This window comes from Neophocaena asiaeorientalis, unplaced genomic scaffold (assembly GCF_003031525.2).
Source record: "Neophocaena asiaeorientalis asiaeorientalis breed wild unplaced genomic scaffold, Neophocaena_asiaeorientalis_V1.1 scaffold149, whole genome shotgun sequence".
In the NCBI taxonomy this organism is placed as follows: domain Eukaryota; kingdom Metazoa; phylum Chordata; class Mammalia; order Artiodactyla; family Phocoenidae; genus Neophocaena; species Neophocaena asiaeorientalis.
The window spans coordinates 2238660-2382838 of NW_020174442.1; the positions used below are offsets into that span (position 1 = coordinate 2238660).

At 41.4% G+C, this 144179-nt stretch overlaps 2 protein-coding genes and 2 pseudogenes across 2 annotated transcripts; 1 reads left to right on the forward strand and 3 right to left on the reverse strand.

Annotated features, from left to right (window-relative positions):
• Positions 1 to 6494: 6494 nt before the first annotated feature.
• On the reverse strand, positions 6495 to 70987 carry LMNB1 (lamin B1). Its single transcript, XM_024757162.1, has 12 exons — positions 70832 to 70987; positions 70226 to 70728; positions 38926 to 39082; positions 38163 to 38288; positions 35004 to 35174; positions 33458 to 33583; positions 23003 to 23223; positions 21713 to 21938; positions 19765 to 19869; positions 16061 to 16180; positions 10721 to 10828; positions 6495 to 7130 (listed from the first exon to the last, which is right to left on the reverse strand). The coding sequence occupies exons 2-12, from the start codon at positions 70582 to 70584 to the stop codon at positions 7089 to 7091; spliced, it is 1761 nt and encodes a 586-aa protein (XP_024612930.1). The 5' UTR covers positions 70585 to 70728; positions 70832 to 70987; the 3' UTR covers positions 6495 to 7088.
• Positions 53857 to 54150, forward strand: LOC112407759 (protein S100-A2 pseudogene; annotated as a pseudogene).
• A 62506-nt stretch (positions 70988 to 133493) lies between the features above and the next one.
• Positions 133494 to 133932, reverse strand: LOC112407757 (60S ribosomal protein L26 pseudogene; annotated as a pseudogene).
• A 5315-nt stretch (positions 133933 to 139247) lies between these two features.
• On the reverse strand, positions 139248 to 143063 carry SPMIP10 (sperm microtubule inner protein 10). Its single transcript, XM_024757143.1, has 3 exons — positions 142978 to 143063; positions 142289 to 142397; positions 139248 to 139457 (listed from the first exon to the last, which is right to left on the reverse strand). Exons 1-3 carry the CDS (start codon positions 143061 to 143063, stop codon positions 139248 to 139250), a joined length of 405 nt encoding a protein of 134 aa, XP_024612911.1.
• Positions 143064 to 144179: the final 1116 nt, after the last annotated feature.

Sequence of the window (144179 nt, forward strand, 5' to 3'; positions counted from 1 at the left end):
CACATCTTAAAACGTAGCCAGTTCAGGAAAGGGCAGTCCACCCAGGCTGTAACCTGCCGTTTCATCGGACAGGGTAAATGCAGTGCAGAGTAAGGAAGACAGAATGAGCACAAGCTTGAGCTCTGGAAAAAAAGCAGAATGCCCCGCCCACTCCTGACTAAGGCACATCAGCTAACCTACATGAAAGCATTTTTTAAACAGCAGCATGCAAGTAATATTTATTTACCTTGACATTCATTTGAAGAACATCAGAGACAACAGAGGTTTAAAATGGGGACTTGGGGGGCTTCCCTGGTGGCGCAGTGGTTGAGAGTCCGCCTGCCGATGCAGGGGACATGGGTTCGTGCCCTGGTCCAGGAAGATCCCACATGCCACGGAGCGGCTGGGCCCGTGAGCCATGGCCGCTGAGCCTGCGCGTCCGGAGCCTGTGCTCCGCAACAGGAGAGGCCACAACAGTGAGAGGCCCGCGAACCGAAAGAAAAAAAAAAAAAAAAAAAAATGGGGGTTTGGGAGTCACCTGACAGTTGGAATTGTTCCCATTCATTGTTGACAATGAGTAGTACCACTGTCAATGGTATACTAGCTATGTACATTATTTCCTAACAGCTGCCTGGGACAGTAGAATAGGCAGAGCTGTTGAAGTTGGTAGCCTGGGGAATCCCCTGGCGGTCCAGTGGTTAAGACTCAGCGCTTCCACTGCAGGGGGCTCGGGTTCGATCCCTAATGGGGGAACTAGGATCCCACAAGCCGAGCAGACAAAAAAAAAAAAAAGATGGTGGTGGCCTGGGCAATCAGACTGAGTTCCCAAGAAAACCACAGGATCTCTCATCTTGGTATTCCGGGTGCTGGCAAGGCAATGCCTGGCAAAACTAAATCCCCCAGTGAACGGTCATTGAAGGAATGAATGAATGAATGACTTAGCCTCTGGGCAAGTTGACCCATCCGCAAAACAAGGATAACACTACTTGCCCAGTGTGGTACTACGAGCTTCAAGTGAGTTAATGTTTGGGGGACAACCCTGAGCAGAGTGCCTGGCTGTGTGAACATTCAACAAACGTCTAATCCTTTCACTTTCTCCCTCTTTCCTCTTTATGGGTCTTTCCTCCTCCCGTATGAGATTGAAACTATTCCATGTGTAAGCAAGAGACCAACATGTGATATTCTGTGCCCCCCACACAGTGCGAGAGCAGCATTGCACATCCAGGACCCTGCCCCTGCCCATTCCTCTTGGTTGGATTCCCAAAGTTCCCCAGGTGCCCGACACAACTAAAGGCCCTGCTGCAGGTTCCTACAGGAGTTTCTGGTATGAGGCACCCTGAGTCATCCCCCCTCTAATGCCCAAACCCTTCCTTCTCCACAAAAGGATCCCACCCAGATTTGTAAACATAAGCACTGAGTCCTGGTGACCCCATGGCCACACCTCTCAGAGTTCAGTCCAGGCTATTTCTTTCATGACGTAGAATAATGAAAACTAGGCAACAGGCGCTCAGTGAATGTTTTCAGCTCGTTTTTCCGAAGTTCAAACTTCCTAACAATTTTTCTCTTAGCAGGACAAAAACTTAAGAGAAATGGGCACCTGGGAAAATGGTTCAGAGGAAAATTCTGGCCCTAGAAAGAGCTTGGGTTCAGCCCTCTTGACACGGCTTGGAAGGCAGCATAACAAAGGAGTGGGGAGCTGGCAGCGAAGAGCGAGGCTGGGTCACGATCCCAGGCTTCAGAAGAGAATGGACCAGTTGCCAGGGCCTAAGTCAAAAAGCAGTGCTTGTTAAAGGCGGGGGTGGGCTGGGAGGCTCCCTGGCTCACAAATAGAGAATGGAGAGAGAACGAGAAAGATGAGGGGAACAAGTGACCTGGGACTCAGAGTTTGGAAACCACAACAATGATCTAAGATCATTGTCTCTAAGACCGCTCTTGGCCACTAAGCTAGAAAGCCAGTTTCTGCCAGAGTGAGACCTGCTATCTGGAGACATGTCCCTCTGGTGTGGTCACACAATGGACACTTAGCTAACACTCGCGGCTAATTTACATCATAGGACACAGGATTATATGGAGGGGGTTGTGGAAATACCCAAGCGTATTTAACAGGCCAAACCAGACAGTCTGAAAATAATTATCCACATTGAGTCACAAAGCGCTGAAGAAAAACAAAGACTAGGGAAGGTACGCGCCCCCAACTATTACAGCTGTATGGGGAGGTCTGCCGTAAGTCAGATGCATGAAGAAAGTCAGAAGGCTGGCAGACCAGACACTAGTGGCAAAGGGCATTAGGGCACACAAGCTGCGGGAAAGAAGGCTTAAAAGGCAGGTGAGGATGATGTTTTAAACCACAGAAATAAACACCAATATCAAGAAAAAGGTATACAAAATGCAGAGAAATCATTAAGGTACACAGACTGGGGCACTCACATAATAAATCTGCATGAATATGTGTTTTATTGTTATAAGTAATCAAACTACTGAACAAGCTGTCTCCTTAAACTGAGAGGTGCATTTTGTCTCTTGAGAAACATCAGCAGAAGACAGGATTTACTGTGCTGTTAAAGTAAAGGAAAACTACGTATCATGAAAGCGAGGATAGGAGGTAGGGAGTGAGGTGATTCCCCCGCTGTCGGGTGCATGTCTCCAGGGCAAACTGGCTCCCAGGGGACTTCTGTGATTGTCCTCGGCCCGCACTCTAACCTTCCAAAACAGCAAAGCCGCATCCACTCCCAGTCCTGTCTGCATTAATTCACTGTTCTTCCCATTCAACATGTTAATGTGAAGCTCCCTCTCCAACTTGAACTGTGACCTCTGTGAGCTTTACATGTATTTTGCCTAAATATTTTCCTCATTCCCATCAACTTTGTTCTGAATGTTCCTTTAGTAAGGTAGACAAATGGCAGAAAAACCGAATCCTAAATACCACCTCTTTCAGTGCCTGTTTTTGGTAAGAAGGGAAGGAGTCAGTCCCAATTTCAGAATTCTGGGTTTTGCCCGGTAAATATCATGGAAATTCCAGAACCTTGCTTCAGGGGCTCAGAAGTTTGAACCCTAAGACTCATTCTCCTCTGGTGGTACCTCCTAAAATTCACACCCATGCCGCTACTTCATGCAGTGGAACTAGAAAGACCTGCATTTTGTTCAGAAGCCAATGATCAAGAAGCGTGGATCAAAGCGTCTCTTCAATTTCTCACTTTGTGTTAAACATGTGATTTGGCCAGGAAAAGAAGGGGCATTCAAATAAATTTCTTTGTAATTTAAGATTTGGGGGCTTCCCTGGTGGCACAGTGGTTGAGAGTCCGCCTGCCGATGCAGGGCTGTTCACAGGTTCGTGCCCCGGTCCGGGAAGAACCCACATGCTGCGGAGCGGCTGGGCCCATGAGCCATGGCCACTGAGCCTGCGCGTCTGGAGCCTGTGCTCCACAACGGGAGAGGCCACGGCAGTGAGAGGCCCACGCACCACAAAAAAAAAAAAAAAAAAAAGGGATGATGATGGGTAAGAAACTGAAACCCAAAGGAACATGATTTAGCATATCTGTATCTCTTAAAACTACACACATATGAAAATAAATGTGCATTTATTTGTATGTGTGTGTGATGGTGGAGGGAACTGGCCAAGATGACCCCTTCCTTCCACTATAAAACTGATAAACTAGAACTTATTTTTGTTTTAATCTAGGACTAAGCCTAAAAAAACAAGAAATGCCCGGGTGCCATAAGGAACAAAGAACTCAAAGTCTTAAGGAGAAGCCTCGGGGGCTGGAGATGGGGACAGGAAACATGGCTTTAAGTCCATGCAAGGAAGAGGGCCCGGTGCACAAGGCACAGGACCATGCCGTGCAGCCCACAGCCCAGGCAAGCAGAACACGGACCGCCTGCTGGCCCAGAGCAAAACCCAGCTCCTGCTGGGGCCGGGGGACTGCATGTGAAAGTCACCTGCAAGAACCAGCAAACACTCCGCACAACTGTCGTAGTGGACCTTCACCACCGCAAGGTGAGAAAACAGCAACAGAGGTCCAGACCACTATACCACCTCATCACTGGGGAGACAACACAGGAAACCTCCAAGTTACTCTACAGCAAAACCCTGGGACAGGGACAACTCACAAAATAAACAGCCCTTACTGAAGATAAGTTCACAATCCTAAAAACCCCACGAGGAAGCAAACCACCAATAATTTTTCTGCAGCTGAGAGAAAAAAAATGGGCATACTCAAGAACACAGACTAGAGACTACAAAATAAATACGATGAAAATGACCTTTTTAAAAGATGACAACTATAGTTAAGAAAAAAATAGTTGAAAAGAGGACAGGCAAATTTTGAAAAAGAATCAAGCACAATTTCAGAAATGAAAAGTACAGTTAACGAAACTAGAAACTACAACAAATGGGATAAACAGATTAGACAGGGCTGAGAACATAATTAGTGAGATAAATACTAAGTTACCGAGAATACAGCACAAAGAAACCTAAAACATATGAAAGAGGATAGTTTCAATGTAAGGCTAAAAGAAATCCCAGAAGAGAAGAACAGCGAACAGGGATGAGCTGATATTCAACAAAATACGAACATCCAGAATTCTCTTAGTCAAAAACCCTGAGGTGAGAGCTGAGCAAGAGGAAAATAAATCTGTATCTAAACATAGTGGTGAAACTAGACCACTGCAGATGAAATAAGGGAGGAAAATCTCACGCTTGTTATGAAACAGTTCAATAATGCAGATATGCAGCCGTAGCCTCCACTGATGGGGAGAAGCACTTACTACAGAGAGGCAGCCGTTGAGCCTCTGCCTCCCAGATGCTCTGTGGGAACAGGTATAGGTGCAGCTCACTTTCAGAAAATTTCTATTTAGTGTAAAGTCTGTCAGCTTAAATCGACTCAACAATCTCCTGCCACATATTCAGAGGCACCCAGCTATGTATTAACTGAGTCCTGGGTTCTTACTCTAAATTTCACTAGAGTATATAATATTCCTCTGTATTAAAACTGCCTGGGCTTCCCTGGTGGCACAGTGGTTAAGAGTCTGCCTGCCGATGCAGGAGACACAGGTTCGTGCCCCGGTCCGGGAAGATCCCACATGCCGCGGAGCGGCTGGGCCCGTGAGCCATGGCTGCTGAGCCTACACGTCCGGAGTCTGTGCTACGCACGGGAGAGGCCACAACAGTGAGAGAGGCCCACGTACCGCAAAAAAAAAAAAAAAAGAAAAAGAAAATCTGCCAAATTTTCTTAATGCTTAACTAATTAAAGTGATTCCTATAACCCAATTTATCTGGCAATAAAGTACCCAGAATGAATTTTGATGGCAAGAATCCTAACTTGTGGCAACACTTTTCACAAGCAAGTTGGGCCATACCCTGCACTGCCATTCTCATTCTGAAGATAAATCTGTGTGGAGAAGTTATCATTTTATCTGCTTCACCAGACAGAATTTCTAACCCAGCATTTATCTTGTGTCTCCGACAGCACCAGCGAATGCAGTAAATCTGCAAAGCACAGTAATTCTGGGACTTTGTGAGTTATTTTCAAGTGTAAGTTGCTAGTCTGTGCAGCTTACTGCAGGAATATTTTAAGAGAAAAGCAAACACTGACTCTGGATTAGCTTCTGAATTGTTATCAACAGTTCATTCTAGGGATGGTTTGGATATTCTACTTTCTACAAGATGAACTAACTCACTTAGCTAAAGCAATCACAAGATAAACTCTCCAAATGCGTAAAAAATGACACTCTAGTTACCACCATACGTAACTACCCCACACAGCACACACATATTTTCTATCATTCATACTGTACTCCTTGTAATTAGTGTCTCTTCTGTGTTTCGAAAGACAGTAAAACTTGGGCTTCCCTGGTGGCGCAGTGGTTGAGAGTCTGCCTGCCGATGCAGGGGACACGGGTTCGTGACCCAGTCCGGGAAGATCCCATGTACCGCGGAGTGGCTGGGCCCGTAAGCCACGGCTCCTGAGCCTGCGTGTCCAGAGCCTGTGCTCCGCAACGGGAGAAGACAGTAAAACTAGATTCCAGAAATATTATCTCCATTTTTTTCCTTTAAAAGGAGTGTCTTCCCCAATTTCTCCTACTGTCCCTAATGTTCCTAAATGGCTTTCTTAAAGAGATTTTCAAAGGTCTTATTGTTAATAAGCTAAAAAATATAAAGCACTGAGCATGGTGTCTGGCTCCAAAAAATTAGCTATTATTATGGCTTTTATTAGTGCTATCATTAATGACAACAGAGTACTGAAAACAGGGGAGACCCCAAAACAGTTTGTGTGTTTATATTCCCCATTGTCAGAGTCTTAAAGAAAAATCTAGTTCAAACAAAAAGCCAAATTATTTTTATCAAAAGTAAAACTGAAACAACGCTTGTCTCCCCCAAAACAGTTCTAAAGTTAAAAGACAGCAGATTAATATTAAAAACAGCTTTTTATTTGTTAATGTCACATAAGAAATTTAAGCAAGTTACACTATCTTAAAAAACACAACTAATGCGTTTTAGGAGAAACCCTTCATAAGAGAAGAAGTAACCATAAAACAAAGTTTTGTGGAATCCTTCATCCAGAGTGCTTACATGATGATTAGGTTAATATTGCCTTCTTACAAAATTTCTCTTTTCTATTTAAAAAAAATTTTTGTAGCCTTGATTGTTTATTACAAAAAAATTCAGTATAAAAGTTCAATATATTGAAAAATGCTTTTCCCCTCCCTCACAGCACCGTTATATATAGCAGAGAATAATCAAGAGCAGATTGCTAATCTAGATGGAGCAATCTTCAAATTAAACCCGGACACACAGTGGTTTATTTACCCTTCCCTCCTCATAAAAAAAAAAACCACACATACAAAAAAAATGTCAAAAAATTTGAGGGACCCTTTTCAAACAGTACACAGTTCAGTGTCAATTCACATCTTGCAACAAAGTGTATGGATATGATTTCTTTTACAAAACGTTCAGTGTCAAAAAAGGAAATTAAGGCCATCAGATTCGCAGCTTAAAAATTCACATAAAGGAAATATAAAAATATTCTGTGCTTCTGAGAAGGCTCTGCACTGCATGTAGGTAAGGATTACCATACTTCTTTATTTTGAGGAAGACAGTTGATGTGAGAAGTTTACATAATTGCACAGCTTCTATTGGAACCTCTTGGGGCTCCCTGATGAGGAAAACAGAAAAAAAAATTAGTGCTAAGAAAATGGATCACGGTATTTTAAAATAAGGCAGAGATACTACAAATTCATTATTACCTAACTTCAAATGAACGTTTATTACTTCTCACTTATCCTTTTTAACCTCCTCTTATAGACTTCTCCCCTAGAATACTCCAACAAATTCCAGAACAGTGATTCTCAACTCTAGCTGCACATTGAGATCCTGAGGAGTTCTTAAAACAAAATTCTGATCTAGGTCCCTAGATCAATTAAATGAGAATTTCTCATTTCGGACTTCCCTTGTGCCACAGTGGTGAAAAATCTGCCTGCCAATGCAGGGGACACAGGTTCAAGCCTTGGTCCGGGAAGATCCCACAGGCCACGGAGCAGCTAAGCCCGTGCGCCACAACTATTGAACCTGAGCTCTAAAGCCCACAAGCCACAACTGCTGAGCCCGCATGACACAACTACTGAAGTCCTCGCACCTAGAGCCCATGCTCCACAACAAGAGAAGCCACTGCAATGAGAGGCCCGCACACCACAACAAAGAGCAGCCCCCACTCGCTTTAACTAGAGAAAGCCCGCACGCAGCAACAAAGACCCAATGCAGCCAAAAATAAATAAATAAACAAATTTTTTTTTAAATAAATGAGAATTTCTCATTTAACTGGGGAACAGTATCTATTTATATGTAATTTTAAAGCTCCCTAAGAAATTCTAATAAGCAGCTGAAGTTGAAAATTCCTATTCAATAACATCCTTTGGTAACTTAGGAAACAGGAGCTCAGTGGACGGCATTCTGAACAACCACATCAGGAAATATGGCTTGCTGGATCCTCAGCTTTCATATCCTGAAGCATGTGCATTGGGTTCGTCTTCAAATGTGAAGCCAAAACGGCTCCCTCTATCCATTTCTTTATCCCTCACTAATTCCTTAAAATCTCACAACATGACTGTGAAACACCACTTGACTACTGAAATTGGTTTCTTGAAGGTCAACCAGAAAAACTTCTAATCAACTCGAAAGGCCACTGGATTCATTCTCTAATATGAAGTCAAAATAGTTGATCTGTCCTTCCATCTTTCCTCTTTTGAACTTCTTTTTTTTTTTTTTTTTTTTTTTTTTTTTTTATTTTTTTTTTTTTTGGCGGTACGCGGGCCTCTCACTGTTGTGGCCTCTCCCGTTGCAGAGCACAGGCTCCGGACGCACAGGCTCAGCAGCCATGGCTCACAGGCCTAGCCACTCCGCGGCATGTGGGATCTTCCCAGACCGGGTCACGAACCCATGTCCCCTGCGTCGGCAGGTGGACTCTCAACCACTGCGCCAACAGGGAAGTCCCCTCTTTTGAACTTTTATATCATTATTTCTTCTGATCACAAAAGCTAAAAACCTCGCACATCTTTGATTTTTTTTCTTCTCCCCCTCAAGTTCGGTCACTATGCCTTAATTAATGAATCTCCATTTGCATAGTCTCTCAGGGTGTCTGCAATCTCCCTTCTACAGTCATCCCTCTGATATTGTCTCAACTTCTCCTTGCTCCAAAGTGTGCAGAAGCTCCTTCCCTAGGCATTCCAGAGTATGCTGATTTAACACCAACCTCCCCACTTCACTTATCTCTCACTCACACCCTACAAACACAACTGGATGGACAGATATACTTGGTGCTCAGGTCTTGACATATACCCTGTGATGAATTAAAGATCATGATAAATTCTTTGCCACTCCTCCCATTATGAGGTGGAGACTATTTACCCTCCCCTGGAATTGAAGCTGGCCTATGACTTACTTTGACTAAGAGAATATGGGCTAAGAAATCTAATGCTTTCCGTATTCACTCTCTTGGAAGCCAGCTGCCATGCTGTAAAGAAGGTTGGGCTAAACAACCAAATGATAAGAAACCACATGGAAACAGACATGGAGAACATTCGAGCCCTAGCCAAGCTTCCAGCTGAATGCAGCTGCATGACTGACTTCACTCTCCATCGGGTAGGAACAAATGAATTGCCCAGTGGAGCCCAGTCAGACCACAGAGTCATAGGAATTAAGAAATCAGTTTTAAGTCACTGAGTTTTAATTTAAGGTGGTCTCCTAATGTAGCAACAGATAATTCAAACAACCACAGAACACTACCATCTGCCTTCTAATACTCAAATAATTGCTCATCCTTCAAAATACTGGATAAGCCTATTTTCCAGAGATCTTCTCAACTGTTCTGGTGGCCTAAACAGCCTTCTCCAGCATCTGACCTGCTACAACTCATGCTCTGAACCACTAGCCTGGCACCCTGAGATATCTCTTATATTGTTATTTTACTTCCAGTCATTATAATGTTTCAAATAAGGGCAGAAAATGGATCTTGTACCTGTTTCTTGTTAAAACCAAGTATAAAACACCTGTTCTTAAATATTCCTCCAAAATGTATGAGGAAGTATCCATGCCAAAAATTCATTCTACTATAACCTACCTCAAGTGGTTCTCAACTCTGGAGGCTGAACACATAAGAGAATGTTTATTTGGAGCAGGACTGGGGCTAATTAAGCAAAACAAACAGATTTATAAATCTGGAGACATGGTGACGACATCTTATAAGGATAAGGGTAGGAATTTTGATTAATGGTAGACATGAACAGCTTGAGAATATAAACTGAAGGCTCATTACTTATTAATAATTCCAATTTAATTAATTAAAATCAAATTTGGAGTTTATTTCAAGGACTCTCAAAAGTCCAAGCATCAGCTAAAATCTATCTTGCAATTAAATGATTAAAAACTTAAGACAGCAAGAATTTTGCTTCACACTGAAGCTGAACATTACTCTTTTTTTTAATCAGGTAATGATTTTTTTTTATTTAATTTATGTATTTTTTGGCTGTGTTGGGTCTTTCTTGCTGCACATGGGCTTTCTCTAGTTGCAGCGAGCAGGGGCTACTCTTGGTTGCGGTGCACAGGCTCCTTATTGCGGTGGCTTCTCTTGTTGCACAGCACAGGCTCTAGGCACGTGGCCTTCAGTAGTTGCAGCGCGCGGGCTCAGTAGTTGTGGCTGGCGGGCTCTAGAGCACAGGCTCAGTAGTTGTGGCTCACAGGCTTAGTTGCTCTGCAGCATGTGGGATCTTCCCCAACCAGGGCTCGAACCCGTGTCCCCGGCATTGGCAGGTGGATTCTTAACCACTGCGCCACCAGGGAAGTCCCTACTCTTTGTTTCTTTTGAGTTTATATGCAGATACCTGCTCCAATTTAGTCATCTAAACTCAATCAAAGAACCCTTCAATAAATAATTTTTAGCATGCATTCCAATCCATATATACTTATTTATGTGGCATACATGCCCTACCATAACATATTACATACATTATAAAACAAAAGACAAAACTGAAATTTGATATGAGAAATAATTTTTAAAAAAGAAGTGCAAACATTTTCTTCCAGTATCCAAATGTACTGTATCTTGAAGATCCCCTCAGGAAAAACAAACCCCACTTGGTAGATCACTGACTTAGTTCATCAAGTAATAGGGAAAAAACAAGCTCCACTACTGGTTTTGGTTTTCATGTAATTCTGTTAATAAAATTTAAAAGACATATATTAAAGTAATACCTGCTGGTGGAAAAGTTCTTCCTCGACAGCCACTTCAGCTGTTTCTTCCTCCTCCTCCTCCTCTTCAGGTATGGTTGTTTTGAAGACTGTACTTCTTTGAGCAACCTCCTAAACACAAGAGTTTGATTTAAGTTAAAACACTGTACTTTGGGACTTCCCTGGTGGTGCAGTAGTTAAGAATCCGCCTGCCAATGCGGGGGACACGGGATCGATCCTTGTCCCAGAAGATCCCACATGCCGTGGAGCAACTAAGCCTGTGCGCCACAACAAGGGAAGCCACCACAATGAGAAGCCCGCGCACTGCAACGAAGAGTAGCCCCCGCTCACCATAACTCGAGGAAGCCGGTGTGCAGCAACAAAGACCAACGCAGCCAAAAATAAAAAATTAATTAATTAAAAAAAAAAACCCACTATACTTAAAAATCACAAAGACTGTGGGAGGACGACATCTTTTCGTTGCGTAAATTTAAGAAACAGCGTTCCTACGTCAGGGACTTTTTTTTTTTTTTTTAAGTGGCTCATCAATAGCTTCAGCTACTGAACAGAAATTTTTGCATAATTAGTAGCAGTTCTTAGATTTTCAATATTCCCTGCAGGGGAGCTACTGGTATCCAATTTGAAATACCTGCCGAGAAGTTTCCACTGCTTTTTATCCCATTCTGTTACTAAGAATTCTGTAAATGATTTGGCACACTAAATTCTTTATAACACTCAACATGAATTCAGCTTAAAGATCTTGGCTCCTAGCAAAGAGAAGGTGCTAAATAAATGCTGAATAAAATGAAGTCAGAGTCTAACTGCTGTGCTCTCAGGGACCTTGGTGGCAAGAGGACCACCTGATGAGTGAGATGAAAAGGACAAACTTTCATTCCTTCAGCAGCTAGTTCCTCTTGAATGAAACAGAATCAAGACACAGGAACACTATTTACTAATAACATACCAGTGAAGTTCCAATGTACTCTGTACAAAAAAACAGATCTCCTATTATTCACTGGAGGCATAACAGAAAGTAACCATTTCCATTTTCTACTGAAAGGCGCAAATACAAATGACTGTCCTGTAGAGAATGCTGACTTGCACAAATGCAGCAGTGTTTCTGTTTAAGCACAAGGCTAACCTGATGATCTAGCAGCAAGTAAATGAGTGTGTCCTAGGGTACTGCAGAATGTCTAATTTTACTCTGTATCATGCATGTCCTAAGGTTACTCAAGAAAGATAACTCCAGATGAAGACACTAAAATCACGTCAGTAAAAGCTTACCTGAAATTTAACACAGACCAGCTAGTTTAAAATGGCAGAGGAAGAAAACCAGAGAACAGTGACAGAGAAATGAGAGTTCTATTTACAACATATATATTTTATAAATGAAGTAAGGTAGTACAGTAGTATTTTGCAGGGAATTTTGATTATTGTTGCACGGCCGAGGAAGATAGACCATTTTGAGTCTGAATTAGCCAGAAACTTCAATTCTGTGAGATCAGTCCATGTTTATACACACAAATAGTCTTTTCACAAATAACACTTGCTTTAACCAAATTAGTACTAATAAAAAAGCATGTGAATCCTTAGATCAATTACAACTCTTTGAACTAAGATATCCACTGGGGGATGATGGCATACAAAACAGAAAAAAGATTCCCAAAAAGTTTTCAGAGTACCTAGCTTCCCTCAACTCATCTTAAAATGAGGAAAGAAAAGTCAAATAAAATCTGTTATAGAATTCTCACATTTCAGCTGCTAGCAACTCATGACAGTGTATACATCCCATATGGAAACACCAGCTCTTAAAGCTTGTGATGAAACACCAGACTATGAGCCTCAAATGAGAAGCTTAGAAAAGAGCAACTTGCCCAACTTCATTAATTATGAATTACTTCAGCATAACTGCCTTTAATGTAAGCCTGCTGTTAAGCACTTTTCATTTGACAACATTTAAAAATCAGTTAATTTAATGCAGAAAGCCTGTATGGAATATAAGTGAGCTAAATAAATGTTGACAAAATTAAATAGAAAAATAATAAAACAAATTTAGAACCAAAAGTTGCTGGAAGGTTTAGGCCCAGGAAATTATTAGTCAAGGTGCTAAAAGACAAATGTCTTTACCAAAAACATTCCTCTCAGCAAGACACCCAACCCTATCAAGTGCCCTGAAAGGCACACAAAAATGGTCTCTATCAACATGCCATGAGTCTGCCTGGGTAAAGCCCTGGGCACATAAAGGTACACCCATCTCCCCAGCAGTGCTGCAGGGCCAGCTAGCGCCTGCTCACGTGCTGCCTCTTCAACTCCGTGCTCAGTCACAGCGTGTGGGTATCCTGAAATCACCACAGTTCAGCAAATACTAAAAATCAAGGCAGTTTTTGTTGATGAAGGAGCTGACTGTTAAACTAGAGTATCTCTGTATACATAAGTAATCATCTGCATATACAAAAATTTCAGTGATGCCTATATTCTAGAAGGTACAGAGAGACTGCTTTATTTTTTATTTCCCTCATTAAAAAAACATTTTATTTCTCTTTGGTGACATTTGCTGTTTTTCATCCCTAGGACCACCCCTCCCCGGCCATTTCTCAGTAAGAGCCCCTACTTTTACCTGGGTACCCTCTCTCCCATGGAGATGTGACATGTGTATCACAAGCTGAATGTGATCTAGCCATGGAGAAGGCTCAAGTTCTAACTCTGTTCTCTTGACTCCAGGAACTGGCTCAGAGGTGGGCACATGACCCAGGCTGGTACTACGAGAGCAAAGCCCAGACGAGGACCTGACTAGGCACAATGCTCTTGCCCACGAGAAGTAAACCTAGAATGATGCACCTGAGGAAGACACTCAGGAAACAGACAACAGAAAGATCCTTGGGGACACTGGGGGAGCCAATGGATCAAGTCCACTATCTCTGGATGGTTGGTTTTGTGAACTCATATATTCCCATTATTTTAAAGCCAGTTTAATTGGGTTTCCTGATATCTCCAATGTCTCAGCAAGAAAATATACGTAAAAAAATTACACTGACTTAAGCCAATTACCTACAATCTTACAGAAAAGTGGTCCTTAGGATGGTAATTATGAATTATTGTAAATATGGTCCGGGATCTATTAATAAACATGGTCTCACAAAATTAAATGAATAAGTGCCAAAAGCACTTGCCTGACCATCACAGAAATGAGAACTGTGTTCATAATACTTTCCTCATTCCTGACAGAGGTCACTTCATGGAGCCTAACAAGCAGAATGCAGAAGTTTATTAAAAGAACAGGAAAACAAGCCAACCAAATAATCCATTACAGAGTTCAGTGGTTTGAATTATGAAGGGAAACCTGAGCTTCATTCAGCTTAATTGAAACATCACTGGTAATACTACCTCCAGACATATCCCATGTCATGGCATCTACTTTTTCACCTGTCGTATCTGTTTTGTGCGCTTTTAAACCCGCTGCACTCCAAATATCCTCCTATAAGATCGTTTCTAACTTGGAACACATTTTCACACAGAAAAAGGTGGTGACTCGATTCCATGGTTCATGAAAACCTATTTCATCTACCACAGCCCCTTAAAACCGTGCTTTTCAATCTGGGCAAATCGGCACTCGTAACACTGTTTTGAAAGAGACATGTATTCTGCCAATTTTAGATGTCGAAGGAACTACCAGCATAGGAGCTGCAGTAATTTCAGCACTTGGGCAGCAGCACCAGTGACGACCGGGAAGAATTCCAAAGTGCCGAAGGCAAAAAGCGAGCAGGGCTCCACAGAGAGAACAGGAGGAGATCCAGCTCCTCGAAGTTTGTGAATTCCGGAAGGCATCTGTAAACGCCCACAGCCTGAGAACCAGCAAGTATTTGGAGGTGAACTGTACTGAAGTCTGCAGTGGAAAACATCAGATGCCCTTTCATCTTCAGCCTCAGTCTGAGATAAAGGGCATCCTTCATTCAGCAGACAGTGAATTCCTTACTAAGAGCAGTCTAAACACCAGCAGATGTTTACAGTGAGGGATGGCTGGAAAGATGGCTGGGCAGAGGACTTCTCGTATGCAAACACCTCAGACCCCCAGAATGAATGTTATTAATTACACTTTATTTCTCTGAACTTAAGTAAAGGTCCATGTTTGATTTTCCTAAAATTGTATCCACTAATTTCTCACTAAGTGCCTATTATGTGCCAGGAAAAATCAGAACAGGTCCTTGCCCTTGACATGCTTATTACTCTAGTGAGAGAGGACAACGTGACAAGCTAGACAAAGTCTGTGCCTGGGCACTATGGGAGCAGAGAAGAAACCCCTAAGGGGATACTGTACTTTGACCTGAAACCACGCCATCCTTGAAGACACTTTCATCTCTTGGTATGTGTGCGTGGCTGGGGGAATTTGGGAGTGTCTTTATGTGCCAGTGGGGGTAGGTAAGGTTCTTTGACAAGAGTTCTAGGACTGACGTGTTGAAAACATACACATCAAGCAAATGTACACTCCACAATCCTTAAACTCAGTTTCACGAGCATGTTGAAAGTCAGTAACAAGGTTAATAACCTAAGCATTTACCAGTGGCCAGAAACTATTCTGACCATTTCCCAAGGATTGTCTCATTTATATTATTCTCATTATATTATCTTATTTATATTAGTTATCTTATTATTATCTCCATTTTAAAATGATAAAACTAAGAGAGGTGAAGGAACTTACCCAAAGTCACTGGGCAGTGAAGACAGAAACTGGACACAGACTGACTCTGGAACCTGTACTAACAATCATATTTCATTCCTAAAACCTGGAGTTAGCATCTCTTTCATTGACTCAGCAGCCTTGGTCTGATTTAAGCAATCAGTTACTTCACATTTAAATTTGATTTTTGAAAAGAAATCACACTTGCATGATGAACTCTCAGGTGAAACTGACACTGTGGTACGAACATAGAGAAGAGTCTGGTGGTTGCCAAGGGGGCAGGGGTTGGGGCAGGGATGGGAGTGGGAGGTTGGGATGAGCAGATGCGAACTATTATATATAAAACGGACAAACAACAAGGTCCTATTGCATAGCACAGGGAACTATATTCAATATCCTATGATAAACCATAATGGAAAAGTATTTTAAAAAAAGAATGTACACAGGAATTCCCTGGCAGGCCAGTGGTTAGGACTCCACATTCTCACTGCCAGTGGCCGGGTTCAATCCCTGGTTAGGGAACTAAGATCCCACAGGCTGCGTGATGTGGCCAAAAAAAAAAATGTACATATATGTATAACTGAATCACTCTGCCGTACAGCAGTAATTAACACAACATTGTAAGTCAACTATACTTCAATGAAGAAAAAAAAATTGACACTGTGGTGGTACCGATAAAATGACCATACCTCTCCCTGAGAATTTTTCAATATAACCTTCACATCTTCGCCAGTGCCCCAAGAGTTCTGGTTCTTCCAGATGAGGTCGGTGGGAGGACTGGCTGTGACACCGGCATTTGCAGCCCAGATCTAGAAAGAAAAAAGGAAATCATTCTACACAGAGCCCAGCTTTCCCACGTGCCAATAACAACATAATGATGAGACTTTAACACCTTGTAAGAGGACTGATTCTAAAAGTTCCAGAACTATGGCCTAGCTTTAGACTTGCTATATTAACTAGCTGTACATCCCATAGAGCTTAGCTAGGCCTCAGCTTCCCAGTCTGATAAATAAAAATGTTGACACACGAGACTCTGAAGTGAAGTTGCCTAGATTCACATCCTAGCTCGCCTACATGCCAGCTCACCTTGAGCAAGCTACCTTACTTACCCTCCAATGGTACAGAAATGGTACTGATAATACACGGGACTGTTGTGAAGAAAAATGATTACCCACATGGAGGAGATGGCTGACTCAATGAATATAAGCTCTCACTGTTAGCATTCTGTTATTCTACGGGTTTCATGAGCCATCCCTTCCGTGTTAGAGCCTTCTACCCCTTCCAATGGTATCCTCCAGCTGCCTATAGCAGGAATTGAGGAGATGACCAACTTCTCTCAAAAGCTCTGCAGCAGACAGCCTATCTAGAATATTCTAATGGAAGGTGGTATATATCCAACCAGAGACAGTGTCATAATACCCAGTGTCTGAGTCTGAATTCCAAAAAGAATTCAGGAAACAACCCATTATTCAATGGAAAATATGACTGCTACAGAAATAAGCAAAAGAAACAGATTTCCCTTTTCATAAGCAGGGAAATTCTGCAACATTTTTTATGTATTTACTGGCAGAAGAGCATTGGTAGAATAGAGAACACTTGAGAGTTAGAAAACCTGGTTTTGTATCATGGACATAACACTACACCTCTACAAACCTCTATGTCCTCACTTGTAGGGACACTACTACCAGTCCTGATCTTTCTAAAAGACCATATGAAAAGAGACAGGAAAGTTTTGTACTCCATAAATTGTCTTGCAATATAAAGGGCCATACGACAGCAGAATGAAGACTGGAGATAGTATAAGCAGGTATTCTTTTAAATGGAGAGAAAACCTTATCAATTACTAATTAGGAGAGACCCCTTCCTCTTCAAGTGCTCACTTGAAGCTTCCAGATCTTCCATCACCATTATAAATGGAAAGGGGCAAGGAGCATTACTAGGATAAAACTGAAAAGAGAACTGGATCTGGGCTGACTTTCAAGTTATGTGGAATGTTAATCTAACCTCAAGCTATACTTTTCACTAGTCCATATGGAATCATACAGTTGGTTTAGTGTTTAATAATAATCGTAACACGTCAGTAACCTTACTGGGTAAGTTAACCTAAAACTAATATGTCCTAGAGCTGTGTCGTTCAATATGGTAGCCATATGTGGCTTGTGAGCACTTGAAACATGGCTAGTCCCAACTGAGGTGTGCTGTAAGGGTATCTCGAAGTGTCAAGATTTAGGTTTTTTTTTTTTTTTTTAAAAAAAGGGACTTCCCTGGTTGTCCAGTGGTTTAGACTCCACACTCCCAAAACAGGGGGCCCGGGTTCGATCCCTGGTCAGGAAACTAGATCCCACATGCCGCAACTAAGATCCTCCATGTCACAACTAAAGATCCCACATGCTGCAACAAAGATCCTGTGGGCCACAACTAAGACATTTAAATGGGGAGAAAACCTTATCAATTACTAATTAGGAGAGACCCCTTCCTCTTCAAGTGCTCACTTGAAGCTTCCAGATCTTCCATCACCATTATAAATGGAAAGGGGCAAGGAGCATTACTAGGATAAAACTGAAAAGAGAACTGGATCTGGGCTGACTTTCAAGTTATGTGGAATGTTAATCTAACCTCAAGCTATACTTTTCACTAGTCCATATGGAATCATACAGTTGGTTTAGTGTTTAATAATAATCGTAACACGTCAGTAACCTTACTGGGTAAGTTAACCTAAAACTAATATGTCCTAGAGCTGTGTCGTTCAATATGGTAGCCATATGTGGCTTGTGAGCACTTGAAACATGGCTAGTCCCAACTGAGGTGTGCTGTAAGGGTATCTCGAAGTGTCAAGATTTAGGTTTTTTTTTTTTTTAAAAAAAAAGGGACTTCCCTGGTTGTCCAGTGGTTTAGACTCCACACTCCCAAAACAGGGGGCCCGGGTTCGATCCCTGGTCAGGAAACTAGATCCCACATGCCGCAACTAAGATCCTCCATGTCACAACTAAAGATCCCACATGCTGCAACAAAGATCCTGTGGGCCACAACTAAGACCCAGTGCAGCAAAATAAATAAATAAATAGATATTTTTTAAAGTGATCTAATAACTTTTATATTCATCAGATGTTGAAATGATAATATTTTAGATATATTGGGTTAAATTTAAAACATAGTTCTAAAGTTAATTTCACATCTTTCTTTTTCACTTGTTTTTAATGCGGCTACAAGAAAATTTAAAATTACATAGTAGTTCCCTTACTTCTGTTCTGGAGGGGGTTTTCTGCTTTTTTTGTTTTTTTTTTTTTTGCAGTACACGGGCCTCTCACTGTTGTGGCCTCTCCCGTTGCGGAGCACAGGCTCCGGATGCGCAGGCTCAGCAGCCATGGCTCACGGGCCCAGCCACTCTGCGGCATGTGGGATCCTCCCAGACCGAGGCACGAACCCGTGTCCCCTGCATTGGCAGGTGGACTCTCAACCACTGAGCCACCAGGGAAGCCCCTGTTCTGGAGTTTTAAACTGATCTTTGCTATTGCCCTGCCTTGTACAATTTTATAGAAATATCACTTATGATTACCACATTCCAAAGAGCTTCTTAACACATTTATGCCAGCTACCAAAGGAAAAAAAAATGCCTTACATTTTTTTATGTGAAAATTGAGTTCTCCACTAGACCTATAGAATATATATATTTAGTCACTGAGGAACTGTATCCAGTGGAAAAAGCAGATGATTGGCAGAGTGGTTTTATACTTTTAAAGAAATAAAGGGCACACTCAAATCTGAATCTTCTGAATTAAAAATGTCAGATTCTTTCCATCACATTATGCAGCTTCCGTAAGACACATAATAGGGCTGAGAAATTTGCTCTCATTACAATAATTACTAAAGAAAAGAAAAGATAGCTGATTAGGATATCTTTTCCAATTTTTACCCATTATTACAAAATTAGCATCTGATATTTTCACAATGTGGTGGCAAGTTCTATGAATACACTTTTTAAAAGAGAAGTTCTAACCTGTTTGAGCCTTTGATCTTAAACACTCAGTAAGGTGTGTATCAATCATAAAATCTTAAACATGTATTTAATATTTTTACAAAGGAATTGATAAAAGGAGACAGTCACCTCAACTTCTTTAGGGGTGAAGGGGGGATGTCAGCTGCTAATTTCTACTGGAGTAGAGAAAATAAAAATAATTCAAAGGTCAATTCTTTCACTTTTAATAGTCACTTACCACTCTCAATAACAAAGAATTTTAAAAATCTTTAATAGCACTTGTAATTCCCTAATAATGTCAAAAACATTTTAATGCCCATTTCTAAAATGCTTCTCTTTAAGCCAAAATGGTTTTAATTACTTTAACTATTGGTTAAGACAATGAAGTTAAATTAAATGATGACTAAATTAACTTACTGTAACAGTCTGGCCTGCCTTAAGCACATATCTTGAGGTATATTTGTAACTGACTGATGTGTCTCCAATTTTTCTGATCATCTCCCAGCCTCCCATTGGTTGATCCTATTGAAAGAACAAAATAAAACAAGGTCACTTCAAATATACAGAAAGTTATGGAATAATCAAATAAATCAATCCATAGGCAGTTAAACTAAGACAACTTTATGACTGTCTTCCCATAGTTCATATTTTCCTACTATGAAAAGAAAACATGGTTTTGTCATTCAGAAAAACAGAAACTTTGACAATGCTGCAGTTTTAATTATTAAAGTGTTTAATTTTAAAGAGGACAAAACTGCAAGAAAAGGGATGCGAACCAAATTAAATGGTGATATTCAATGTTAGAACAGGTATATAATTTAAATTTACAACACAATCTAGCTTCATAACCACCATTATAAACATCTAATTTTTGATTGCTTTAAGCTTTTAAAATATACACACATAAAGCCTGGAAAGAGAAGGAAGAAAATATGTCCTTTTTCTTCATCTGTACCACTTCTGCCCATATTTAACTCTTACCTTAAAGCATAAGGGGCTCAAAAATGGGTCAATGACATAATGAGCCAGTCCCAAGCACCGGCTATCAACGCTAGCCCGTAGGCTGCCCAGAGCTGCCTGACTCTCCTGAGGAACGGTGCAGGGTATTAAAGCAATTAGCTGAATTAATTTATTTATATCCATCTCTAACTCAAAGACAGGAGTAAACAAGGCTGAGAGCCAGCTCCAGAATAGCTCCACAAAGCACAGCAATGCCTTTTGAAAAACAGCCAAACTACTACAATGGAGTAGCAGAGGCGACTCTGTTCTTTAGTTTCTGAAGTCGTGACTAAGAGGGCTTAGAACCTATGCTCTTCCATATCAGGACTGCTAAAGCTCCTTTGCCCATCCAAAGTATTTATTCATCCACATGCAAGATAGTTTCAATAGCTTTGGTGAGAAAAGGAGTGATTTTACAAACATTTTACAAATCCTGAACATGCTTCTGGAAGTGACATCCATCCCACTGCATCCTCAATACACCCCAGACCTGCCTTCCTCTGGCATCACCTGATACCCCTTCACGACCCCAGCTCAATGATGCCTAGCCAGGGTATTCCCAAGACCTCCACTACTGAGCTCTCAAAAGCCCCAGCGCAAAAGTTCAGAATTCCCTGCTATGAATTTTTTTTTTTTTGCAGTACGCGGGTCTCTCACTGTTGTGGCCCCTCCCGTTGCGGAGCACAGGCTCCAGACGCGCAGGCTCAGTGGCCACAGCTCACGGGCCCAGCCGCTACGCGGCATGTGGGATCTTCCCGGACCGGGGCACGAACCTGCGTCCCCTGCATCGGCAGGCGGACTCTCAACCACTGCGCCAGAAGAGAAGCCCCTTGCTATGAATATTTTATGTTTACTTTTAAACAAATAATTTCAAGATAGGGCTTCATACTAGTCTTGATATAAATTAAATCAGTACTATTCATTCATTTATTTAGAGAGAAAAACACTCCCTACACGTGTCCGAGTCTGGGCTTGTATTTCCTTCCTTCCATAAAATTAACAGCTGGGAAAGAATATCTACCATCTATATCCATAATCTAACTTCTTCACAAATCTGGCTAGGTAGGACAGGGAATATTAATAATTCATCCTTAGGAAGGCCACAGTGACAAAATGACCAGATGTGAAAAAGAGCCCTGGCTCTCTGAAGAAGAGCTAAAGAATAAAATCTTTAAACTACTAAGCGCACCATCCCTCTTGCTCCTCCTATTTAAATTTATACTACATTTCATGAATTTAGGTTAAAAAGGAGAAGGAAACTCTTATTCCACAAAGACTGAATCCAAATAAAGGCTGAGAAGTTATTACAATTGCAAGACACCAATCAGCAAAGCCACGCTGGACAAAAAGGGGCCTGTGTTTCCACCTGTTCGGAAGTGTTCTTCAAGCGGATAAATTTCCCATCAACATCTATCTCTTCAATGCAGACATTCCCAGTGGCTGAGGCAGAGTGAGAGATGCTGACACTACTGCTGGCCTCGGATTCTTCCACATCCACTCTCTTCCGCTTCCCTCTGGTTGTACGCACACTGCGACTCGAGGATGCGCGTGATACTGTCACACGGGAAGAAGGGCTCGGAGAGAGCTTCAATCTACATGGAGGAATAAAACATTCCAATTATGAAACACATATGCCCTTCCTTACCTTAAAAAAAAGGATATTAATATCCTGCACATGCATTACTAAAGCAAAACATTAATGACAATCTGTTAGACAAAGCCAACATACATTTTTTTTTTTTTTTTTTTTGCAGTACGCAGGCCTCTCACTGTTGTGGCCTCTCCCGTTGCGGAGCACAGGCTCCAGATGCGCAGGCTCAGCGGCCATGGCTCACGGGCCCAGCCACTCCGCGGCATGTGGGATCTTCCCGGACCAGGGCACGAACCCATGTCCCCTGCATCGGCAGGCGGACTGTCAACCACTGCACCACCAGGGAAGCCCCACATACATCTTAACGAAGAGAAACTTATTTGTGCTACAATGCCCACTGTCATACTTTTTTTTCTTTTTAAAAAAGTATTATTTGAATGTTTTAGGTAGGAATAGACTATAACCATAACGTAGGAAGTTTGGAAAACCCGGGGGTGGGGAGATGAGGGGAGGACATTGGGGTGAACATGTCATCTACCACCACCCTACCACAACCCCTGTTACACTTAGTATACTTTCCTTAAGTTTTTCATACCTGCCTTTTCTTTTTACAAAATTACAGTCACAATGTATACAATACTGAAATTAAATGGCTTTTATTCTAAATCAGACACTTTCCCTTTGGAACTTTTTTCTCAGAAAAGGTATAAAAGGATTAATACACTAACCAGATTTGAAAAATAAGTATAAAGTCTCTTTCAAAAAATCTGATATTTTGCAATATATTAAATTATCAAAACATTTTAAATTTCAAAGGAAAGACTCTATCCTGACAGAGTTCAGCATTTAAAATAATAAGACTGCTTGAACATCTTCTATTGTTGAGGTAAAAGTATGATCTATTACTACCTATCTCTACAGCTAGGTATTAAAAGAAACAAGAAAATATTTAAAGTTGCCTTAATTGTTAAAAAAAAAAACCAAAAACCTATTTACTTTTCTTTAAATAGAAAGGGTGGGGGCAAAAAGCAGACTATGAGGTAGGGTAACAACTAAGTTACTCACCTCTCTTCTTCGCCTTCTAAGAGCTTCCTGTACGCACTGATTTCCATGTCCAGGGCTAACTTTACATCAAGAAGTTGTTCGTAATCGTTCAGCTGTTGCTGCATCTGATCCCATATTTCCGCCATCTCTCTCTCTTTGTCAGACAGCAGGCGGCGAGAGTTGTCTCTTTCTTTAGCAAGCAAGTCCTCCAACTCTTGAATCCTCTCCAAACATGCTCTAGACTTAAGATTCAAGGGAACACATTTACTTTCTAGGAACATTCCAACAGTAGCACAAGGCAGCTATTCTAAACTATTTCCTGGACTGGAACAAATCCAATCTCTGACACCAGAATCCAAGAAAATTTTTATTTTAAGAAATTAAAAACCAAAAATTTCTCCAATACAAAATATAGCCCTCAGGAAAGTTTTATCTTATAAAAAGGCTAGAAAAAGATATATTCCTCAAATGTGTCATAAATGTACATATAATTTTTCTTTACTTGACCAAATAAAGCAAAATTGTAAGCTGTGGTTTTAGTAAAAGTCAAGTCTGGCTACCCTACAAACCACTGAGCTCAAAAGAATAAAGTAACAAAAGTAAAGAATTAAAAGATAGAAAACTCATTGACAAAAGAAACCTAGTATCTTTTGGAGAAATGCTGGAACTGTTGAGAAACTGAAGAAAAGCGATTCCAGTTACCACTTTAGAACTGTTGTTCTTTCCCACGCTCAATCAGCATGCAAAGACTATATGATATATGGTAGTCTGGAAATATTATTGTAAACATAGAAACTTCATATTTGGTATTAAAAAAATGAAAAATCACACATCCTATACCAGAAGGTTCATCTTAGAAACCCTGTGGTTCACTAGGTAATTATTCATCTGTGTTTCTCCAAGACAGAATTCATCTCCATAACCTCAGAAAATAACAAAGGTAATCAACTCAGAAAGACTGATGTATAGCTTAGGCCCTTAAAACACAAGTACCTGCGCATCAAAGCAGGAGAGAAAGGGCACATACTGTGCAAAAGTTAAATCTAGAAGGCTAAAGATAAAAAGGAGCTCTATGTTATGCAGAAACACTACACTCCAGGTTAGTGAACTTATTTCTCACAGGGGTACAGGTTAAAAAATCTGAAATTATTTTGCATGTATACTGGGGCTGGATAAATAAGTAAATGGGATGGCAGAAACCAGGTTTCTTACTCTCAGAGAGCAGTTACAGGTAAGCAAGGAAGGAAGCCTAAAGTGAACCCAGTGGTACAGGGTTAAAGTCAGAGACATATGTATAAACTCTTGGTTACCTTAATATAAACACAAGTGGACAGAGATACAATTACAGATAAATGTGTAAACATGGGTTAGCATATACACATTTATTACCTAGCTCTGCCCACAAGCAGGCCTAGAAGCAATGACACCCCAATACCAATGAGCATACTCAGTGCCCAGAGCTTAATTCTAGATGCCACTCTCCAATAAAAAGAACCAGGGCTATTTGCAGAAATAGCTGATTCTAGTGCTGGGGCAGGGAAAATACAAGATGGGCCTAGAGCATCTTATAGAACCAGAAAGTAAAGAAGTGCTCAAAAAAAGGGGGAACATGGTAGCCAATCGGACAGAACTCCTTACAGCCAAAGCTAGAACAATCTGAGCCAGTAAAACAATGTAGTATTCGATATTATACTAAAAAACATTTTATAAAAGCATTTCCATGAGTCCATACTGATATAAACTAATGAATAAATAAATATACAAATAGGGGGGAAAAAAGATGAATCTTTACGAAAGAATTCCATTTAATAAAGGTAAATACTTTCTTCAGGATGTGGAGCTAAATTCCTGCCCTTTACCCTTGAGAGTGGGATGGACTTAGTGACTTGCTTCCCAAGAACAGAGTATGGAAAGGCGAAAATAGTAACTTAACAGTGGAGAAACCTGGTAAACACTGTCTTAATCAATGATAAGGGTTAACATCACCAGTGACGTTGTGTGTATGTCACGTAATCCCTGATATGATGTAACAAGAAGGGCACTTAAAATCCATAACCCCAGGCTGATCATGAGAAAAGCACCAGACAAACTTAGATTGGGGGACAGTCTACAGGACACCTGGCCAGTTCTTCTCAAGACTTTCAAGGTCATGAAAAACAAAGAAAGCCTAAGAAACTGTCACAGACCAGAGGAGACTTACAGAGACCTGTGGTATCCTAAAAAACACAAAAACTACAGTACAGCCTAGAGTATAGTTGATAGTAATGTACCAATGTCAGTGTCTTAGTTTTGACAAATGAACCACAGTCACCTAAGATGCTAACAATGGGGGAAAAACGCAGGGAGGGAGATAAGGGAACTGTCTGTACCAGCTTTCTAACTTTTCTGTAAATCTACAATTATGCCAAAATAAAAAGGTTATTTAAAAAATAATCAACCAGGGACTTCCCTGGTGGCGCAGTGGTAAAAAATCCACCTGCCAACACAGGGGACTTCGATCCCTGGTCGGGGAATATCCCACATGCCACGGAGCAACTAAGCCCGTGCACCACAACTACTGAGCCTGTGCTCTAGAGCCCATGCACTACAACTACTGAAGCTGGTGCACCCTAGAACCCACGCGCCGCAACTACTGAGCCCATGCGCCGCAACTACTGAGCCCACGTGCTGCAACTACTGAAGACAGCACGCTCTAGGGTCCTCATGCTGCAACTACTGAAGCCCACGTGCCTAGAAACCATGCTCGGCAACAAGAGAAGCCACCACGTTGGGAAGCCTGCACACTGCAACGAAGAGTAGCCACTGCTCACTGCAACTAGAGAAAGCCCATGCACAGCAATGAAGACCCAACACAGCCAAAAATTTTTTAATTAAAAAAAAATCAACTAATCAATTTATTAAAATCCAGACATTCTATATCAGAAGCAGGCATTCATCTCAAGAGTGATACTAAACAAAATCCTGCCTCAGAGAATTTGCATTTAACTGCATTTGCAAAAAACCAGGCTATAAACTGAGAAATCCATTTTTTCTCCCTCTCAGGCTTATGATCTTTTTTGGAGGAAGAAAATATAAGAAGTGTAAAATGTGTCCTCTTTGGGAACTCCCTGGCGGTCCAGTGGTTAGGATTCCTCACTTCCACTGCAGGGGGTACGGGTTCAACCCCTGGTCGGGGAACTAACATCCTGCAGGCCACGGGGTGTGGCCAAAAAAAATAAATAAAACGTCTCCTCTTCAATCAATCTCTTCACTTTTATCTCCCATGTGGGAGAAACAGATGAGCAACAACGTGGAATCTAAAGGGACATAAATCACCCAAGATTCAGACTTAACTTCTGAGCCTCAATTTGTAAACACCAAAATGTCTCTATTTGTCCGCCTTTGATGTTATAGAGTTTTTTAAGAGGGAAAAATCACAATCTAGGTATAAATAAGCTTTAAAGTTACTCTGAGTCATTTTGTATTTTAAATAGAAATAGTTAAATGTAGTTTAAATAGCTGCTCTACACCTGCTTTGTAGTGAAATACAAAGAACACAACATGAGAGATAGACCTAGACTCTTCTTCCTGATTCTGCCATTAACTGTAACATACCTCACTAAACTGGTATCCACATTAGGAAAATGAAGAGGTCTAACTAAACTATCCGTTAAGATTCTGCCTGTAGAGTTAATATTTTACTAACTGGTTTCTAATGGTCTTGGGTTTTCTTTGTTTTAAAGTATGTAACATAATTGTACCAGTTTATTATGATCTAGCTGCAACAGAAGTTTCCAGAGTTCGGGTGTTAGAAAAACAAAAAGTAGAGGTAATCTCAAAGTGCCACTGGAGACTCTTTTGCCACTCAAACAGTCTCTGACCAATCAATTAATTTGGCCAAAGTCAAACATCTAGATAGAAATGAAAGAAATGCTATAAGCAATGTATGAAACTCCTAATTCCAAAACATAACACTATCATATATATATATATATCTTAAAAAATATTTTCTATTGTGGCCTCTCCCGTTGCGGAGCACAGGCCCCGGACGCGCAGTCTCAGCAGCCATGGCCCACGGGCCCAGCCGCTCCATGGCATGTGGGATCTTCCCGGACCGGGGCACGAACCCGTGTCCCCTGCATCGGCAGGCGGACTCTCAACCACTGTGCCACCAGGGAAGCCCCTCTAAGTCAGCATTTTAAAGGCTATGTCAGGAAGATCTTCAAGATGGCAGAGGAGTAAGACATGGAGATCACCTTCCTCCCCACAAATACATCAGAAATACATCTACATGTGGAACAACTCCTACAGAACACCTACTGAAAACTGGCAGAAGACCTCAGACTTCCCAAAAGACAAGAAACTCCCCACATACCTGGGTAGGGCAAAAGAAAACAGAAAAAACAGAGACAAAAGAATAGGGACGGGACCTGCACCTCTGGGAGGGAGCCGTGAAGGAGGAAAAGTTTCCACACACTAGGAAGCCCCTTCACTGGGGGAGTCGGGGGGGTGGGTCAGGGGGGAAGCTTTGGAGCCACGGAGGAGAGCTCAGCAACAGTGGTGCAGAGGGCAAAGTGGAGAGATTCCCACACAGAGGATCAGTGCCGACCAGCACTCACCAACCTGAGAGGCTTGTCTGCTCACCCGCCGGGGTAGGCGGGGTCTGGGAGCTGAGGCTAGGGCTTCGGAGGTCAGATCCCAGGGAGAGGACTGAGGTTGGCTGCATGAACACAGCCTGAAGGGGGCTAGTGCACCACAGCTAGCCAGGAGGGAGTCCGGGGAAAAGGCTGGACCTGCCTAAGGGGCAAGGGACCATTGTTTCCGGATGCATGAGGAGAGGGAATTCAGGGCACCACCTAAATGAGCTCCAGAGATGGGCGCAAGCCACGGCTATCAGCGTGGACACCACAGATGGGCATGTAATGCTAAGGCTGCTGTGGTAGCCACCAAGAAGCCTGTGTGCAAGCGCAGCTCACTATCCACACCTCCCCTCCCGAGAGCCTGTGCAGCCCGCCACTGCCAGGGTCCCGAGATTCAGGGACAGCTTCCCCGGGAGAACACATGGCACGCCTCACAAAATTTCCCCCAGAAGCGTCATGAGCAGTGGATAAAACCTCCACAATCAACTTGTTGTACCCTGCAACTTGGAATACCTGAAGAGACAACGAATCATCCAAAATTGAGGCGGTGGACATCAGGAGCAACTGTAGACTTCGGGTTTGCTTTCTGCATCTAATTTTTTTTCTGGTTTTACGTTTATCTTAGTTTACTATTTAGACCTTATTATCATTGGTAGATTTGTTTATTGATTTGGCTGCTCTCTTCCTTTTTTTATATATATATAGATATATACAATTATTACCTTCTTCTCTTTTTCTGACTGTGTATGTTTCTTTGTGAGATTTTGTACAGCTTTGCTTTTACGATTTGTCCTAGGGTTCTGTCTGTTTTTTCTGTTTTTTGTTTTTTTATTAGTATAGTTTTTAATGCTTGTTATTATTAGTGGATTTGTTTTTTGGTTTGGTTGCTCTCTTCTTTCTATTTTTTTATTACTTTTAAATTTTATTTTATTTTTAATAAATTTTTTATTTTAATAACTTTATTTTATTTTTTCTTTCTTTTTTTGAATTTTATTTTATTTTATTTTTATACAGCAGGTTCTTCTTAGTTATCCATTTTATACATATTAGTGTATATATGTCAATCCCAATCTCCCAGTTCATCATACCACCACCACCACCCCCTGCCACTTTCTCTTTCTTTCCTTTTTTCTCCCTTTCCCTCTGAGCCATGTGGCTGACAGGGTCTTGGTGCTCCAGCCAGGTGTCAGGCCTTTGCCTCTAAGGTGGGAGAGCCAAGTTCAGGACATTGGTCCACCAAAGACCTCCTGCCTCCACATAATATCAAACAGTAAAAGCTCTCCCAGAGATCACCATCTCAACGCTAACACCCAGCTCCACTCAACGACCAGCAAGCTCCAGTGATGGACACCTTAAGCCAAACAACTAGCAAGATAGGAACACAACCCCACCCATTAGCAGAGAGGCTACCTAAAATCAGAAGTTCACAGACACCCCAAAACACACCACTGGATATGGTCCTGCCCACCAGAAAGACAAAATCCAGCAGCATCATCCACCAGAATACAGGCACTAATCCCCTTCACCAGGAAACCTACACAACCCACTGAACCAACTTTAGCCACTGGGAGCAGACACCAAAAACAACGGGAACTATGAGCCTGCAGCCTGCAAAAAGGAGACCCCAAACACAGTGAGTTAAGCAAAATGAGAAGACAAAAATACATAGCAGATGAAGGAGCAGGGTGAAAACCCACCAGACCAAACAAATGAATTGGAAATAGGCAGTCTACCTGAAAAAGAATTCAGACGAATGATAGTAAAGATGATCCAAAATCTTAGAAATAAAATGGAGAAAACACAAAAAATGTTTAACAAAGACCTAGAAAAACTAAAGAGCAAAACAAACAATGATGAACAACACAATAAATGAAATTAAAAATTCTCTAGAAGGAATCAATAGCAGAATAACTGATGCAGAAGAACGGATAAGGGACCTGGAAGACAAAATAGTGGAAATAACTACCGCAGAGCAGAATAAAGAAAAAAGAATGAAAAGAATTGAAGACGGTCTTAGAGACCTCTGGGACAACATTAAACGCACCAACATTCGAATTACAGGGGTCCCAGTAAGAAGAGAAAAAGAAAGGGACTGAGAAAATATTTGAAGAGATTATAGTTGAAAACTTCCCTAACATGGGAAAGGAAATAGTGAAGCAAGTCCAGGAAGTGCAGAGAGTCCCATACAGGATAAATCCAAGGAGAAACACACCAAGACACATATTAATCAAATTATCAAATATTAAATACCAAGAAAACACATTAAAAGCAGCAAGGGGAAAGCAACAAATAACATACAAGGGAATCCCCATAAGGTTAACAGCTGGTCTTTCAGCAGAAACTCTGCAAGCCAGAAGGGAGTAGGAGGACATATTTAAAGAGATGAAAGGGAAAAACCTACAAACAAGATTACTCTACCCAGGAAGGATCTCATTCAGATTCGACAGAGAAATTAAAATCTTTACAGACAAGCAAAAGCTAAGAGAATTCAGCACCACCAAACCAGCTTTACAGCAAATGCTAAAGGAACTACTCTAGGCAGGAAATACAAGAGAAGGAAAAGACCTACAATAACAAACCCAAAACAATTAAGAAAATGGTAATAGGAACATACATATCAATAATTACCTTAAATGTAAATAGATTAAATGCTCCAACCAGGGCTTCCCCGGTGGCGCAGTGGTTGAGAGTCCGCCTGCCCATGCAGGGGACACGGGTTCATGCCCCGGTCCGGGAATATCCCACATGCCACGGAGCGGCTAGGCCCGTGAGCCATGGCCGCTGAGCCTGCACGTCCGGAGCCTGTGCTCCAAAATGGGAAAGGCCACAACAGTGAGAGGCCTGTATACCACAAAAAAACAAACAAACAACAACAAAAAAAAGTGCCAACCAAAAGACATAGACTAGCTGAATGGATACAAAAACAAGACCTGTATATACGCTGTCTACAAGAGACCCACTTCAGACCTAGTGACACATGCAGACTGAAAGTGAGGGGATGGAAAAAGATATTCCATGCAAATGGAAATCAAAAGAAAGCTGGAGTAGCAATTCCAATATCAGACAAATTAGACTTTAAAAAGAGACAAAGAAGGATACTACATAATGATCAAGGGATCGATCCAAGAAGAAGATATAACAATTGTAAATATTTATGCACCCAACATAGGAGCACCTCAGTACATAAGGCAAATGCTAACAGTCATAAAAGGGGAAATCGACAATAACACCATCATAGTAGGGGACTTCAACACCCCACTTTCACCAATGGACAGATCATCCAAAATGAATATAAAGAAAGAAAAGCTTTAAATGACACATTAAACAAGAATATATGTATAGCTTATTCACTTTGTTATAAAGCAGAAAGTAACACACCATTGTAAAGCAATTATACTCCAATAAAGATGTTAAAAATTTTTTTTAAATAAAAAATAAAGGCTATGTCAATTTTAAGTAAAACTAAAGAAGTACTTCACGGGGCTTCCCTGGTGGCGCAGTGGTTGAGAGTCCGCCTGCCGATGCAGGGGACACGGGTTCGTGCCCCGGTCTGGGAGGATCCCACATGCTGCAGAGTGGCTGGGCCTGTGAGCCATGGTCGCTGAGCCTGCGCGTCTGGAGCCTGTGCTCCGCAATGGGAGAGGCCCGCGTACCGCAAAAAAAAAAAAAAAAAAAAAAAAAAGTACTTCACTAACATGAGTCACTTAACCAAAAAGGAAGTTCTATGGCCTAACGTGCAGCATGACGAAACTAAGACTCCACAACAAATACAATTAAGATATACAGTATGAAAAATATATGGCTTTTTTCTTTTTGGTGATCTTTTTAAGGTTAAAATTTATCAACCAAAGAAGATATCCCTTAAGATATATTATTTATCATAAAATCTGATACCAGTAATGAATAGATGAAAGGATCATTCCCCATCCCCCTGAAATTTAGAGAGAAATTTTAAACTATTCTGGCTGAAGGAGGTGTTTCTCTCCTATTTCCTAAAGAGTGAGCTCCTCAAAACCCCCAGGGCCCTGCCTGACATTTTTAAAAACCACTAACATGAAGTTAACCAAAAAACTTGCAAAGATGCGAACATAACTACCAGGCAAACAGGGAAACAGCCCTGGACCTGAGTCAGAAGACGTAGCTACCAAATTTCAGAGCCTACCACTATTTAACCACAGGCAAGTCTTAGTCTTTTCATCTGTAAAACATCCATACCTAGCATAATCAAGTGGATTAAGCACCAGCCACATCCCCACACCCCCCAAAAGACAGGGAATTGTAAAATTGAGGAAGAGGGGATAATTAGAATACGATTTATTAGATGGAAAAGAGTAGTAAATGTCAAGTCGGAGTAAAAACAGCCAGGACTATTTTTGGAAAGGTACCTATTAAATGGTTCAATGGAAAAGAGATTGTTAAATTCTTTTTTTTTTTTTCTAGAATGCACTTACTCTCACAGGCATTCTCTGAAAGGCCAAATTCTTTTTTTTTTTTAATCTTTATTGGAGTATAATTGCTTTACAATGGTGTGTTAGTTTCTGCTTTATAACAAAGTGAATCAGCTATACATATACATATATCCCCACATCTCCTCCCTCTTGCGTCTCCCTCCCACCCTCCCTATCCCACCCCTCTAGGTGGTGAGATTGTTAAACTCTTAAAAGAAAATCTTTGAAGAGAGTGAGGTGTAAAGGGAAAAACTGGGAACTATGAAAGAAACCCATTTATCAGCCTACATTCTCTGGACCGGTCATTAAACTCACCCAGGTCTGTGGTCAGACTGAATGAACTCAAAGGTCCTTGTCCCTCCGGCTCTACTGTTACACGAAAACTTCAAAATACTATCAGGACAAAATAGGTCCAAAATAATTTTTAAATTTATGTTGTGAGTAATAAAGTAAGTACACATGATAAGCATTGTAAAAACTTCTGTTTTTTAATTAACTTTTTTTACATCACCCTGTTTTACATAACTCATTGCTTTCTAAATTCCTACAATAAATGTCTTCAGTTTTACAATCAAAAAAGGATATTACTAAAAACAAAAGAAAAAGAAAGCTTAATCAAGAATAAAAAAGTTTATTCATGTGGAAAATTTAAAACAACAAAATTTCCTCCCTTAAGGAAAACAGAAGCTGAAGTTACTTCCCAAGTAATTACGGTGAGTAAATTATCAAAACATTCTGCATACTTATATGGTTGTATATGTACTTTGTGTGCACATCGACATCACCCTTAGACTAAAAACCAGATTTCAGGCAGTGTCCACACCTGCTTACGCTGCACTCAGAGTGCACCATCACATACTGACAGGCACCCATCAACACAACCAGTAACAGTCATGCGACAGTTAGGCGTGCCAATGAATCAATGAGTCACTAAATTCTTAACTAAGACGCAAATTGATGCTACTTCCCAAGATACTAACTATTGGGTATTCTAAGCACGGAAAGAATTTGTCTAGAAACACAAAGCATTTACCACCCACACAGAATTTCTGCAGGTTTTTCTTCATTATGGTTTCTAAATGTGATGAAAAAGAGTACGTTGGAAAGAGCACTATGTGGAGATCAGGCTGCTGGATGGGTCAGAAAACCTGGGCCCTGGGGTAAACCCAAGGAATAAGCCAGCAGGTTGCACCCTCAAGGGCAGCTCTGAGTAATCTATTAGGTCAGGAACAACAGTCTCTGCTCAGAGGATGCTTATGAAATGACAAATAGAAAAATATCTGGACAGCACTGTGAAACCAGAATTCAGGAAAATACTATCCTCTCTGAAAAGTGATTTCAGGCAGAGCTGAGCAGGTAGACTACCATGGTGGAGGTGGCCTTCAAGTACAACTCCCATGCTTACTTACCTCTTTTTGTAGATTAGAAAGCTGAGATGAGAGACTCTCAATTCTCACACGACTTTCCATCAGTTCTTCCCTGGCACTATTGACAGTAGATGTATTCATCTCTGACGACAGTCTGGCATTCTCAAGCTAAATAAAGAAGCAGACCATAGTCAGTTTTATCTAGTGAATTAGAACAAACAAATGAGGAACCATGATTCATCTCAAGGCATCTCATTTCAAACCTAAACCCTGCCAGTAACTAGTTGATGAAACAGGAAAAGCATCATGAAGTTTGCTGATGTGCTATGAATTACCTTAAAAGTCTTTCTGCCTTTTCGGCTCAATTCCCAATATAGGAGCTTAACAATGCTGATATACCTGGGTCTTTACCCAAAATTTAGTGCTTCAATATTTCATCCATTATATCTCTAATGTCTCAGATAACACTGCTAATAAGGAGACTGGACAGGAGCAATTTAACTGTGGTGGCATTTGTAGGAAAACAAGCATCATATACCCCTAACCCACCAAATCTGATACAGAATATAAAGCAATAAGCAGAAAGTACTAATTTAGAGATTATTTCAAACCAAACAGACACACTTCTTTTCAGAAGCAAAAAACAGCTCCTCTGGTAGAAACAATATCCCGCTCCTCCAAATGCCCACAGCATTCTGTTCTGCATGTGTCTCAGGCACGTTTTTTATGTATGTCTCCTCCCTGGCTCCCTTTGAGGCCAGAGTCTCTTTGACTGACTAATCCTTACTTTAGCTCTGTCACTGCCCAGCACAATGCCAGCACTGAGTAAGTGCGGAACAACTAAATGTAGGGATTAAAAGATCTCTCCCTCTCACCAGGCAATTACTACTTCATGACGTGGATTAAAAGCAACATGAACAATTTGAGGCCATGCAATGGAAATTATTTTCAACACCTCTATGACCCTAATTTTCTAAGTCTTCCACTAATAACTCTTTTTAATCAAATCATGTAACATTTAACACATTGGGGTAAAATTATTTACTATGAAAGCCCGTACTCAGGGAGTTAATAAATTTTTGCATGGTCTCCTAATACAAGAGAGAAGTTTCTATAGTCTTTTTTTAATGAATAATTAGTGGCAGAGGAAACTGCAGACACTGTCCATTTGGCCTTTGTTCAAAAAAGCCCAAAGTGTGGTGGTCACAACCTATGTACAATGATGACATGGAAGTCAGAACTAGATGCAGTCCAACAAGATTAGTACTTGTTACTGAAGGAAAAGCTATTTTCAGATGTCTGGAGTTTAACTAATATGACTTGACATGAATGATCAGTTGGACAAAGAGAAAAACCTTACCTTTGATAAAAGTGGAATAACCCTACTTTCTTTGAATAATCTCTAATAACATTTACTTTATTAAAAACTGCTTTCTTTAAAAAAAAAATCCATTTTTTAATATCCATGGAGACTACGGGAATTCATTTAAGAAAACTAGAACAAACCAAACATCAAGTCATGTTCTCAGGGAGACTATGAAACAAAGGCTTCAAGTGTGTAAAGCCATCCCCGGAAGAGTCTGCTCACTTTGGCGTGGTAAGTCTGCTCCATCTCTTCCTTGTACAGCTTGACTTGGGCATCGTGTTGCTCTCTCATCTCATGAAGGGCTTGAGCCAGCTTGTACTCATACTCAATCTGACGCCCAGAATCCACCTCTACCAAGCGAGTTTCATGCTTCCTTCTGGTCTCATTAATCTCCTGCGGGGGGGGATGACATAAAACCAAGTTACTTACCATAGCTGCACTGGTACAAGTCTGAGTGACATCAAGGCCATCTGAGGTATTACACACCAAGCTCCTCATGTTTTGTCCTAGGGCAAGTATGTGAATAGATACTTTTTTGCCTTCATTTTCAAGTAAGAAGATTTTTGAGCTGAAACTAATGACAGAAATGGTAGCATCTCAAGCCCTAGGAATTTTATGTTTCTTTTCAGTGGCATACCTATTTATTTCTCTAAAGGCAAGGAATGGCTGGAAGACTTACTAAAGTACCAGGCAATCGTGGAGAACTAGGTACGCTGAATAGCACGTAGTTATTTTTCTAAATTGTACTGATGATACTAAGGACAACTCTGAAAAAAATCTACAAGGTAAGTTAGACACTTATCAGCAAAACTTCAACTAGAAGACTTATACATAATAAAACTTTTCTTAGGCATACTAAGATGCGATAGACAGAGCAAGCTAATTTACATGACTTATCCTAACAGCTGGTAGTGTGCTAAGGTATCAACATCAATTGATACAGAATCTTACTGACAATATTACGTTGCTATCTCAAGTACATATGACAATTCACTATTAAAGAATAGAAATAATAGGCATAATCCTTCACATTATGTTTTAAGGAACTATCCAAACTTGAATGGCTAGGAACACAAGTCCAAGAATAAAATTTTCATTCTAGCTTCTAGCTCTGAAAATACAACGGATCTGTCTTTAATGACAATAATTAAAGAGGCCACAAGAGGGGGATATAAGAAGAACATGTTTCTGTATCATCTTACAGCATGCAGTTTTTCTTTGCATTTCCTCATTTTTCTCTTAACCAGAGGAAGATGCACTCGATAGAATCAGAAACCCAGGGTTCAAATTCCAGTTCTGCCATTAATCTCCCAAGGCTCACATCTATATGATGACGCGAATGATACTTAAATCATAAAAATATGCAAATGAAAGGTTTAGTTCAACAAATATTGAGTACCTACTAATCATTTTGCACTTTGTCTGCCGCCTTTCCTCTTCTTCCTGTTTTTCTCCTTCCTCTTTCTTACCCCTAAACTGTTCATAATAAGGAATTTACGTATATTTATTGCAGAGAATTTTATTCTCCATGTTAAAAAAAAGAAATGAGGAATATTTTAAATTCATTCTCAAAAAGGCAAAACCCCAAAATTCAAAGTTGCTACCCAAACATTCTAAAAATACTAAATTACTTTTTACTGATGCCGTTTTTCACTTAACATTTTATGTAGAATCAGTGACTTACAAAGAAAAAAATACTCAATTCCTGGTTTAAAGATGCGGGAGTACACACAGCGTCAAAAGTAAGAAATAATAAATCACGGACAATTTTAACAAAACAAAACAAAAATGTAGGTCAACTTAATATAAAGATACTTCAATTTATAAGCAGAACTGTAGTTAATAATTATATGACAGGGACTTCCCTGGTGGTGCTGTGGTTAAGAATCCACCTGTCAATGCAGGGGGACACGGGTTCAAGCCCTGGTCCAGGAAGATCCCACATGCCGCGGAGCAACTAAGCCCAAGTGCCTAGAGCCCGTGCTTGGCAACAAGAGAAGCCACTACAATGAGAAACCCGTGCACCACAACAAAGAGTAGCCCCCACTCGCCGCAACTAGAGAAAGCCCGCATGCGGCAACGAAGACCCAATGCAGCCAAAAATAAATAATAAATAGATTTACTGAAAATAATAATAATGATAATAATTATTATTATTATATGACAGCATTCACTGTAGTTTACAAGAAGCTATCACACACAATATTCCACTTTGATCCTCACCACACCTTGAAGAAAAAATAGCAGGTACTGATATTTCATTTTTAAATAGGAAACTGACTCAAGAACTGTCCAAAGTCTGGCTGCTCATCCAGTGAGTGCACTTTGCCCCCACAATACCTAGTTTAATACTATATTGTCATAAAAATGGTCAGATTTTTATTATATTATTTTTTCTCCAAATAAAAAAAATTATTTAACTTCTACAATAAATTTCTATTTTAAAAGCATTGTTAGTCACCGTTTTCAAAATTACATTACTTTTAAAAACATTATGTATTTAACTGCATGTTCTCTAACCTGGGTGAACTCCAACCCTCTTCAATTTTGAGAAAATATATATTCCCCTTTCTTCAACTGTATTACAGTATACTTCTTTTTTGGCAAATGTTGCTACCTTCACCCTCAAGGCTTAACCAGAAGTTACGGCTTATAAATGATACTGTTAGATATACATATATAACTATAAGCTCTGGGTAACCAGCCCCCAGTGGTTGCTGCCTCCCGGTATTCACCCGCTGTGTGATCCCCATTCCATAGTGCATCTTGGTTGGTCTGTGTGATGGGGAGTGAGGGTATATCACTTTGGGATTAGTTAATAGAAGTTAATGTGGCTTGTCTTGCTCTCTCTCTCTCATCACTCCGCTCGAAGAGTGCTATCATGAGCAGCCCTATAGAGAAGCCCATGCTGAACTGATACCTCTGGCCAAAAACCTACGAATGAACTCCAAACCGGTTCCTGCAGCCCAGGCTGAAAGCCTGACTACAACCTCATGAGAGACCCTGAAACAACCATCCAGTTAAGCAGCTCTCAGATCCCTGATCTTCAGAAACTGTGAGATAATAAAAGTCTGTGGTTTAAGTTACTAAGTTTTTGAAGTAATTTGTTAATTTGAAGTAATTTGTTAGGCAAAACATATAACTAATACAAATGCAGAGGTTGATAGTAATTAACAGCTGTAGCCAAGCCTTTTTAAGTTAGATGGAAGTAAAAGCTTTTAAGTTTACCATAGCACCCTGAGTTCTTCCTCGCAGTCCTTTAGCATCAGTGCCTTAAATAATTTGCCTACAAAATTCTTCCCATTTTTCATACGTATAGCTTATAACAAAGCCTTTTGGGATCTCTCCATGCCTTAAAAAAATAAAATTATATATAATTACCTCCTCATACATGTTTTTACGAAACTCCAAGTCCTCAGTAAGGCTCTGACAGCGATTCTCCAAATCCACTTTAAGTAAAGTTTCATCTGCTAACTGTTTTTTCGCAGCAGCTAAAGAGGCTTCCAACTAATATAAGGAAAAAGAATTAATGAAAATTATACAGCAACCATTTAGCAATGAATTTAATAGATACCTACGGATTGAATCAAATCAAGTATTACAATTTCTATCTATTTGTTAATGTATGAGAGTCCCTCATGATAACATTTATCACAGAACTGTGGGTTCAACTGCTGGTCCCACCCACAGAGTGTCACATCAAAACACCTCTCAAATTTGGGAAACAGCAACAGGGAATGAACAGAAACCTATGACTTACATTTCAAAACTCAAACTAACGATTTTAGCTACCACTTTCATTTTTTCCTGTGTGCAGAGCACCATTATGACACCTTCTCTCTTCTTACCTCACATTTTGGTACAATAATGAAATAGGCTGTGAGAGCAAGAAACAGAATGAGCATAAGCACAACAGAGAGGACGGAGAGCAGCAACAAGATCTGCATAATCCAGACACAAGGACTGAGAGGTGAGCGTGCTTTACATGTTAGTTCAAGGCTATCCTTGCAGGTTAACCACCCACCAAAATAACTTAATAAATTTTTAAAAGTAAAAAGCATAAAATAAATTTTACAATCAATCAATCAAGACAAATAGGGCAATTAACCTGCCAAATACAGCTCAAGAGCAGAGTTTACCTTACCTGGGCAATCTGATCCTTCAGATCCTCCAAATCACTCTCTAAACTTTTTTTATCACCAAGTGCAGTAGCCAGAGCTGCATCTTTTGAATTCAGCGCTGCTTCGTATTCTCGAAGCTTGATCTGGGCTCCATTAAGATCAGATTCTTTCTTAGCATAACTGCAAGACATTTGAAAAAGTGCAAGAAATCAAATTATACCTCTGACTTGAAGCCTTCTCCCTCCCTGCTTAAGGGGGAAATAAAAGAAGAGGCAATTTAAATAAAGGCTGCCATACCTAGTAAAATTACAGGAGCAATTCAGGAACACTATATCTAGAGTTTTTGGTGAATAATAACTTTCTCTTTCAATGATTTCCCTTCCCTGATTAGGAATGACTCTAGGTCTAAAATGTCCATAGGCCCAACGTACCAGAATCCTGGTTGTCTCTGAGGGAGAACACAAGTCCTCCTTTTTCTATAAAGAGGCATCTATATGCTTCACTAAAACATTTTTGAAGAAATGGAAATTTGCTATTTTTAAATACAATGAATATTATAAAACAAGATGTACAGGAGACATAAATCAAGATAAACGATGAGATTAAGTAAGTGAAAATGAAATGTTACTTTGAAAAATAATTTTATGACTTGATGATATATAGAAACTCCTTTGACATTACCTAAGAATTAACTGACCCCCCTTTGACATTACCTAAGAATTAACTGACCCTAAGCTTGCAAGTAGTTTCCATTTCTTACATAAGAGGTGATTTTAAAATTTCCTTAACTACAAATAAGGGGCTTCCTAGTATTTTGAAGAAAAGTTAATTTTTCCTGTTTATACTATTAACTACCCAAGAATGAAACTCAAATTAAGGTTTCTTTTACTTCTAAATATCACTTTTTATTCAATGGAATTCTACATTATAAAATTAAGGTTCCTTAGGATATATTTTGTCAAATAATTATATTTTAAAGATCAGTATTTTTTAATCCAAATAAGTCCATTATCATTAATTAGTCATATGGGCAAAGCCTTAATAACATAAAAATTTTTGATAGCTGTTCTTAATTAAAACTGATATTACAGACAAGTATTTCTACTACTGATGTGTGAGAGTGGGTTTAACAGAGGAATCTTTAGTTAATAGAACTTTTTTAAAATATTGTAATATTATAATAAAATGAAGAAAACAGCTATCCAAAGGATAAGCAAAGGTAGTTTGAAGAGAAGATTTAATAGTACTCATTTCTTACTCATCTTGGTATTATACAACAACTACGTACACACATAAAATCTCAGCAGTCATATCACAATAATTTTTTTCTTAAATCCTGTATTTTTAAAAACCACAAGATGGCAGCCTTTCCCTGAAGACTTTGTTTAGGAAGGTGGTGGTGGGGGATGGACTGTTGGAGGGAAAAAAATTCCATACAGTCACTACTTTGTAACAAAAATGCCTAGTTCATACAAGTGCTGGGTCTGAAAGCTAGGAACACCATAGAAAAGAATCAGTGCTTGTGGAGGAGCTATTACTTTACCTCACTATATAAATGACCAGAGCTGACAGGGGAAAATACCATAATAGAGAATTGCACAATATTTACAAAAGCTACTTACTCAAAATTACTTAACAGTTACAAAAATTCTACTGCACCACTGTCCAATATTTAAGTCTCAGATCATAATGTGGTGCTTCTGAACATGGTGCCTCAAGGCAGGAGAGTGAACCTGTGCTTCCCAGAAACCAAAATGGCATACCAAGAAGGATACTGAATTAAAAAAAAAAAAAAAATTCACACCAATTTTACTGGCTACTGCATGTTCTGTCTGTTTGATTTCATTGGCTTAATAGATAATAATACATGTCATGATTCCAAATTCAGAATGTTGTAGCACAAGTGAAATTACTGCGCAATGGTCTTGTGGAGTGTAGGAAATTCGAGAAGCCAAAACTTACGACAGTACACCTAAATGGCTAGAATATGGTGATTTCTTCAACAAAAATCAAGACCAGATAAGACAAGGAGTGGTGGACTAAGGGGATGAGTAGGATATGCTATTATCTTATTGTGATAGGTACCCTCTAGCCCTGCAATGGTACCAGCTGAAATCTGATGTCAAGTTCTTAGTCACTTATACCACCGTTACTCTGTAAAAATATAAATTGTTCCATTATAAATTCTTTCTTAAAGTTGTAACTTTTACATTACTGAACAAATTAAGCAGATATACATCAGAAGTTGGAAATGTGCTTAAAATTACAAATAAAAGCTAACCCCATATACGCCCTGGCTTGAGGGAAGAGAGTCGAAAACTGCTTCTGCACGTGGCACATACTTATATTACACTTACCATACTGACCCTATTTGTGGATATACTTATCTACCCTGAGAGACAGAACTCTTTGAGGGCAAAGGCCATGACTTATTATTCTTTTATCTTCTGTATAGACAACCTGTAGACAATGAGTGTTTTGGTAATTGTTAAACGAAAATCCCCCATACACTCCCCCCAAAAACTCACTCTGCTTTTTTTATGCGATGTAAAATATCACGTCCTTTCCTACAAGAAAAAATAACTGTGACACTTCTGTAATCTCTAAAATTCACATTCCTAGATGTCCTCCCTATTACCTTGCCAATTTCCAAGGCTAGATGGGTCATGAAAGAAATTTTTGCTTACACTCGTCTCCATCTGCTAAGAAGCCACAAATCAGTAAGTTTTATATGCCATACAAGCACAACAAGGACAAACGTGGGCCAAGCAGCAAGTTAACATCTTGAACATAACTGATGTCATAGTTTTCTAGTTGTATTATTTTTCATTCATTAAAAATGATGCAGGTAGATTGGTTCAAAATGGTGGAGTAGAAGGACGTGCTCCCACTACCTCTTGCAAGAGCACCAGAATCACAACTAACTGCTGAAAAATCATCGACAGGAAGACACTGGAACTCACAAAAAATGATACCCCACAGCCAAAAACAAAGGAGAAGCCACAATGAGACAGTAGGAGGGGTGCAAGCACAATAAAATCAAATCCCGTAACAGCTCGGTTGGTGACTCACAGACTGGAGAACACTTATACCACAGAAGTCCACCCACTGCAGTGAAGGTTCTGAGCCCCATGTCAGGCTTCCCAACCTGGGGGTCCGGCAACAGGAGGAGGAATTCCTAGAGAATCAGACTTTGAAGGCTAGTGGGATTTGATTGCAGGACTTCGACAGGACTCAGGGAAACAGAGACTCCACTCTTGGAGGGCACACACACAGTAGTGTGCCCATCGGGACCCAGGGGAAGGAGCAGTGACCCCCACAGGAGACTGAACCAGACCTACCTGCTAGTGTTGGAGGGTCTCCTGCAGAGGCGGGGGTTGGCTGTGTCTCACCATGAGGACAAGGACACTGGCAGTAGAAGTTCTGGGAAGTACTCCTTGGCGTGAGCCCTCCCAGAGTCTGCCACTAGCCCCACCAAAGAGCCCGAGGAGGCTCCAGTGTTGGGTCATCACAGGCCAAACAACCAACAGGGAGGGAACCCAGCCCCACCAATCAGCAGACAAGCAGATTAAAGTTTTACTGAGCTCCGCCCACCAGAGCAAGAGCCAGCTCTACCCACCACCAGTCCCTCCCATCAGGAAACTTCCACAAGCCTCTCAGATAGCCTCATCCACCAGAGGGCAGACAGCAGAAGCAAGGAGAACTACAATCCTGCAGCCTGTGGAACAAAAACCATATTCACAAAAAGACAGACAAGGTGAAAAGGCAGAGGGCTATGTACCAGATGAAGGAACAAGATAAAACCCCAGAAAAACAACTAAATGAAGTGGAGATAGGCAACATTCCAGAAAATGAATTCAGAATAATGATAGTGAAGATGATCCAGGACCTTGGAAAAAGAATGGAGGCAAAGATCGAGAAGATGCAAGAAATGTTTAACAAAGACCTAGAAGAATTAAAGAACAAACAAACAGAGATGAACAATACAATAACTGAAATGAAAACTACACTAGAAGGAATCAATATCAGAATAACCGAGGCAGAAGAACGGATAAGTGACCTGGAAGACAGAATGGTGGAATTCACTGCTGCAGAACTGAATGAAGAAAACAGAATGAAAAGAAATGAAGTCAGCCTAAGAGACCTCTGGGACATTAAACACAACAACATTTGCATTATGGGGTCCCAGAAGGAGAAGAGAAAGAGAAAGGACCCAAGAAAATATTTGGAGATTATAGTTGAAAACTTCCCTAACCTGGGAAAGGAAATAGCCACCCAAGTCCAGGAGGCACAGAGCGTCCCATACAGGATAAATCCAAGGAGAAACACGCAGAGACACATAGTAATCAAGCTGGCAAAAATTAAAGACAAAGAAAAATTACTGAAAGCAGCAAGGGAAAAACGACAAATAACATACAAGGGAACTCCCATAAGGTTAACAGCTGATTTCTCAGCAGAAACTCTACAAGCCAGAAAGGAGTGGCATTACATATTTAAAGTGAGGCAAGGGAAGAACCTACAACCAAGTTTACTCTATTCAGCAAGGATCTCATTCAGATTCAATGGAGAAATCAAAAGCTTTACAGACAAGCAAAAGCTAATAGAACTCAGCACCACCAAACAAGCTCTACAACATATGCTAAAGGAACGTCTCTAAGTGGGAAACACAAGAGAAGAAAAGGACCTACAAAAACAAACCCAAAACAATTAAGAAAATAATAGGAACATACATATCAATAATTACCTTAAACATGAATGGATTAAATGCTCCAACCAAAAGACACAGGCTTGCTGAATGGATACAAAAACAAGACCCATATATATGCTATCCATAAGAGACCCACTTCAGACCTAGGGACACACACAGACTGAAAGTGAGGGAATGGAAAAAGATATTCCATGCAAATGGAAATCAAAAGAAAGCTGGAGTAGCAATACTCGTATCAGATAAAATAGACTTTAAAATAAAGAATGTTACAAAGGACACTATATAATGATCAAGGGATCAATCCAAGAAGATATAACAATTATAAATATATATGCACCCAACGTAGGAGCACCTCAATACATAAGGCAACTGCTAACAACTATAAAAGAAGAAATCGACAGTAACACAATTAATAGTGGGGGACTTTAACACCTCACTTACACCAATGGACAGATCATCCAAACAGAAAATTAATAAGGAAACACAAGCTTTAAATGACACAATAAACCAGATAGATTTAATTGAGATTAATAGCACATTCCATCCAAAAACAAAAGATTACACTTTCTTCTCAAGTGTGCATGGAACATTCTCCAGGATAAATCACATCTTGGGTCACAAATCAAGCCTCAGTAAATTTAAGAAAATTGAAATCTTATCAAGCATCTTTTCTGACCACAATGCTATGACATTAGAAAACAATTACAGGGAAAAAAAACATAAAAAACACAAACACATGGAGGCTAAACAATACGCTACTAAATAACCAAGAGATCACTGAAGAAATCAAAGAGGAAACCAAAAACTACCTAGAGACAAATAACAATGAAAATACGATGATCCAAAACCTATGGGATGCAGCAAAAGCAGTTCTAAGAAGGAAGTTTATAGCAATACAATCCTACCTCAGGAAACAACAAACATCTCAAATAAACAACCTAACCTTACACCTAAAGGAGCTAGAGAAAGAAGAACAAACAAAACCCCAAAGTTAGCAGAAGGAAAGAAATCATAAAGATCAGAGCAGAAATAAATGAAATAGAAACAAAGAAAATAATAGCAAAGATCAATAAAACTAAAAGCTGGTTCCTTGAGAAGATAAAAAAATTGATAAGCCATTATTAGCCAGACTCATCAAGAAAAAGAGGGAGAGGACTCAAATCAATAAAATTAGAAATGAAAAAGGAAAAGTTACAACAGACACTGCAGAAATACAAAGCATCCTAAGAGACTATTACAGCAACTCTATGCCAATAAAATGGACAACCTGGAAGAAATGGACAAATTCTTAGAAAGGTATAACCTTCCAAGACTGAACCAGGAAGAAATAGAAAATATGAACAGACCAATCACAAGTAATGAAATTGAAACAGTAATTAAAAATCTTCCAACAAACAAAAGTCCAGGACCAGATGGCTTCACAGGTGAATTCTACCAAACACTTAGAGAAAAGCTAACACCCATCCCTCTCAAACTCTTCCAAAAAATTACAGAGGAAGAAACACTCCCAAACTCATTCTATAAGGCCACCACCACCCTGATACAAAACCAGACAAAGATACTACAAATAAAGAAAACTACAGACCAATGTCACTGATGAACATACATGCAAAAATCCTCAACAAATTACTAGCAAATAGAATCCAGCAGCACATTAAAAGGATCATACAGCATGACCAAGTGGGATTTATCACAGTGATGCAAGGATCCTTCAACATATGCAAATTGATCAACGTGATACACCATATTAACAAATTGAAGAATAAAAACCATATGATCATTTCAATAGATGCAGAAAAAGCTTTAGACAAAATTCAACACCCATTTATGATAAAAACTCTCCAGAAAGTGGGCATAGGGGGAACCTACCTCAACCTAATAAAGGCCATATACGACAAACCCACAGCAAACATCATTCTCAATGGTGAAAAACTGAAACCATTTCCTCTAAGATCAGGAACAAGACAAGGATGTCCACTCTCACCACTATTATTCAACATAGTTCTGGAAGTCCTAGCCACAGCAATCAGAGAAGAAAAAGAAATAAAAGGAATACAAATTGGAAAAGAAGAAGTAAAGCTCACTGTTTGCAGATGACATGATACTACACATAGACAATCCTGAAGATGTCACCAGAAAACTACTAGAGCTAATCAATGAATTTGGTAAAGTTGCAGGATACAAACTTAATGCACAGAAATCTCTTGCATTCCTATTCACTAATGATGAAAAATCTGAAAGAGAAATTAAGGAAAAGCTCCCATTTACCATTGCAACATAAAGAATAAAATACCTAGGAAAAAACCTACCTAGGGAGACAAAAGACCTGTATGCAGAAAACTATAAGACACTGATGAAAGAAATTATAGATGATACAAACAGATGGCAAGATATATCATGTTCTTGGATTGGAAGAATCAATATTGTCAAAATGACTATACTACCCAAAGCAATCTACAGATTCAATGCAATCCCTATCAAATTACCAATGGCAGTTTTCACAGAACTAGAACAAAAAATCGTAAAATTTGTTTGGAGACACCCAAGACCCCGAAGAGCCAAAGCAGTCTTGAGGGGAAAAAATGGAGCTGGAAGAATCAGGCTCCCTGACTTCAGACTATACTACAAAGCTACAGTAATCAAGACAATGTGGTACTGGAACAAAAACAGTAATATAGATCAATTAAACAGGATAGAAAGCCCAGAGATCAACCCATGCACCTATGGTCAACTAATCTATGACAAAGGAAGCAAGGATATACAATGGAGGAAAGAGTCTCTTCAATAAGTGGTGCTGGGAAAACTGGACAGCTACATGTAAAAGAATGAAATTAGAACACTCCCTAACACCATACACAAAAATAAACTCAAACTGGATTAGAGACCTAAATGTAAGACCGGACACTATAAAACTCTTAGAGAAAAACATAGGAAGAACCCTCTTTGATATAAATCACAATAAGATCTTTTTTGATCCATCTCCTAGAGTAATGGAAATAAAAACAAAGATAAACAAATGGGACTTAATGAAACTTTAAAGCTTTTGCACAGCAAAGGAAACTACGATGAAAAGACAGTCCTCAGAATGGGAGAAAATATTTGCAAACTAATCAACGGACAAACGATTCATCTCCAAAATAAATAAACAGCTCATGGAGCTCAATATTAAAAAAACAAACAACCCAATCCAAAAATGGGCAGAAGACCTAAATAGACATTTCTCCAAAGAAGACATACAGATGGCCAAGAAGCACATGAAAAGCTGCTCAACATCACTAATTATTAGAGAAATGCAAATCAAAACTACAATGAGGCATCACCTCGCACCAGTTAGAATGGGCATCATCAGAAAATCTACAAACAACAAATGCTGGAGAGGGTGTGGAGAAAAGGGAACACTCTTGCACTGTTCGTGGGAATGTAAATTGATACAGCCACTATGGAGAACAGTATGGAGGTTCCTTAAAAAACTAAAAATAGAATTACCATATGACCCAGCAATCCCACTACTGGGCATATACCCAGAGAAAACCATAATTCAAAAAGACACATGCACCCCAATGTTCACTGCAGCACTATTTACAATAGCCAGGACACAGAAGCAACCTAAATGCCCACTGACAGACAAATGAATAAAGAAGATGTGGTACACGTATACAACGGAATATTACTCAGCCATAAAAAGGAACGAAATTGGGTCATTTGTAGAGACGTGGATGGAGCAAGAGACTGTCATACAGAGTAAAGTAAGTCAGAAAGAGAAAAACAACTATCATATATTAACGCATATATGTGGAACCTAGAAAAATGGTATAGGTGAACTGGTTTGCAGGGCAGAAATTAAGACACAGATGTAGAGAACAAAAGTTTCCCATCTTTCTTTCCCTCTGTCTCAATGACAGGAAATGTTCCCAGGAAAGGCTACTCCATCAGCTTGGCTTCAGTATGGAGATATGGAACGGAGTGGCAGCTGAGCCTTTATAGGACATAGGAGTGAGAAATAAACCCTTATTATCATTAAAAAAAAAAAAAAGATGCAGGAGGGCTTCACTGGTGGTGTAGTGGTTAAGAATCCGCCTGCCAATGCACGGGACACGGGTTCCAGCCCTGGTCCGAGAAGATTCCACATGCCGCGGAACAACTAAGCCCATGCGCCACAACTACTGAGGCTGCGCTCTAGAGCCCACGAGCCACAACTACTGAGCCCTCATGCCACAACTACTGAAGCCCACGCGCCTAGAGCCCATGCTCCACAAGAAGAGAAGCCACGGCAATGAGAAGCCCACACACTGCAATGAAGAGTAGCCCCCGCTCGCCGCAACTAGAGAAAGCCCACACAGAGCAACGAAGTCCCAATGTAGTCAAAAATAAATGAATAAAATAAATTTGTTTTTAAAAAAATGATGCAGGACGTCTTGAGCTAATTACCAGCACATGGTCAAAGTGCAGAAACCTGCAAAACTGACATCATAAAACATTCGCACATGAATAGAAAAATACACATTACCTAAGCACAGAGTAACATCTGACAATGCTCCGGAACAAAGAGTAATTTAGACAGGAATCCAAAGTTATCAGAAAGTATCACTGAAGAGGTTGGCATTTTTCTTTGAGTATATTTCCTAACTGGATTTGTTCACTTACTGACCTGCCTATTCCTACCTCCAGATAAGGAGACATTCTCAAGTATGCACACTGTTGAGTTTAAGTCAGAAAACATGCCGATTTACTGTAAATGTTCACGTGAGAACCTAAACTTTAATTGCAGCTAAGAAAAAAGTTTTATAAAGGGCTTCCCTGGTGGCGCAGTGGTTGAGAGTCCACCTGCCGATCCAGGGGACACGGGTTCGTGCCCCGGGCCAGGAAGATCCCACGTGCCACGGAGCAGCTGGGCCCGTGAGCCATGGCCGCTGAGCCTGCGCGTCTGGAGCCTGTACTCCACAACAGGAGAGGCCACAGTAGTGAGAGGTCCGCGTACCGCAAAAAAAAAGTTTTATAAAATGTAATTAACAATCTATTCTAATTAAGAATTTCCTTCCTTAAAAAAAAAAATTAAAACAAAAAAGAATTTCCTTCCTTAATAAACAAAATTAGGGCTTCCCTGATGGTGCAGTGGTTAAGAATCTGCCTGTCAATGCAGGGGACACGGGTTCAAGCCCCGGTCTGGGAAGATCCCACATGCCACGGAGCAATTAAGCCCGTGTGCCACAACTACTGAGCCTGCACTCTAGAATCCGCGAGCCACAACTACTGAAGACCACGTGCCTAGCGCCCATACTCCGCAATAAGAGAAGCCACTGCAATGAGAAGCCCGCACACCCCAGAGAAGAGTAGCCCCCGCTCGCCACAAATAGAGAAAGCCCGCGTGCAGCAATGAAGACCTAACGCTGCCAAAAATAAATGATAATAAAATAAATATTTTATAACTCTTATCTATAAATAAAAATAAATAAAATTAGCTTTCATTTCAAGTAAGCTTGACTGTCAGTCATAGCAAGCAACCAGGTCTAATCGAATATCTGACCATTAAAAAAAATAATCAACTGGAAAGGATACATTTACATTCCTGTTAACATTCTATAGCAGTGAGTCAAGAGTTAAGACATAGCCTCAGTGATGTACTTCTCCAACAGAACCTGGTTCTAATTAACAATCTGAGACCTGTCCTTATAATCTCCTGAGACCTGTAGGACTAACCTAAATGCAACTCGTTACTTGCTACTTTCTGAATTACTCCTGACCACCTCTGACTACCAGCAATACCACTGTACTTCACTGCTTTAATCATCTTGGCTTTTCAACTTACCAACTCTTTGAACTTGACTTGTTTTCGGATCAGCATTTCAACCCTGGCTTCCGCACTGAATGAACTACCTGGCTCTGGAACTCAGTGTCTGCTCGCTTAGGACTCTGTACTACCCTTTCTGTTTGGATGACTCAAGTATCCCACTCCCTCAGGGGTATCCTTTATTTGTCTAAGGGTACCCCATTCCACACTACTCCCACCAATAAGGAAGTGGAGATTAGAAAATGCAACCGGGACTTCCCTGGCGGTCCAGTGGGTAGGACTTCGCACTCCCAATGCAGGGGGCCCAGGTTCAATCCCTGGTTGGGGAACTAGATCCCACATGCATGCCATAACTAAGAAGCCTGCATGCTGCAACTAAGAAGTCCACGTGCCGTGACTAAAGATCCTGCATGCCGGAATGAAGATCCCATGTGACGCAACTAAGACCCAGCACAGCCAAAATAGATAAATATTTAAAAAAAAGAAAGAAAGAAAGAAAATGCAACCAATTACAGAATTGCTGGAAAATGAATGAGGGTAAATGCATCATTGCTAGGTAGTAATTGTAGAGCATTTAAATAAAGTCATATCACATATATATGACACAGAAAATAACTTAAGACCTAGTAAGATATAATAACTACTTGAATCATATTATAATTTTAACACTTGAAAAATTAGACTGACCACTTAAACAGGGAACAAAGAATTAGTGTGAAACAAAAACTAAGAAGCAGAACTGGAGGGACAAACACATACTTAGGACATAATCTGAAACTCATTACAGAACAGTTTTTAAATTAAAAAACTGTTAATTAAAAATTACAGTTTTAATTAATCAAGCATTGGCAAATTATTGCCTTTCTGTTAACATTTCACTGGTCAGTTTATACCATACAAGTCAGTATATATCACAGACGCTCAGCTGAATGAATTTTCTAGTTTGACTAGTAACACAGCCACAAAAGTCCCTGAATTCTGCTTTTCTAAATCATCTATTATGTACCCGTGAACAAAGAATCCATGTTCATTTTCAGTATGGGATCCATACACATGCTTGGGTTTGGATTCCTTCTTTTACAAGCGCCATTAATTTTCACTTTTTTTGCAAGTACTTTTGCCCTTGTTCATTGATTCTCATATACAGAAATATAAGAACAAAGTGTTACATAAAGCAATTGAAAATGAGACCTAAATTATTAGATGGTCTCTTAGAGATAGAATAATTACATATCTAGAAAAAGGTATACAAAATTAGTTTTTGGATATTAAATGGCATTTCCATGAAACCCACCAAAGATTATTACACTGCATATATACAAGAATAGATAAGGGCAAGAATTTGTGCTCACCAAATGCTTGCTAAATGCATAAAATCTGTTGGAGATGTGTATTCTTATGGAAAAATTCACCCAAAGTATAATATTGATAGACTTAAGAATACAGACTTTTAAAAGCTACACATCTGAAAAAAACAGACAAGAAACATTCATGTTTCTAAAGATAAAAAACAGAAATTCAAACATCTGGATTTTTTAAATGACTGCCTTCACATATCAGATAAAACAACAGCTTACGGAAACCAAAACTAACTCTGAGGTCAGTTTTAAGTCCCATTCATAATATTCTTTAGCAAAATACTAGGCAACTCTCTGGTTGCTTAGATCACTTCTTAGCAATTTTGAGAAGCTATTATAGATTGTCAGGTTCACCTTATATAAGAGTAGCTGGGCTTCCCTGGTGGCGCAGTGGTTGAGAGTCCACCTGCCGATGCAGGGGACACAGGTTTGTGACCCTATACTGGGGAGAAGCAAACAATAAACAAATACCTATACAGTCGGGGTAATCAGTATTTTGAAGAAAAATAAATCAGAATAAAGAGTTAGAGAGGGACTTCCCTGGTGGTGCAGCGGTTAAGAATCCACCTGCCAATGCAGGAGACACGGGTTCAACCCCTGGTCCATGGAGATCCCACAGGCTGTGGAGCAACTAAGCCCATGCGCCACAACTATCGAGCCTGCACTCTAGAGCCCGCAAGCTACAACTACTGAGCCCGTGTGCTACAACTACTGAAGCCCACACACCTAGAGCCCATGCTCTGCAACAGGAGAAGCCCGCACACTGCAACGAAGAGTAGCCCCACTTGCCGCCACTAGAGAAAGCCCACGCACAGCAACGAAGACCTAACACCGCCAAAAATAAATAAATAAATAAATTTTATTTTTAAAAAAGAGAGAGAGGGGCTTCCCTGGTGGCGCAGTGGTTGGGAGTCCGCCTGCTGATGCAGGGGACGTGGGTTCGTGCCCTGGTCCGGGAAGATCCCGCGTGCCGCGGAGCAGGGTGATCATTTTATATAGTGTGGTCAGAAAGAGACTGATTTTATGCCAATAGCCATTTTTCACATCAGAAAATCACTTTTCAAACCCAGATTTTATCCAACAATACAGTTACTAGTATCATTAGTTATTTCACTGCTCCTCTATGGGTTATATGCAACCCAATCTTATAGGAAAATAGTCTCCTAAAAAAATGGTTATTACTAAGTCAAGAATTATTTGGGGGGAGCCTAGAGAGTGCTAGGAAACATGCTGATACAAGAAGCAAAATCAGACACTAGCCCTGTCCACAGAGAGATTCCACTCTAATAAGGGAATCAATCAATCACACAAAATTGTCTTAACAAATCAAACTTGTCAGCAACTTTCTTGTCTAAGACAAAAAAGTACACAGTGCTGCAAGAACACCTGATGTAACTTCTGGGTAAAAATGGCACATTAGACATTACTCCACTATTACCCCTTCCAGAAACACAACTAAACAACTGAGGAACAAATTCACAATGAAAACAACTGACAAGGAAAGAACAAAATTTTAGAAGCTGAAATTAGATGAGTGAAAACGAGCTTAGTCCACCCAAGAGTGCTGAATCCCAAAGTCAGACACAGGGCTATGTGAGAAGTAACCTAATTTATACTGCAGATACTGCTGATAGCAAGAGATACCCTGGTACTCTGAAGTAGGACTAGATGAAAATCTATCTAGGAAGCAAAGCAGATCGCACTCCATGCTCCTGGGCCAATGGCCCTTCATTCACAGGATAAAAGAGGAAAGGTTTACTCTCTAAGGAATAAAACAGAATCTCAGACCTGGTGTCACCTGGTACAGCCAAAGGCAGCACTACCATACTGAAAAGGCAGGAGAATTCCAGTGGACTTTTACAGATGCTGATGTTGCCTCTCAATCTCCCTCAGCTTAAAGTACGCTGTGCAGCCAAAGCCCAAGAGAGAAGACCTGAAGACACTGATACTGGGTGTTCCCAGTGAAATGATTCCACTGTTACACAATGAAGCTTAGTCAAGAAGCCCCACTCATGTGTAGAGCTTCCCATCAGATTTTTAGAGCCCTACTTCTGAATACAGAGGACATACAATAGTCATCAGACCTCAGAGAAAAACTCTGTGAATTGACTCACCCAATGGCCATACCACCCTCCCAGTTGTACTTTCTTAAACTAGAAAACTAAAAACTACATTTGCCAGAATCTCTTGCAGCTAGGCTTCTGGATGAAAATTAGGTACTCTAATACATCCATAAGCAATGAAAGAAGGAAGTATCATGGGGCCACCGTCCTGGTCTTTGTGGCAATTTTGCTGCTGACAAGCAGGGTCATTAAAACCTGAAATTCTGGGCTTCCCTGGTGGCGCAGTGGTTGACAGTCCGCCTGCCGACGCAGGGGACACAGGTTCGTGCCCCGGTCCGGGAGGATCCCACATGCCGCGGAGCGGCTGCTGGGCTCGTGGGCCATGGCCGCTGAGCCTGCGCTTCCGGAGCCTGCGCGTCCGGAGCCTCTGCTCCGCAACGGGAGAGGCCACAACAGTGAGAGGCCCGTGTACCGCAAAGGGGAAAAAAAAAAAAAAAAAAACCTGAAATTCTTTTGTCCTATATTAATACCACACACATTACTGTAGTAAACTTTGAAACCAAGAACTGACTCCTCCAATTTTTGAGATTGTTTTGGCTATTCTGGATACCATGCATTTCCATTTACGTTTTAGGCTCAGCTTCTCAATTTACAAATGAGGCAGCTGTGATTCTGATAGAAACTGCACTGAATCTGTGGGTCAATTTGGGGAGAATTGCCATCTTAACAATATTAAGGTGTCTAGACACGGCTGTGGGCTCAGGAAGTTTTAGGGCAGCCTGTCTGCTGATGGGTGGGGCTGTGTTCCCACCTGGTTGGCGGCTTGGCCTGAGGCGTCCCAGCACTGGAGCCTACAGACTGTTGGGTGGAGCCAGGTCTCAGTTTGGTTACCTGGGCAAGATGTCCACCTCGAGGAGAGTTCATGCAGATGGATACTCCCCAAAATGTCTGCCACCAGCTTTCATGGTCCCAGAAGAACCACAGCCAACCCCCACCTCCCCAGGAGACCCTCCAAGACCAGCAGCCCCAGATCCAAGATGTCCAGTACCCTGAAGCAGGTTCTGGCTGTGATGGTCACCACCTTCCACAAGTACTCCAACCAAGAGGGCAACAAGTTCAAGCTGACTAAGGGGGAGATGAAGGAATTCTGCACAGGGAGCTGCCCAACTTTGTGGCGGAGAAGGTGGATGAGGAGGGCCTGAAGAAGCTGATGGGTGATCTGGACCAAGGACAGCAACCAGTAGGTGTACTTCCAGGAGTACACTGTTTTTCTACCCCTCATCACTACCATGTGCAATGACTTCTTCCAGGGCTCCCCAGAGCAGCGCTGATGCAGAACTCTTGGCTTCCTGCCATGGGTCTCTTGGGCCCAGGAGGACTCTGTCTTTTTTAGTTTTATATTCAGTAGATGTTTTTGCTTCTTGACACCACCCCCGCCAAAAATACATATATATATGCCAATATTAAGTCTTATAATCCATCAATACAGGATGTCCTTCCACTTATTTAGGTCTTTAATTTCTTTCAACAATGTTTTGTGATTCTCAGTATACAAGTCTTATACTTCTTCTGTTCAATTTATTCCTAAGTACTTCATCTCTTTGATGCTATGGAAAATGAAGTTTTCTTAATTTCATTTTTGAAAGTGTTCACTGCTAGTTTACAGAAATACAGCTGAGTTTTGTACATTGCTTTCATACCCTGAAATCTTGCTGAGCTTGTTTATTAGCTTTCAAGAGCTTTTAGTTTTTGTTTTTTACAGATTCCTTAGGATTTTCTTAGAATCATTTCATCTGCAAATAGAGACACCGGTGACCCTTGAACATCAAAGGTTTTAACTACAAGGGTCCACTTATGTGAAGATTTTTTTCAATACTAAAAACTATAGTACTACATGATCTGCAGTTGTTTGGCTACAGAGGGTTGACTATAAGTTATACATGGATTTTTGCCTTGCAAAAGTCGGCCCCCCCCAACCCCCATGCTGTTCAAGCGTCAACTGTGTAGTTGTTTTACTACTTCTTTTCCGATCTGAATGCCTGATTTCTTTTTCTTCCTTAACTGCCCTGGCTAGAACCTCCAATACAATGTTGTATATAAGTGGTAAGAGTGGGCAACCCTGTCTTATTCCTGACCTTAGGGAGAAAGCAGTCAGTCCTTACCATTAAATATGATGTTAGCTACAGGTTTTTCACAGATACCTTTTACCAAGTTAAGAAGTTCCCTTTTATCCCTCATTTGAATATTTTTATCATGAAAGACTGGTACATTTTGTCAAATGCTTTTTCTTCCTCTATTGGGATGATCATATGGTTTTGGTCCTTCATTCTATTAATAACAGTATATTACACTGTTTCCTTTCACAGACTGAACCAACCTTGCATTCCCAGGATAAATCCCACTTGGTGATGGTGTATAATCCTTTTACATGTTGGTGGGTTTGGTTTGCCAGTATTTTTGCACCTATATTCATAAGGGATATTGGTCTGTAAAGTTTTTCTGAAATAATGTCCATTCTAAGTCCATTCTCCAGCTTGCTTGGTGTCATGAGGCAGTTGTTCTTACAGCAACAGCAGTGACAGCTTCCTGGTCCTGAAGTATAGCTATACACTGTTTTTTCAATTCAGTGGTTTCAGTGGTGACCTCAGACATAAATAAAAGCTCCCAAAGAAGATCAGTTCTACAGTGTTTGAGGTATTGTTACTGCTTCTCTGACCCTTCTAATAATTTTTTATAAGCATCTACTTTCCATATTGTTTTCCTTTCTGATTAAGATATCTATTGGTTTCCTGAAAGATACAAAGACCTAAACAATTAGAAAAAGAAATTAACTTGGAACAATCGGAACTATGAAGGAAAACGGAGACTTCTGAAAAGAGAAACCATTGCATCCATGAAACTGAAATGAGATCAGTATGCTATAAAGAACCATTAAGAATAAAAAGAAGCTATTGGAAATTTCGAATATGACAGCAAAAATTGGAAGATAAAATTGAGAACATCTAGCAGAGAAAAAGAGATTTTTTAAGATAAGAAAACTAAAGGATCAATTTAAGAGATCCAACATTTGAAAAACAGGAGTCTCCAAAAGTAATAAGAGGAAGAAATCATCAATAAAATAATTTAAGAATGTTTCCAAGAACTGAAGACATGAATTTCCAGACTGAAGAATTCTCACCAAATGACCAGCACAGTGGATGAAAAAAGATCCACACCAAGGAACATCCTTGTGAAATTTAAGAACTAGACCACAAAGATGATACAAGCTTTTTAACTTTTCACTCATTAGTACTTCTTAGCAACAACAGAAGCTAGAAAACTGTAGAGCATGCCTTCAAAATCCTGAGGAAATATTCTTTACAACTTAGAATTCTATACCAAAACTATCAATGCTTATGATATGCAACTAGACTAGAAAACAGCACAGACTCCAAATGATACTTCTTTAATAAGATAAAACTGGGACTTCCCTCGTGGTTAAGAATCCACCTTCCAAAGCAGGGGACGCAGGTTTGATTCCTGGTCGGGGAGCTAAGATCCCACATGCCGCAGGGCACCTAAGCCCACACTCCACAACTACTAAGCCCGTGTGCTCTGGAGCCTGCGCGCCACAACTAGAAAGCCCACGTGCTACAACTAGAGAGCCCGCGTGCTGCAACTACTGAGCTCACGTGCCACAGCTAGAGAGAAGCCCGCGTACCACAATGAAAAACCCCACATGCCACAATGAAGATCCCGTGTGCCACAACTAAGACCCAACGCAGCCCAATAAATAAATAAATATTTTCTTTTAAATAAGATAAAACTAATAGAAAGCCTCCTGATTCTGAATGACTTGGTGTTTTAACAACTGGTATCATCTTTCTTTATAGTTAGACAAAACTAAGTAAGTAGGAAAAAATCCTATTTTCACAAGCAATCAAAAGGTGGTATAGGGAAGGGAAACTAAGTATAGTACACTGTTGAATTCTGCTGGGGGTTATGTTCATAGAGTATAGGTATTTTTGCTATAACACAATATATGTGTTCCTGAAAACGCTTACATTCTGCACATATTAAAATTAACAAAGAATGGGAAAAATAAGGTTGGAACAAACCACTAAAAACCTATGCAACCTTGTAACCAGAGCACTAGCAGTAACATAATTAGTACCCCAGGGACTTCCCTGGTGGTTCAGTGATTAGGAATCCACCTGCCAGTGCAAGGGACACATGTTTGAGCCCTGGTCCAGGAAGATCCCACATGCCGTGGAACAACTGAGCCCGTGTGCCACACTATTGAGCCTACGCTCTAGAGCTCACAAGCCAGAACTACTGAGGCTGTATGCCACAACTACTGAAGCCCGAGCGCCTAGAGCCCATGCTCCGCAACAAGAGAAGCCACCAGTGAGAAGCCCATGCACCACAACGAAGAGTAGCCCCCACTCACCGTAACTAGAGAAAGCCCACGTGCAGCAACAAAGACCCAATGCAGCCAAAAACAAATTAAAAAAATAATAATAAATTTTTAAAAATAATAATGATGATAATTAGTACTCCAGGAGATGACTTGGACAATGCAAGCAGTCAGTTTAGTGTGTCTAGAGCTGCCTCAAGAGATGCTCAGAGATGCACAACAACATCAGAGTGGCCATGCTGGCTTGCAGGAACTGAGACATTAGAGATAGAAATAGACTCTGAACACAACCCCGGCTACAAGAACAAAGGTGGTGCACACCTCTCTGGGGGAGGGAATCCTGGGTGCAGGCACTCCTTTAACTTTCTTAAAATAGAGTTGAAATCAGAGCTTTCTTTCCCTCTGAACTCTACTCTTGATATTCTGACTCTCCTTTACTAGGAAAAGTCATATATAAGTCAATACAACCTCTAATTACAATATCATTTCTCTATTTACCAGTCACATATGAGTGAATTGGTGCTACAGACACATTTGCAGCAGAACACAGTGAAATAATACTTTATATACCAAAACTGATCTAAACTAATCTCAACTAAAATGTAATGTATGACTATTGGGAGGATAAGAGGAAGAAAAATTTGTTATGAAGAACAAAATGAAAAAGTCAATTCCTCATCTTCCATGGCACAAAGTCAATAATGCCATTTAGATATCAAGATAAATATCAAACGAGCAGTTAAAATAGCTGAAGGTAATTTTTTCATAAGAAGTCTTGGAGATCTCTGAATCCTTAAATTATGTTCACACATACACATTTGTTGGATAGTCACAGGTTTTGGGGTTTTTTTGGTAAAAGCTCACATTTACAAAACCAGATAGGGAAGACTTCCTTAAGTAATGAATTAGAGATCTGATGTTTAAGGAGGAGTTAACCCAATGATGACAGAAGTCCAGACAAAGGAAACTGCATATGCAAAGGCCCTATTAAGAGACAGCATGGTAAACAGGACTGAATAAAAAATTTCATGGTTGGGGAGGAGAGAGCAAGACCAAGTATGGTGTGAGTTGAACCCACAGTCATTCAGGAGCCAGCTCATAAAGAGAAGAACTTTTAGGTATGTCCAAGTTTGTCTAGGGTAATTTCCATTGATGCCAGTGTCCCAGCATAATTATCAATAGCTCCCTCTTTCACACCAAGAAGGAAGTAACCCTGTTTGAATGCTAAATTGTACGGTCACCCTAGTATTAGGTAATACTGAGGATTTTACTCTTCATCCTAGAAGCTACTATCCTGGAAACCACTTAAAGTGTTTTAAGCAAAGGCGGTGAAGCAATCATTTTTTTAGTGAAGAATGTTAGAGGGATAAATGTTCTGGTACCCTATCCAATGTTTTGTTATATAAACATTGAGTAAGAACCTACTTTAAATCAACCTTTAAGAATGTCTTCTTCCTTTCACATCAAACACTCTTTATGACCTAAACTCATGACCTTTATTCTCATTTCTTCCTTAATTATGGTCAGTGGCTTTGACCCTACTGCTCTTCTCTACCATTAGATGCTCCTCACAGTCAACAGTAAGTTCCCACGAACCAAAGTCAATGGATACTTTCTAGGCCTTATCACACCAAAACTGTACTACCATTCCTTTGTAACTCTCCTTGCCTTTCAGGACAACGCCTCTACTAATGTTTTCCATTTAGAAGCCAACCCTACTTATCTCTCAACACTCAGATTTCACTGCCTCCCCAATTCCTCTGGGATGTCTCTGAAAACTTTACAAAGCTCCTACTCTGCTTTACGTGGTATGGGGAAAGGGGTAGCCCCTTTCTCCATAGCAAGATGTGGATACTGCTATCACAGCACTTGTTACATTGTACTAGCATATTGCAGTTACAGTATCACAATACTGTAGTGCATTTTATGTCTTCCTCACTACATTGTAAGCAACTTGTTAACAGGCACTAAGTGTCCCATCTCCCTGTTACCAGCATCTGATTCAAGGCCTGGCAGGTAATACTTGTAATAGGGAAGAACCTGACTCCATATTGATCTGTTTCTTCTACTTTAACCTTTGTATTCTATTGCTTTTGCTATAAGTTAATCATTAAATGGATGTTGCCTACAGCTTAAAGTATACATAATGAGCCATCTCCAGGAACCCTGTCTCCCAGTTAAGCTAAAATACCTTGGTTTAGTATTGGAATACCCTTGGAATATCCTAACCAGGCCCACCTGAGAATGGATGCAGGTAAGAAGAAATGAACATATCCCTTCCCGTTCTGGCCTGAACCAGGAAATATTAGCAACAACGTATCACCTTTTTTACTTTACCCCTCACCTCCCCTTCTTTGTTCTGAAGGAAACTAGCACCCAAACCCAGGCAAGATGGTTCTTTGGGAAACTAGTCCACCATCTTCTTGGTGTGCTAGCCTTCCAAATAGTCACTATTCTTTGCCCCAACAACTCGTTTCTCAATTTACTGGCCTGCTGTGTGGGGAGCAGTACAAGCCTGCACTTCGTAACAGTACCTGTCCCACAAATGTGTGCTGAATAAAAAATGAAAACAATATTTCTGCCATGAGTATTCAAGACTTATTTAGAGATTTTAGTTTATTTTAAAGTTATTATTAAGGCACGGAGTAAAGTAGGAAAGTTTTTCAACAAGGAAGAAAAGACAAAAGAGGTCTCTTTCAGTAATTCATTTTTATCCTTTCCTTATTAGCAAATGAAGCCCTCAGTATTTCAAACAGCTGCCTCAGTTACTGCACCCTCCTGACAAATCCAAGATTATCTCAAATATCACTGTGAAAAACTCACATCTAGTACCATTTCCAAAAGTAGCACCCAAACCTGAAAGTCAGCTGTCTTATGTAAAACTTCAAGTCCAAGGACAGATGACAGTGCTCCATGAGCCTGCTTCAGGTCGGTATTAAATGGCATGATCCACGTAAAAACCCTGTAACAATGCTAGAAGACAGAGCTAGGATCTATTCTAGCTCTGCCATTGATCTGCTAAGTTATCCCAGGCAAAATATTTAACCTCTCTGAGCCTCCAGTTTCCTCACCCATCAAACAGGGTTATCGTAACACTTAAAAGACAGTGTCTGTAAAGCACTTAGCATAGTACCTGGCAAACACAATAAGCAGAAGATAAATGTTAGCTCTTTTTGTCCCACATCTTGCACCAGTATTCATATCTCTCTAGGTCTCAATTTCTGAACCTACACAGTGGGCTGGATAGATCAGATGATCCAAGTCCCCTCCTAGCTATAAAAGTGCTATAATCCTATGATCAATAAACACAAATGCGGGGCTTCCCTGGTGGCGCAGTGGTTGAGAGTACGCCTGCCGATGCAGGGGACACGGGTTCGTGTTCCGGTCCGGGAAGATCCCACATGCCGCGGAGTGGCTGGGCCTGTGAGCCATGGCCGCTGAGCCTGCGCCTAAGGAGCTTGTGTTCCGCAACGGGAGAGGCCACAACAGTGAGAGGCCCTCGTATCGCGTGCATAAACAAATAAATACATAAATACAGACAGACAAAGGCAAAAAATTAAATTTAAAAAGGACCAAGTAGGGCTTCCCTGGTGGTGCAGTGGTTGAGAGTCCGCCTGCCGATGCAGGGGATGCGGGTTCATGCCCCGGTCCGGGAAGATCCCACATGCCGCGGAGCGGCTGGGCCCGTGAGCCGTGGCCGCTGAGACTGCGCTTCCGGAGCCTGTGCTCCGCAACGGAAGAGGCCACAACAGTGAGAGGCTCGTGTACCGCAAAAAAAAAAAAAGGGAAAGTCTCACTTATCATCTAGGTCTACAGCAAAGATATCAGCAGAAACCTAAGATTATGACCCAAATGTGGATCTTTTTACTCCTTTATGTTTGCAACATGAGCATAACAATAAAAATGATCGAGAACTAAAAAGAACCTGCAGAAATTAAAAATAAATTCCCCCAAATGGACACCCATATGCTGTTACTGGCATCAAAAACTGGCAAAGTTGTAATTACTTTATGCAATGGTTAACATTTCACCAGTAAATTAGTTCAACATTTAACCATTTTTATCAATATGTTAACCAGGAGAAAAAATTTGATATTGTCAGTAAGTGGGAAGAGGATAATCATGGCCCTCTATGGCCTCTGAGAAATTAGGTAGTCACTGCAAAGCCGACATCTCTGGTCACGGTAAACTAACCCTACCCATTAAAGGCTGTTGACGTATCTTCAAAATGACGATACAGCACATTTACTGACATGTAAAGAAGTTCGCAAAGCAGTGTAGCATGAAAGAAGGTTACGCATCAATATTTATCATGAACCCATTTTTCGTTAATAATATGGATATAAAAAGAAAAACTTCAGGGCTTCCCTGGTGGCGCAGTGGTTGGGAGTCCGCCTGCCGATGCAGGGGATACGGGTTCGTGCCCCGGTCTGGGAAGATCCCACATGCCGCGGAGCGGCTGGGCCCGTGAGCCATGGCCGCTGAGCCTGCGCGTCCGGAGCCTGTGCTCCGCAACGGGAGAGGCCACAACAGTGAGAGGCCCGCGTACCGCAAAAAAAAAAAAAAAAGAAAAAGAAAAACTGCAGAGCTCTTATGGAACCAAGGGTGACTTTTATTTTCTTCTTGGTGTTTATCTGTATTTTCTAATTTTCCATAATGAATATATAATTTTTGTGTAACAAAAAAAATTAGTTTTTTAAAATTTCCCAGATATAACAGCCAAAACACAATCCCTTTCATCAGAGAGATATATTGGAAAAAAAAAAAAAAAGAAGTTAAAAACTCTGATTAGGAAACTTCCCTGGATCCCAGAAATAATTGGGAACTTCAGTTAGACAGGGTGTCGTCACCCAATTAACACTTAAGGCTCATTCTCACTATTTGTGCATGAAATAGACCTACAGTGATGATGTAAAAGTCTAAAGATCTCTAACTCAGAAATACCTGAGGTGAAGTCATCTGGACAAATGAAAAGAACAAGCATAATGGAGTATATGGAGAAAAAAAAAAAACATTCAGCAGCATATTTTTACAGTGCTTTATCTTTCATTCTGTGTGTTTACTTCCTTGAGCCTGGGTACACCAAAAGATTACCTAGTCTAACCTCCTAGTTTAAATAAACAACTCCAAAAGATACGCTCTACCAAACATCCTTTGAAAGCATGGGAAGGAAGCATCATGATGGTTTCATTACTTAGGACCTGTCACCTAGACTTTAACACCAATTCTAGTCGTCTATCCTTCCTGTTCTTCCCTTGAAAATTAAAGTAATATTTACCATGAAGTTTTATACCTCTCATATTAAGGCAAGGGTGTTACTGGCAACTTGCTTCTACCAGGGCAAAATAAGGGCATAAACAAAAGACCAAGTAATATATGGGATCAAGATTTTTGTTTTTCAATTAATTATCCTACCTACAAAGGAAAGTCCCTAGAGCAGATTAGCATTTATTACTTTAGGTTTGAAAACTGAAAAATATTAATGTTAAAACAACCCTGAAGATACTGTTTAGCCCTGCACCTAAATTTCATTCTGTGTGACCAAAATATGTAGAAAGTCAACACAGTAAACATATACAATAAGTCCAAATATACAGTAAATCCCCAGCACCCCCTTCTCCCCAAAGAAAGAGAAAAAAGTTTATCTGATTTACTTTCACTTCCATATACTTCCTAATTTCTTCAAATAGCCAATTCTGATAAAAATCCACCCGTTATTATGAGACAAGTAAATGACAGGCTAGAAAAAGATCTGGGTTTCTTAATTCTTCCTGAGATTCAGAAAACTACTAGTTATGCCTTATCCCAATTACACAGATGAGGCATGAAAGCTCAAAGAATTAAAGTATTAATACCTGCCCCAAGTCACAAAATGTAGGAAGGTGCAACTTCATGTAGCGCTCTTGCTTAACACTACTGTATCTCAGGCTACTGTGACTGACAAGTGTCCCAGTTATACATGCGAGTAGCACGTGAACATCTGTACACATTTTTTAACGAAAACACACAAATCCAAATTTCCCAACAGAAGTTTCCTTATTAACGTACTGACAAAGCAAAATCAGAGGAATGTCGTTTGCCCAAAGGGATATACTATGTAGGCTTGATCCCCTCAACCTCAAACCTATCCTATTCAAAACTTGCTTGGGGACGAAGGTAGGAAGCCTACAAATCTTCAGGTGCATATATACTGTGAAAAAAATACAAGCAACATTACACTTTATTCTATTTTAAGAAAAACTTTTCTTTTCATGAAATTATATTTAAAAAGAAGCACCATCTGTTTTGAAAAGATATGAAATTCTGCTTTAAATAACAAATTTTTTGTCCAGTATCTCAAAGACTAATTTGAAAACACTGGCTTTGAGGCCCAATACCTATAATACACTAAACTATGTTTCTTGGGACATCCTTTTTATTTTTTTTTAAGATTTGGTTTTATATTTTTGGCTGCACTGGGTCTTTGTTGATGTGCGCAGGCTTTCTCTAGTGGCGAGTGGAGGCTACTCTTTGTTGCGGTGCACGTGCTTCTCATTACATTGCGGTGGCTTCTCTTGTTGTGGAGCACGGGCTCCAGGCACACGGGCTCCAGGCACACGGGCTTCAGTAGTTGCAGCATGTGGGTTCGGTAGTTGTGGCGCACAGGTTTAGCCGCTCCATGGCATATGGGATCCTCCCAGACCAGGGATCAAACCTGTGTCACCTGCATTGGCAGGTGGATTCTTTTTTTTGTTTTGTTCGTTTGTTTGTTTGTTTTGCGATACCCGGGCCTCTCACTGTTGTGGCCTCTCCCGCCGCCTGAGCACAGGCTCCAGATGCACAGGCCCAGCGGCCACGGCTCACGGGCCCAGCCGCTCCACGGCATGTGGGATCCTCCCAGACCGGGGCACGAACCCACGTCCCCTGCATCGGCAGGCAGACTCCCAACCACTGCGCCACCAGGGAAGCCTGGCAGGTGGATTCTTATCCAGTATGCCACCAGGGAAGTCCCGGGACATCCTTTAAAAAAAAATTTTTTTAATGAAGGGACAGTAAATTGACTTGCTCAGCATCTCAAACAATGCTACAGCATCCATTATATTAGTTATATTCCAGTGAGCCCCCATCTCCAGTTTCCTAATTAATTCATAATTCTCAAAAAAGAGAAAATGACTTTAGAGTTAATTTTGCATCCTTTCAAGCTTGAATATCTACTGTGAACCAATCAATCAATCAAATTTATTTGTGTTTGAGGAATAAAGCACAACTTCTAGAACCTGATGAGTCAAGCAAAGTTACTAAGAAGTAGTCAATTAAAAAACATGAATCATTACTCTTATATGTAATCCCAGAGCTCTAAAACTTAAATTTTCATTAATTCATTTGGTGACAAAACTTGACCTGAATGGACATGAGGCTATTTTTAGTTGTCTTTCTCCATTTACTGTGACTATTAATCTTTCCCTGCAGAAATACCTGTTTCACATAGAGTGCTACCCCAGACCCCACTGGGGTGTCATATACAGTATACGCATCATACTACCTTCTTAAAGTTGGAATTGCTTTTAATTCCAAACACTTGTGGCTATAAGGGTTTTACATAAAAGACTATGGATCTGTACCACTGAAGAAAAAAAAATGTATGCATCTACAAAATTAGTTACTGAACAACTGTTCCACATAACTTTCTCTTACATTTAGTTTTCCTGCAGAATTATTTAATACTGAAATTCTCAATTAAGTCAATTTTTCTTTGCTTTTTTTGTTTAAAGTGTTGACTGATGGTATTCATCATCATTCTTGGCAAGTATTCAAAAAAGCTTCCAATGAAATATAATTAGGCTTGGAATGAACTGGAGTAGCTATATCTTAGATCTAAGATCAGTTTCCCTGTAAGAGACCACCTGCACAGAAGCCGTTGTCAAATTCGTTCTAGCAGGACAAGTGTCTCCAAGAATTCTTCTGTCTTTGAGGTATGTTGTATGCTAAAGAACCAAAAAGGGACTAAGTAATTTTGGAATCTATAATTCTCTCAAGACTTGCTTTCTTTTTTTTCTTTCTTTTTAAATGAAAGCTTATTTATTTATTTTTGGCTGTGTTGGGTCTATGTTTCTGTGCGAGGGCTTTCTCTAGTTGCGGCGAGCAGGGGCCACTCTTCATCGCGGTGCGCGGGCCTCTCACTGTCGCGGCCTCTCTTGTTGCAGAGCACAAGCTCCAGACGCGCAGGCTCAGTAGTTGTGGTTCAAAGGCCTAGTTGCTCCGCGGCATGTGGAATCTTCCCAGACCAGGGCTCGAACCTGTGTCGCCTGAATTGGCAGGCAGATTCTCAACCACTGCGCCACCAGGGAAGCCCCAAGAATTGCTTTCTTAATCTAAATCCACCTAACAGACTAATTACAAAGACTCTAACTCCAAATAAATTACAGAAAATTATTCTTAAACGAAAGAGCTCAATGGACCCAAACAGATAATAAAACATTTCTTCCTTTTCATCTTACAAATTGTACTTCAATTATTGTTCAAAATTAAAATATTTCCAAGATTTCCAAGGATTACTATGCACAGGCACTGACCTCCCCACTAGACCCTAATAAAAAAGCAGTAGGGACTTCCCTGGTGGCGCAGTGGTTAAGAATCCGCCTGCCAACACAGGTGACACGGGTTTGATCCCTGGTCTGAGAAGATCCCACATGCCACAGAGCAACTAAGCCCGTGCACCACAACTACTGAGCCTGCTCTCTAGAGCCCACGAGCCACAAATACTGAGCCCACGTGCCACAACTACTGAAGCCTGTGCGCCTAGAGCCCGTGCTCAGCAACAAGAGTAGCCACCACAAATGAGAAGCCCACGCACCGCAATCAAGAGTAGCCCCTGCTCGCCACAACTAGAGAAAGCCCGCATGCAGGAACGGAGACCCAACGCAGCCCAAAATAAACATAAATATTAAGGGAAAAAAGCACTAAACAACAAATAAACCCACAGCAAGAAAGTGAACAGAAAAAGAATCATTAGCAAACATTTCAACAAATTTCTAGTAGATAAAATGTAGAGGACGTCCCTGGTGACACAGTGGTTAAGAATCTGCTTGCCAATACAGGGGACATGGGTTTGAGCCCCGGTCCGGGAAGATCCCACATGCCGCGGAGCAACTAAGCCCTTACGCCACAACTACTGAAGCCTGCGTGCCTAGGGCCCATGCTCTGCAACAAGAGAAGCCACTGCATTGAGAAGCCTGCGCACCACAATGAAGAGTAGTCCCCACTTGCTGCAACTAGAGAAAGCCTGTGTGCAGCAACAAAGACCCATCACAGCCAAAGATAAATAAATTAATTAATTAAAAAAAAATAAAAACTTAGTGGCTTAAAAAAATATATAGATAAAAGTACCTACCACAGAACGTGCACACAGGGGCTACAGGAGAAAGTGAGGCAGACTTAAAATGAGGGATTAACTCATGAAACAGCTTTGCACCTCGCCCTCCTGGGCACCCCTTAACATAACTGCAGGCTTTCCAACAAGTTGGCCAAGAATACATCCCATTCCTACATAAAGAGATCCTAATATGCTCTTACACTCAGAAAAGTGGGAAGGAGATACCTAAATAACTCGGCAGTAATATTCAAGCATTACCTAGTTCTTCATTTGAAAATGTAGACAACCAAGGATCAGCAATTGACAAAAATGAGTAGGAAGATAAAAAGCAAACCAAACAAAAAGAACAAGTGACCAGGGAGGGAAAAGAGATAATCCAATTAACAGAAGAGAATTTAAAAAGAAAACCCTAAATATTACCCACAGACAGATTAAAGAAAATAATCATCCTTAAAAATAAACACAAGCTGAAAAAAAGAGATACCTGTACAAAAAGATTTCTTGGAATTAAAAGTATGACTTGTGCCTTTAAATGTCACTATTGAGCTGGAGAAGAGCAAAGTAATTTCCCAGGATGAAAAAAAGAATTATAAGGAAACAAGAAACCCAAGAGTTCAACATTCCAACAGGAGAGAACAAAGAAAATGGAGCACAGAAAACACAGAATAAAGTAAAATTCCCAGAGCTAAACAAAGACCAAGACTTTAAATGGAAAGGACCTGCTTATAACAACTACAATGCATAAGAGAATATCCATACCTAGACCTATCACCATGCAATCCCAGAAAACCAGGAGAAAAGAAAATTCCAAAGCTTCCCGAGAGGCAAAGCAATTACCAAAAGAAAGTAACTGTGACTGGCATTAGGTAGACATGAACAACAACTGGCTACTAGAAGACAACGGGGCAATATGATACTTTCCAAGCTGTGAGGAAAAATGTTGAACCAGTATTCTATACCTAGCCCAACTATTCATCAAGCATGAGACAAAAATCAAAATTATTTTCAGATACACGAGACTTGGAAAGTCTACCTCCTGCCATCTTTTCTGAATAAGTAACTTAAGGATGTTCTCCAATAAAATGAAGGAAGAAACCAAGGAACTGAAAATATATGATACAGGAGGAAACTGGGTCTAAATCAGGTAAATTCCTAAGACGTCAACTGCACATCATGTCTTAAGAGCAGAGAGCTTAAGGGAAGAAAGTAGCCTCATATAATAGATATTATGATTAGATATCTTTTAAAAGTTTGAAGATATGCTAAAGGCAAAATTTTCTTTAATCAGCAAGAAAAATGGAAGGCTATTTAGGAACAAAATTGTACAAAGAAAGTCAGGATTGAAATATGAAAGTAAAATGTGGTATGTTTTGAGGAATTGATGGCACATCAGAAAATAAAATACATCTAATCCTAATAGATATATATGTTCAGGCTCTCTCTATATAGTTATATATAGACATTTATCTATCTATAAAATCCCAGTACACTACCTGACATCTCAAAGAAAATTGTTTTCAATTGTCAAGCCCTCAGACAGGCCTTCCTTAACTATACCATCCCTTCACCCTGCTCTATTTTTATTCCCCTAGTATCTGTTATCCTAACATTATATCACATTCACTGATTTCATTGATTCTAACACATATATTCTTCACTTTTTAATCTTGATGAAACCAGCATGCATTTTACAATCCATGCAGAGCATTTTACAACTACAGTCAGCCAGGTGGCAGTCTTGTTACTGTGTGAAAAACCTTCAGTGGATACCTTCTGAAAAGATTATAAAAGCACCAGCATCAAAATGTTTCAGATTAGCTGAAATACAATTTTTATTCGCTTGCTGGGTATCTCCCCTATCATCAACATAAGGGCAGTAACTTATTTTTTTCAAATCTCTGTATCCTCTACATAAAACAGTGACTGGCAGGTAACATACTTAATCTGTGTCACACTTTAACATCTCTGAAAACAGGGTGGGTCCAACAGGATGGATCCTGCATAGTGGGCCCTTACGTTTTTCTTCTTAGTGGTACATGTGATAATGGTGAATCATATAAGCAATGGCATCCAAGATATGAAGAAATTCAGTAATGAAAAGTTTGGAGGAAGATGGAGACAGTAGTGAGTGAACAGACCCATTTCAAAAGACGACTCCAAAGATTAGAAAATCCAGGAAACAGAAACATAAACTTATTATTATTTTTATTTTGTGGAACTAAATACTCAAAGAAATAAAAACAAAAAAGGCTAAATGTGATTGTCTCCTGGAAGGAGGCAAGAGACATCGTTTTTCACTATAAGCCCGTCTATACATTTTTTTTTACCAAGTGCACACATTCTTTATGAACCGTTTTTCAAGTATTGAACAAGATGGGGAAGTTGAGATTCACATAGTGAAAATCACAGAGACTGAGACAGGAACATTTACACGGAGACAGAGGGACATTCAGGGGAACACAAAGTCAAAGTCAGAATCAGGTATCTCCACAGATTTCAACTGGCAAGAGGGGATGAAGACCACCGGAATTCTGGAGGCAAACCGAGCAATATTCTAAAGCGTGACTTCAACACTAGCTGCCTACTGAGGATAACTATGACATTTTGCTCATCAGAAAGGCAAGGTAGGATCGGCAAAGGCTTGCTAGTTTATCCGTGTGCCCTAACTGAAAAATTCAGACCCTCTTATGTGAAAAAATTACAAGCCCTCCCTCGCCACAACTCTCCACATTTACACAACACCCTTTCACCTGCCCTGGCCTGTCAACATAAGGACAGATGCGGGGACTGAGCTGGGTCTCCTCTACACCCGAAAAAGCAAGTGACTATGTCTGGGCGATACAAAAGCTAGGGGAGAGGACTGCTGCGGGAGGGCAGGCGGTTCGTCGATCCGAGAACGGTGGCCAAGACGTGAAAAAACCCAGCTTGCGGAGTCCGGTGCAGAGAAACACCCAAAGACCGCGGCCTGTCTCGGCATAAAGAAAGGACACCTTTCTCCAGAGAAAGCTAACCAGCTTGAACACCCAACTTGCCCAGAGCCGACAGTGGCGCGCAGTTCAGACTCCGCCCCTCCCTCTTCGCCCAAGGCAGGCGCAGAAAGATCGCAAAATGTCACAGGGCCAAGACTGAGCGCGCCAAAGCGGGACCCACCCCCGGGAGACCGGGACGCCGGAGGCAGGTCCCTCCCCTTCCTCTCTCCGCCCGCGCAGAGCTCATTCATTCTCCAGGCGGGCAGCCGGTCCTCCCCGGCCGGCCATTCCTGCACCGCAAACCCACCAGACGCTTTGTCTCGGGCCCGGCCGGAAACCGGGGCGCGCATTCGAGCGCGCGCCCAGACGCAACCTCCCCGCACCTGGCGCCCGCCCGATCTCCGCGCGTTTAAAGCCTTCTGGATCCCGGGGTCCGAGGCCCGAAGCCGGTCGCCTGTCGCTGGCGGCCCCAGGCGCGCACTTCGCCGAGTCCCACTGGGTATCCAGGATCGGGAAATGTGCATCCCGGTCCCACCATCACTACAGCTTGAGACCCCCGCGCGACCCCCGCCCCCGGTGAAAAACACTAGATTCTTTCTCCTTCTTAGAGACCGAGACCCTGCCCCTTCCGAAGGACGTGAGCACCCCGGCCCTCGCCCTCCTGCCCGAGCTGCGCCCCCGGCACTCACTTGAGGAGCAGCTGGTCGTGCTCGGCCTTGAACTTGCCCAGCTCGATCTGCAGCTTGGCGCGCTCGCGGGCCGTGTCGTCGAGCGCGCGTCGCGCGTCGGCCAGCTCGGTCTCGTAGAGTGCCTTGAGGCCGGTGAGCTCGCGGCCGCGCACCTCCTCACGCTCCGTCACCTGCAGCTGCAGCGCGCTGTTCTCCGTCTCCAGGCTGCGCACCTTGTCGATGTACACGGCCAGCCGGTCGTTGAGCTCGCGCAGCTCCTCCTTCTCTTGCAACCGCGACAGCCGCGTGGGGCTCAGTGGCGTGGCGGGGCCGCCGGCGCGGCTGCCCGTCCGCGGCTGCACGGGGGTCGCTGTCGCCATGGCGATCGGCGAGGAGAGCTGAGCGCTGAGGCCGCGGGCAGCGCCGGAACACGGAGGGGGCGTCAGTCGGAGAAGCGTGAGGGAAAGCACGAACCGACGATCCGCGCTCGCGGAGAGGCAGACGTCGGGGGAAGGACGAAGCACCTGGGATGGCGGGAGAGGGGTTACAGCACAAAGGGCAAAGGGAGAGGACTACGAATCAATTAAACGTAAAACGTCCTTTGTAAGAAAACATGCACACACTCACACACGCTCAGGAAATACAGGGTGAGGGTGGCTGGGAGAGCCGAGCAGAGTCCGCGCGCCGCCACCGCCGCCGCCGCCGCCGCCGCCGAGTCTCCCGCCCGCAGCACTTTGTTTCCTCTCAGGCGGCGCTGAGCCGCGGGCGGGGGGAGGAGGGCGGAGGGGCGGTCTGGCTGCGAGCCGCTGGGGGCGGAGGTGGCGCGGGCCGCGGCGCCGCGCTCCCCAAGATGGCCGGCGCGCTCCGGCGTATCCCCGTGACCGTCTCTGGCCAATGGGGGGCCGGCAACTCGGGGGCCGGGCCTGTAAATTCAAAATCTGGCCCTCAGGCAACCGTCGGCTCGGCGCGCCCGGCTGGGCGTGGCTGGGGGCGGAAGGACTGAGGGCTGTGGGGAGGGGTCCCGGGGACTGCTCGAGCGGCGGCTTTGGGCTCCGCGCCGGCTGTGCTTTCCCACCAGCCCGCGGGGACCGCTAGTCGGGTCGGGTCGGCGGATGGCGGGAAGGGGCCCAGAGGCTTCCGGGGCGGGTCCGTGCCGCCGCCCACACCCGGCGGTTCAGGGAAATTCAAATGTAAACGTCTCTAACTGACACACGCACAACTCGTAGAGCCCGGGACGACCGCGGGCGTTGTAACCTTATCCCCGCCCCGCGGTGAGGGTTCGGAAAAAGGCCTGGAGGCCCGGCCGCTGTGGAGTTATATAATGAGCGCTGGTGTCCGAGGTTCAAGACCAACTGCGTGCGCGTTCCAAGTGCAAACCTTTATTTTTCTCTCAGGTGGAAAACGGTGTAGCAAAACACCTCCTCCCATCAAATTGACGCACGCGTGTCTTGAAGCGGATGGATAAAGACCACAGAAAAGCCAGTGCTGATGGGCGGTCCCCGATCCGTTTATTTCTTAACAATTTAGGGCTTTATAAAATCAAAACCACCTCACAAGTGATATGATTAACATGTTACTAAGTAAATAGCACAAGCTCTTCATGGTCATGCTTCACTAAAATCCCATGTATCAAAATCGAAACTTGTGAAAACTTAAGTAGAAATGCTTTTTGCTTTGAAAAGGGATTCCCCTGAAATGTAATTGACCACAGTTCTAATAGAATGTCCATCAATCCCTTTGAAAACTTTTAAAACTTTTAAACTTTTAGACTTAACATTTATTGAAGTTTACTATGTGCCCTGCCCTGGGCTTTTCGTGGATTATCCATCCACACATTCTGTGGTGTGGGAACCAGATTCCTTCCATTTGAAAATGTATCCACGTAATAGATGAATTTCCTTACAGCAGCCCGGCAGGCGACAGGACTGCCTTTGAACCCAGGCGGTTTCAATCGCCTCCAGAGCCTCGCCCTCAACTATAAGCTGGAAGGCCAACTCAACCCTTTAGGGACGCATCAGTAGAGTAATTACAGGTTAGTTACCTTAATAATGGCAGAAATGAAGACTAGAATGTTCTTTCTTTCTTTCTTTCTTTCTTTCTTTATTTATTTATTTTCCGGTACGCGGGCTTCTCACTGTTGTGGCCTCTCCCGTTGCGGAGCACAGGCTCCGGACGCGCAGGCTCAGCGGCCATGGCTCACGGGCCCTGCTGCTCCGCGGCATGTGGGATCTTCCCGGACCGGGGTACGAACCTGTGTCCCCTGCATCGGCAGGCGGACTCTGAACCCCTGCGCCACCATCTAAGCCCTAGAATGTTCTTTAAATATTAATCATGCACATAAGAATTAGTGAAGGGCACCGGTTGAATATCATCCTCCTTGAATTTCCGGGCACTCTATTAGTGGCGATACTCTTCTTGTTAACGGTTCTATTTCCTACCCTGTTTGTTATCTAAAATACCTCCTTCCTTAACGCCCTTGACAATTAAAAAGTTGAAAAGGTTCTTTTTTGAAGTTGGTGTTAGGAGTTTATAAGTATTCAAGTAAAGTTTTAATAACTTAAAAGGACCTTGAAAATCTAAATTACTTATAAAGAAATGAGGCCTAAAGAAGGTGAGTGCTGGGTCCAAGGTGGTAGAATCCGGATTGCAATGTAATTCCAGTCTTCTTGAGGCCCTTTCCACTACACTGACAGCTTGGCTTTCACTCCATACCCTCCTTTTACCTCAGACGTTAAAAAAATATATTTGGAAATATTTGAAAGTTATTTTCTCTCCATTTTTGAAGACTGTATGTGAAGTGATTTCAGGCATGATTTCTACGGCTCTCAACCCCACTAAGCCTTCCCTTGAAAGCTTGAGAATCCCTCAATCTCATTGTTTTAGGAAACTCAGATTATATCCTATTAGCTGAAACAACAAATACACTGGAGTCAGACAGTTGGGGATTTGCTGTTGATAGCAATGTAACTTTATGGAAGTTACTCCTCGGGTTCCTCATAGGAAATGGGGATGATTCCTACCTTGCAGGGGTTTGCAATAATTAAAGTAATATGTGTAGTGTTTAGACATAATATGGGAAGGCTAAATAGTAATCCTTACTAATAGTAATCCTGTGTCTCCTACCAAAAGCAATGAAAAAAGATGGAAAACCTCTTAGCCTTAGAATTAGGTACTTGCGCAAACATTTGGTCAGGCACTTTACTAAATGTAAACTTCTCTTATTCTCTTGGCTTTTCCCAAGCATAACTCTGTACCTGGAATAAGGCCTATTTCATCCCTGCTCTTTCATACTAAATGTGCCCAGCCCTCTTCATTTAAAGAATTCCTGCAATCCCATTACCACCACTGTTTTCCCCAATAAATGGGAAGTAGCAAATACTGTATGAGTATGGTGACAATGCTCCTGCATTTACAAAGACAATCATGATTTCAAATATTCTGTCTGATTGTTTTCTATAAACCTTCACTTACTTGTCAGTGCACGTATTCTGATTAGTGGTTAGGCCATATATATTGCCACCAAGCTTCAACTTCCCATGGCATCACTTACCTCTTTGAAACTCCTCCCAAAACACACAGCTGCCTCGCTACATGCAGCGAATTTATTTGACATTTGCCCTAATTTCTGTATGTCTTATGGATCTGGGACAAAAAAACACAGGATACCTATCAGGTCTGGGCAGAAGGGACCCAGACTAGGATGGGGGTAGGTGGGAAGGGAGAAGAGAAGGAGAGACTGAAAGCTAGCAAGTAACCCAATTTTGTCCCAGGAGATGGGGGAGACAGCTGGCAGTTAGCTGAGTATACAGTGTAAACAAATGGGGAAGCTAGGGATGCGGTACAAAATGAAGAGAAGTATTGCTAAGCAGTGTCTCTTTTTTTAACTGGTATCCCTTCAGTATATGTTTTCTGAATATTTGAATGACGAAATAAATTAATACATGGTCTTCCACTAGACCAGATTGTTTCTATTTAATATACTTTGCAAAGTTAATACTTTTTCTAGGTATCGTAAAAACATAAGAATAAATCATGTTTTAGAAGGTTGAGTGACTATCCAGAATCCACTCCAACTCTGATAAAATAATATTTGTGTTTTAAAAAGAGCTTAAGAGTTTTAAAGGGTATTTACCACCCTCAAGAGAGTTCTCTTAGCGTAGCCCCATGAAGTTTATACACTGCTCAAAATTGTTTTCCAAATTGCTTGTTAAAATCTGGATACATGGCAAGAGTAGGATTGGCAGGATTATTTTAACTCAATGGTTCCATCTGACTGATCGCTTGTGATTTACTCAAAAAGAAAAACCAATTTGCACTTTTGTATTTTAGTTTTATTTTATGCCAAAATATGCTCATAAACCTACAACATTTTATTTAAATTATTTTTAAAAGATATCTTTCAAGCATTTGTTAAACTAAACTATGCATCTGATTTTTAACAGCTTTTTTTTTAGTCGTACAAAAGTATGCCCCTTCACCCTGTATTCTGCATCTTTGCCTTTAGAATGGTAAAAATAACAAAAAAGACTGGTGTCTAAGTGTAGAGTTTACATGTAATTCAGCTGTTTCTGCTCTGATTGGAACTGACCCCACTCAAAGAGTTTTTCATGAAAAAACAAAGTCTTTAGTCACTTTATCTGGATGTATGGTTTATCCCTCCCAATAACACTTAATTTATTCATTTAATTCATAGATTATTGAGGTAAGACTTTCCTTGCCTAAAATATCTTCCCCCCCAGCCTTCCTCTGTCACTTTGCCTGATATTTCCCCATAAAACTTAGTCTTTTAGGTCAATCTAGAAAAGTAAGGGCACTGTTTCCAGACCCCACAGCTGAGTTCAGGAATGCAGAGGAAAAAGGAAGTTACAATATTTGCACAGTTGATATGGTAAAGTAGAAGAATGAAGTTTCAACCAGCTGTCAGGATGTTCTTTTCTTCTTCCTCATTACCACAGTTTTGGGATGCCATTCTTCCCAGAATGGCATGGTTAAACCAGAACTAAAGATAATCACACCATTCTCAGCTTTTAAGTTCAATAGCGTTGACATTGGTATAAGAAAAGATTTGAAAAGAAGTGTAATCTGGCTAAACCAGTCCCCTCCACCCCATTTCCCATCCCTATCACCCCAACCCCAGTGAATGCCTCCTGGCTGGGAAAGGAAGGAGAGTTTGAAGCCAGATGCACTGTGGGAGTCATGGTCCCTTGTCCCATTCCTGAGCTGAGTTGAGGAGAGGGGTGAAGGATCCAAGAGTAGAGATGGTTTGTGCCTCACAACAAAGTCTCTTGTTTCCTTCTGTCTTGAGGCAACAGAACAGAAGCCAAGAGCAGCCTTCCTTGGAACGATTGTAGACAGCAGCCTCAAAACAATGGCAACAAGGGGTATGAAGAGCAACAAGGGGAGTGCAGAACAGCCTAACCTTCTGTGATTGTTAATGTTATGTGTTAATTTAGCTGGACCACAGTGCCCAGATACGTGGTCAAGTATTATCTGGATATTTCTGTGAGGGTGTTTTAGATGAAATTAACATTTGAATCAGTGGACTTTGAGTAAAGCAGATTGACCTCCATGCTGTGAGTGAGCCTCATCCAATCAGTTGAAGGCCTGAAAAGAACAAAAGACTGATATCCCCAAGCAAGACAAAATTTTAACAGCGGACAGCCTTCAGACTTGAATTGCAACATTGGCTCCTCCTGTATCTCCAGCCTTCCAGCCTATCCTGTAGATTTTGGACTTGCTAACCTCCCTAATCACACAATCCAATTCCTTAAAATAAATCTGTCTATATATACACCCCCTACTGGATCTGTTTCTTTGGAGAACCCTTACGTACACCTTTCCTATGCCCATAAGAAGAATGGAGGAGCTAAGGAAAGCCAACAGATTGAATTGAGAGAATTGCACAGGGACGCTGCAGACTGAGCTGGGTGAACTGGCCACTCAAGGCATGGTGGAACTGCAGACAATTCAGCAGAAGCATTGAAGACAGGCGTGACGGAGGCCAATGTACTCAGGAACTAAAAGAAGTCACATATAGAAAAGGCCAGCACAGAATGGAGACAGAGCAAAACCAAGAGGCAGATGGCTCTCCCTACAGTGGGTAAGAATCTCCTTGGACTTAAAATCAATCTAAGGACAGAAAGGATGAGGTGAAAAATCTTTGGAATATTCAACTCGAATATAATTTATATATAAACCTCAACTGGTCCATGCCACTGGGAGATTGCAATCCCATCATCAAAATGGTCTCCTTCTAGATCTCTTCACACTGCTTTTCCTCCCAAGTAGACTTTATTCTAACATGAGCTCTCTCCACAAGGTTGAAAACCTGGCTTCTAAACACTGAAGCCAAAGTTCTACTAACTCACAATATAACAAATCTCAGGAAAACTGATTTGCCTCTTTGGGTCACATGCCCAGCCTTGAATGGACTGCTGTGTCCAGAGCTAGTATGTACTCTGGTTAACCAAGTCCAAGCCCAAAATCACCTGTTTGACGGTCAGGGGTGGGAGAGAGTCAGGAGTCAAGGCTGGCCTCACCAGACCATATAGGATGGGATTCCATCAGCAATGAAGAGTTCATCCTAAACAGGAATGAAGGGATGCTAGACAAAATAACCCAGCACATATCTACCTCATGGAAGGACAGTAAGATAAATAACATAAATAGTGCTCTTCTGGCCTAAAATTCTCCATAAATTTGCATATTAAAAAAACATTAAAGTAGAAACTCTTAAAGGCTCAGGATACCTAAAAAGTCATGCCCATTTTCTCACTCATTAATCCATGCATTTATTCATCAAACATTTGTGGAGGACTTACTACATTCAGAGCAAGGATGACTGAAGTCCATGCATGATCCCTGCTTTGAGGAGCTTGCCAGTCCAGTGATGGACAGGCAAACATTCATGTAAATAAATTCTGCCTCACAGTGCCCGGTACTAAAAGTAAGGCATGAACAAGGTAGTGTAGGTTCAACAAGGACCAGACAGGCCTCTGAGTTGGGAGGAGGAAACCACTCACAGACAGATGATCCCTGAGCTGGGCTGGTAAGAATGTCAGTCTTCAGGGACTGGCAAATGGATCGGGTACTTAATGGAGACCTGTAAATGGCAACCAACATCTCCAGGGGGAATTAGAGGGAAACCCCAGATGGAATCCTTAACCTCCTTGTGGTGTGCTTTTTATTTCAAACCACACTGTGTAGGGGGTGCTTCAAACTAGGAATTAGTAAGGTGGTAAGGGAAACAGATTTTAGTCAACAATCTTAACTTTTTTTGTTTGCTTTTATTTTTATTATTTTTTATTTTTAAAATTTATTTATTTTTTATTTACTTTTGGCTGTGTTGGGTCTTTGCTGCTGCATGCAGGCTTTCTCTAGTTGTGGCAAGCAGAACTACTCTTCATTGTGGTGTGCAGGCTTCTCGTTGCAGTAGCTTCTCTTGTTGCAGAGCACTGGCTCTAGGCAGACTTCAGTAGTTGTGGCACACAGGCTCAGTAGTTGTGGCTCACGGGTTCTAGAGCACAGGCTCAGCAGTTGTGGTACACAGGCTTAGTTGCTCCGCGGCATGTGGGATCTTCCCGGATCGGGGCTTGAACTCGTGTCCCCTGCATTGGCAGGTGGGTTCTTAACCACTGCGCCACCAGGGAAGTCCCAACAATCTTAACTTTAAACATGGCTTACATTAGTCAAGAAAATGGAAAATTGAGGAAATTACCATATAATTAAAATATTACGGAAGCTGAGTCGTAAAATAACAGTTATGCCTTTTGCCTAAAGCAAAACAAAAATAGAAAACCAACTAAGCAGGAAATTTTATTGAGTAACTCCTGTGTGCAAAGTGCAGCACCACATGCTATCAAAGAAACTTTTTAAAGTATGAAATGTGGTTCATTTCCTCCATAAAGGTATTGTATTGTGTGTGTGGAAATGAGATGTATACATGCGAATAATTAGGTTAGGAAACTAAACCATGAGTGACAAAGGCCCAAAGGAATGACATCGATGACAGGTGTCAAATCTCTGGGGCTGCTAAAATTCAGAGAATGAAGAAATTAGAGAATGAGAGGACAATGTGAAAAAAGAGGATTTAACTAGACATTGAGGTAGAGAAAGTGTTATCCAGTAAGTGATTTGATTTATAAAAAATTGTCTTTACAGGGTCTTCCCCAGCAGTACAGTGGTTAAACCTCCACGCTTGTGCTGCAGGGGGTGCGGATTCAATCCCTGGCAGGCAACTAAGATCCCACATGCCACATGCTGTGCCCCCCCCAAAAAAAAATCTTTACACAGTTTTTCAGGAATAGAACTATCCCATAAAGTGAAATGATTTTATATTTTTCATGAAATATTTGTATTTGTCTATGTTTAGTACATATATTAGAAACTGGGCAAGACGTATCCAGAATTTGGATACCCACGTGCTTGGGATTTAACAATATCAAAAATATTCTGTTAAAGTCACTGAAAAGAGATGACATTGAAAAGCACTTAGTGACCTCTCTGATTTACATGTATAGTGCGTAAAGTAGGAACTGAAACTTTCATATATTGCTGATGGGAGTGTAAAATAGTACAACCACTTCAGAAAACTGTTTAACTGCTCCTTATAAAGTTAAAAATGCTCCTACCCTGCATTCCAGCAGTTCTATTTCCAAGACAAATGAAAGCACATGTCTACTGAAAGACTTGCACAAGAAGTTTGTAGAACCTTTATTCAAAATAGCCCAAACTGGAAACAATCCAAATGCCCATCAACAGAATAGACAAATAAATCATGGTGTAAGTACTACTGAGCAATTAAAAGGAATGAGCTACAGTTACATGTAACAACATGGATGAATCACACAAGCAATACAAAGCACATTTTATGTGACTGGTTTATATGAAATTCAAGAACAGTAAGTGTAATCTATGTGAAAGAAGTCAGAACACTGGTTGTCTACTGTGGTGAGGATTGATTGGAAGGGGACATTGAGGAACTTTCTGGAATGATAGGGTCATAGGTACATGGACAAATACAGTAATCAAATCTCATTAAAGTGTACACTTCAGATCTGTGCATTTCACTATATGTAAATTTTACCATGATGAAAACATAACCTGGTCTCTTACAGATTAGATTTAAAAATTCATAAGGTATACTTGGAAGCTTTTTTTATTCCTTTTTTTTTTCTTTTCTGGTAAATGGATACCATTTCCACCTTATTTGTTGCTTGAATTTTAAATTTTCTGTGGACTCTTCATTTTTTATACCTATGCTATAAACCTGTGTGATTTCTTCAGGAGTCAGAAATTGTATAAAACCTTTTTTTTTAAGCCTATGACTTAATCAGATTTAAAAGATGTATTTGAGTGGCTTCCCTGGTGGTGCAGTGGTTAAGAATCCACCTGCCAATGCAGGGGACATGGGTTCGATCCCTGGTCCAGGGAAGATCCCACATGCCACGAGCAGCTAAGCCTGTGCACCAAAACTACTGAGACTGCACTCTAGAGCCCGTGAGCCACAACTACTGAGCCCGCAAGCTACAAATACTGAAGCCCTCACGCCTAGAGCCCGTGCTCTGCAATGAGAAGCCCGTGCACCACGATGAAGAGCAGACCCCGCTCGCCACAACTAGAGAAAGCCCATGCACAGCAACGAAGACCCAACGCAGCAGAAAATTTTTAAAAAATAAATAAATAAAACATGTATTTGAGTAATGAAGCCAGGTGTTAAGGGTGAAACTGGTGACTTGAAGAGAGCTACTGCCATTTTTGTCTTAAAAGGTTGGAATATGAATACTAAAAAACTGAGAACGTAATAAATTTCTAAAGAAAGAAATAAACCTAAAACAGTAGTTTCTACCTATGAAATTCTGTTTTTTACTACTATGTTTGTTTTATAAGTTGACATATTTGGACACTGATCATCCTATTGATAAGATACAAATACTTATTTCTAGTAATCCAAGGACCTAAATTCTTTTATTGATGTAACAACTTTCCAAACAAAAAAGACACACCACAAGTTTAATTAAATAAGGATAGAGAAGAAATTTTCAAAGGGGATGAGGATAAGGGAAGAAAAAAGGGAGTTATCAAAATCTAGGATAGCAAAAAAAATTACCTATTGTTTTAATAAACATATTTAAAAGTTTGACTAAATCTTCTTGGCCAGATAGCCTTTGTAAAAGCTGTGATTCTCAACTGAAGGTGGGGAAGGACATAAGGCACCCTGTTTATAAGGGGCTTTCTCAGGTTTGGGGGGGGCGGATGAGATTTTTATGCTTATCAAAAGAGATCGTGGGATGATAAAGTTATGAGACACTGCAGTGGAGAACGTAGAGGAAGCAAAGCACATAGCTCCTGCCATTGGTCTCACTGGGGCTCTTGAGTTACATCCAGAACAATACAAGCCTGTATACCATTACATACCTGAAGTAACTAAGTCAGACAACCCACCATGACAACCATGACTGCAGAAAAGTTCCGTCACTGTGACTTTCATTTGGAAAAGTCACCCTGTGGTAACTTGAATCAACTCCTTCACAAGGTTTTCAGAAATGTGTTGTCATTTAAAAGAAATTGGTTTCATTTCTCTAATCTTAACTTCTTAGTTCTTTTCATTTACTATATACTTCCTTTAAGGGATTTAAGTTGGGTTGATCTCAAAGTGAGGGATGTAAAAACAAGATCTCAACCGTCACAGGGAAAAGAGAAGTTACAGCGATGAACCCAGCATCATTATTTTTAAAAGTAAAGTGAATCCAAAATGTCTGTTTCACCCCAAAATAATTTAAATGTCATTCCTCCTATGAACCCCCATGGCATGATCATCTATAGCGGTCACTCGAAACCAAGCATATTGCTTTTTGGTCCATTATTTTGACCAAATCATAAGATTCTTTAAGGTAGGAGAATTTCCCTGGGGGACAGTGCAAATGATGAAATGTTGTCACTTTTGTGTCCACAACTCCCAAATGGGAGTAGAGCAATATACAACAATGGATAATCTAAGTATCCTGGCCTTTCACCAATCTCTCATTTCTCATAATGGGTCTACCTCATCTAAGAGGAAGTGAGCAAAGAACTCTAATAAGCATGAGTCAAGAGACACCCGTAAAACTTCCCAAAACAATTATTTAAAGACTTTGTAAGAATTCCATTTGGAAAACTTCTTATTTTCTATAACTTTTGCCTGAAAATAAGAGTCTGATCTATAATGTTTATTTCTGTGATTATCTATCTATTATTGATAAAATAGTACCAAATATAGTAAATAACAAGATGTAATATAAGACTTTTTCTCCTTAAATATGAACAGCCTATTTCAGTTTCAGGTTTACTATGTCATCTCAAATGCTTCCAGCAAACTTCATCATGAAGAAATTGGAGGAAATCAACGACTTGACCACTTGATTTTCTTTTTTTTTGCCACACTGCCCAGCTTGTGGTATCTTAGTTCCCCAACCAGGAGTTGAACCTGGGCCCTCAGCAGTGAAAGCACGGAGTCCTAACCACTGGACAGCCAGGGAATTCCCTAAAATGCATATTTAAAAATTGATGCTAAGCAATGAGAAAGAGAACCAAAGATGTATCACCTGCCCCAAATGGAATCTAGCTAACATCCAACACGTTGCTAGATCTAAAACATGTTCAGCCCATAGGATAAATATCAAATACAAGAATAAGATACATGTGTCACATATTAGCAAGTACAAGGTGAATGTGAAGTTTGAAAATTTGGTAGAAGGGAATTGCAGAATTGTACATTAGGATCAAATTAATGCTTTGTTCTGGATTACCAGCAATATACTATTTCACTTCCCATTTGTCTTTTAAAGCTCTAAAAATGATTTAGTGTGAGAGAGTTAAGCAGTTGAAGACCTGGATGCCAGATCTCTGTCTGCCATTGGGATGGGGGAAAGAAAGAATGTGGAGACTACTTTAGAGGTAGAGTAGGCTGATTCAACCAATCACTGGACAAATAAAACAGAATATTGGGGGGACCAATGGAGATACTGGGGTTCAGGTAGAATAAAGGCAGGACAGTAGAGTCAGGCATACCCAAGTGTGTATTCTGCTCAGTCACTATGTGACCTCTAGCAATTAACATCTGTGAACTTCCATTTCCTCATCTGTAAAAAGCAGAGAAAGAACTACCATGTAGGGATGTTGAAAGAATTGAATATGTTAATGTATGTAAATTATATCTGTTACATAGTCAGTACTTAGTAAATATTTATTCCTTTCCCTTCCTCAAAAACAGGTATCAGGATCTTTACTTCCCAATTTTGAAAGCTATTTAATTTAGCATATAAAGCCCTATACCAGCCCTGAGAAAAATCCATGCCTGTTACAACACCACATTTTCAAAATGTTAACGGTTTAACTTTGTCATGCTCACTAATATTTATCTTGCAGAAAGTCAATAATTATACAAATATTGAATAGTACATATAGTGGTTGACTTACTATAACTTCATTCCATTTAATAAACTTTCAGTGAATATCATTATGGCCAGCTCCAGAGAAATTGCGAAATGATCAAGCCACAATCCCTGCCATACAGAAACTGCTGGTGTCCAAGGAGCGAAGTCAATGTTAGTACCTCTGACACGTGCCCTGCTGAATCTTCTTACAGTTGTCTATAAGCCAACCTCTCTCCAAACACAAGGTGCTATGGTATTGAGTTTGAATTTCATAGCCGTTTTTATCATTTTATCGATTATCTTTTAGATATCCAGACACAGTTTGATTAGTTTGGATTTTTTTTTTTAATATTTATTTATTTATTTATTTGGCTGCGCCGGGTCTTAGTTGCGGCATGTGGGACCTAGTTCCCTGACCAGGGATCGAAGCCAGGCCCCCTGCATTGGGAGCGTGCAGTAGCCACTGGACCACCACCAGGGAAGTCCCTTGGACTGATTTTTGTAATAGAAAGAACAAATCACTTTCAATTGTTGTCAAAATATGAATGCACATATACTTATTGCAAAAGATGGAAGGAGATACGATCTATTTTAGATACATATAACATTTAAATCTAGATTTTCCCTTTGTATGCTTCTCCACCACTTCCACATTTTGAAGAGGAAAAAAAAAGTGCATGCTTTCTGGTGGCGCAGTGGTTGAGAGTTCGTCTGCCGATGCAGGTGACGCGGGTTCGTGCCCCGGCCCGGGAAGATCCCACATGCTGCGGAGTGGTTGGGCCCGTGAGCCATGGCCACTGAGCCTGCGCGTCTGGAGCCTGTGCTCCGCAACGGGAGAGGCTACAACAGTGAGAGGCCCGCGTACAGGAAAAAAAAAAAAAAAAAAAGTGCATGCTTTCTGCCTGACCACAAGGTTCAACCGCTACTGCCTGCTGGACAAAAAAAAAGGGTGGTATTAAGGGTGCAGCCATCTGCTTGACACTGGCTCTGGGTGAGCCAAGGAAAGCTAATTAACGCCTCTACCCTCCCTCCTCTCCTCCCCCCTACCCTTCTCTCCATGCCTCCACCATCTGGCTGACCTTCCCTTCCCTCTCACACCAGCTTCTTTCTGCATCCTATGGCTTGGGGAGGTTAGAGACATTTGCCCATCCCAGGAAGAGACAAGAATGGACTTCAGCAGCATCCTGGGCCATGAATTTCTAAAATTTGAAAGGAAATTACACAAATTACCTCCCCCACTCCCACCAATGGTGCTCTCTTTCACTGATGAAATCTTACGTGAAACATCTTTTCTTCCCTGTTCAAGGAAATTGGTAGGTCTGGAATCCAATCCACTTTGTAATGGACAATAGTCTGATAGGCAAGTACCTAATTTGTACACTGAGTCTCTCTCGACAGTTTCTTTAGGGGCAATTAGTTTTAGGGGCAGAGATGGAATACTAAATCACAAAGTAAATATAGTATCTTTCACCATAAAGCCACAGGAAATGATGAGAGGGTACATTCAATGTGAAACGGCAGGGACAGCTCAAACGTCGTTACTCATTAAAAAGATATCAGATAAATAGGACATCAATGAAGCAGACTAAGATTTGGGGACTTTAAAGAATAAATAGTCTTTGAACTAGTAAACAAACACAGACTAGCTATTAACACACAAGAAATATGATTCTATTTACCTGAGAAATAATGCAATCTGGATAAACTGATGTTTCACTAACAAAAATCCTTGTTAACCTTGGATTTGGTTACAAAACTAACTATTTTTTTCCTGTACTTCACTCTTGTTCTGCCTTATTTTTTCTCTTTTTATACCTTGTAGTAATACAAGCTATGTACTTTTTTTTTTAAAGAAAATCTAACTTCCAGTTTAAAAGAAGAAAGACAATAGAAAACAAACTCTGAAAATTACAAAACTGTAAATATTGGGTCAGAATAAGAACCTGATTAGAATCTTGAAGGTAAGCTATAGTTAAGTTTACTATAAAAAGACTTGCTCCATAGCTATATTTCAACACAATAATGTAAACTTGAAAAAGACAAAAATACTGTGAGGTTTTGATGTCAGAATTTTTACATTTCTAAAAGAACTTGCTAAAATAAATTGCCCAAGTGTATCTTTTTAAGAACAGAAAGGGAGGCCAACAAACCAGTTTAGAGTATTTTTCGAACACAGATAAAATTAAGCTGTGACTCAGATCTGTACAGAGCACCAGATGCTTCCTACCTGTAGAGGACATCTGTAACTTTTTTGGTTGCTCACTCTGAACTGTCTTCCTATGTTTGGGGAATTCCTTACCATTTGAGTCTTAGCAAGAGACAGGGTCTGCCTCCCACTCTAGATGCTAAAAAAGCCAGCCAGCCAGCCGTTTCTTTTTCAGGCCTAGGTTTAGCCAATCAGATGCAGCAGGTCCAGAATCTGACCCAAAGCAATGCAAGACTGGCGAATCCTTTCTGGTATCGACCTTCAATTTCCCAAAGGCACTGGGGACAGAGTACCATCCTACCTGCAGGGTTTGTGGATAGCAGCTACAGAACCTACTTTTACTTGGAACACTAACGACCTTCCCAGACAAGTTCTGGGCCCCTGATATGAAGCCTCCTTTGACCTAGGACCTCTAGCCTTCCCACCATTCTGTGAGTTACACAATATGTTTTCAGTACTTTCCTTTTCTGCTTAAGTCAGAATTAGCTTCTGTTGCTTATAGTCAAAAACCTTAAGGCACACAGAGCCTCTGGAATACTGACATAGAATTTAAAAGAGAGGAACGAGGGAATGGATAACAATTTCTCATAGAAGCTATATATGACTCATAAAAGAGTTGAAGGTAAGCTCATTAGTGATGAGATATGTGCATATTTTCCCTTATTGTAAGTCAGGAGTGTGTGTCCAGGATATATGGGGAAAGGCTGGTTTCAGTGATAGTCTAGAAACAAGGATGGGAAGCCTTACCCCTTTATCTAGGTCCAGGCCTAGATAACTTACACAGGTTAAAAATGCAGGAGTACAAAACTGTATACATTTTACGAAAACATAAAACAAAATAATGTACGTTAAACACATGAAAATGGTTGCCTATGGGAGTTGGAAATAGGAGTGGGGAGTGGAGTTAAAAGGGAATGGTTGAATAAACTCATGCAAAATGCAGAGTTTCTATCTGAAAGCATCTGGCGCACATGCCTGGTGCCATTTCTTCTGCCTCTGAGATCTCCAGGAGAGAAAGAAACCCCAGCTGCCCATCCTTCGGGCTTGGAGAGGAGTCTGCAGGTATTGATGGGATTCACCATGAGGCTGGTGCTCCCAGCTCAGGTACCAACAGGAAGCAGGGGGTTGTAAGAACACCTGGGGTGGGGAACCATGGCAGAGGATGATGATATTAAACACCCTCTTTTATAAACAAAACTCTTTCAGTCTAGACCTAATTATACCATTGCAATATTGTGAGCAGTTTTGTTTAGGGTGATGAAAAAGTTTGGAATAGACTGCGGTTATGATTATACAACATCATGAACGTAATTAACGGCGCTGAATCGTACACTTAAAATGGTGAATGTGGGGCTTCCCTGGTGGCGCAGTGGTTGAGAGTCCGCCTGCCGATACAGGGGGCATGGGTTTGTGCCCCGGTCCGGGAAGATCCCACATGCCGCGGAGTGGCTGGGCCCGTGAGCCATGGCCGCTGAGCCTGCGCGTCCGGAGCCTGTGCTCCGCAACGGGAGAGGCCACAACAGTGAGAGGCCCGCGTACCGCACAAAAATAAAAAAGGTGACTGTGGCAAATTTCTTTAGATTTACTTTAACACAATTTTAAAATATTAATAATGTAATATACCAAAAACCATTGAATTGTACACTTTAAATGGGTGAATTGTATCATATGTGAATTATATCTCAAAAAAAGCAGTTAAAAAATTATTCTAAGTGTTTAGGGATCTTCACTTTTAAACATTTGACACTTGGTGCTGAACACTGGTTTTTTGAACAAAAGGTATTTTGGGAACTGAGAAATTGTTCCTCCTGTCTAATGGATGACCAGTCACTTCCCTTTCATAGCACGTTAGAGGCATATATCTGGGACAATAGTAACACAAACATCCCAAGATTTGGAATACATCAGGGGTTTATCATTGAAAAGAAATAAAATGTAACGAATCACAAGAATCTAGCCGAGATGGACAGCTCACCTAGAAACTGGCAGCACTGCTGGAGGGAAGTTGAGAATATTCAAGAGAAAATGAAAACCACACTTGGCAGTAATTGGCTACTTTTTTTTTTTTTTTTTTTAAATCTATGAGGTTTAAAGGGGAAGCTGCTGGCTCCAGGCCCACAAAGTGTAACACAGCCCACTTGAAAGCTCCCAGGACTGGATCAACCGCAGCTGGAAGGGTCTGAGCTGCGGCGGGAGCCCAGGCCTGCCAAACATCGCAGCTGCTGAGTAGTTTTCCAGACCCGTCCCTGTATCTGCCCTGTTCCTACGTCTGTGCCATCACTCATGCTGTTCCCTACACCTGGAATGTCCTTTCCACTTATCAGCAGACTTCCCAATCCTACTGATCACTCAAGGTTCAGCCAGAATAGCATTCTCTCCTTTCCTAGGGCCCAGCAGGAGGGATGCTGCTGAGAAAAACCAAATTGATTTCAAAGGGATGATTGCAGACACATCTCTCAGATATTTTTGACCAGGCAGGGGGTAGGGAATGGAGATCTGAAGTGTAACATGACTCTCATCGCTGGCAGGGGGGAGACCAGCAAAATTGTATTAAGAGAAAATACTATCCCTACTGCTCCCTACCATTCTACAAGTTTAGACTTCCTAGATCACCTGATGATCTTTCAATATCAAAGAAGGCATTTTAAAATAATTACTTATGTAATGTAGCTAGTGGTTTTAACATCTTCATTCAAAGTAATGGCCTCTCGGGGCTTCCCTAGTGGCACAGTGGTTGAGAGTCCGCCTGCCAATGCAGGGGACACGGGTTTGTGCCCCGGTCCGGGAAGATCCCACATGCCACGTGGAGCAGCTGGGCCCGTGAACCATGGGCGCTGAGCCTGCGTGTCCGGAGCCTGCGTGTCCGGAGCCTGTGCTCCGCAACGGGAGAGGCCACAACAGTGAGAGGCCACAACAATGAGAGGTCTGCGTACAGCAAAAAAAACCAAAGTAATGGCCTCTCTTTACAAATTATTCTTCTATAATTAAATATTATGGGAAAAACACCTGTATGCACATTGTTTTCTCTCCTGGTTTGACATTTAACTTTTGTTGAATTGCTATTAATTGCTACTTTTGGTGGCTTCCAAGGAAATGTTTGCATTACCTAGAACAGCTGCTTCCCAATCTTTTAAAAGTCACACCAGTAAAAATAATTTTTTATTTAGGAATACAGAAGCAAAAGGCTGAGTCAACCATATCCCCAATCCCTCAGCACAGGGAGCATATTTATTTATTCATTCATTCATTCATCTATCCATCCATCCATCCCTCTATCCCTTTTTATCTCCACTCCCCACTCCTATTTCCAGTTCCCATAGGCAACCATTTTGACATGTTGAATGTATATTATTTTGTTTTCTGTTTTACTGTAAATGTAGGGTTATTTTGTACTCCTGCATTTTTAATTTATGTAAGTGATGTCAGGATGAAGATCTCATTCTGTTTCTTCCTTCATTTCCTCAGCACAGCTTTGGAGACCCACAGTGTTGCTGTGTGCGCATCTAGTCTGTTACTCAGGACTTCTTGGAGGGCATCTCCTACATTAGCACCCATCCCCAGAGACACACACCTTGATTGCACGGCTCCCTGTCTCTAAACACCTGATCATGGTAAATACTCTCGTACGTGCCCCTTGAGAGGGAACTGACGGGTCATAGGGTACCTAGACATTCATCCCAATGACGTACCCTCTACTGCTCTCTATACTGCCTACGCTCATCTAGAAGCTGTACATAAGGTTTCCTAGAGGCCTACAGTGCCACCAGCACTTGGCATGAAAATGTATTTGTACAGCACACTGGGGTGAAACAATGACGCTGCTCCTTGGAAGAAAACGGGTCCCTGGACTCTTGCAGCCTCATCCATGCAGCCTCCCTCAGGGCAGAAGCATCAATACTTCTGGTATTGATCTATTTGCCTGTAACCCCTTTCAAAGCATTTCTCTGCGGCACAACACAAATGAAGAAATGCCAGAGCAGGAGGCCTTCCCTCCCCATCTCCCACTGTCTTCTTAAAAGTTAAGTCTCAGGAGTCTATGGAATGAGGAATAAGTGTTAAATTTCTCAGGGTGGCACTTACTGTACCTGCACACCCCAGGTTTGAAGGTGTCTACAGGGAGAACCCAGGGTTACCACTAGCAGCCACCATCACTTCCAGCATTCCTTCCCGGTGCCACTGACACTATTGCTTACCATCCTGCCACAGTCCTGGACCAAATAGTGCTATTTCCAGTTTAAGGAAGAAGCTAATACTAAGGACAGAACAGTCAGAGCCTCACAGCAGGGGGTGTGAGGGGCAATTGGAATCCAGGCCTGCTTGACTGAAAACCCCAGTTTCTTTGTAGGCCCTCCTGGAAAATACTGCAAGAACAAAGGGCAGAAATAAGCCCTGCGGGAGAAATTAACCTTGCTTCCCTGGGGAACCTCGGAGCTATAAGCACAGAGCTAAAGACTCCAAGACTGAGCTTTCCCATGAACACTGCAGATTCCATTGAGAGCATGGGTCACTTTCTTTTGCTTTGTTACCCCAGATTTCTGGGATTTCAGTCTGGCAGTTGAGGTAAAAACATGTCAACTTTGTTTGGAAAAATCTGATGATCTAAGAATCATTGAATTTGCTTTGATAGATTTTTCTTTTTTCTATTTGGTGTTTTGTTTTCCTTCAGAGGTGTAAATTGCGTGACTAATGTGTTTTCACCATCTGTGGGTTGAGGTTGACAGAGGGAATAAAATAGGTACCTTTTCTATTGCTAAATAATGGAAGAAAAAGGAAAAAACCCCAAAGTTAATTTTTCTAGAGAACTATAAAAAAAAAAATCCCAGCCAATGCGATGATGAGATAAATAGTTCAAGAAACAACATCTTCATTTATTTATATGAAATATAGTCTTTGTTGCTGCCTGGAGTGAGGATTTCCAGGACTCCCATGTATATTAAGTTCTGGGAGAGGGAGAAACATTTTCTTATATGTGTCTCTAGAAATGAAGACAACTTATTAACCAAGCAGGAAGTTATATTTGCATTCTTGGCCTCCTTCACAGTTTCTAATGGCACCAGGAACTGGGGATGGAGAGGGGCTGACACAATCCCATTCCTAGTAATGAAGTGTTCAAATCTGGGGTCATAGCAGGCATGCTGAGCCGTTCTCTGGATTTCCAGAAAAACATTTTGACAGTCTTTTCACCTCAGGACTTGCAATAGGTGTATCATGTCCAATGTATCATATAGCTATGGGAAACCGACTTAGGACATTTGTGTGAGACAAAAAAAAAAATGGGTCTTTAAACAAGCACAGGCTACCAAACTAGTGACTCCAACAGCTACATTTACATGTACATAATATAGGCATTGTTAATTATGGTTTTCCATCTGTATATTTAAAAAGACTGTAATAGCATAATTTTTGTGTGTTTTTTTTAATAAATTTATTTTTATTTATTTATTTTTGCCTATGTTGGGTCTTCATTGCTGCGCACAGGCTTTCTCTAGTTGCGGCGAGCAGGGACTACTCCTCCTTGCAGTGAGGGGGCTTCTCATTGCGGTGGCTTCTCTTGTTGCGGAGAGTGGGTTCTAGGTTCGTGGGCTTCAGTAGTTGTGGCACGTGGGCTCAGTAGTTGTGGCTCACAGGCTCTAGAGAGCAGACTCAGTAGTTGTGGCGCACGGGCTTAGTTGCTCCGCGGCATGTGGGATCTTCCCCGACCAGGGCCCGAACCTGTATCCCCTGAACTGGCAGGCAGATTCTTAACCTCTGCACCACCAGGGAAGCCCATAGCGTAATTTTTGGGTGTGATGAAGGACAGTGATGTTAAAATATATGTACATGTGTCTATATGTATATATACATATTCAAGAATAGAAGCCAATTAACATCTGTGGCATAGAACAATAATGATACATTTTAGACCTTTAAAATTTTTTTTAATTCTATTTTAAAAGCTAATTAGGGACTTCCCTGGTGATCCAGTGGTTAAGAATCTGCCTTCCAATGCAGGGGACGCAGGTTCCATCCCTGGTCGGGGAAGATCCCACATGCCACGGGGCAACTAAGCTCATGCACCACAACTACTGAGCCCACGCACTCTAGAACCCCTGCACCACAACTAGAGAGAAGCCCATGCCACAGTTAGAGAAGCCCACGTGCCGCAATGAAGAACCCACGTGGCACAGTGAAAGATCCCCGCCCCCCGCATGCCACAGCGAAGATCCCACGTGCCGCAACTAAGACCCGAAGCAGCCAAATAATAATACAATTTTTTTAAAAAAGCTAATTAAGTAAGAGATCTGTTTTTGATTGTATGTTTATAGTAATAACTGCAAGTTGTTTGCCTCTCACATATCTTCCACTGCATATCAAGATGCCAGACTCATCCTCTATTTTCCATTGGTCACGCCTCTGACTCACATCACTGCGCTAAGCCTTAATTTTGTAAAGTCTTGAAAATAGAGTATTAGGAAAGAACAGATCATTTAATGTGTTCATCCCTCTGCTATGGAAAATAAAGTTTGCTTTTAATTGTAATACATGGTTATTGTATTAAACTCCATGTGTGGGGGGCAGTGGAACGCTCTAGAGCCCGTGAGCCACAACTACTGAAACCCATGCACCACAACGACTGAAGCCCATGCACCACAACTACTGAAGCCTGCATGCCTAGAGCCTGTGCTCTGCAACAAGAGAAGCCACCGGAAAGAGAAACCCGTGCACCACAACGAAGAGTAGCCCCCCTCGCTGCAACTAGAGAAAGCCCACACAAAGCAATGAAGACCCAATGCGGCCAAAATAAATAAAATAAACAATTAAAAAAAAAAAAGAACTTCCCACTGTCTCCAGATGAGTGGGTTATCCTAAGTCTTGTTTCTGCTGTGTGGTTCTGTCCTATGAGAATAGTTGACCAGTCCAGAGCAGAACCCTGAGCAAAGAGGGACTATCAGCTTCTGTTCTCCAGGAAGTACATTTTGACCAAGAAGTGTTTGAAGCAGCAAGCCCTCTAAGGAGAAAGTCTCTGACTGTGTCTGGGTTCACCGAGGTCCCCAGAGATGCCCTGGTTATGCTGCTACCCACTCTTCCCTGCATTCAAGGCCATGCTCGAGTATTCTCCCACAAGGGCCTCCACCCTTCAGGACTTTTTTGCTTAAGTTCTGTTTGTTTTTGCTCACTTGTAAACAGAGGAAATTCAATTTAACACAATACAACACACATACGTAATATGACATTATTTCAGTGCTAACCTGGAATTTATGGTTTATGGTAGAATGAAGATCATAGACTCATCTTCCATCTGACACTGACACTACCTGACACTGTCCTTTCTGAAGAACCCCAAATTATTTGAAGTAGGTTAAAACAGTATGAGAGAAAATGATTTAAGGAATTTGCGGGGAAATGTGGGGCTTGTTAACTTGAACACTAACTTTAAAAAAATAAAAAGGTCTGTTAGACTTCCTTTCAGAATCCCAGCATCACACAGAAGACTATTTGTGGACTATCACTAAAAGCTATTCAATTTCCTATAACCAAAGGAGGGTCTTTGTTTTGGCTTAAGCACCAGATATAAATGTCCTTGCTCGCCTACTCAGGATTTAAAAGTCTTAAGTCATTACATGGCAGTGACGTTTCAAAAAAATTTTAAAAAGCAGGAAATAGAGCAGAACTCTTACCAACACATGCAGACAACAGTAGCAGCCACAAAATACACAGTATCCTGTTCTGCCACATTCACTGGGCCGGATTATATTGTTTCATAGGCCCAGTTAACTCTGGAGAATTAATAGGTGCATATTGTTTAGTGTGGGTGTAGGCAGTGTAATTAAACCCAGAGTCTTTAATTCTTCTCAAGGTCAGATGAAAGAACCATTTTGGTTTTGTCTAACATTCAGGGTGTGTTTCCAGTTAAACTAAAATCAGAGCAAGCAGCTCTGGGTTCTTCTTCAGGATCTCTCTTATGAAAACTAACTGCACGGCTCTGCTCCTCCCAGGCCCACCCCTTTCTTCTGGAAGCAGCACTATCTTTCTGTACCTGAAAAATCTCCATTGAGGGCACAAGTAGGCCTCATAGAATTTATCTGATCTCCTTTTTTGCCCAAAAATAAATGGCCTAAAACTGGGGGCAGTGTGTTGTTTTTTTTTTTTTTTTTGCGGTACGCGGGCCTCTCACTGTTGTGGCCTCTCCCATTGTGGAGCACAGGCTCCGGACGCGCAGGCTCAGCGGCCATGGCTCACGGGCCCAGCCGCTCCGCGGCATGTGGGATCTTCCCGGACCGGGGCACGAACCTGTGTTCCCTGCATCGACAGGCGGACTCTTAACCACTGCGCCACCAGGGAAGCCCTGAGGGCAGTGTTGGGTAAGATTAGACATGGTGATTTGAGTTAGAGTTCTAATCTGTCCCTAACTAGAACATCCTTTTATTGACCCTGACCCCTCCCACCAGTTCATTAAGGTTCTTTATCACTCAAGTAATTGTTTATAAGAGAAGATATTAAAAGAATTCTTAGGCCTACCTTTTTGTGAAGATGTCTTATAAGACTACACCTTCCCTGGTCTAAATGAGAAATTCAAACATGTCCTAGGGGTCCCCTAGTTAAGTTCAGGAGTGAACTTATTGTCAGCCCAAACTGCCAATTCTCATCACACTGTGAATGAGTCCTTGAGTGCCATTCAATTCATCTTTGCATCCCCGGCACCTGCCATCATGTGGGCTATTAGGAAGGAAGCTCAATAAATATTTGTCAAATGAACATATCTTATTCATCTTTCCTATTAGAATTTAGTTCTCAAAAGGAGTAAGAACCATGTGGACTTATACTTTAGATTCCATGCAATACAGACAAATTTCATGCCCAGGGAAAGAACTTAAGACATATCGCAACACATATTTATCAAATTAAAGAAAAACTAGGACTTCCCTGGTGGTGCAGTGGGTAAGAATCCACCTGCCAATTCAGGGGACATGGGTTCCATCTCTGGTCCGGGAAGATCCCACATGCTTAGAGCAACTAAGCCCATGCATCACAACTACTGAGCCTGTGCTCTAGAGCCCACGAACCATAACTACCGAGCCTGCGTGCCGCAACTACTGAAGCCCACACGCCTAGATCTCGCGCTCCGCAGCGAGAGAAGTCACTGCAATAAGAAGCCCGCACACTGCAACAAAGAGTAGCCCCCACTCGCGGCAACTAGAGAAAGCCCGCGTGCAGCAACGAAGACCCAACGCAGCCAAAAATAAATAAAATTTTTTTAAAAAAGAAAAAGTAGTAAGTTTGGCAAATACAAAGAGATTTCAAAAATAGAGTTTTCAGTCAAACTGCAGCACCTGAACAAGGTATATAAAAAGACCACTCAAAAACTCAGAGCTCTGCACTTGGAACCAGATGAGTAGTCCCCAGAGAAGGGGTGGTGGGGCTGGAGATTTCGAGGAAAGCCTCAGGTGAGAGGTGGAACCCACTGCAACTGCAGTGACTGGATGAGAGTCAGACCACTCCCACCTCCACAGAGCTTCATAAATAGTCACCACCCTACTCTCGTCTGTTGGTTGATGAGTCAAACCAAAACTGTCATCAAAGCTGCTAGGATTTTTCCCTCTGTTCTTTTTGCACCTAAGGCATAACACGGAGAATAAAAAGACAAAAAACAAAAACAAAAAAACAAACCCCAAACCCTTCATAATAAAACAGTGCGCTCGAAGGAGTGACATTTATTGTCTTTGGCAAGTGTCTACTGAAGGGTTTAACTCAGCGTCTCTCCCGCCCCGTAGTTTGTGTGAGAGGAGGGGGGCAGCAGGAGTACAGACTTCATTCCTTCTCTACACAAGCTTTCACTCATCTGCCTCTGAAAATAACTCTATCTGAAGTTTAAGTGGAACCAGGTCTAATGGGATCTCACATGTGATATTTTTTAAGTAAGAAAACAAGAAACAAAAACCTAATACAGCAAATGCCACTGAACTGTACACTTTAAAATCGTTAATAATTAAGTTTATGTTATGTGAATTTTATCCCAATTAAAAAAAAAAAAGGTGTGGGGGGTACTTCCCTGGCTCTCCAGTGGTTAAGATTCTGCACTTCCACCGCAGGGGTCACGGGTTCGATCCTTGGTCTGGGAAATAAGATCCCACATGTGGGGCAGTGTGGCCAAAAAAAAGAGTGGAGCAACCTTAATTTGCTGTTAAAATCTTTCCAGGGTCATTAAATTTGTCCATCCTACTTTGTGTCTGTAAAGGGCTGGACAAGACCAGAAGGAATCTAGCACTGTGAGGAAGCCCTGGACTCGGAATCTTGAGTTTATAGTGCCAGCTGTGCTTCATCTTGGGGATCCTTTAACCTCTCTATGCCTTTGTAAAAAAAAAAAAAAACTCCAGGATTGGAATATCTGGTCACCTAGGTCTTTACAAGAAGTAAACTGTTTAATTTAAAAGCAAGAGTCTTTATTGTTATCTTTCAAAAGAGCTGCTTTCACATTTCACTATTCAGTAAGTCTAGAGGCCCAGTGACGTGACACAAGCACTGAAAGCCAAGCAAATCACTTTTCCTAGGTCTCTCCCTACCTAAACACCCATTCATTGAAAAAAGCAACAAATTAACGCATTCCAAGACACAAAAATAAATAAAACCCAATCCTGCCCCCAAGAAGTGAGCAGTCTACTGACTGTTATGCAACCATTTACAGAAGGACAAATGACAGCACAGGCCGGGAAGCGTGGAGAAGCAGAGCGCCTTGAAAGCTAAGGAAGGTTGGTGGACCCTGAGGGCGTAGCCGCGGGGGAAGGGCCGGCGGGGCTGAGACCTGCTGGCGCAGGCTGGGCGGGGCGGAGAAGCAGGTGAGCTGCGGAGCGGGCCTCCTATGCACCCTTAGGCTTCCCACCTGGCCCAAGAGGAGCTTGGGCTTGGCGGTTGAGACACGTAGGTCCCTACAATATGCTTCTTAATTACTAAGAGAAAAATTAGTTACCTTACAGTGGAGAAAACTGGCAAACAGCTTCTTATCCAGGGATAAAAGTTAAAATCATTAGGTAGAGAACAAATTGACATCATGTGCTTCCTGATATAGTGCACTGAGAAATCTGTGGAATTTCTGCCCAAAGTACCTAGTCTGATTTTTTTTTTTTTTGCAGTACGCGGGTCCCTCACTGTCATGGCCTCTCCCGTTGCGGAGCACAGGCTCCGGACGCGCAGGCTCAGCGGCCATGGCTCACGGGCCCAGCCACTCCGCGGCACGTGGGATCTTCCCGGACCGGAGCACGAACCCGTGTCCCCTGCATCGGCAGGTGGACTCTCAACCACTGCGCCACCAGGGAAACCCTCTTTTACTTTTTAAAGGTCAGGTCTGGGTTATTCACTCACAAAGAGCCTGACAGTGTTCATCGGAAACAGCTAAGAGCAAAGGCGGAGCACCCAATAGAGCTGGGCAGGGCTGATATGTTGAAACTTCTGGTCATGCTGGTCTCAGGGTCAGGTTGGGGATGAGCACTTTTCACCCCCAGCTACAGTGTATGGATCCAGTCCCTCCAAGAGAGCACCATCCGGGAAGGTGTGTCTAAAATGAATTATCAGAGCGAGCAAGTGGCCAGAGACAGGAACCGGGAGAGGTGCAGAGCCGGGGGAGTCAGATGCCAGAGAAGGTAAGAATAAGGAACGCCTCCAATACAGCAGAGGAATGAGAAACTTCCGGAGCAATTTCAGAGGCTTTAGTAATTGCCTAAAGCAGAGCTTTACATTCTACTAATAGAATGTTGCTTGGTCAGGCTGAATGCTTTGGAATGTTCCAGAATAGAACACATAGGAAGAATAAGAAAGTTTAAAAGAGGTTTTGAGGTCAATGTCACAAAACATAGGGTAGAATGGAGCAGAGGCAAGTGGCTCTGACAAACCAAAAAAGAATTAGATTCAATTATTTGAGAGAGCTGATTGAGTCAGTAACTTCTAATAAGTTTGGAAAAATAGTGTTTATGTAGGTTTAAAGCTCTTGAACTCAACTTGACAGCTAGTATACATAATTAAAGAAGTGCGTCTATTGGATATTTGTATTTGAAGTAAAATTTTTTTCTTAAAAATCTTTTAACTTTGTCATCATCCTTGGTATTATGTGACAAAGTTTTAAAAAGGAACTGACTTCTATTTTGTAATAGTACATATCTATGTAAAATACTCTGTAAGAAGAGGTGTTGTTTTTGTTTTCTTAGTTTATGTTCCCAAAGCTTTCCATGCCCAAAAGGGAGTGCCTGTGACATGGTTCAGAAGACACCCATGATCATATGGTTTTGGGCATGCCAAAACCTCCCCGGTATGTGTCAGACGCTTTATTTTGGCAAATTAGAGCTTGTATATTTCCATGATAAATAATGTGATTCTGTTTGTTTCTCAACTACTTAAAGAAAGGTGAAATTGTCTACTCCCCAAAATCAAACAAAATCCAATCTGCAGAAACAGATCTACAGGATTATTTTTTAATATCTTAACAAAAGATAAATGTCATCAGAGAGCTGTATCAATTTGGTTGTGTTGAGGTGGGATTTACAGAAAATCCCTCAAACATAGCCACTTGTATAATCTGCTTGAGTCAAGAATTTGGGCTTCCCTGGTGGCACAATGGTTAAGAATCCGCCTGCTAATGCAGGGGACACGGGTTTGAGCCCTGGTCTGGGAAGATCCTACATGCCGTGGAGCAACTAAGCCTGTGCGCCACAACTACTGAGCCTGCGCTCTAGAGCCCTTGAGCCACAACTACTGAGCCCACGTACCACAGCTACTGAAGCCCAGGCACCTAGAGCCCATGCTCTGCAACAAGGGAAGCCACCCAATGAGAAGCCCACACACCGCATCAAAGAGTAGCCCCCGCTCGCTGCAACTAGAGGAAGACCGCACACAGCAACAAAGACCCTACACAGCCATAAATAAATAAATGTATTTAAAAAAAAAGAAATTGGACCGACTCTGCAAATATTGAGGGTCTACTATATGGACCATTACAGTTATGATATCCAATGAAAACTCTAGAAGAATATTGGCTAGGTTTCACGTTTTAAATATTTGGAATCTTTCAGTTAATTAAATCCATTTAGAATCAAAACCTTAGGATCTTTAAAGGAATAACCCAAAGGAAACATCAAAAGCAGACTAAAGTGTTGATTTAGTAGCAGCATCAATTCATCAAAATTTTTAAAAAACAGATTGATTCAAAACATGAGGCATATTCTTTTCTTTTCTATGAATGTCCAGAATGCCCAGAAAGGATTAGCAAATTACAGCTGGGATACATAAAAGTTTCAGTTACGGATTTTTTCAAAGGGCTCTTTTTTTTCTTTTTTTTTTTTTTTGCGGTACGCGGGCCTTTCACTGTTGTGGCCTCTCCCGTTGCGGAGCACAGGCTCCGGACGCGCAGGCTCAGCGGCCATGGCTCACGGGCCCAGCCGCTCCACGGCATGTGGGATCTTCCCGGACCGGGTCACGAACCCGTGTCCCCTGCATCGGCAGGCGGACTCTCAACCACTGTGCCACCAGGGAAGCCCAAAGGGCTCATTTCTTAAAGCATCTACTTTTTAGACTCAGGTAGCCACAGGATACTCATATTTGGAGGTTAAATAAATTTGCTTTTAGGAAAAAAACAAATGAATTTGCCAGGAGACTTCATTGTTAACAAGGCCAATTTTCAAAAATGCCAGAAACCCAAAGAAAACCACAACTGTGAAGGGAATCTTTCTAGTACTCCAATGGGAATGAATAGGTCTCCCTGAGCTTCCTTTTCACTGGAATGTATATCCCATTAGGAATGATATCTCAGTGGAGTAAATGCTTAGCACCACTCAGGCTGGAATCTCACCAGCTATAAACATTTCAAAAATACACATCTAAGCCAGCCTCGGCTAGGAGCCAAGACAATACAGTAATCCACTTGGACAGCTGTGAGGGTGAAGTTGGGTCAGAGATAAGCAGCTCCCACTGAACCGTTTATAGTTCACCTCCCACCTGACAAGCCCAGACACCAGGCTGTGAAGTGCAGGTGTCCTGGTTGTTCCTGTCTAAGGCTTCAAGACACCATGATCCAATCTCTGTTACTGTAACTACACTCACCCCTGATACTTAACATTTGCCGAAGTGAATACATTTCCTAAATTCATGCATGGATACTAAATTTAGCTGCAGTGTTTTTCATTTTAAATTGTTAAGTTTCTACCGGGTTCTATTTCATGTATTCAATAAATATTTATTGAGTGCTTCCTATGTGTTAGGGTTTCTTTTTGGTTAAGCCAAACAGAGAAAAGAGAGCTGCCAAGGTTTGCCCTGTTCAGTTTTCTTCCAAGTGAACAAACTCCCAAAGGAGTCCACAGTTTAGACTTGATGTTTTCTGTAGCAGCTGCCAGCCGCAGGGAAATACAGTGTCATAGCTCACTGGTGACAGATGGCAGTAATGGCTTGGGTTCAAAAAAAATTGCAAGTCTATGGACCAACAATATACAAAAAGCAAATTACCTTAGTTACACAATGCTTAAGGTAGGAAGTAGCATAAAAGCATAATTTAGATAAGCCCTTTGGTGTTACTAAAATACCAGTAGATTTGAAAATTAAAATGTTGTGATTATGAAATACGTTAACACCCTCCATACACTCCCTGCCTCTAGTGTACTAAGCAGAATGCTTTCCCTTGCAAGTGACAGAAACCCAATGTAAAATTGTCTGAGCATAAGAGAGTTTACTGGTAATTTCTGGTATTACCAGTAAATAAAAAAACTTACTGGTAAGTTTACTGTAACTGGTAATTTCGGGTTATGGCTGGCTTCAGGATGACAGATCCAAGATCTCGGATGAACTTGTTAGGTCTCTCAGCTATGCTTTTTCACTGTTCTTGACCTATTCGCTTCTGTGCAGGTGGGCTTTTTCCACATGGCAGGCAAATTATCAGACCATGTCCCCCAGTTAACATCTACCGCCACCTCCACAATGCGAAAAGCAAAGCACTTTCCCCTCCAACTCTAAATGTAAAATCCCGGAGGGATTTTCATTGGCCTGACTTGGGTTGCATGCCTTTGCCTACTAAAGCCAGGTAAGCAGGATATCAGGAATGTTCTGTGCCCACTGTGGAATAGGGTCCTGGTTTTAGCAGCCCCACCAAAATCACACGATTGCATTGCTGTGGGAGAGAACGAGTTCCGCAAAGGAAGAGCTTTTTACATGGACAAAACCAAAAGACATTCCTGAAGATTCCAAATTCAGATCTGCCCTTACCTTTTGGTTCAGCCATGTTCCACTGAACGTTTGACTAATACGGTTATATTTCTGGCTCATTGGTTCTTAAACTTTAACATGTATCAGAAACATCTGGAGAGCTTGTTAAAACACAGATTACTGGGGACCACCCCAGTGTTTCTGATTCAGCAGATCTCTTTCTAAGTGACGTTGATGCTGCTGGTCTGAAGACCACACTGTGAGACCCCCTGTCTTGGAATTTATTTTTTTAATTTTAAAAGAGCTCCTTATCCAAGTAAATACCGTTCCTGGATATATCTTGCAGGTAAAATCTTTCTAATTTTCAATGAACATGTCATCCTGATGCTGATTACCATTGTGGCCTTGGGCAAGTTACTAAATCACTCTCCCAGTTTTTCCTTGTATAACATGGAAATAACAGTACTTACTTCATATGGTTGTTGCAGAGATTAAATTAATTAATACATGTAACACACTTAGAAGTACATGGTATGTAATATATGTTTGCAAGTATTTAAACTGTTCCAGAGGATAGAGAGGGAAATCATGCAAAGTACTTTATAATGGAATCAAAATATGAATATCAGATCCTGAAAAGGATTATGCATACCAACCTCACCTATGAATTAACCATGAAATCCTAAATGAAATATTAGCAAATAGAATCCAGCTGTATATTAAAAGAATACAATATCACAACTAAGTGGGCTTTATTCCAAACTTGGAAAGATAGTTCAGTGAAATCTATTAATATATTTACTATAGTAATAGGTCTGAAGCAAAAACATCATATGGTCATTTCAAATGCTGGAAAGGTAATCAGTATTGAGTCCTGGTGAAATTTTTTAGTAAAGTCAGAATAGCTGAGTGGTAGACACATGTCATTTATATTTTTAGCTAACCAGCATCAGCTTCCTATTCTGTGGAACGGAGTTTGTGTGAATCTTGGTGGGACACGGGGTCCCACTAGAAAAGCCAGGCACTTGCTTTTCCTGACCCTGGGAGACACAGTGCAAGCACCAACCCAAACCTGGTCAACCAGAGACCCTCACCTGGTACTGAGTCAGAAGTGGGTAATACAAAGAAGTACAGGTGGCAGGAGGCAGTCTCAACCTGACTCCTCTTGGGGCCTAATTTTGTCTGCAGTCTGGCTTCCCAGCATTTTTTTTTTCTTTTAGAACAGATATAATTTTATTTTACATTTAAAAGATCAGTATTATTGTTTCTTTTGAAGGTGGGAATAAAGCATTCTTGGTAGAGGGAACAGAATGCATTGGGTTTGTTCCGATAACCCAAGACATAAAACTAGTAACGAGGGCTTCCCTGGTGGCACAGTGGTTGAGAGTCCGCCTGACGATGCAGGGGACACAGGTTCGTACCCCGGTCCGGGAAGACCCCACATGCTGCGGAGCGGCTGGGCCCGTGAACCATGGCCGCTGGGCCTGCGCGTCCGGAGCCTGTGCTCCACAACGGGAGAGACCACAACAGTGAGAGGTCCGCGTACTGCAAAAAAAATAAAACTAGTAACGATGGGTAAATGCTATAGGAAGTCTAAAAGAATTGGCAAGACCATTATTGGCATTTAGACAGAGGCTAACTGATCTCCACTTGATAGGAATGTTGCAGTGAAGAGTCAAATATCATATGGATACTTGGACCAGATGAACTCATATTTGCAAACTGGAGATTTATTACTGGATGTTTCTCAGTCCAGAAATAAACAAAACCCAAAATTTCAAGAGAACCCCCAATTTTATAATTCTTAATCTTTCTTGTTCTTATGAGCCAAGTTTGGAACTTCAGCTGTCCCAGAGATTCCATGGGCTGTCAAATAGGCTTCCAAAATTTTCTTCCCATAAGTTATCCAGATTCTATTTGGGATTTTGAAACCAAGAATTTTGACTAGTCCAAGATGAATATCTTCTTGACCTGACTTAAAAAGTGTATACCTCGGGCTTTCCTGGTGGCGCAGTGGTTGAGAGTCCACCTGCTGATGCAGGGGACACGGGTTCGTGCCCCGGTCCGGGAAGATCCCACACGCCGTGGAGCGGCTGGGCCCATCAGCCATGGCCACTGAGCCTGCGCCTCCGGAGCCTGTGCTCCTCAACGAGAGAGGCCACAACAGTGAGAGGCCCGCGTACCGCAGGAAACAAAAAGAAGTGTGTATCTCAAACCAAAAGTCAACATTCTATTTAATGGTAAAACATCAGAAAACAATCCCATTAAGGCCAGCAATACGGCAAGGTGATCTCTATGCTCATCTACCACAGGAGTCTCTAGATTGTTTTAGGGAGAAGGTGTCAGGGAACAGCTTTTATCTCACGAAAGTCTTGTGAACAGGGCACGGGCAAGGCAAGCTGAGTGGCCAGTAGAAGGCCTGAATCAAGTCTAGGAGAGAGTACCACATACCAGGTCACAGGAGCCGCAGCGGGAGAACTTGATAATATATCTTATATCTTAAAAGGCTTAAAAAATGTTCTTACCCTTGTCTCAGCAGTTTACTTCTGGGGATTTGGCCTAAGAAAATAACCAGGGCTGAAAACAAAGACTTGTGTGTGTAAAGGGAAGAAAATAGACAAGAGAATAGACAATAGACCTGGCCCCAATAGACAACAAGTAGCCTGTCTTTTAAGTAGGAAAGTACTTTCTCTTTCTTCTCCTTTTGCCCCTACTCCTCTTTTCTCCATCTTCCTCCTCCTTTTCCTCATCTCCCCAGCTTGGAGAAAGAGGAAGAGCCAGTCCAGCCCCAGCTCTGGGCCCTGCATGGCCCATCTACTTTCCCTCCCTCCTCCCAGCTCTATTCTGGCCATAGGGGGTTGTATGCACTAGTGGGAACGTGTCATCCTCATGTCCAAGCTCTGTCCACATGCTTGCCCACCCCTCCGGGCTAAGAGCAAGCACACCAGTGGTGTGGCCCGTTCTTGGGAGAATGGACCAAAGATGGGGCCGAGTCAGTCAGGTCTCAGAAAATGAGCTTCTTGAGGCAATTTGGCCAGGGAATTCCAGGGTACACAGAGCACACTTGAAGGGGGAATTGGGACAGGGAGGGACCTATCGGGAGAGGTCTGGTTCAAGTACTGGATCAAATCCAAAAAAGCTTTTCAAAGATGATCTATCTTAAGCTTTGTTTCCCCTGTGAGTTCAGCAGTCTTGTTATGGGTACAAGGATATCTGAGTACAGGTATACTAAAGATAAGTCTAAGGAAGAAGTACAGTCCAAAAGATGTTAGTAAGAAAAAGGAAATAACTAGATAATGTAGAAAATGACTCCCTAAATTACTAATGTAAGTTTTTAGCAGAGAGCCTTCTGTTCAAGTATTCCCAGGTTGTACCTGAGAATCTTAGGATTCTCAGCACAGCGAATCTTCTCGAGAAACATTTGGGGTTTTTGTTTTGTTTTTAATTAATTAATGAACTTATTTTTGGCTGCACTGGGTCTTCGTTGCTGTGCATGGGCTTTCTCTAGTTGCGGCGAGCTGGGGCTACTCTTCATTGTGGTGTGTGGGCTTTTCCTGGCGGTGGCTTCTCTTGTTGTGGAGCACGGGCTCTAGGTGCATGGGCTTCAGGAGTTGTGGCTCAATAGTTGTGGGTCACAGGCTTAGTTGCTCTGTGTCATGTGGTATCTTCCCAGACCAGGGCTTGAACCCGTGTCTCCTACACATGCAGGCGGATTCTTAACCACTGCGCCACCAGGGAAGCCTCCCTCTTCTCTCTTTAAAACACCTTGCAGAGGGCTTCCCTGGTGGCGCAGTGGTTGAGAGTCCGCCTGCCGATGCAGGGGACACGGGTTCGTGCCCTGGTCCGGGAAGATCCCACAAGCCACGGAGCAGCTGCGCCCGTGAGCCATGGCCGCTGAGCCTGCGCGTCCGGAGCCTGTTGCTCCGCAACGGGAGAGGCCGCAACAGTGAGAGGCCCGCGTACCGCAAAAAAAAAAAAACACACCTTGCAGAACTGCCAAGAGTGTGAGAAGGGTCTGTGTTAGTGAGCCACAGTTTCAACCATGTTGCTTTGGACATGATTAGCAATGGCATGTGATGGCAACAGATGTAAGTAGAGAGCTCTTTGATTACCTAGGTTTCAGCTGGGATACCACTTTCCTCTGGCTACGGCAATAGCATCATGGAGGCTCCTTCTACTCTAGAGCAACTGTCTTCAGATGTGGAAGTCTCCAAGGCTCACAAGAGGGGAGTGGAGAGTGGGCATCTGAGTTTTGACTCCAGCAGTGATACATGAGCAAGGAGGACTGCCCCGTGAAATGAAGAAGCACTGAAACCCTGCATCAAGTCCGTTTCACCTGCCTTCACTAATCAAGGTCATTTTAAGACTTGCGTGTCCTCCAAGCAGCACATAGCCTAAAGATGTTTGCCCGAGTTGTTTTCCAGGAATTTGGAGTCAGCTGTGTCTAGTTCCACCTGAGCTGGGTAAGGGGCTAGGACTGCCCCTTAGCACTGAGCATGCGCAGGTGTCCGCTCAGTGACCTTTTGACATCAGAGGGCCAAAACTCCACCCTCAAAGCGTGCTAAGTGCCTCCATTTTTAACATGCAGAGACCTGGAGATGAATTACCCCTGTTCAGAACGACGATTACACACCTTTTCCCAATCACCTTTTGCTATACTCCTCTGCTTTTGCCTCAGACCACCCTGCTGCTGTATTTTTTGTCCCATAAGTACCCCAGCCCCTTGGCTTTGGAGAGGCAGATCTGAGACTTGTTTTCCCTTCTCCTTGTTTGGCTGCCTTGTGAATAAACCCTCTATTTGCTTCAAACTTTGGTGTCGCAGCATTTGGCTTGCTGGGCGCCAGGCAAAACAAACTCATTTTGGTAACAGCACTTTGAGAGGCTCCCAAACATAATGGGGTTGGGGGCATGGGGGCCGAGGGATAGAAATTGAGCTTATAGTTGTACACCTGAAACTAACACAACACTGTAAATCAACTATACTCCAATAAAAATTAAAAAAAAAAAAGAAATTGACCTTGCTGATAATCTGAGGATATATGCAAGTGGGAAGCATTGCTTGCACCCTCAAATCATCATATGTAATCTCAGTTCCATTTTTATTTATTTATTTTTTGGCTGCGTTGGGTCTTCGTTGCTGCGTGGGGCTTTCTCTAGTGGTGAGCGGGGGCTACTCTTTGTTGTGGTGCATGGGCTTCTCATTGCAATGGCTTCTCTTGTTGACGGCCATGGGCTCTAGGAGCACAGGCCTCAGTAGTCGTGGCTCGGGCTCTAGAGCGCAGACTCAGTAGTTGTGACGCATGGGCTTCGTTGCTTCACGGGATGTGGGATCTTCCCAGAGCAGGGATCAAACCCATGTCCCCTGCGTTGGCAGGCGGATTCCTAAACACTGTGCCATCAGGGAAGCCCCCTCAGTTACATTTTGAAGAGAACTGGGCATTTATACTGTTGTGCTGAGGTCCTGGAATCTACACTTTGGACTTTGGAGATGACTTTAAAGATTGGCTTATTAACGATACACCCAGTATTTAACTCTTCTTGCCAGGAGTTGTCCAACCTATTTCAACAGAGCTCAAGACTGGGATTCACTCTTTTCTGAAGCACCTCATTCTATGTTTGGAAACATTAATAAAATAGTGTTTTGAAGATTAAGCCTGAATTTGTCTCCGTGTAATGTTCACTCTTTGGTTCTACAACCTGAGGCAGTAAGGGTTAGACTTATCTAATCTATCCCCCACAAAATACCTGTCAAAAATTTAAAGGCAGTCAGCCTGATACATCACTTTTCAAGGCTAAACACGCTAAGGTTGTTTGTGCAACTGTTCTTTGTGTGACATGTGTCAGGGCCCTTTGTGCTCCTGATTTCTCTGAGAACTTTGCAGTTGTTTCTTTTCCTTATGAGACGCAACATCCAGAACTGAATGTCATGTTTCTGGGGTAGAGAGAGAGCAACTGTCACCACTGCTTTTCTCTTAATGCAGACCAAGATCATAGTCGCTTTTTTGGTGGAAACCTCAAAATGGGTGTATACTGATATAAATGCTGCCTGCATTCCCTAAATCATTTTCACATGAGCTACTGCTAAACCCTGCTTTTGCTTTGCTTTGCTCAAGGCAGCTGCTGTACTCTTGTGAGACTCAAATGCCCTTAGGGGTAAGTTCTAGCAACAGAGGAAATAGTCCATCCAATATTATTAAATCTGTGTCTCCAGATTCAAAACAATCTAACGTTTTCAGTCACGAGTTGTATCCTTTCGCAAAAGAATGATTAAGTACCTTTTAAAAAGACAGGGAGAATGGCAGTTTCTCTAATGTTTTAGCAATTATTACGCCTTGCTGTGCAAATGTGGAAACAGCATAAGAGTTATAGCCATTTTTTGGTTTTCACATAAAATTTAGGTTCAATTTATTTTTAAAAATATATTTATTTATGTATTCATTTATTATTTATTTGGGCTGCACCAGGTCTTAGTTTCAGCACATGGGCTCTTCGTTGCAGCATGCAGGATCTTTAGTTGTGGCATGCATGTGGGATCTAGTTCCCCAGCCAGGGATTGAACCCAGGCCCCCTGAATTGGGAGCATGGAGTCTTACCCACTGGACCACCGGGAAAATCCCCAATTTAGATTCAATTTAGAAATATCTTTACTATTTCAGTTCTGAGAACAATAGATTCTTAGGAGAATATAGTAGAATGTTTGTATTAAGCTTAAAGACTAATATTTGAGATCCTGTTAGGGAAATAGCTACTTTTCTGATTACAAAGTCTAACTCAAAATATAAAATTATAGTTCAGCTTTTAGGGTTTTTTATTTATTTAGTTAGTTAGTTAGTTACTTTTGGCTGTGTTGGGTCTTCGTTGCTGTGCACGGGCTTTCTCTAGTTGCAGAGAGCGGGGACTACTCTTCATCGTGATGCATGGGCTTCTCTTTGTGGTGGCTTCTCTTGTTGTGGAGCACCGGCTCTGGACATACAGTCTTCAGTAGTTGTGGCACATGGGCTCAGTAGTTGTGGCTCGTGGGCTCTAGAGTGCAGGCTCAGTAGCTGTGGCACACGGGCTTCATTGCTTCACAGCTTGTACGATCTTCCCAGACCAGGGCTCAAACCCGTGTCTCCTGCATTGGGAGGCAGATTCTTAGCCACTGCACCACCAGGGAGGCCCCCAGCTTTTAGTCTTTAAGGGATTGAAAAAGATTAAAATTAAAGTAAGAGTCAGCAATGTGTAAGAAACCTTATTGGATTTTTCAAAGCACTAAATTGTTGCCCTTTTAAGTTTAGCTTCGATAAGTGTTTAAAACCTCAGAAATCAATGTTACACGAGCAAAGTGTCAGTGCTGAGATTACGGTGCTCAGAACTGCCAGTGCTTGCATATCTGTCTAGCATAGGAAGTGGAATTTGTCAAGTTCTAACAAGTATGCGAGTTTCTAGGTTTTTTAAAAGCCTATTTGGGTCATTAAAAAAAAAAATCTTACTACTAATTCAGCTGAAACTAGTTTATTAGTTCAAAACAAATTACTTCATATTTCATCATTCTTTGGTATTTTAAATCACATTTGGCCTCAAGCTAATCATAACCTTATCCAACATGTAATGCCATAAAGGGAAGATTACAGAATTTGGGGGGCCAACTTTGGTGTTTTTATACTTGAAATATTTCATTTTGCTCAAAGTAGAGAAAGGCAAAGAGTTTCATTTGAAAATTTCTTTTAAAATTACTGAATAATAGACAAAACTATTGATGTTAAATTAGCCACCCTACAAGAAGACAACTGTTTTACTCACCGACATGCAGATCGACAGGGTATATCCAGCACTGGCCATTCCTCCCCACCTTACCTGGAGAGCAGGGTCCTGGGTGGCATCTCTGGAGGTAGAGTTTGCAAAGTTAGCTGGTGGTCTTTGAAATGTGAGCTGAGAGGTAAATGCAGACCCCCTCCATCCTTCCCTGTCCTTAAGTTCTGCCCCCTCCAGATGTCCCAACCCCAGTTAGGGATGCAATGGGGAGTGTTTCCCCAACACCCCACTCAGTTGGAGAGGGCTCCTGCCTTGTATCTGGTCCAGTCTTGCTTAGATGAGGGCTGTCAATTATGGCCACAGAAAGGCCAGCTGAATGCATGGAGCCCGTGGGGTGGGAGGTGGCAAAGCCTCTGTTGGGAAAGAGGCTGGTCATTGCTGACAGACAAGCAGTGTGTGACATGCTGACTGCTCTGGGTGTCAGAGAGGGGAAGGAGAGTGACAAGACGAGGATAATTAACATGGCAACACAGCAGAGCAATGAACCATCCTCACGTGTCTAGAGACTGGATGGCCTCTGGGAGCTGACCGGCCACTGACACTGGGCCCCCTTGTTCAGGCTGAACACTGATGCCTTTCTCCACCCACCTCTTCCTGTGTGGTCTCTCCCCTCTTTCTCTTCTTTCCTCCAGTGGAATCTTAACTTGGTCAGAAGGTCAGAAGGGTTGGGTGGGGAGAGGTGGGTAGGGAACTGTAAATGTGTATCTGAATTTTTTCAGTCTTCACCTCAACCAGTGGCTTTATAACTTTAACATGCCAATAATGGAACCCATGCCCCGAAGCAAGAATGACTCACATATAGCTGATGGGAGAGGCCCTCAAGGTACAGGTGAAGAATTTCAGTGAGAGCCCCTTGGGTGGGAAGGGATGGAGATTACACATTATTTATCCTTTGAAGTTTCCTACAACCAAATGATTTTAGAGAGAATGGCAATGGATAACCTGTAATTCATAATGAACTAAAAATATTTATATGGGTAGTTCCTCTAGGTTCTATACAGAAATAAAATGAGGGAAAGCACATAAAAAAGAAGATAACAAAACATATGCAATTCTTAGGAAAAAAGATAACAAAACATATGCAATTCTTAGGAAAATTAATGTTGGCAAGTGTTATTAATATCTATTTTTTTAATTCCTGTTAGTGAATCTGTGTGTGTGTGTTTGTTTGTTTTTGGTGACATTCAACACAGTTGACTGTACATTCTTTTTTTTTTTTTGGCTGTGTTGGGTCTTCGTTGCTGCACCGCGGGCTTTCTCTAGTTTCTGCGAGCAGGGCCTACTCTTTGTTACCATGCATGGGCTTCTCATTGCGGTGGGTTCTCTTGTTGTGGAGCACGGGCTCTAGGTGCGCGGGCTTCAGTAATTGTGGCACTTGGGCTCCAGTAGTTGTGGCTCGCAGGCTCTAGAGCGCAGGCCCAGTAGTTGTACCACCCAGACTTAGTTGCTCCACAGCATGTGAGATCTTCCCAGACCAGGGCTCGAACCCATATCCCCTGCATGGGCAGGTAGATTCTTAACCACTGCGCCACCAGGGAAGTCCCCATACATTCTTATTTTACAAAAAGTTATATGTATACAGTGTAGAGTCAAATATTTTTATAAGGTTTATTATTTTAAAAATCCCAGCTATTCCCCACCGCACAACGTGTCATCCCTGCAACATCCCACTTCTGTTTCCCATTTCCCAGAGTAATGTTTTTTAACTATTTTTGCGCATTCTTTTGACAGTTAACCTCTGTGTCTCTAAATAATGTGTTTATAATATCACTTCTTGAATTCCCAATTTTAGGCATTATCTATTGATTTCACACCATGGGGAGATAAGGGATTGACATGACTTCTAGTTCTGTCTCTGTATATCTATCTCTGTATCTCTCTCTCTCTCACAGACACACACACACACACATACAATTTCTCATCCCCCTTGTCTCCAGAGTTATACTGTAAGATTGCTTATATAAATAATCAGAATTTCATTATAATGACTATGTAAACACTATTCACAGCTGAGCTAGATGATATACAATGAATGAATGAATGTTCTCCCTTTCCTGTATAGCATTCCTCCCTGCCCCACCTCCATTCCACTACCCTAGCTTTATTCATTACCTTTTTTCCCCATTTCCTTAATTTTCTCTGAATAGTACAATTGACCTTTGAACAATGCAGGTGTTAGGGGGTGCAGCGCCACCCCTCCCAGTCAAAAATCTGCATGTACCTTATAGTCAGCCCTTTGTATCCGCCGTTCCTCCATACCCCTGGTTCCACATCCACAGGCTCTATTTCCACATTTAGACACATGGGGGTTAGAGCTTAAACATGAATTTTGGTAGGGTACAAACATTCGGTCCATAACATAGGGAACATAAAGTAGTATCTCTGTGGATTTGATTTGCATTTCCCTAATACTAATGATACTGAGCATCTTTTCATGTGTTTATCTTCTTTGGGGAAATATCTGTTCAAATACTTCGTCCATTTTAAAATTGAGTTTTTGTCTTTTATTATTGCTTTGTAAGAGTCTTTAATATATTCTGGATACAATTCCTTTATCAGATACATTATTTGCAAAAGCATATATTTTCTTGAGTAACAATTTTAAATTATAAAGGCCACAAAGCCATGAACTTCTCCAAATATCAGATTATCAAAAAAGCAAAGAAAACAGATTACATCATGAAAGAATTTAAAGCTTATTAAAAAAACAGAAAAAAGGCAAATATGTCAAATTTTTTAAAATGTGCTTATTTATCTTTTAGAAATATGCAGACTTTCAGACTAGAGCACAAGGCAAGAACCCAAACTTTATAGTATATAAAAGAAACACACCTAGAACAAAGTGTTTCACAAGGTTGAAAATAAGAGGATGAGCAAAACTAAACTAGGCAAATGCAAATAAAAAGAAAGCAGGATTTGCGATCTTAATATCAGGCAATAGAAATTCATACCAAAAAACCATAAACTGAGACCAGGTAGGGCTACTTATAATATGAACTTAGAAGATTTAAATGATAATGATGATATAACAGTTGTGATATACATGCAATTAAAGCATGGTAGCAATATTCAAAGAGCAGAAATTACAGGGTATAACAAGGGGAAATAGATAACACTTATATTCGGAGACTTTCATTTGCATCTCTTGGTCCAAGGCAGATCACAGACATTTTTAAAATGATGTGAGGATATAGACAACATAAGCAACATGATAAGGTAGAGCTGGTCAATATATCACATTTCACTGAATGTAAGATGCAGTCAACTGTAAAACATGTCATTTTTTAATAGAGCACCAAGAAAATAAATGCTATCAGTTAAACTATGACACATGCCTATGGCCTGCAAGATGCATGAAGTCTCACTGTTCTCTGCTTGTTATGAAACTTATTTCATCTATTTTGACAGATTTGGCAATTTCTCCTAAATTCAGTTGATTTACTTGGTGTGCAATAGGTTTCCTCTCGTGCTTGCCTCAGGAACAAAATGCCCCACAGATTCATCTACTCATAGTTATTGTCCTTTATTGTTTTAAGGTTCTGTATAGTCTTTGGTTGTCTTTTGCAAGAAAATGTGGAATTATAGTAATACTTCCATCAATAATATTTGCTTTACTAATATCAAATTTATACCTTTCCAAACTTTTCTGTGTACCCAATAACTTTTAGTTTCAATGCCAAAATACACTGTAATCTTTTCAACCACATTTTCAATGGTAATTAAACCCAACATGTATAGATCCAGCAATGTAAACATAACTCAGTTGACGTGTCAATGATGTAAATAGCGGTGACCAAGTTTATGCCAGTGCCAGCAATAAGAACTGCATTATAAATGCCATCTGGCCAAAAGTAATTATAAGGTGCCAAAATGGAAAGATGAATCTCATGCAGGGATTTTAAAACGTAAAAGAAAGAAATTGTGACTAGATTCAACAAAACATGGTATACTGTGTTTCCTTAAGATAGATAATACACTTCATTTTCAAGTGTCCATTGAAAATTGACCATACATTGGTCCACAAAAAAACCTGAACAAATTTTGAACAGTAATAATACAGGCCACATTCCCTAATCACAATATAGTAAAACTAGACTTACTAACATTATCACAAAATAAAGGCCCTTCTACACAAAAATAGAGAAAACAAATTGTCTCATGTAACTCTTAGATCAAGAGCCACATACTAAAATACTAGGCAACCAAAAGAAGTAAAGGTGAGAGTGGTGCTCTCAAAGTTAAAGTACACTGAAATTCTTGATTGTTCAAGGAGAGAACAAAATCATCAGTTTTTTACTTTGTCAAATAATATATTTAAATTTTAGGAATTACCAATGAGAAGAATAAATTGCATGTGTATTTTCTAAACCAGTAGAAGAGAAAGGTGCAATATAAACCAGTGTCAAGGAACTTACCCCCGTGTTTGCTTCTAGGAGTTTTATAGTTTCAAGTCTTATGTTCAAGTCTTTAATCCACCTTGAGTTGATTTTTGTGTATGGTGTAAGATAGGGGTACAGTTTCATCTTTTGCATATAGCTGTCCAGTTTTCCCAACACTATTTATTAAAGAGACTATCCTTTCCCCTTTGTATATTCTTGGCTCTTTTGTCATAAATTAATTTACCATATATGCGTGAGTTTACTTCTAGGCCTTCTTTCCGCTCCACTGATCAATGTGTCTGTTTTTATGCCAGTACCATACTGTTTTGATCTCACCCAGATTGAATTAAGTCCCATGCTAAGGGCCTCATTCTAACTTAATCACCTCTGTAAAGGCTCTGTCTCCAAATACAGTCACATTCTGAGGGGGAATTTTAAGGGGACACAATTCAGCCTGTAACATAGTTTATAATAAAATATTATGCAATTTTTCTCTATTTCAATAAGTGAAACAATGGGCGTGGCTACACTCTCACAGTGCTTCTCAAACTTTAGTCATGCATACGATTGCCCTGGAGATCTTGTAAAAAAAAAACACAGATCCTGATTCAGTAGTTCTGGAAGGACCTGAGATTCTGCAATTCCAACAAGCTCCCAGGTGAGGCTGATGCTGCTTGTCCTTGGACCGTACTTTTGAGTAGTGGTGAAGCACTGAAAGACATGAAATAGTCAGATCCTTGCAACTCCTTGTAATCGATAGGACTGCATTTAAGAGAAGGAAGAGGATCAGAAGATATTCCATAAAAGAAAAGCGGAAAATGAAAGAGCAGGGGAACAAATGTGGTCTATATTTGTAGATGATCAGAGAAGGAAATTTAAGGATCATGTGCCAACACAACATACAATCTTAGTGGAGAAAATGAGGAGGTTGGTTACTCCCACAAATGGTATTAATATTCACACCCCACCAGGGCTATCAGACTTTTAAATCTACAGATTTGCTACACAGCTTTTCATGCCATTACATAATTTCAACACTACTACAAGCGACACATTGAGATGCCTACCAAGTTTTCAAAATGTCTTTAAAAATGGAAATCATTCAATCAGTACTAGTAGCTCCCTTTCCAGTTTATTTACTGTCAATTCTTTTTAGAACTATAATCATGCATCATGTAGGAAGGAAGATCAGAGTTGGTAAATTATTCAAAGACTATGTCTTTCATCCGTTCATGTTTCCTTCTTCACACCAACTTCTCCTAAATTACAGGGTATTTTTTGTAACTTCTTGTAAAAGTAGCAACAATAACAGCAACAAGCTCTTCATTATTAAAATCTACCAAATTACCATTGATTTATATTTGTAGTGGGTTTAGTCTGGTGGGACACTGGACAGTTGCGCAAAACAAGGATAATTCTTTGTTGTGGGAGATACTTCCACACTGCAGGTGGTTTAGCATTCCTGGTCCCCACTCTTTAAATGCTAGTGTTGCATCCTCCAATCATTGTGAGGGATAAAAATAGCCCCACAAATTTCCAAAACACACTTTAGGATAGGGGTTTAGACCTGTTAACCATCACTGTATAGATCATCCACTAGACTGGACTAAACTTTACATCTTGAAGATTTCATATAATTTCCAAATGTCTGAATTAAAACCAGACATTTAATATACCAAAGCAAAAAATACTTGATAACTGTCCTGTAATTCAAAAGTTTCATGCAGAAGGATCAAGCCCCAGAAAAACCTGACATATTCACTTGGGATTTACCACTAAAAACCTCAGGGAGTTGGATAGCCAGTGAGCTCTGAAAGTTCTTCCCTTACTAACTGGAAATACCTGAACAACAGCTTCTATTCTTCTTGTAACCTGTTTTACCCAAGTATGGGCCTTTTTCACTCTCTGTTCTAAGCACAACACCTGAAGATGCTTTGTTTAAATCCACCCCGTCTGCAGGATTTTGTAGCATTTTCTGTGGAAAACGGGACTATACTTCGTATCATAATTTTCATGCTTAATTACCCTATTCTGAATGAGGTAACTTCTGGGGACCATCTGTTCAGAAAATAACTGGATGAACACCTCAGAGTAAATATATGAAAAGGGTAATTAACGTGGTAAGCTAAACAACAGTGAGACATACAAGAACATATTTGGTTAATTCGGAAGGTCTCATCAGATGCTTCTTTTACTGAAGCATCTGTGTAAAATTATGTGATGTTCTATCAGGCCCCATAATTTACAAAATTACAGTCTTGCCAACAAATTGTTAAACTCTAGCTTATCTGTCCATAAGGAAGAATATGATCTTGAGACCAAAATCTAGATAGATTAGTAACATCAATAAATGAACTCTTCCTAGCCTTAGTAAATTACGAAAAATATATTCTGGCACTAAGTGCCTAGATTCAGGGGCTTCCCTGGTGGTGCAGTGGTTGAGAGTCCGCCTGCCGATGCAGGGGACACGGGTTCATGCCCTGGTCTGGGAGGATACCACATGCCGCGGTAGCGGCTGGGCCCGTGAGCCATGGCCGCTGAGCCTGCGTGTCCAGAGCCTGTGCTCCGCAGCGGGACTAAGTGCCTAGATTCACAAGATGCTCTTTTAGTATAAACGAAAACGCTGTATTTTTGCAGTCTGTCACCATCATTGTTCAATTTACGCCAAACATTAAAGCAAATGGGCCACATTTTAATTGTTTGCTACATCTGATTTTCAGACATCTATCTATGTACTGTGATGACAAATTGATGTGATGTATAGAATAAAATCTGGAGGACTAGAACACAAAATATTGTCAGTAGTTGTCTCTGGAAGCTGGGATTATATGTGATCTTTATTTTGCACTTTATATTTTTCTGTTTTTTTTTCTTTTTCTAAATTTTTTTCAATGAGTATGTTTTACTTTTATAATTAGAAATAAATAAATAAAAGTTACTTAAAAAATATAATGCATTAGTAGTGGAATGTTGACCAAAGCTGCTTGTTTAAACATGTCTTACTGAATGGAAACAAATACCATCCCATAATAAGAAGTGCAGAAAAAATAATGCATTGGAAAGATTAATACCACAAACTATGCCAAGCATTACCTGGGAAAATAAAAGTTTTAGATATTGGACAAATAAAATATATGACAATAAAAGTCATAAATGGGGGCTTCCCTGGTGGCGCAGTGGTTGAGAGTCCGCCTGCTGATGCAGGGGACACGGGTTCGTGCCCCGGTCCGGGAAGATCCCACATGCCGCGGAGCGGCTGGGCCCGTGAGCCGTGGCCGCTGAGCCTGCGCGTCTGGAGCCTGTGCTCCACAACGGAAGAGGCCACAACAGTGAGAGGCCCGCGTACCGCAAAAAAAAAAAAAAAAAAAAAAAAAAAAAAGTCATAAATGGAGCCTTAAACAAAAACTTTACTATTAAATATTGTTTAAATTTCCAAAAGACTCTGTGTCATGAGAGCACATTAAATCTCTGTTTTAAAACCTTTTAAAACTTCAGGTAGAATATTTTTTTAGGTAAGGTCTATAGACTGAATGTTTGTGTCCCCCAGCCCCAATGGATGTGCTAAATGTGAATTAACCAATGTGGAAGGTATTTGGCCGGGTGAGGGGGGGCAGTTTTGGGGAGGTGATTAGGCCTTGTGGGGGAGCCCTCATGAGTGAGATTAGTGCCTTTATAAAAGATACTCCAGAGAGCTCCCTACCCCTTTCTCAGTGTGAGGACACAGGGAAAAGACTTCTGACGTGAAACAGGAAGCAGGCTCTCACCAGATACCAAATCTGCTGGTGCCTTGATCTTGGTCTTCTCAGCCTCCAGAACTGTGGGAAATAAATTTCTCTTGTTTCTAACTCACCCAATCAATGGAATTCTGTTAGAGCAGCCTGAACAGACTAAGATGGCAAGGGTAAAAATTTTCTCTTTAGATCAGTTTCTGAGGAACCCTTTCTGTGGTAGTTGTAAACTTTGTGGGTTGTAGTACTGGCCAGTCGCCTGAGGTTGCTGCGTCTCCATGCTTCTGAGTCAGGTGGGTCCACTCTCTCACTTTCACATGTGGGCAAGCTTTCCCAAATACACACACATTATCTGGCAGCCGTTCTCAAAGTGGGATCCTGGGCCACCTGAGGCTCCCTAAGACCTTTTGGGGAGGATGTAGGAAGTCAAATCTATTTGCATAATAATAAGACATTCTTTGACTTTTTCCTTCTCATTTTTGCACTAGTGTACCATGGAGTTTTCTGAAGGCTGCGTGTTAGGAGATATGGTAACAGTGTCAATGCAGAAGTAATGAGACTCCAGCTGCCTTCAATTAAACAAGACATTAACAAGATGTGCAGATTTGGTCCCTATCTCATATTTAAGAAAAATAGTTATTTTTCTTAAAAACATTATGTTAACATATGAGTTTATTATTATTTAATTAATTTTTCAGTTTGGTTCCAATGTCTAACATAGTAAATATCAATAGATAAAATCCACATAAACAAAAACTCTTTTCAGGTTCTCAATAATTTTTAAGGGACTTTCCTGGTGGCGCAGTGGTTAAGAATCCGCCTGCCGATGCAGGAGACACAGGTTCGATCCCTGGTCTGGGAAGATCCCACATGCCGCGGAGCAACTAAGCCCATGTGCCACAACTACTGAGCCTGCACTCTAGAGCCTGCGAGCCACAACTACTGAGCCTATAAGCCACAACTACTGAAGCCCGTGTGCCTAGAGCCCATGTTCTGCAATAAGAGAAGCCACTGCAGTGAGAAGCCTGCACCGCAACGAAGAATAGCCCCCACTTGCAGCAACTAGGGAAAAGCCCGCGTGCAGCAACAAAGACCAAAAGCAGCCAATATATATATATATAATAATAAACTAAAAAATAAAATAAATTTTAAAATAAAATTTAAAAATAATTTTTAAGAATGTAAAGGGTTCCAAAAGACAAACAGTTTGAGAAGCACCATTTAATAGTATAACTGACCTGAAGTCAGAAACCACAGAGGACTTAATATCTGAACATAATTATTGTTAGAAATAATTTAGCAATGAGCTTCAAGCAATGTTTTGTTTTGTTCATGGCAGATACAGACCAGTAGAGAATGGGCACATATTCCTGCAGCTGAAACTCGCCCAAATTAATTAATAAATTAATTCAGTGGGACAAGTTTATATGTCAGTACATGGGACTCTGCCATAGAATAAAAAGCATATGATATGGCTTCACTCTGACAAGTACTGGGAAACACTAACCTATCTTTTGTCTTGTTTTTCACAGCTACAATCATTAGACTAGACTGTCATCTATGTAATGCTTGTGTGCAGGAAATTACAATGGTGGAATGTCAGGTTATAGCCTAATACAGCCAGTGATGTGTGAACAATTAAAGGCCTGATGATCCCACCAATTACGTCAAACCAAAGGAGAATTATCATTTTTATAGGTGTTGGTTTTCTTTTTTTAAATGATACAGTTTAGGGAGATGACACAGTTCATATGTGTATTTAGATACATGAATTTTTGTCATTTTCATTATGGAAATCATCAAATAAAACAAAAGTAAAAAGTGTAGCACATTAAACCCCAGGTGCCCATGCTTGGTTTCAACAATTACTAATGTTTTACCAATATGTTTTCATCTATCCCATCACCTTTCTGCCCCTCTTTTTAGCTGCAGTATTTAAAACAAATCCCAGACATTATTTCACTCACAAATAATTCAACATGAATTGGTAATAAAGACTCTTAAAATTATATCCAATTGTCAATAATTTCTTGGTATAATCTAATATCCAGTCCATGTACAACTTGCCCTGATTGTCTCAAAACTATTCATTTGCACTGGTCTTTTTTTTATCCCCCTAAAGATTGAAATAAGTTCCACTGATTTTATCTCTTAAGTCTCTTTCAATCTCTTTTTTTTTTTTTTGACAAACTTAGGTAATATATGAATATTTTAATTTCATAATAAAGAGGCACAAGAAAAAGATAAGGATGCCAAACCTACTTTTAATTTTCTGGCCGTGCCACAGGGCATGTAGGATCTTAGTTCCCCGACCAGGGATCGAACCTGTGCCCCTTTGCATGGGAAGTGTGGAATCTTAACCACTGGACCACCAGGGAAGTCCGATGCGAAACCTATTAAAATGTAATGGTTTCAAATTAGATGTAGCTAAGAATCTCTGTCTAAAATTAGACAGGGAGATAAAATATGGCATTTTTCATTTAAAATAGAGTTGTAAATTACTTTCTCAAGTCACGATTACTTTGCTTATTTCTCTTTCCTCCGCTGTCACCTGAAGGAGGATGCATGCACTAAAGGAACATAAGGACCCTCTTGGATGAGATGGGAAGATTAGGAGGTCAAACAGATGTCAGAGTCATCAATTTAAAAAGAGTGCTGCCGGGCTTCCCTGGTGGCGCAGTGGTTGAGAGTCCACCTGCCGATGCAGGGGACACGGGTTTGTGTCCCGGTCCAGGAAGATCCCACATGCCGCAGAGCGGCTGGGCCCGTGAGCCACGGCCGCCGAGCCTGCGCGTCCGGAGCCTGTGCTCCGCAACGGGAGAGGCCACAACAGTGAGAGGCCTGCGTACCGCAAAAAATTAAAAAAATAAAATAAAAATAAATAAATAAAAAATAAAAAGAGTGCTGCCAGCCTCCAAAGACAGTTTCAGTGGGGGACTTGCAGTGCTAGCCTCCTATAATTTCAGAGTAGAGTACTGGCTCCTTGCTTGCCCCACCCAAGCTATTCTATCTAGTTATTTTGGAAGAAATTCAAATATACTTTACCCCAATCCTGTCGTCAAGGCTCAGGAACCCATGGTTCTGCTGCTGGCAATATTGGTGGGAACTGGCACAAGCTGCTGGGAGCTGCTCTCCCAAGACTCCATCCCTCCCAGAGGGCAGCCCTAGGCCAACGACTGGCTGAGGCAGGGGTGCAAAGTCCTTGTTTCCTTGCTTCGGTTTGGGACAATGAGTAAGGACCATCCGGCTCCAGAGTTCACCACAAGACTGTAGGACGGGCAGATATCCCCGCTGCAACTGCATTGTGGGTCAATGTCTCCCTTGCTGGTGTAACTCTTGAGCTCAGTCCCCAATAAACCTTCTCTGCTCATTGTTGTCTATGTCTGTTTCCAAAAAACTTGATCTAAAACAGCTGGTTAAAAAAGTAACTTTCTTCCCACCTTTATTGTCCAGCCCCCCAGTTGCTTTCCAGGAGCAATCATATTTATCAGTTTGCCATATATACGTGCAGAGATATTCCATGCCGTTATAAACATACGTGTGTACATTCTGTCCCGCTCGTATTTTTGAAAACCTATGGTAGCTTACTACACAAACCATTCTTCACTTTGCTCTTTTCTTTTAATTGTATATTTATCTCTTAATAATATGTTTTGCAAAGCTGCCTTATTATTTTTAATGGATGTTTACAATGGATATATCACAGTTTATTTAACCATTACTCTATTATTATTGTATATGTAAGTTGTGTTGAATCTTTTTAAATGACATACCATGTTGTAATTCATAACCTCGTGTGTGTATATTTTCAGAAATATGTGACTACACCTCTATCATGCCTAGCTAGAAGTCAGATTGCTTAGTCGGAGTATATGCATTTAAAAAATTGACAGATGTTGCCAAATTGTCCTCCATAGAAGCTGATATATGAGAACGCTTATTTCCTTATACACTAACCAATATCTTGAGTTATTAACCTTTTTGATCTTTATCAATCTTATAGGGAAGAAGTTATCTAATTATAGCTTTAAATGAGTGACATTGAGTGTCTTATGCTTAAAAGGCATTTTTTTCCCATGAACTATCTGTTCATATCCATTGTCCATTTTTCCTTTGGGGTTGTTATTGTTGTTTCTTATATACTTGTAGGAGTTCTTTATATATTAGGAAACCTAGGATTATAATATGAGCTACAAATATTGTTTCATGGTTTGTCATTTTTATGTAGACTTTGCTTTTGGTAGTTTTTGCCATACTAACTTTTTTTTTTTTTTTGCAGTACGCGGGCCTCTCACTGTTGTGGCCTCTCCCATTGCGGAGCACAGGCTCCGGACGCGCAGGCTCAGTGGCCATGGCTCATGGGCCTAGCCGCTCCGCGGCATGTGGGATCTTCCCGGACCGGGGCACGAACCCGTGTCCCCTGCATCGGCAGGCGGACTCTCAACCACTGCGCCACCAGGGAAGCCCCATACTAACTTTTAAAACGTAATTTAATTTGTCAGTCATCTATGGTTTTTGGAATTTGTGTTATAAGAGTACTAGGAAAAAAAGGTTTTGAGATAAAATTCAGGGTGTGCTAGAAAGGAATATTCTAATTAAAACTTTGGATAAGACCAGAACTACCTTAAATTATCACTGATAAACTACGAAAAATCTTGATCTGCCCTCCATCCTACTCTAAAATTTGTTCCTTTCATAGTTTATCCCATATCGATAATGCCAACTTCCTTCTACTTACTCAGGGATAATGTTGGAATTATCCTTGGTTCTCGCTTTCTCTCACATCCCATATTCAAACCATCAGCAGTTCTTATCAGCTCTATTTTAAAAATACCTCTAGAATCTGACCTCCTTTCAAACCCTTCACCACCACCCTAGTCCAATCCACCATCTTAGCTTATCATAGATGCTCCTAAGTGGTTTTTCTGCTTCTACCCTGGCCTATCAGTTTAGATCAGGGAACTCCTCTGCTCAGTGCCCAGCAAAGTCTCTGCATTTGACTTAGGGTAAAAGTCAAAGTCTTCATAATAACTTACGGTCCACTGAGACCCTCACCCTCATCTACCACACGCTTCTGGGCTCACTCCGCTCTCCTTGCTATCTATTACTAGAACACCAAAAGTTCCTGCCTCAGGGCCTCTGCCTGTCTTGTGTCTATCTTTAGAATGCTTTTTTCCCTCAGTAGCCACGAGTTCCTACCCTTTAAGTATTTTGTTCAAATGTCACTTTCTCAGAAAGACCCTCTGTGATCACCATCATTTAAAATTTCTCCCCTCAACTCAGCCACTTCTGGTACTTCCCATCGCCCTCCCAACTCCACTTTTCTCTATAGCTCACAGTTCATATGACATTTTAAGCATGTTGCTTATTTTTTTAACATCTTCATTTCCTACCCCTGCTTCCCCCATTTGAGCTTCATGAGTGCATAAATTTACTCCCATTGTTGTGTTCAGTTTTTTTATCCCTAGCCCTAGAACAATACCTGACACATAACTATGAGAGAACGGATCTTGGATTTGTACCTGAAGAACTTCATTTTCTAATTCAGTTCCACAAAAGTGTACTGAAAACTAGCTGTGTAAATGGCTCTGCACTCGGAGTAGTGGAGGTTGTGAAGGAAAACAAAACCAGCTCCCACTCACATGGAAAAAGTTTCAAAGGAGAACTGAGGCGTAATATGAAAAACGGTGCCTATGTAAGAAAGTTTCAGCTTTTCCGGGTAGTTACGTTAGAGTTGGATGTGTGAAATAGGTACTAGGAAATTAAGGCTGGAAAATGCAAATTTGAGCTTAATTTTAAGAGATGCCGGGCTGAGGTTACCCATAATTATATATACAACAGGAAACCACTGAGAAAGATTGAGCAGAAATTAACACGATGGGAATTGGGTTTTAAATGCTTAGTCTGCTAGCATGTCTAAGATGTATTGGGGCTGGAAATGCAGTTTAGAATTTAATATTACAGTGTCAGTGAGAGGGCCTGAAGTAAGTGAGAGTAGCCCTAGAAAGGAATGAAAAACCTTGTGTATGTTGAATAAACATAAATTGGCAAATGATTAGCTATAGAAGGTAAAAGGCGGTCACGGGGTGGGGACTGACGGTGCTCAGATTTTAAGTCTGGGTGGTCCTTACAGCATGTCCGAGACACCTTATGGATCCTTCAATATGTCCTCTCGTGGTCTGATGTATTTGTATGTAAGGAGACATCAGACTTGTCCACAGATCCTCAGCAGTGAAAGCCAGCAATGCCTTAGCTCTCAGTGCTTAAGGAAGTAGCCATCCTCTTTACACTAATATTAGAAGTGCAAGGACAGCCCAACACTGGGAGCCAGGCTTGTGGCGGAGCTGAACAGAGCCAGATGCTTGGTGAAGCGGCTGAGGAGATCATCTGCCTTTTCTGTCCCTTGAGGTGCTTTACCAGATATCACTGCTGGAGCTGCATCTTACCCCTAGAAGTTGACAAAAATGTGCATGGCCATTCAGAGAGATATAATCCAACAACCTAGATTAAATGCAGCAGCTCTTTTAACCTCTGAGAATTGCTCATCATCCTCACCTGTGAGGAAATCAGCATATTCTACAGTGGGTAAGACGCAAGGCAGCCCAGAAAAAGGTCAGAGAAAGCCCCAGATATTTTCCAATCCCTTCCTTATCTACAGTTGGCCCAGGTTCCTTACGCAAACACCAAGAGATTAGTTAAATGCTCTGTCCAGTACAAACAAAACAAAACAAAACAAAACTATGTGGTTCAGAGACACAGAATGTCAGAAGACTTGATATTTACTAAGGAAACAGATTTATCTGTAGTAGCTTCCAGAACTTTTTCTTTAATAATTTTGTGCCTTCTAAATCAGTGGTCCCGGGACTTCCCTGGTGGAGCAGTGGTTAAGAATCCACCCGCCAATGCAGGGGACACGGGTTCGAGCCCTGGTCCGGGAAGATCCCACATGCCATGGAGCAACTAAGCCTGTGTGCCACAACTACTGAGTCTGCGCTCTAGAGCCCGTGAGCCACAACTACTGAAACCCGTGTGCTTAGAGCCTGTGTTCTGCAACAAGAGAAGCCACTGCAATGAGAAGCCTGCACACTGCAATGAAGGGTAGCCCCCGCTCTCTGCAACTAGAGAAAGCCCACACGCAGCAACGAAGACCCAACGCAGCCAAAAGTAAAATAAATAAATTTTTAAAAAATTAAAATAAATAAATAAATAAATCAGTGGTCCCCAACCTTTTTGGCACCAGGGACCAGTTTCGTGGAAGACAATTTTTCCACGGATGGGGGTTGGGGGGCAGATGGTTCAGGCGGTAATGCCAGTGATGGAGAGGGATGGGGAGCGGCAGATGAAGCTTTACTTGCTCGCCTGCCGCTCACCTCCTGCTGTGTGTGCAGCCCAGTGCCTAACAGGCTGCGGACTGGTACCGGTCCGCCCCCAGGGGGTTGGGGACCCCTGTTCTAAATGACTTCTTTATGTTTGTTAATTAAAAAATAATAATAACCGAAACCAGTAAACAATGTTTTATTGGAACACAGCCACACCTATTTGTTTAAAAAGGAAACAAAACTTCAATCAGCTTACGGTTTACTGTTGGATTCATTGTCAATGTGGGCTATGTGTCACTGACATGGTCATGGCCCAGTGCCCTGGAGTGTTTCCTTGGCATTGCCAAACAGCCATTTCCCACTGGACTCACTTGGCCCTATTTCCTACTTCTGATACAAATCATCCCCAATTACTGCCTCAATTGAATGGAGTATTTGAGCTGTTCGAGACAATTTGACTATACCTAGAGCCAAAAGCAAAGAACCCAGTGTCTTTGACTCACCTCCAAATTTTGAAGTCCAATAATAAAAGATAACTCTGTTATTAAAGGGTTTATTATAGGTTAAGTTTAGTGCAATATATAATGCACTAAAGTTCTGTGCTCCCACTTCTCCCGGGCTATAAAGAGCTGTTGCTGTACATTCTTTGAAGAGATTTATTTTAATACTATACAGAGAAGCAAGGACTACAAGAGCTGGAAAGGACCTTAGAGGTCATATTGTCCTCATTCATATTGCATTTTATTTGCATTTTACAGTTGATGAAACTGAGGCTCAGAGAGGTAAGGTTATATTTTCCAGACTCTAAAACAGGCTGGTAGAGGAGCCAGAGCTGGAATCCAGTTCTTCTGACTCAGTGGTTTTAAACTTTACTATGTTTACTATAGGATAATTAAATGATACTATTTAACAACATAACCTTCAAGTACAATAATTCATAAATTTCAGAAGAAACGTATCAGAGAATCTGTATCAGAAGGGGCCTTCAGAAGCATCCAGTCCCACTTCATAGTATGTCAGGAATCCCGTTAGAGTTCACAGGTAGAAGAGTAATGCAGCTGCTGTAACAAAAGAACCCACAGTCATTTAACAATACATGTGTTCCTGACCAGTGGCAGCTTCCACATGGTGACTCAGGAACCCAGGCTCCTTTTATCTTGTGGCCTCCTCTTGCCAGGATTTTCATGCCCTTTGCATGCAGGAGGAGGAAGGGGAAAGAACAAATGGAGAAAGCTTCTCAATCTTGGCCTTGAGAGAATTCACCTCAATAGTTCTCAGTGAGAACTATTCACATGTCCCCATCTAGTTGCAAGAGAAGCTGGGAAATGTAGTCATGGCTAGACAGATGTCTCTGTACACTGTGGAAGGAAGAGTCATCTCTGACTTAGGCACCTCCCTTCAGCCAAATGCAAGCCCCTGGGGCAGAGCGCAAGTGTGAGCCATTAGCAGCCAACACTGGCACACCAGCCTGTAAGGGGGATTTAAGAAGGCACCAGCTGCATCTGCTACAGTCTACACTTTGTACCACTCAGAGCCACTTGTTTTTCATGGTAATGTCACTCCATCTGGTCGCAGGTCCTCCAACATTCTGGTTGGTGCAATTTCTGGTATTTATAAGAGAAGGGTTACTGGAACAAATTACAACTCTGACTGTTGCAGGTGGTCCTCAGGGTATGATAATACCACCACGAATTGTTCTTTCCCAGCATGAAGGGTGTCTGATATAGCTTGCTGGCTTTCTCAAGAGGTTGGGCTGTCTGGGGGACTCATTACTGGTGGTTGGATAAGCAGCAGCAGCAGTAGCTAGATCAGCTTTGTGGAGCAAGAGCCCGTGCTGGTGAACTCATGCATAACCCACATCGATGCCTGTTCTGTTCATAAGCCAACTGTGAAAGGACTGGTGGGGCTGAGGATAGAAGCTGGCTGACGTCTGCTGGGTGACTCTTCCTGTGCCTTGGTTGGCTAGTGCCTCACCTGCAGCCAACACTCCCTGGTGGACATTAACCAGGGCTTCTTGCTCACTCCCACTGATCCACTCACAAGTTCTCTCCACACTTGCTCTATGATTTTCCAGTCTTGCTCTTCCCCAGCCACTGACTGACCAGTCAGGCCATTTGCTAGTGCCCATGAATCTGTGAATAACTTTTCTGGGGGCCCGTTTTCTCTCCACACAAAGTAGATAACCAGGAGAACCATCTGAAACTCTACCCACTGAGATAATTTTCCTCCACCACCGTCTTTCAGCACGAGTGGGCTGTAGCGTACTAGTAGTCTATTTTCAATGTGTATTCATATACCAAGAAGAAGATTTTTCTTCCTCTATCAGCTGGTCCTAGGAACACTTTAAGAGGCTACAGCTATGAGCTGAAGGAAAAGTGTTTATGTAAGAGTAATGAAAGTAGTAGTTGTTCTGATCTACTTGCTTGCACAGCTTTATTATGCTTTGGGGATCTGCTTGAGCCCAGTTTCAGATATACTGTTTCCAGCTTATGATGGATGTTGCTGGTGTACCCAATCTTATGACTTGGTAGGTCTGACCAAACCCAGCTTGTGGCGAGCAACTCTAGTTTTGTAGTCATTTGACGTCTCGTAATCAGATAGTCTCTTCCAGGTCCCAATAGTGTGTCAGAAGCTGTTTTGTGAATGGTGTATAGTTCTCTCCTACAAGTAACAAGGCCTTGCCCAAGAACCTTAGAGATCTGCCCTGCAATTCTCAAATTTGGGCTTCCCAAGTATTTCACACAGCATCTTTATCTACCAGAGATACATCGAGTACCCTAGAATCTTTGGGGTCATATGGCCCAAGAGGCAGTGTTTCTTATACCATAACCTAGATCCACTACAGAGCCCTTTTCTACTCTGAGTCCCACTTAAACTGGTAAACTTCCTCATCACCCACTAAATAGCTTGGAGCAGTGTTCCCAAATGTCATAAATACTGTCTCCAAAATGCCTACCATGCTCTGTGCTTTTCTCTTGGTGGCAGGAGTCACAAGGTGCAGTGACTTGTCCTTTACCAGAGAGGAGATGTCCTAGGATGTACCAGAACACTGTGCCCTTAGAAACCTTGCCAATGTGGTAGTCTCCTTTATTTTTCTTAGGATTTTTTTTCCACCTTCTGAAGTGTACTTCAGCATCCCAGAGCACTTGCCATTTCCTTCTTAGTCATGCTAAGTGAAGTCATGCTATCAATATAGTTGACCAATGTAAAATTCTGTGGAATGTCCACATGATCCAGATCCCTTTGGACTACATTATGACAGAGAGTAGGAGAGTTAAAGTAGCCCTAAGGCAAAGTTGTGACTGTATATACTATTAACCATTCCTTGTGAATGCAAACTTTTACTGATTCACCTTTCTGATGGGTATAGAAAAGGATATAGATGTCAGTTAGGGCTTTACACCACATACCAAAGTCTATGTTAATCTATTCTAATAAAGGTACCACATTCAATGAAGTGGCATCAGTTGGGGTTATTTGGTTGAGTTTCAGGTAGTCCATGTCATCTGCCACAATTAATTTGGTTTTTGAAGAGGTCAAGCTATTGAATCAAATGGGGGTATATGGGAACCATTGTTTCTGTATCCCTGAAGTCCTTAATGATGGTAGTAATGTTTACCATTCCACCTAGGATATAATATTATTTTTACATTATTGCTGTTTGTTGGTTTTCATTTTTAACTTTTTGTTTTGAAATAACTACAGACTCCCAAGAAGTGGCAAAAATAGTCCAAGCCTTCCTGTGTACCAAGCTTTCCCCTGTTTTCCTGAAACATGTTAAATACCAGAGCCATTGCACAATTTAATGCAGCTTCTTCTACCTATATTTTGTCCTAGTTCTCTGCAGGTGAAAATCTTAGCAACTGCACCCCTACAGCAAATCAAGCACTAACAATAGTTCACTCACTACCAACGACAGGGTTCTCATTGCCATCTAGTGGACGAGTTATCCAACGCCAAATCTAGATCCAGTTGGCTTCCTAGGACCACTTCTCTCACCAGCTGTCTTTCTTGTGAACAGAACCTAAGATAGGAATTCCTGCTTAAATGATCTTAAAGAGAAACCTATTAGGTGAAAAAAGTAGGGGACAGCAGGGGATGAAGTTCAGCAAAGATATGGCTTTAGGAAGAGTCTAGTCTCAGCCTGATCCCATGGGAAGCCCTGAATCGTGAATTGCACCACAGAAGTTGTGCCACCCAGAGGTGAGGAGGCTGCTACATCATTTCATCACTTAGCCTTTGTCCACCGCCCTCCCCTGGGTGGGGGAGGTAACTTACCACCATTATCTCCGGGACCACTGCCAGGTGAGGAGGCTCCTGCGGGCCAAGAGCAATTCCCCATAAAAGGACAAAGGCCTGAGTCATGAGCAGCCAATACCCACAGCATCTGGGGGATGAATGCACAGCCTGTGAAGAGCCTATGGGCAGGGCTCCCAACAGCATCTGCTATCCCTCCCTGAGGAGAGGATACCGTTTAAAAACTGAATGATGGGGCTTCCCTGGTGGCGTAGTGGTTAAGAATCTGCCTGCCAATGCAGGGGACACGGCTTCGAGCCCTGGTCCGGGAAGATCCCACATGCTGCGGAGCAGCTAAACCCATGTGCCACAACTACTGAGCCTGCGCTCTAGAGCCTGTGAGCCACAACTACTGAGCCCACAACCCACAACTACTGAGCCCACGCGCCTAGAGCCTGCGCCCCGCAACAAGAGAAGTCACCGCAATGAGAAGCCCATGCATCGCAACCAAGAGTAGCCCCCGCTCTCCGCAACTAGGGAGAAGCCCACGCGCAGCAACGAAGACCCAACGCAGCCAAAAATAAATAAATTTATTTTAAAAAACAAACAAAACTGAACGATGAGAAGGAGGCAGCCACGGGAAAATCTTGGTAGGAAAACTGCAGGTAGTTCTGAGATGGGGACTAACTTAGCATGTTTGAAGTGCAGAAGGAAGGCCATTGCCAGGGGAATGGGGTGAAGGAGGAGAGGAAGGGAGAAACTGAGCTTGTGAATCTGACAGAGCAGCATGACACAGGCAGCAGCTGGCTTTTACTCTACCACTTCCTCAAGACACTGTACGTCTTCAAAGCATGTTAATGTTGTTTTTGCACTGAGAAAATTTGAGTTGGTGACATGATTAGAAATGTTATTCCTTACTACTTAGTCATAAAAAAGAAGGAAATGCCATTTTCAGCAATATGGATGGACCTAGAGATTATCATACTAAGCAAAGTCAGGAAAAGAATGACAAATACCATATGATATCACTTATATGTGGAATCTAAAGTATGACACAAATGAACTTATTTACAAAACAGAAACAGACTCACAGACATAGTGAACAGACTTGTGGTTGCCAAGGAGGAGCGGGGAGGGAGTGGGATGGATTGGGAGCTTGGGGTTAGCAGATGCAAACTATTGTATAGAGGATGGATAAACAACAAGGCCCTACTGTATAACACAGGGAACTGTATTCAATATCCTGTGATAAACCATAATGGAAAAGAATATGAAAAAGGATGTGTATATATGTATAACTGAATCACTTTGCTGTATAGCAGAAATTAACACAACATTGTAAATCAACTATACTTCAATAAAATTTTTTTAAAATGTCATTTCAGCTTTTGTTAAAAATATACAGCCCCACATCAGCTCATAGCTCATTCCGAATGTATCCGATCTCAGATATGAATGTATGAGCTCTTAGATATTACTGCTTTCTTGAATTTTTATAAGTTAACAAAGCAGGTCCAATCTTGACCTCGGGTGCCTTATTTATTCCTTCCTAATTAGGCTATACTGAAATGAACTACCTTTGAAAGGGAAAACAGATTAGTCACACTAAATGGCTTTCTTAAAATACTTCACGATAAAAAAAACACTGCACCTCTTGCTACTCCTATACCACACATTGATTTTTCCCCCTCCGCATTATCATCTGTCTTTCTAGTAGAAAGTGTTTTATACCTTTTCTTGGAGGTTAAAATGGCTCTAATAGGTAATTCCCTGGCTGTCCAGTGGTTAGGGCTCTGCGCTTTCACTGCCGAGGGCCGGGGTTCAATCCCTGGTCAGGGAACTAAGATCCCACAAGCAGCCTCAGCCAAAAAAAAAAAAAAAAAAGGCTCTATAGTGCCTTACTGACCTCATTTATAAAGGTAACTTACCAAGTGCAACTAAACTCCTCTCCAGGATAGGTTGACCTTATTTCCATGTGCTCAAGCCTTGCTTGTGTGCTTCATTCACCCCAATATAAACTGTCTCGAGGGAGCCCTCTGTTCCCCATCCACATGTCTTTGATCCTAATCCGGGCTTCTCACCTGGGTTTATTTTCAAACAAGTTTATTCATCGCTTAATCTCCAATCCATCCTTTGAAGTGTTGCCAGATTAATTTTTCTCAAACTCTGTCATGATCATTAACATAACTCTCTATATAGTAATCTATTTCGATCACTAATTTGGGGATTGAAAGTCCTCGATGAGCTGGATCCCTTTTCCTAAGATTACCTTCTTTTATTTCCCACCAGGAAACTTTTCTCTGCCCAGGATATTCTCACCATTCTGTAAATGCAGTGGCTTTTCCCTTCCTCGTTTCCTCTATTTATGCTTTTCCCATGTGTGGAAAGTCCTTTCTAGTTCTCATTGGTTCACATCGTACCCGTCGCTCAGATCTGCATCCTCCTAGAAACCACCCTGACTTCGTTGACTCTCTAAAGCTTAGCTCTCTTCTGGAAGGTAGCATCAGTCGAGGGCTGATCATCTAGTAATCACTTAGGATAAAATGCACCTGCGATTGCTTGAGAACACTGTAATGCAAACATGACTTTTGTCTTGCAATACCTGGATGACAATGAACCTTGCTGTACCTGCAAAGTATTCTCTTAAATCTCCAGAAAGACCAAAGGATGAACAAGTTGCGTTTCCTGATCAAATTAAAAACAGAGTTGTCACAGCTCATTGTTGGGGGAATTAAGTCTGTCTGCCCTGTTCGACTCCCACTGAAAGAGGACTCTTGGAAATTAGTGCTCTCTGTCCCTTGGACTTCATGTGCCTTTTTCCTTTGCTGATTTTGCTCTGTATCTGTAACGGAGGAGAACCCTAGGGGGCCCTTCCAGAACAGAACCCGCCCACCCCGACATGCCCCCTGCCTTCCTCTTGTCTGTAGAAAAACTTTAGCCTCTTAGGCCTTCCCCAAATTCTAAAGAGTAAATTTAACCAGAGAAGTGAGAAAATGCAGAAAGAAAGGAAAAGAGTCAAGCAAGAAAAAACAATAATATTTTAGCCATTAAACCAAGGGCAAGGGCTATAGATAATATTCTGAGCCGTGTCCTTTGAGCTGTTTTGCAGAGCCTGAAACCTCCACCAGGTGAAAGAAATTAATTGTGTGCTGCCCACAAGCATGTAGACCCCAGACCTGTTGGAACCAGAATGTTGATGATGTTGACTCCGTTACCTCACCATGAAACAATCAGAAGAATGTCAGCAAACTGATCACACACCCCACGACCCTGGCCCTCACCCTGTCTTTAAAAACCTTTCCCTGAAAGCCTTCAAGGAGTTTGGGACTTTTAAACACCAGCTGCCTGAACTCTTTGGTTGGCCTGCAGTAAACCCTGCACTTTCCTTCACCACAACCCAGTGTCAGTAGATTGGCCAGCAAGTGGATCCAAGTTTGATCTGGTAACATATCCATTTGTTGTAATAAATCATAGCCACGAGTATGACTACATGCTGAGTCTTGTGTGTCCTCCTAGTGAATTATTGAAACTGGAAGTGGTCTTGGGGACCTCTAACACAAAAGGCAAATGAGCTTCAATGAGTGAATGAATAAACAAATTGTGGGGACTTCCCTGGTGGTGCAGTGGTTAAGAATCCACCTGCCAACGCAGGGGACACAGGTTCGATCCCTGGTCCAGGAAGATCCCACACGCTGTGGAGCAACTAAGCCTGTGTGTCACAACTATTGAACCTGCGCTCTAGAGCCTGTGAGCCACAACTACTGAGCCCGTGAGCCCCAACTACTGAAGCCCACATGCCTAGAGCCCGTGCTCTGCAACAAGAGAAGCCACCGCAATGAGAAGCCCGCTCACCTCAACCAAGAGTAACCCTTGCTCACCACAACTAGAGAAAGCCCCTGCGCAGCAACGAAAACCCAATGCAGCCAATAAATAAATAAACAAATAAATTGTGGTACATTCATACAATGAAATACTATTCAGCAATAAAAAGGAACAGCCTGAATTGATGAAATAGCAGCAGCACCAAAGCGGCTTATAGGTGGTGAAAACCATTTACCTGTGATCCAAATTCTTTAATCTGTATCAGCTACATGGGCTGTGGCTTTGATTACCTTTGGACAAACTATAATGTTTAAGGAAGTTCTATATATGCTTCTTGCATAGCGGCACTTCCTAGACCTGTTGACAGTACTTAGAGTGTGGTCCACACATAAGCCTCACCTGGAAGCTTGTTAAAAATGCAAATCTGGGGCTTCCCTGGTGGCGCAGTGGTTGGGAGTCCGCCTGCCGATGCAGGGGATGCGGGTTCGTGTCCCGGACCGGGAGGATCCCGCGTGCTGCGGAGCGGCTGGGCCTGTGAGCCGTGGCCCCTGGGCCTGCGCGTCCGGAGCCTGTGCTCCGCGACGGGAGAGGCCGCAGCGGTGAGGGGCCCGCGTACCGCAAAAAAAAAAACAAAAAAAAATGCAAATCTGGGGGCCCCATCTCAGAACCATAAGAAATGTGGTTCAAGGAGGAGAGTAGCTCTTCACGGGCAATGAAAGAGGAGACAGCTTTTAAAGATACTACCATCTACCTACAAGGAACAGGTATGATTGAATGGCTTTGTGGGGAAGGGGAAAGGGGAGCAGATGGGATCTAATGTGATTTCTGAGACCCAGAGAACCCAGAACATAGGACATTATTAGGTGATGGTATTTACCAATGTTAGATAACTTGTGCAAATAGTTAAGTCAGGAGAAAACAGTAGGCCTGAAAAGAAGAGTGGGGAAGATGAGGAGCTCATCTGATGAATGTGAGGCTCCTGGTGAGACAATTATTTGAAAGATGCAGCTTGGAACAGAAATTCTAGCCTAGCCCCTAAAAGAAATTAGAGATATGAATTTTTGGTTTTTTTTCTTAGTGGTGATATTTGAAGCAAAGATGGTTGATGAAAAGCGTTCCTCTTCCCATTTGAGGGGATTTCCTATTTCCTGCTATTCCTATATTCTTCCTCTCGGGAAAAAGCTACTTTGCAACTGAGTTAGCCATGGTATGGCTAAAATTTAACTCCCAACCCAATCCATATGTCTGTCCACAGGCCTAATAAGAATCTAAACATCGTTATTTAGTGTCACGCTAAGCGCTTTCCTGTTTCCTAACAGACTATTTACAACTCTATGAATGAGCTATCTGTAGCCTCATTTTCCAGATGACAAACAGAGAGAGGAATATGGTGCGTGGAGCTGCTTGAAGCCACACAGTTAGTAGTGAAGTCAGAATTCAAAGCCAGGTCAGGCTAACTGAAGTCCATGCTCTCGGAAGTGCTTTACTGATGGCTTTTAATTTGTCCCTAGAAAAGATATGTTTTCCTGTTTAAATGTGTTCTCCCTTGTTTTCTCTTTTTTAGTTTTCAAATTTTTACATATCAGATGAAATTGCTCTGTGGCTCAGTAAAATGCAAGGCACTGATGACGGTACCCAAAGGGTTTAAGCTCCCCTTTGTTGATAAAATGCTCTCTTTGAAAATTTTGTTAGTTTCAGAGGCACTGAAGAATTTTTACCTTTTTAAAAAAGCGCAAACCAACAAAACATTTTTTAAAAAAGAAAAAAAAGCTTTGTCTTTTTTTGAGTGACGCAGCAGAGACCTCTTCTGGCCAAGAAGGAGAAGTCTTAGGCAGAGAACCAACTTGGAAAAGGTTAAGGTGGAGAGAACTGGTACAGGAGAAAATAGGATATGAAATAGGTTTCATAGAAGAGTTGATAGTTATGTTGGATATAAAACTCTGACAGCAGAACAGAGAGGAGTGCTTTCCACACGTGTGGAGAAAAATACGTTTGCTGTAATTTACAAAGATACGAGGATGTAAATAAGAATCATTTATAACTCCACCATCCGAAACTAATATTGTAAACATTTTGATGCACTGGCTTCCAGCATTGTTTTATGGTCATATGCATTCTTTTTATTCACACTGGGTACACCTTGACTTTTCATCTAGTGTTCTATCACACACATTTTGCTACATTCTCCTTTTTTTCATTTTAACAGTTTTTAATGAAAGTTATATATAAGATTACTTTATTCCTGCATCTTCTCAATTGTTTCTTTCTTATGTCTGCCCTTTTCCTTTCCTACCTGGAGAGATTTGACTTTACATTCAAGGATCTTTTTGTGGTTTTTGTCCAGTTTTAGTCTAGTGACAAGCACCTCGCGGGGGCGAATGCCCACACGGACAGTCGTGCCATTAGCCTCCTCTCGCTGCACTCAGTCAGTATAGATGACATACTTCTTCCCGTAAGCCTGGGCTACATTGCCAATTTGCTGCCCTTTGCAGTGCCCTCGCGTAATCTGAACTTCCTCATCCTTTTGGATATGCATGGATCGAATACTGTACTTCTGTCTCAGCTCTTTGGAAAGAGGGGGAAGACATAATCTTCCTGTGAATGTGGGAAGGTACATTGATGTGCCTTTTCTGGTTCTTGCTTTGATCAGAAGCCACAGAGGGATTGAACTTCATCTTGGCTGCTGGTACTTCAGCAATGGTCACTGTTTTGGTCACATTCTTAAAAGAAGAAAGATGTTTTCTGACAGCAAGGCTTTTATTGGTAAATCACATAAAAGCCAGAGAAGTTTCAGTGAAGACTTTTGTACTGGTCCCCATGTTGCTGGGGTCCCAGTTATGCACTGAGATGCACACAGCTTGGGGAGTGTAGTGCTGGCTCCATTCTAGCCGCTGCTCACCTTCTCTGCCAGACGCCCCTGTGTGGGGTACACCTATCCACCTGCTCTTGGTGGCGCCTCAGGCTGACAGAAGCTAATCAGTAAAGGCCAAATATGATCACCTATATTCTCAGTATGTGAAAAATATATCCATTGGCATTTTTGACCCTGGAAATCCCAGAGATTTCCCAGTCACTGGGACTAACCCACCTGGGCCAAGATGCAAGGAAATTTACAGTCTTAAACTGAACCACAGTGGAATGGGGAGTTTTGAAAGGAGGAAGCCAAAGGTACAAATTAGAATTTACATCTAAGAGAGTGACATTAGATGAGGAATAATCTGAAAGAGAATCATTTCCTGGGACATAACCTAGGGGTCACACAAAATTAGAGAAAATTAAGTAGGACAGAATAATTGATACCATAGGGTGAGGAGACTGTCACTGGGCCAGACCTCACAATTAGCACAATTGGATGAGAACAATATACTCAGGTGTTTTCATGAGGCAAGAACCAAGCACTGTACATTGCTCAGTGCAACCCTTTTGTTGAAGGTTTTTTTTTTTTGGTTTATTCCTAGAGATGTACAAAGACCCTACTCAAATGAGCTTCTGCAGTTCTAGGCACCGTTTCATAGAGAGGTGAACCTCTTCAGGATGTCCTGCAGCATTCCTATTCCTCATTGCTGTGAAATTGAGCCTCAGGTGTCACCTTGGATTTTAAATTCTAGTTGAGTGGTATAAACACAGAGAAGTATCTCGAATTTTAACTTAAAGATCTTGCTGATAATTATCCCACCACCAGCCAAATTTTCTTTTGTTTTCAATGGAAGAGAAAATAATGGAGAAATACTTGACAGGAACATAGTCCTGTCAATGCTTACTCTTGAGAAGAAGTGGATTAGTTGGCTCAGGTCTATTTTAGAGGCAAAGTAGGAAATTATAGGAAGCAAAAATCTTCAATTTATCCTAAATAGCTTTTAAAATTCAGAACTGCTTTTTTCTTTTTTTCTTAAATTAGATGTATAAATTGTCTGCCTGGCAATTTCTCAAGTTTGGACTGAAGTGTGGGTAGAATGACATAATTATATAAATTATATTTCACAGTTTTCTTCCTCACATACCTTTATTTAGGCTCTAGTACTTGTCAGTTGAGGAGACAGATATATTCTTTTTGATTTGTTTCTGTTTTCAATTTATTTGCTTATTTATTTTTGGCTGTGTTGGGTCTTCGTTGCTGCCTGCGGGCTTTCTCTAGTTGTGGTGAGTGGGGGCTACTCTTCGTTGTGGTGCACAGGCTTCTCATTGCAATGGCTTCTCTTGTTGCAGAGCATGGGCTCTAGTACGTGGATTTCAGTAGTTGTGGCATGCAGGCTCAGTAGTTATGGCTCATGGGCTCTACTGTGCAAGCTCAGTACTTATGGCACACGGGCTCAGTTGCTCCACGGCATGTGGGATCTTCCCGGACCAGAGATCGAACCTGTGTCCCCTGCATTGGCAGGCGAATTCTTAAGCACTGTCCACCAGGGAAGTCCAAGACAGATATATTCTAGTATCTCTTCTAGTTCTTCGGACTGGGCTTTATGTTCTCTTGAGAACTTGGATCTAAAGGACTACGGGATTCCTTAGAACAATTTTTAAAAGGCTAGAGTTTCACTTCCAGCATGACAATGTGAGGAGCTCTTCAGACTCACTACCAAAAAAAAATCAGTAATAATTATAAAAGGACAGCCATTTAAAGTCTCTGGACATGGTCCTGGGTGCATACAGCAAATGAAGAAATATTTATTTAATGAAATCTCCTAAAGCTCAGTGAACCCTGAGGTGTTTGATCCAGGACCCACTTCTCCCCTCTCCCCTCCCAGCTCACCATAGTGGAAACTCTACTACAGAGTGGTGCAGCCAAGAGCACAGGGTTCCTCTCCGCACAGATCCCAGGTAGAGGGCTGTCTTCCTAGGCAGGGCAGGATATCAGCATTTCTCATCCTGACCCCAGCTACCTGTTTCTGAAGCTAAGTTCTATGCAAGTGTGGCCAAAAGGTGGGGGACTCCTTTTTTTTTCTGCTGAGCCCCAATTCATGGGATGGAAGCTCTGCCTTGGGCGTAGAGGCTCTGAGAATACTGGGGCCCTAATTCTCCTTGTCCCAGATCATAAGGTGGCGGTTCCACACTGGGAGAGACAAGCTGAGAAGACCTGAAGCTGAAACCAAGCAGGACCCTGCAGAGCCTTCCTAGGTACAAAAGCCCCTCTGTGTCTCCCATTTCTTGTTTGTAGAAAAAGGCTTTGGTCTCCTAGGCCTTCCCAAAGTTCCAAAGAGCAGGCACAAGCAGTTATTAATTAGGGAAGTGAGGGAATGCAGAAGCACAGGAAAAGCAGTCAAGAAACTATAGTTCAGCAGTAAAACAGAGTCCTAGTTCTTCCTCAAGGGATATATACAACAATCTGACACATATCTTTGGGTTGTTCTGCAGGGACAAAGACTCCCACCCAGGCTGAGGATGGTGACTACATGCTGACCACAAGCACAGAGACCCCATACTGGTTGGAACCAGGTTGGTGAATAAGATTCCTGAAACAACACTCTGTTAGCAACCACCAACCAATCAGAAGAAAGTCATACCCACTGCAACCCTCACCCTGAATGTTGCCTTTAAAAACCTTTCCCTGAAAGCTATTGGGGAGTTTGGTTCTTTTGAGCATGAGCTAGCTGCCCATTCTCCTTGCTTGGTGCCTACAATAAATGCTGTATTTTCCTTCACCACAACCCAGTGTCAGTCAATTGTCAACTGGACCCAACTTCAGTTCAGTATCACTTAAATTACCTTCCTTAATAATTTATTTATGCTTTCTTTACTGATTTTTAAGTTGTTATTAGATGCACAGCTCTATCTTTTTTTGTAATAGTTTCCTTGGTGCTGTTATCAGATATGAACACTTGGCTGAATGAAGCATAGCTTAGACCCACTATGGTCTTTTTAAAAAAAGAAATTCTGGTAAAATATATATGACATAAAATTAATGATTTTTACCCTTTTTGAGTGTACAATTCAGTGGCATTAAATACATTCACCCTGTTGTGTAACCATCCATCTACAGAACTTTTCATGTCAAACTGAAACTCTGTACCCTTTAAATGATAACTCCCCATTCTCCCCTCTTCTGTAGCCCTTGGTAACTAACTACCATTCTATTTTCTATCTCTAAGAATTTGACTACTCTAGGTATCTCATATAAGTGAAATCACACAGTATTTGTCTTTTTATGTCTTATTTATTCACTTAGCCTGTTGTCAAGGTTCCCCATGTTAGAACATGTAACAGAACTTCATTTTATGGCTGACTAATAATCCATTCCATTACATTCATATACCATATTTTGTTTATCTGTAGGGAAACAAAATTTGCCACCCTAAAATGTCTCTGGCATGCGGATTATTTCAAGCTGAAAACAATCAAGGCCCAGAAGACTCAGGAAGAACTTTTGACCTTCCCCCTAAGTGCCTAAAGGAATTTAGATAGAGGGCCGATTACAGGAATAGAGCTATCATCAGAGATGTCTGCAAAGAACATGAGCTAGATGTGGTGGGGGAAACTCTTAGAGATCACAGGCCACCCTGTGTCCCACTGTCTCTGCAGGCCCAGCAAACATTTACCAAACTTTTACTTTTCCATCTCCATGTCCATTGCCTTCCTCCCTTTGAAGTCCCAAATCACTATTTCCAAATCCTCTTCTGTCTTTAGCTGAAGGTGGTATTTAAAGTGAGGGTTTCAGGGACTTCCCTGATGGCTCAGTGGTTGGGAATCCACCTGCCAATGCAGGGGAGACAGGTTCGAGCCCTGGTCCAGGAAGATCCCACGTGCCGCAGAGCAACTAAGCCCGTGCGCCACAACTACTGAGCCTGTGTGTCACAACTACTGAGCCCGTGCTCCTAGAGCCCTTGCTCTGCAATGAGAAGCCATTGCAATGAGAAGCCCGCACACCGCAACAAACAGTAGCCCCCGCTCACCACAACTAGAGAAAAGCCCACGTACAGCAAGGAAGACCCAACGCAGCCATAAATAAATAAATACAATTTAAAAACAAAGTGAGGGTTTCAGTCATTTGGGTGAGTTACTCAGTTTTCCTGGGCCTCTCCCATGTATACATGTTATTTAACTTTTGTTTGACTTTCTCCTGTTAATCTGTCTCATGTCAATTCAATTCTTAAGCCAGTCAGAAGAACCTAGAAGGGTAGAGGAAAATTTCTTCCTCCCCAACAATCCATTCATCCGTTGATGGACATTTGACTTGTTTCCACCTTTTGGATATTATAAATAATGCTGCTATGAACATTGGTGTACAAATATCTGTTCAAATCTCTGCTTTCAATTCTTCTGGGCATATACCTAGAAGTGAAATTGCTGGATCATAAGGTAATTCTGAGTGTAACTGTTTGAGAAGCCACCATACTGTCTTCCACAGTGGTGCATCATTTTTGCATACAGTGATTATTATGTCTTAAGTTACGTGAATCAATCCTTCACTATAGGAAACTGACACTTGGATACACTGAACCAATATGGAGACATGTGTCTCAGCTAAAATTGTATGACGTATCAGAGTTGTCTACTAACACTTCTAATAACCATGCTGATTAGCTGCCGGTCTCTATAGCCTTGGGGGGGGTGTTGGTGCAGTGGAGCAGAAGGAAGGGTGTTGGAGCAGTCAGAAAAGAAGCAAAAAGCATTCCACATCCTGCAACTCTATTTCAGTTTGGCTTTCTTGACACTGAGTTTTGGAGGGGATGAATAATAAGGGTGGAATGAGAAGGAGAGAAAGGTAGAGGAGTGTGGTAAGGTTAGATGGTAGGACTGAATCCGTCTGCTGTTTCTTAACTACTTGGTGTGAAATTAATTTCAGTGAGACAGTTTTCCTTGTTCCCCCACGTCATCTCAGATATTCTCACAGCCTATTTCCTTTCTAAGCTAGTATAATTTAAAGAGTATGCAGTTGACTTATAGCCTTTGAACAAATTGAACCTATAGGCAAGATACAAATGTACAAGAGCTTAAACATTATGGGAGAGAGAGAGAGGGAGAGACTGAAATACTTTATCATTTTATTCTTCTTTCATCAGACCAGTCGCCTCCTGAAGCCATGGGAAATCACAGTGCTTTGGTACCTGGAGAGAGGTGAATGCAGAGGCATATCTGCAATTTTTATTTCTGGTGGGACTTTCTTCAAGACAACTTTACGATCTTCCCCATGGCAAAGCCTTTCACTGTGATTCAAAAACAGAGAGTCTTCCAAAGGGCCGGCATGGATCCCACATGCTTCTGCATGCTAAAAGAAAAAAAATATGCTGTATATCACACCAAAAATCACCTTATTAGGGACTTCCCTGCTGGCGCAGTGGTTAAGAATCCACCTGCCAATGCAGGGGACATGGGTTCAATCCCTGGTCCAGGAAGATCCCACATGCCGTGGAGCAACTGGATCTGTGCACCACAACTACTGAGCCTGCGCACCACAACTACTGAGCCCGCGTGCCACAACTGCTGAGGCCCGCGCGCTTAGAGCCCATGCTCCGCAACAAGAGAAGCCACCGCAATGAGAAGCCCGCGCACCACAGCAAAGATTGGCCCCCATTCGCTTGCTGCAAATGGAGAGGACCCTCGTGCGATGACGAGGACCCAACGCAGAGAAAAATAAATAAATTAATTTTTTAAAAACCCCACTTTATTAGATTAAGATGGAAGTTGCCCAACAGTTTTTCTAACTGTTCCTGTTGAGAAGGAAGGTCTAGTGGGCAGAGCAATATCCCTTTTTCAAAAGCAGTGCTCTCTCACTGGTGTCTTCCGACCAACAGGAAGAGCCAGTGGTGTGGGCTGCAGACTATAAACTTGGAGTCAGATCACTGACTTTTAGCTTCACTACTTTTGTGTTCTTGTACAAGTCATTGACCTACCATGAGACTCAGTTTCCTCAGACATAAAATGGGAATCATTAAAGGATTCTTTGAGTGTTGAATAAAACATTCTACGTGAATGAAAAAACTTTCGCCAACTACTAAGGAAGAGAGCTACACAGTACGCAGCTGCTGCTGCACCCTGCTGCTGGGTAGATAACAGCTACTTAAGATTATCTTAGTTGTACATCTATTTCTGATTCTTTGATACTGCTGAACAGCAGTCTGGCCTGGCCTTGGGGTGCAGCTCCCTCTCTCCTATGCTGTGTTCTCATGTTGTTAAAGAGCTATATCATCAGGAAAAATGGTAAAATGAAAAGAAAGCATAGCTGGCATTTATTCAGTGCACATTCACTTCATTGTAATTCTCATTTAATTTTCACTTTTACTCTGTGAGGTAGAATATTCCATACACCAGTCGCTAATTATATTTTTTACATTGTTAGGAACACTGTCCACTAAATCCGAGAAGTGAAATAACAATGAAAGAATTATGCTGACTTATAGCTCTAAAGAGTAAGGGCAAGACTAACAGAAATGTTTTGATGCATTCAAAACAGTTCTTCATTATTGACTTCAACTCAAAGTTTATACCCTATAGTTCTAGTAAATGAAAAATATAAAGTCAGTACTAATATTGTCACCATGCTAAAGCTACTTAGGACATTGAAAATGACTTGATAAGCCACTAAGTTACATGAAATACAGCCCAATATTAAGATATTAGAAAGTCTTAATAACCATACAAATTTGATGTTTAAGTCTGGTATTTGAATCGTGATTTCCTTAGTTTCATATTTGTTTTCAAAATATCAGATAAAAGTACATATAAAATAATCGTCTCAAGGCAAATGGCAGCCTCATTTCTTACATTGTATGTATGCATTTTATAAGAAAATAATTGAGCCATATTTTTATATTTTGTATATCATATAATATTCATATTTTATAATCTCTCTGTCTTCACAAAGTACATTCTTACTCAACATTAATTCCTTATCCTTTAGAAATTTGGAAATTAGTTATATAAACACATTTCTTCCTAGGAATCCTAACATGAAATCTCCTCTTATTGTCTGATTCTTACAAAATATTATAATCTCCTTTAAAGAAACAACTTACCTTTTCACAAGTGAATGGTCAATCAATCTGAATTTGGAAAATGTTTTGAAACTACTGACTACTGAATCAGAGCATTGAGTGGGCAAGGAGTCTTATCTGTAAATCTAGCCAAACCGTTCCCATAGCTCTCAACCTGAGTGTACAATACAACTGTACAAATACACGCTCTGTGAAGAACAGACTTGTGGTTGCCAAGGGGGAGGGTGGAGGGGGGAGAGTTGGATTGGGAGTTTGGGGTTAGCAGATACAAACTATTACATATAGAATTGATAAACACGGTCCTACCGTATAGCACAGGGAACTATATTCAATATCCTGTGATAAACCACAATGGAAAAGAATATAAAATATACATATATATATATGTATAACTGAATCACTTTGCTGTACAGCAGAAATTAACACATTGTAAATCAACTATACTTCAATTAAAAAAAAATACATGCTCTGTACTGTAGCTTTAATGTTAATGGCACCTACTTCTGATGAACTTAACAGCTGTGAGTTGCCATTATGTAGAGAAAAAGGTAGACACGTTTATGAAATCTTTTGGTTTATCTATTTTAAGTTTGTAATTGGGTTATTTGAATAGATATTGCTATTTAACTTTTGTTTGCAAGTTTATGTGAAGGTGCATCAAATAGTTTTTGTCAGAACAGAATGGTGGTTGTCGGGGCCTGGGAGGAGGAAGAAATGAGACAAAGGGTACAAATTTTCAGTTTTAAGAAGAATAAGTTCTAAGGGTCTAATGTTCAGCACAGTGACTATAGTTAATAATACGGTATTATATACTTGAAAGCTGCTGAGAGTAGACCTGAAGCACTCTCACTGCAAGAAAAAAAGAGTCAACAATGTAAAGTGATGAATGTGTTATCTTGACCTTGGTAATCACTCCACAATGTATATAGCAAAGCATCACGTTGTATACTTTAAAGGTACACAATCATATTTGTCTATTATTCCTCAATAAAGCTGAAAAAATGAAAAATAAATTTCAAAGCAGCTTTTGTAGAGTTATATATGTCTATTCACAGATATGTTAAATAGTATAAGTTTTTTATTATAAATACCTATAGGAAAATACCTTCAGATTCACGTTCCTGAATTTCATGTTCTGTTTCCAAGGCATTACATAACGTCTTGGGATCATCCCGTGCTTTAATGAAAACCGTGGCAAATGAATCTCACCACACCTGAAGATTAGGAAAAAGCAAGAAGAAAGGATATATTGTGAGCTAAATTCAATTATTTTAGCTTCATTTTATGGAATGGAAGCAGTTGTGTCTGTGAGGTTTGGACCCTCGCAGATGCAGCACAGAGCTGTGTCACTGTTTGAGGCTCACCTGGTAGATAACCAACCCATTAAATCCCCGAGTATCACCAAGATCAAGAGTCTGGGTTGGGTACCTGTAGCTCTAACTGCACGCTGTCCTTTACAATTTGCTCATGTGTTCATTTTGGCCTGACTTTATGAGGGAAGACAGCACACCATGACCTACCTCAGGCCTACTCATTGACCTAAAGGAATCACTGGCCACTCACAAAAACCAGTAACTAATTTAGCTTCTGAATTTAGTACATGCCCTACACTCAGGTCAGACTTGCTTTCTCTGCACACACACTGTTTTGTTCTGGAACATAAAGCTTTCTATATAGATGCCAAGGGGAAGCACAGAATTAGCGTCCTCATCTATGTAGCTCCCAGACTGAAGACAAAGGAACAAAAAACAAACAAAGAAACCACCCCAAAACCCAGAACCCTTAAGTCCTCACTTAATAGCAGGCTTATATGAATTCTCATTAGAACAGCTGTTGGTGAGTTTAGGTAAGATAGGACAAGTGTCTTTGCCTGAAGCCATCACTGCCAGTAGTGACAGGAATTCTCATCTAGAACTTCACTAGTCTACTAGTCTAATTATGATGTCATTGCTGCCTCGGATCTAACAATGTTTTGCTAATTTCATAGCAACCCATAGCAGTTACTTTAGAAGTTGAGTGTGGCACTTAGAGCTATTTTCGGTGTTTTTAGTACACCTTGAGTACACCATCATTCTTATCACGAACACTTGAAAAATAAGGATGCTTGCAGATATATTACAAATTTGACAGATACTAGAAAATATATTGGACTAAAGAATTATTATTCACAAATAATCACTTCAAATTAACACTATTTACCCTTAGCTGATTTTCCTCTTTACATACTGCACGTGGTTGATATGTGTCCCATTTGTTTCACCATTACTTAGACACACTTCAAGGTGTAAATCAAACTTGCCTAAACCCAAACCAATCCAACCCATTTTATCTCCTAAGATTTGAGTTATATCGCAGAGTATTTTAGGTAACAAAACTCATTTTAATAAAGAAAGGTTATGAGTGAGGATGAGCACCTAAATTACTAGGCCAGAGACGTGGAGGGTTATTACTGCTAATACTCCTAGCCAGAAGGAGGAAAAATGTTAGGCTGAGCAGAAAGAATGACTGCAATGTACACTGCCTTGGTGAGAGTATTAACTGAATACATATCCGGCAACAGTCTGGAGAGAACTTTCTAGATCTGGATAGTCAGAAAGGTTTAGAGAAGAGTAATGTCAATACACAAAACTTTACAGAACCTTAAATAACTGAAGCACTGGTGGGCTTCCCTGGTGGCGCAGTGGTTGAGAGCCCGCCTGCCGATGCAGGGGACACGGGTTCGTGCCCCGGTCTGGGAAGATCCCACATGCCGCGGAGCGGCTAGGCCCGTGAGCCATGGCCGCTGAGCCTGCGCGTCCGGAGCCTGTGCGCCGCAACGGGAGAGGCCACAACAGTGAGAGGCCCGCGTACCGCAAAAAAAAAAAAAAAACAAAAAAAAACTGAAGCACTGGTTTCTATATATAACATTAGGATGTACTACAATCCAGAATTCTGGTTTGCAAATGTTAAGGAAATAACAATGATGAAAACAATCCGGGAAGGGGGGAATGAGGGAG

Bases quoted from the DNA above. Each gene is read 5' to 3' on its own strand.
- LMNB1 (XM_024757162.1), bottom strand. From the start codon at position 70,584: ATGGCGACAGCGACCCCCGTGCAGCCGCGGACGGGCAGCCGCGCCGGC. The intron at 33,584-35,003 runs GTGAGCAGACTC...TTCTTTATTTAG, and splicing joins AGCAGACTTACCACGCCAAA to CTTGAGAATGCCAGACTGTC. The intron at 23,224-33,457 runs GTAAGTAAGCAT...TTGAATCTTAAG, and splicing joins TTTCTAATCTACAAAAAGAG to TCTAGAGCATGTTTGGAGAG.
- SPMIP10 (XM_024757143.1), bottom strand. From the start codon at position 143,063: ATGGCTTCAGGCAAAGACACTTGTCCTATCTTACCTAAACTCACCAAC. The intron at 142,398-142,977 runs GTGAGGACTTAA...CCTAATCTTCAG, and splicing joins TCATATAAGCCTGCTATTAA to GTGTGGTGAGATTCATTTGC. The intron at 139,458-142,288 runs GTATTTTCCTAT...TTTTTCTTTTAG, and splicing joins TCAGGAACGTGAATCTGAAG to CATGCAGAAGCATGTGGGAT.